This window comes from Odontesthes bonariensis, chromosome 22, assembly GCF_027942865.1.
Source record: "Odontesthes bonariensis isolate fOdoBon6 chromosome 22, fOdoBon6.hap1, whole genome shotgun sequence".
Classification (NCBI taxonomy): domain Eukaryota; kingdom Metazoa; phylum Chordata; class Actinopteri; order Atheriniformes; family Atherinopsidae; genus Odontesthes; species Odontesthes bonariensis.
Window position 1 is genome coordinate 23274136 of NC_134527.1, and position 113193 is coordinate 23387328.

The window sequence follows — 113193 nt, forward strand, 5'->3', positions numbered from 1 at the left end:
ATTCAATCATCTTTCCTAACACTTCACAAGTTTATAGTGTTTAAGTTAGTCTAAATTCCATGGGGGGAAGTTAGATGTTTTAGCATTGTACCGCTGACTCTCGGCAAGGCAGTTCTGCAACACAAACCCAAAAAGAAAAAAGAAAAAAAAAAGCCTTAAGCAACCTCATGAGAGAAAGAATTATGAAGGGGATCACCAGGAAAAATAGATAAACTCTGCTAGGTGGATCACAAAATAAATAGTTAATTGGGGTTATCGTTGGGTTGTTCTTTGCTTTGTGCCGAAACAGCAAATCAGTCTGATTTTAACTAACCTCTAAGATAAGCCATCAAAGTTCTGTCCTCTGGCCATTCCCCTTGCACTAATACTCTGAACGAAGCAATTGATGTGAGCGTCTTAATTACGGTGCACTCTGAGATAACGATAACGCGTGCATTAACCTGATTGAAGATGGCTGCAAAAATGCAAATGTGCAGACGCACACACAGATACACAAATATTAAATGGCTGAATGTCAAAGCAAGGTGAACACATACAAGTCAACATCTTACACTTTCCTCCTCTTGCTCTCTTCGTGGATGAGCGTTGACAAGGCACTCTAATGACAATTTTTGAGTTATATCAAAAATGAACAACTTGATAGCTATTGGTCAGTCTTAACCTTGATTACCTCGAGACCTAAAACCCTTTACAGGTAATCAGATCAAATCTTATGAATCAAACAAATGACAGCTTTCGTTTCCAGCTTTCAAACTATTACTGAGCCTCAGACACACAGAAAACAGTTCTACTTCTGTCTTTTGATGTCATGTTTAGACAATGTAATTTTACACAGCTAAGAAAACAGTTTGCTCTAAAGTTCATTCGGAAAACAACACTGGTTCTAATTGTTAGGTAAGGAATTTTACAGTGAACCACCATTAAATCCAATATGTAAGTATATGTGGTGACCTATGTTTTTTTCTGGTGTTGAGTTTTCAGCGCATCCCACAGTTTACCTGTTTATTTATACATTCCGCCTTAAGGTGGAGTGCTCTCTACAGCTGTGAGTGTGAAAGGCTAGTGAAGAGGGATCCATTTGTGAAATGGCTTTTGCATCATATGTCTCACCGGGTGCACTTCTTTGTTTGATGAAGTACCACAGTTCTGTGCAGAAAGAGTGACATTTTAATTGTATTTGAATATGATTTTGAAGTACGCCAATGGAGCTTGAAAAACTACCATCAGTTAGCTTGTAAACAAAATTTTTTCACTTGATATTGACTGGCTTTATTTTTGAATTAGGCTGTTCTATAGAGATAAATCAGAGCTGGAGTCCAAACACTGTGAGGAGGAGTGTGGGAGCTGCATACAAAGGAGCTCTTTCTTACTGTACTCGGGGACGGATGGTTAGGACACTCTTGAAGCTGACGCCGAGTCCCTGACATACATTCTTTTTGACACCAAAAAGCCTACTTCAGAGTAATATTTTATGATAACTGCATCAAGAGAGGGGGACAAAGAGACCGAGACTGTCAGGCACCCTTTATATTTGGCTTCTACCAGGCCCTGGTAGAGAGGCAAATGTATTTTGGTGTAGAAATATTTTTGCAGCTCTCCTGGAGGGTGCTGAACAGATTAACTACATTTCTAAATAATGATTATGCCAAATGTAGAATGGTCGTTATCTTAAGTTAAAAAAGAAAGATACATTTTAAAAAAAAGAAGAAAGTCATCACCTCCCTTTCTCTTTCAATAATTAGTTATTTTGGCTATTTTTCTTGTCTTCCTTCTTGTTTACATGTTTTTTTCCCCCTGTTTTGTAATGCTACTTTATTGTGTCCATTTCTTATTAAAAGTAATTATGAGCTGATGATTATCTTATATCTCTGGAACATTTACATCATGGCCTCTGCCCAGAGACTGCTAATGAAAATCATGCTTTTGGCTATCTGGTGCGACATTGCTCACGGTGCCTGTCGAATGAAAAACAAATTAAACAATAGATATATATTTTCTTTTTTAGAATGTAATCAGAAAGCAAAATGGGAATTTAAATGACAATTTTCAGCCTAGTCTCACCAGAATGTGTGTAACATTTGCATTCATCCACAAATGAGGCAGTGTCACAATATGTGGTTGTAAATTGTGAGAAGACGACATATCCTCAGGCAGGCTTTTCTGTATGGCAGTGTACAAGTGATATAACATGAATAGCAACCCATAAATAGTAAAATGTGCGAGCCCTAACGATGTGTATTTCTCAGCACATTGTAAAACAAATGGAGACTTTTACAATCTACATGATGAACTATACAGACTTGAGTTGCATCTGTGCAGGGAGCTGAACAAGGTAAACACTGCACAGTTTTTTAGCCTTTATTGTGAAACTGCAACATTTTGAACATACCATATGTAATGTCATCTAATCGGTGTTGTAACTTTAAATATTGTTTGTTCGATTAAACAAAGAAACTACACTCTCAGTGTAGATTGGCTAATGAAACATAATCTACCCAATCTCCATTCAGTATTTGCACAAGTTTACAGTAGTAAAAACAACTTGTGTCCAACCAGTCACTGAGTCCCATAACAATTAAAGTTTCAAATCATAGTCTGAATATATTCTAAAAAAAGTGCATCGCAGTAAATGATTAACTTACTGTAGGCTATGTAAGTTTTAGAATGCATGCTACAGCTTTCCAACAGAGTTTATCCTGAACATGAGGAACGAGAAGAAGTTATTTTTGAAAAGGCCCCAAAGGATTGGTATCTTTTGTCAAACATGTTTGTGAAGAAAAAGTGGAAAGATTGTGATGATGTAAGGCAAAACCTGTAGCTGCTCGATGACAGAAGATATTACATCCTCTGGGTTTATTCTATAAGGCTGACTTAAGGATCAAGGTCAGCTTTTAAAGTTGTGCTCCTTTCCACTCATCAAACCTCTTCTCTCAGATATATATATCAATTTGAAGAAATTAGATTTTTAAGACATTCAAAGTCAAAGCACCGAAGCCTCGATAAAATATATACTTGGTTCATTTCTGTCTACATCTAAAAATAAACATATAAAGCCTTATTTTGTTATATCTATGACTGAATACCTCATAACATGGACAACACACAGACAGCAAAAAAAAATAAATCAGGAAAGTATAGCTAAGGTGAACATGCCAAAACATTTATCATTATGCTTCCTGGCTGTGAATGCTCTGTTTAGTCCTGGAGACCTTTGACTTTGCTGGCAATCAGGTCCTCTCTGTGGTCAGATTTAGCCTTTTGTCTAGGATAAAAAAGATAAACAGTCTTACACAAAGACCATCACTTTTTTAAACAAAGGGGGGGAAAAAACAAACAATAAAAAACAAACACATGACCTGTAAGGTCAGGGAGATGAACTGTGGATAAGACAAAAAAAACCAGGCTCAGCTGGACACCTGACTTGAGGTCGGGCCACTGTGGAGCTTTATTATTATTCTGTTTGAAGTTTTCCCTTACTGTCTGTCAAGAAAAATAATTCCACCTCTAGATTTTTTTTCATGACTACATACTGTACTGTGTGCTTTGCTGAATCTCTAAATAGTACACTCTCAAAGGAAAATATCTAGGAGCCGTGAAATTCAAAGGACAATTCTAGATGGCTGGGTGTAAAAAATGCTCTCCCCTCTCTAACTAGATGTTTGCTTTTGGTGCATTGGCACAGCTGGTGCTAAGTGGACGATCCTTTGGCACAGTCTACTCTTCTTGGGTTGCCTTCACTGGGCATCCCTGTGGGGAACAGGTCTAAAATGAGGGTATATTGCATTTCAAAGGGCTCAGGTGTTTCTCCATTTCCTTAAAAGTCTGAGAAACCCTAAGGTCCAGCCTGATGTTTCAGAGCTTACAACAGCTTAAGAGCCATTTGGCTGTTTTGTCACCTTCATATTTTCCCTAAATTTAAATGCTCAGTGTTTGAGAAGAATTTTGTAGCAAACCCAGAAATGGAGCATCGCGTTAGTTCTGGCAGACCACGTAGTCAACGCGCCCTTTGCCTATTGGCTGACGCCGACCCAACCCTTATGGCCAGCTGCGCTCAATGGGTAATCAGCTGCTGCTCGCAATTGGATGCTGGCATTTGGGGCACTTCATTTAAACTTGGTTTGCTGTCACTGCTTTTTTTTGCTCTCTGCTTGCACCCACCACCTCCCCTGCTCCACCGACTTCTCTGTAGCGTTACCGGGTATTTATATACCTATTAAATATAAGGATTTATGAGATGTTCTTACAGTCTCAAATAAACCTTACCTCGAATTCAGGGCACCACCTACCTAGGTTTTTAACTTAATTTAAGTCACAGTCAGGTAGGAAAACTGTTTGAAATCTTACGATCCTGGTGTTAAATTAATTAATAATTAATATTCAATTAATATTCAGTCTCATATCTCGCTACTTTCGTGAAGTTCTCGTTTGGTTGGACAGACATTACGTAAAGAAAGCATACGACACAATCTGTGATTATAACATATATATAGATATATGAGCTGTTTATTACAATGATATGATCTTAGACATGAACCTTTAAACAAACAGGAGATGCATGGAATATGGGTGATTATATAAAACACTTAGTGAATATAAAATAAAATATGGGGAATGGGGAGATACTGGATGTATTCAAATAGTTTAGGTTGGCTGACTATTTGACGCTAAATACTGACATTTCGGATTAATGTATCATTCTGTGAAAGCCTCGAGACATCCATCAAACCCACTTTAAGGTGAAAACGGGTCGGTCTTACTGTGCTGAAGTTCTGTTCAGTCGGTTCGCGGCAGCGGCCACGCGGGGTCCGAGGGGATTTTTCTTCCGCTCTCTGGGCCTTCCTGGCTGTGGGGGCTGACTTTAGCGGACTTCTCAGTTGCTTCTTTCACCGGGAAACCGAAACGATGGTGCCGAGGACTGTGGTTAGATGGTCGAATCTTCTGATGTCAGTGGGTCCGTTGCTTCTCTGATGAAGTGAACTTAAGTTCACAGAAGATTAATAAAAGGTTGCTTGGAGTTGGCTTTCTTGGTAGGGAAAGGTGATGATGGCGTGAAACAGCGGAGGTTAGGACGTGCGACGTAGAAGGACAGGGATGGCGAGGGACGAACAAAAACACGTAAAACGTGCATCTTCAGAGTATTTCAATCTGTTTCTTTGTTCGGGTCTTTCTTTCTCGTCTCCGGGGTCTCATTGGGTTCTGGAGGGTCTCCTCCGGTCGTCCGCTGCATCGTTATCCACACGTCCTTCCGTTCTCTCCTGAGATTATGGGAAAACTCCCAAACTCTGGTGAGCTCTTCTCTTCTGCTTAAACCATCTCCAAAACTCTCTGAGCAGCTGTTCTCTGCTCAAATCTCCTTCTGAAACTCTGGGTTGGAACCCTTCTGGAACAAGAGGCAAGAAGCCAGAGAGCAGACGCCTGAAGCGAGCCAGCAAACGAGAGAACTAGAGAGAGCACTAGAGAGAGACAGAGAGACAGAGCCAGAGTTTTCCGCGGGTTCTGGGTTTTGACTCTCGGAGGCGGGGCTTACACTACTTTTTCAGCCAATGACATGCTTGAACTGTGTGCATGTCTCTGTAAGGTGATCTGTGCTATAGGGGGATTTCTGGATGAGACAAAGAACTCTGTGTTTCTCCATTACTCCCATCTCATAGAACATTTGTCTCGGTAATTCTGAAAACACCACATCTTGTTAAGATATGCAGATTAAAGATATAACATAGACTTGTAATATAAAGACATCAAAATAACACACATGATAAAGACAATTATGACTTTCAAAATTCAGATGAATATCTATGAAATCGTGACATATGAATAGTGAGTCACACAATGCTAATTTCTGTGTTAACAATGGGGACACTAAACAAATACCAAATAGATACCGAAGGGACATCGTTAGAAGTTACTAGTTGCATATATTGTCCATTTTACTGAGTCCTCTGGAGTTTAAATGTTCAACTAATCAACACTGCAGACCACTAGGGGGCAATGTGGTTCCATCAGGCAGGTTGGGCGTTTTCCACCAAAATCAGTTCTTTGTCAATATTTAAGCCAGAATCGTACAAATTGTCTCTATATGCGTCTTGTGATCAAGCTGGAAACCTGAAAGAAATTGTACACGGTTATCAAACACATTTAATATAGTTTTAAGATTCGACTAAAAGTGAGCCTTAGTGAAGTCTTCTCAGTTCGTATGTAGCCATCTGGTCGGTTTGCTGGTGAAAAGGGGTGTTAAAGTGTCAACTTTCGAGTTATGGTCTAGATAAGATAGTAAGTGTCCCATTTTTCCAAGAGTGAGTTCGACTCCCCAAAAGCTCTTAAGGGTGTTGTAAATTAGGCAGTTTCTGTCTCTTTTTCCTTTGTGGAAAGAAAATGAAGATCTGGTTTATATCCACATACGTAAACATCCCCCACAGGAATGTTGGTTTTGTCAAAGTTTGAAAAACTCTTAATCCACACGGCACTGTGACTGCTACATTCCCCCATTCGAATCGGATCTGAACTCGTGGCTGATCCGAATCGCAGGTGAAGAAGTCCAGTGTGTCCGAGTCTGGTGGTTGCTAGGACTCTCAAGAGGGTTATGGTGGGTGTCTCGAGACAGCCTAATACAATTCTGACACAACAATGGCTATAAACGTACAATGGCTATAAACGTAATTTTGTTAAGCTTACTTAACCTACGTAGTAAATGTCTAATAGCTAAAGATAATGTTCATAAGTAAAGGTTTCTAAGCCTATATAATTTCAAATGGAAAATCCTAGTAAAAGCATGCAGATTTCTTTTGGAAAAAGATCAATGTTAGGGGAGAATTTTACTCATGTTAGAGTCATGATCTAGGAATGGTATTTCTTAATAGTTAGGAAATGAGCACGTTTACTACCTGAGTGTGAGCATATTCGCAGGACTTTATACGATCAGTAATGTGTAACATATTTGTCGCGGCGGCGGTCCTGGACAGGGCTTCACTGTACAGTAGCAACGAGTGATATTCTAACTAAAAGGATCCATGGTGAAAGCTGTTGTCAGTATTTCACTGCTAATTTTGCTTTTAATTCAGTTATAGACCAGTTTCCCCCATTTGTAGATGTCACATGGGTGAAATAAGGTAAGTTGAGTGTGTCACCAGATGATGATAGACTTGAAAATTGAAGTTTTGAACACTGAGGTGTCCTGGATTCAATCTTGAGGCATCATGATACTACGGAGTAGTTTTATCGTGATTAGGTAAGTGATATTTTGAGAGTAAGCTTCTTTGCTTCCTTTAAGAGTTAGCTATGGTTAAAGGTTTGGTATTCGGGGTTACTAGAATGTTTGTTGGAGTGTATGGTCCTACCTCCAGGAACAGGCTAGCATTTCTAAGTCTCTGTTAGCACGGTTGGGTTCTGAACTTTTTCTTTTCTTTTAGTAGCAGACTTTTCAGGCTATCAATATCATCTTGACTGATGGCACTTATTTCACTAGACCATTGCTGAGATTTGATGTGGCCCTTGTCGATGACTCTGCTCATCTCAGTTGTTTTCTGATCTGGTGATGGATGTGACCATGCAGTGTGTGATGGTTTATAGCGAGACCGAAGTCTATAATTGCAGTTGCGGTTTCGAGCGGATTGCTGGTCATGTCGATTTTGAAAAGACATGTCTTTTTGCGGGTTTGAATGAACACTGTGGTTTTCACTGTGGCAGTGAGTTGGTTCATGGCTGGGCCATGAGGATTTGGAATAGTTGTGTTTGGAGCCTTTCTTAGGCCGTTGAGAATGTGGCCAGTGGGGGATCTCTGCTGGAGGTCTGCCACCTTGTCCCACTTCTAACTCTGGGGACCAAGAACCAGGGTTCTGGGTCTGTGTGGTGATGGGTTCTGGCTGTTTAGCTTGTCTATGTTTTTGGAAACCTAGACTGGCCCATTCACGTAGCTGCTGAATGGTAGCAGTGTGAGGGTTAGCTATAACTCCTAAGTGATAGCTGGTAGTTGGATGGAGGTTTTGAAGGAAAAGAGTTTTGAAACTCATGTCTTCTTCCATTCCTACCTTGTTGCTGAAACCAAAATAAGCTTTGAGGAGGCGGTAATAATACTGCTGAGGCAGCTCATTCCGTCCTTGTTTAACCATCATGGCAGCGGTTAAGCCAGATGGGGTCAGCTCGTCTGAAAACTCGCGTTCGAGTGTTTGGCAGAGGAGTGTATAGTCGTTCCGGATGTAATCGGGTTGACGTTCAATGAATCTACTGACTTCGCGGCTAGATGTAACCTTAATCAAGTAGAATTTGTTGTTAACTGATGCGTTTGGAAACCTTCGCAGGAAGAAATCAATGTCGTCCAAATATGCTCGGGTGTCATGTGGCGTCCCAAGAGTCGGTTCGAATCTGGGCACATGGCGAGCAATTTTGTCAAGCTCTTCGTCAGAAGGAGCTTGTGGAACGTGGGGTCCTAGAGTAGGAAATGATTGATCCGGTTTACCTGGATCATAAACGATCTTTTCAGATCTGAAAGAATTTGTTGTCGTTGAAGACGGGGGTGAAACAATTGAGCTCTTGTAGGCTGTTTTCACTTCAGGAAAAGGGTTCCCTCTGTCTTCCTGGGGGAAGCCATGTGTTTCCTGTTCATGTCCAGTCTCCAAAGACTGACGTAGGTCTATCTCAACACCTTCTGGTTTATCTGATAGGTGTTCCTGCTGTGGATGAGCGGCGTTTTGCTCATCCTTAGCTTTGCTTAGCTGTTCTGTCAACAGCTGCATTTGTTCCTTTTCAACATTAAGATGCTTGTCATCAGTTGGCACTTTGGCTGTTAAATCCTGCACTTTCTGCAGAACCACATGTAGAGATTGCTGGGACTGTTTTTGTGCTTGGTCCACCTTCTTCAGTTGGACTTGGGTTGAAATCAACTCTTGTTGGCAGTTTTGAAGTAGCTGTTCAAGCTTTTTGTTGTTTTCATTGAGTTGAATAATTTGTTGGTTTGAGTTCTCAACCTGTGTTGTTAACTCTGTTACTTGGGCATTAGCTTGGCTGGATGCCCTCTCAGTGGCTTCAAGTTGGTGTTGGAGGAATTTGGTTTCCTCCTGAAACTGTGGCTTTTTCTGTGACCGAGTTTTAAGTTTGTCAGCGGCTTGTTCCATCACTTGGTGTGCATGTTTAACGAACACCACAGCTAGACTACTTAACATTTTGGTCAGAGATTCTTCTTTGGGCTTTTTAGCTTTTGTCTCAGCCGATGGCTTTAAACTGATTTGCTCTGTTTCAGGTGTTTTAATGCATCTTTTCTTTAAGGCATAACCCAGTATCAACTGTTTTGTTAAGTCCATCATCTTGTTTTTCACTTGACTCAGAAAGGGTTCTTTCTGAAAATAAGTTTGAGTTTGGAACAAGGGAAAATAGTTGGGTTAATGTGAAGGTAGTTGGGAATAAGGATTGTTCTCCTGAAATTAATTTCTTCCTTTTGAATTTGTTTACTTGAGAAACAAATAAGGAATGATGTTAAAATAAACACGACTGTGTTATTTTACTCAAAACTGGAAGAAATGCATTTAATTTAGAAGCTTATCATTAACCGTTATGGTAAAAAGAGGGAAAACATTAATGCTAACACAAAAGGGAACATACAAGCTCTTGGCTGTTGTTTTCTTTAAGCCTTAGTGTCTTATAATCAGTTCCTGTTAAGGTAATCTGATTTGGTGAAAGACACACATTTGAGATAAATTAGCTTCAATTAATGTTTCCAAATAACAAAGTTGGTATTGTTTATGTCAAACAATTAATTCAAATGCATTAAAGAATATTCAAATAAAGCTGGTATTCGTTAGTACCAAGCAAAATGATCAGCTTTCTTTGTGATCCTATTTAATGTGATCCTGAGCGGCTCACATGTCAAAAAGCTTCAAGTGGGCGGGTTTGAGAGAAGGGAGTGAGGAGTTGACGTCACTGGTTACGATTTCTAGCACCGCCCACCAATAGTCCTTCAAGGATTCAGTGAATTAGCCTCATTTCCCCTGGGGAATGAGAGGGTTAACTTCTCTCACAGACAGTGCACAAGCGATGTTGCAGTTTGCTCACAAACTTTTAAACACTGCTTTGCCAAACTCACAATGCTTGAGACACGGCGGCCTCAGTTCAGAATGCTTCTAAAAGTCACCAACTTTGATAATAACAACGAATAGAGTCACCAACTCAATTTTTCTGCAGCAAAATTGGTCTGTCCACTACTGCCGTTTATTATTTTAGTTAGGGCTTGTAGCATTTAAAAAAATAAACACACCCTCAGTTTTTTCTTTCAACTGGGTTCAACAGACACGGCGTTCCGGTCGTTTATTTAATAATACAAAAACAATTGACTGTTTAAGTCATTCATGCGATCACGTTTTGTGACCGTGTGTATTTTATTTATTTATTTTATTCATTTATTTTATCAGGAGCGACGGCTCTGACTCATTCAGTTAAGCTCAGCAGCTTTAACTTTCAAAAAGTAATCTGTATTACTTTATTTTAGGCGTCACAACGCTCCGTTAAACAACGTTTAAACTCACTCCCCCACTTCATGGGGTTTCAATATAGCACCTTGATGCTTTTTTTATGTCCGGCTGCAAGATTACAGCGGATCAAAACTCCTGTGTTTGAGGAGGCTCTGAGTTGACTAAATTCACCGGGACTCGCGGCTGAATTTGTGATACTCATAAAAATCAAATCAACCGTGTTGGAAACTCGCAACTACGGCCAGGCCTTTAAATTCAGCGTTCTTGCGCTGTGCATGCAATCTTTATTCTGGGAGGAGACAGCGGGACAGCTGGGCTGCTGGCTGCTCTTCTGCGGTGTGCAATTAATATTGCGCACCCACGGATTTGGAGAGTTATCATGCGTCCACGATTACTCTGATAAAGTGCTTTTAGTCATTCTAAGTTTATAAAGACAGACACAGCCACTGCTTGCATTGCTCACACACAGATAATGAACCAGCCAATATCATGTTTATGCTTTCCTTCACGTAAGTCAGTCTACCGTAAAACGCCTCGCACGGCGCACCAAAAATATGTAGCGTTACCGGGTATTTATATACCTATTAAATATAAGGATTTATGAGATGTTCTTACAGTCTCAAATAAACCTTACCTCGAATTCAGGGCACCACCTACCTAGGTTTTTAACTTAATTTAAGTCACAGTCAGGTAGGAAAACTGTTTGAAATCTTACGATCCTGGTGTTAAATTAATTAATAATTAATATTCAATTAATATTCAGTCTCATATCTCGCTACTTTCGTGAAGTTCTCGTTTGGTTGGACAGACATTACGTAAAGAAAGCATACGACACAATCTGTGATTATAACATATATATAGATATATGAGCTGTTTATTACAATGATATGATCTTAGACATGAACCTTTAAACAAACAGGAGATGCATTGAATATGGGTGATTATATAAAACACTTAGTGAATATAAAATAAAATATGGGGAATGGGGAGATACTGGATGTATTCAAATAGTTTAGGTTGGCTGACTATTTGACGCTAAATACTGACATTTCGGATTAATGTATCATTCTGTGAAAGCCTCGAGACATCCATCAAACCCACTTTAAGGTGAAAACGGGTCGGTCTTACTGTGCTGAAGTTCTGTTCAGTCGGTTCGCGGCAGCGGCCACGCGGGGTCCGAGGGGATTTTTCTTCCGCTCTCTGGGCCTTCCTGGCTGTGGGGGCTGACTTTAGCGGACTTCTCAGTTGCTTCTTTCACCGGGAAACCGAAACGATGGTGCCGAGGACTGTGGTTAGATGGTCGAATCTTCTGATGTCAGTGGGTCCGTTGCTTCTCTGATGAAGTGAACTTAAGTTCACAGAAGATTAATAAAAGGTTGCTTGGAGTTGGCTTTCTTGGTAGGGAAAGGTGATGATGGCGTGAAACAGCGGAGGTTAGGACGTGCGACGTAGAAGGACAGGGATGGCGAGGGACGAACAAAAACACGTAAAACGTGCATCTTCAGAGTATTTCAATCTGTTTCTTTGTTCGGGTCTTTCTTTCTCGTCTCCGGGGTCTCATTGGGTTCTGGAGGGTCTCCTCCGGTCGTCCGCTGCATCGTTATCCACACGTCCTTCCGTTCTCTCCTGAGATTATGGGAAAACTCCCAAACTCTGGTGAGCTCTTCTCTTCTGCTTAAACCATCTCCAAAACTCTCTGAGCAGCTGTTCTCTGCTCAAATCTCCTTCTGAAACTCTGGGTTGGAACCCTTCTGGGACAAGAGGCAAGAAGCCAGAGAGCAGACGCCTGAAGCGAGCCAGCAAACGAGAGAACTAGAGAGAGCACTAGAGAGAGACAGAGAGACAGAGCCAGAGTTTTCCGCGGGTTCTGGGTTTTGACTCTCGGAGGCGGGGCTTACACTACTTTTTCAGCCAATGACATGCTTGAACTGTGTGCATGTCTCTGTAAGGTGATCTGTGCTATAGGGGGATTTCTGGATGAGACAAAGAACTCTGTGTTTCTCCATTACTCCCATCTCATAGAACATTTGTCTCGGTAATTCTGAAAACACCACATCTTGTTAAGATATGCAGATTAAAGATATAACATAGACTTGTAATATAAAGACATCAAAATAACACACATGATAAAGACAATTATGACTTTCAAAATTCAGATGAATATCTATGAAATCGTGACATATGAATAGTGAGTCACACAATGCTAATTTCTGTGTTAACAATGGGGACACTAAACAAATACCAAATAGATACCGAAGGGACATCGTTAGAAGTTACTAGTTGCATATATTGTCCATTTTACTGAGTCCTCTGGGGTTTAAATGTTCAACTAATCAACACTGCAGACCACTAGGGGACAATGTGGTTCCATCAGGCAGGTTGGGCGTTTTCCACCAAAATCAGTTCTTTGTCAATATTTAAGCCAGAATCGTACAAATTGTCTCTATATGCGTCTTGTGATCAAGCTGGAAACCTGAAAGAAATTGTACACGGTTATCAAACACATTTAATATAGTTTTAAGATTCGACTAAAAGTGAGCCTTAGTGAAGTCTTCTCAGTTCGTATGTAGCCATCTGGTCGGTTTGCTGGTGAAAAGGGGTGTTAAAGTGTCAACTTTCGAGTTATGGTCTAGATAAGATAGTAAGTGTCCCATTTTTCCAAGAGTGAGTTCGACTCCCCAAAAGCTCTTAAGGGTGTTGTAAATTAGGCAGTTTCTGTCTCTTTTTCCTTTGTGGAAAGAAAATGAAGATCTGGTTTATATCCACATACGTAAACATCCCCCACAGGAATGTTGGTTTTGTCAAAGTTTGAAAAACTCTTAATCCACACGGCACTGTGACTGCTACATCTCATTGCCAAACAATGTCATACTGTTGTTCATTGTTGCTTGCTCTGTTCTAGGGGGTTTGTTGCCTTTACAGCAAATGGAAGGCACTCCACCTGAGGATGCTGCTGTTCCCTGTCTTGGCTTCCATGGAGCTCATGGAAAAGTCGGGAACTTCCTCCGAACAGAGCCATACCGCCAAACATATGCATTCAGAATAAGCATCTGAAATTCATCTCTGTTTCTCGTCTCGTTTTGACGAGAGTGGTTCTGACAGAACTGTGTATAAAGTTTCTCTGGATTTATGTTACTGTTTTTTGTTGTCTTACAATTGAAAAGTCAAAAGGAGGAAATCCAGCGACAGCCACCTAATTGCATGCATATGAAACATTATGCCAAACAGAAATTCATATTTGTTGATATCTGTGATTTAAGAGGAGACGTCATGAATTTTGCCTTTGGTCTTTCTTTTCGCTCATGTTTTCATTTTGTTTGATCACATCCCTTTTGTTTCTACTGGTATAACTTTTTTCCTTTGTCTTTTGTGCTTCCTTGTCTTCAGGGTTTTGCCATTTCTTTCATGCCATCTATTCTCTATCCTCATCCTCCTGCCTGTGTCCTGGGAATTGATCTAAGCAAGGCGTCTTGAAGGATGTCTTCATTTCCAAAATGCACCCAGAGGAAAGAAATATATGGGAGGATTGTTTAACTTCTCAGTGTATTCAAGTTTCAAGGATCCAATGGTCATTTTATTTATTTTTACCCTGGATATTTCAGTTGCCTTCAGTTATCTTGTGTGTGACATCTGGTTAGATGTACTTTTACATTGTTTAAGTACTTGCCAGCCTTTTTTTTTTCTCCCACTTAACAAGACATGTACATAATTGGGATCCCAGAAACTAAAATAGCAATCTTGTTGTTCTCAGACATTAATTTGTTGCATGTAAAGTACTTTGTCTTTTTTTGCACAGCATTGCAAATTCCCAGCTTTTGACCATTCTTATTTTTGTGTAACTGGTTGGTTCTGAGCAATCAGTGAGGAAAAGTTTACATATAAACTACATGGCAAAGACAGAATCTATAAAACAGATAGAGTGTCAGATCCAAAGTAAAAGAGAGGTAGGTAATTACATTTGCTAAATATAACAAAAAAAAAAAGTCCTATGAACCATCAGAAGCCCTGGCCTGTTCACAGGAGGTGTTATATAAGAAAATATGCATCCAGCACCATTTATCTGGGGTATCAGGCAGGGCACATTCACTAATGAGGCAGAGCAGTGCTACTATAATTAAAATTGATGTGGCACATAGTGTGCGCTACAGTTCTGTCGCATCAACACTGATTGAGTTGCAGTAGAGAATGTAAGAACAGGTTAAGCAATATCAGTGTCACAGAGATTGTTACAGTATTAGGATATTATTCTGTCATTTACTACCTTGATTCCAAAAACTGACATATCTTGCTGGAGTCCTCAAATTCTGCCTCTGATCTGGTGATGAAAATAAGGTGGGGATGTGTCTTGGGGTGAAAGTACTACGAGGGTTGACAATACTGAGAAAATCATATTTAAGTAGTAATGTAAGTATTGTATTCCAGTAATTTCAATGTAAAATGCAAGGAATGACTTCAAAGAGAATTTACGACTGCATGTTATTGTATTCGTATTAGTAAGTCACCGTCAAATGTACATTTCTGGCATGTGAATTAACTGTTAATATTGTCAGTTAAGGAATAACAGTAATCTAATCAGCGTTAAACAGTAATTTCCAACAAACAGATCATTCACACACTTATGATATTATTACTGATATGACTGAAGTGGGTTGCTGGATTGATATTAATCTTTGTTGTCATATAGACTTGATGAACAAGAATAACCTGCTTGGTAAACTTGAATCTTGGGTGACTTTGTTCCACCACATTGGCTTCAAGGCATATAGTGATGTTCAGTGGCATGTTATTTTCCTTACATTGTTAATAGTTTTGCTTTGCTTATTTTCGTTTATTGGAAATGATTAAAACATAATAAAGGTGGTTTTGTCATCTTTTGTGCATTAGCGCTTTCATGTTGGCAGATACATAAAGCATTTATCCTACTGGTATAAACAGCAATAGATTCTTGAAATATAGATGCAACAACTGGCAGCCTTGCTGCTGGTTTTTTACAGTTATTTCACAGTGAAATTCTTTACATTGTAGATGTTAACAAAATATAAGTGGATGTAAGAATTAGGACCAAAACTTAGGAAGATGCAGGAAAGCGTCACAAGAAAGATCTCTCTTAGTTGAGCTTGAGCCAATTTGCATCCCTATCATGAAGCACCCGTCATTCAAAGGCTGTTTCCAGAAGACTTAGCTTTTCTTCAAGTTCCGTCAGCATAACAGGGAGTCATTATTATTGATGCCTTGACAGGCACTAAATATCAGCAAAAGGTAAACTGGCATTTATCTGAAGTGCAGTATTTACCGCACAGATGCCATTGCAAGATGAATGTCAATTAGATTCAGCAGGGGAAGGAGAACAGCAAGCAGTGGACAGGAGATTACAAAGTTTAAAAGAGAAAAACACACATAAGGAAGGGGGAACTACCCCTTGACTTGAAAACAATATGGTCCTTAATTAAAAGGATGGTGAGTAATTATCCCGAATCCAAGAATTTTCAGATCACAAAAGATCACTCATTTCTCGATATCTTCATAATGAGGCTACCACCCTTCAATACATGTTGGATCTGAGAAAATAAGCTCCTTTTAATTAGATATCTCTAACCCTGTCCCAATTAAAGCTGCCATCGGCAGGTTTTCAAAATTCCGAGTCTAAAGTCGGAAAATTCGAACTGATACAACTTTCAGGTCCCTCCCCCAACCTCTACCAAGCTCCAAACCGCCCCCCAAAACCCCTCCCCCTCTGTGGACGAGGTTGTGCACGTGAGTTCACACCAGTGTGCGCGCAACACAGACCCACGCTCAGCATGGAAGACGTGGTTGGTGACTGTTCTGCTCAGATAATAGATTAATAATAAACCTAACGTGATTGGTTAAAAACAGCCGGGAGCGCTCGATTTTTGAAAGCACGATTACAGGCTTTAGAGGGAGCTACAGAATTCGGGATTTTTCCTAAACAGCCTATTATATTATACTTATATTCTACTTCCAGAATCCCATGACAGTTCAAGCTAATATGACTAAAAAACAAATCCAGCAGTGACCTTTACACTGCGTTTACGTTGAAAAAGCCCTGGACGAAGTAACCACACATATACCTTGAAGATACATTTGAAATGTTGTTTGTGCAGTTGTATAGTTTGTAGTTTGATGACATTTGTTGATTTACAAGCTTGAATGTCCGTCTCCTCTCAAGCCTCGAAAACCCTGTGTCTTTGTATATATACAGTATACATATAATATTACATTTTGATTCATCAGACCACAGGCAATGGGGCACTGTGGTGTTCATACATGCATTCATGAACATGTGTCTATGTGTCATTTTGATCACGCAGTGTACAGCAGTGTGATTCTTCATTTATGATAGAGCTGCACAGAATATGCACATTTTTTACTGCTATTTTCAGTGCTTATACAGTTTAAAGCAATAGACTGCATTTATACATGTGCATATACAGTAAGGGAGCTAGTGGTTTGATCATACTTTTGGGTTTGTAATACTATTGTAGATATTTTCATTGTGTGGCAGGGCAATAAGCAAGTTAGGCCCTGGACAGGTTGCCAGTCCGACATAAGGTCACACAGAGACACTCACACTCACTCCTTGGGACAGTTTGGAATCACCAATTAACCTGACATGCATGTTTTGGGCAGTTGGAGGAAGCTAGAGTACCAGGGAGAACATACAAACTCCACACAGAAAGGCTCCAGCTGGGATGAAGGGGCAAACCACTGCACCACCGTGCTGGCCAAATTCTAAATTATTATAACAAATATTATAATATGTGAGAAATATTATTTGGTATGAACATAAGCGTTAATTTAACAATCACATATCTTCTTCTTCTGCAGGTCTGCAGTTAAAAGGCAAATCTCAAGTTTAAATGTACCAAAACAGCAACACTGTAAAGCAGGCTTTCATTGTCAGCTGCGTTCCTAAGAGCAGGCACTGTTTGAATTAATCTATTTGATTAAAGGAAAATGCTTATTCATGGGACGAACCCAATTTTACCACAAATGCTTAATGGGAGTTCAACCAGGAGCAGTTGATTGTTTAGGGGAGGAATGCCACAACCGGGATTTTTTTGTGACACATGCTCAGGCAAAAACGATGAATTCTTTTATCAGGTAATTATGATTTTCTTTTCTCTTTGTTCAGTCAAAAACAATTTATTAATCTGAAGCAAGTCGAACTGGCAATAAACTCAGTTTAAACTCCTCGAACAGTGTTTCATAAATAGCACATGTTGTGTTGTTTTCACATACTATTTGTATATAAGTTGCTTTACAAACCATGTTCAGTATCCATGGCCTCAATATCAAATGTTTAAGTACAAAAAGGAAGCAATAGCAGGCATGAATAGATACTCGAGCTCACCGTAACTCATATTCAAGATGTGGAAACATTTGGCTTGTGATTGATTATTGCTGCATCTGTTTATGATGACTTCACATGTAAAAGCCTGATGTCTTTTTGTGTGTATGTGTGTGTGTCTGTGTGAGGCGTTTTGATTGCAATGCTGTTCATTTAATGTGATGTGTACAAGTGATTCTTTTATATATAAGTCTACATTGTTGTAACTATTGCTGGACCAACCTGCTGTCCGTCTTGACCAGAACACTCTTAAAAAAAAATTTTCATCCTGGTTAAGTAAAGGTTTAAAATAGGAATAATAAAATGTTTGACCCTAGTTTGTCAGTTCCAGTAAATAGATGAGAAACAGTTAACACTACAAAGCTCAAGCAGTTTGCAGCACACTTCGCAAGCCTCATGCGACTCTTGCCAAGCTTTAATCAGTAGCTCACAGGGCAGATAATAATTATATGATAATTCAGCCAACACTCATAATCCCTAAAATGCTCAAAACAGCTACAATAGACAAGCTGGCAAAATAGGCTGCAGACACTAGACCCATCCTACTCACCTCGGTGTTTGATGGTTTCTCTGGAGCACCCTACTGTGAGAACTGCTGTTGGATCTGTAAATAAAAAGATGAGAAGTGATGATTCAGGTTGAAAAAATTACATATTCAGTGTACACTATTCTTGAGGATTTTTATCAATCTGCAATCATTGTGCACTGCACTAGCATGAGTGTACTATAGCATCATAGTATTATTTTGCAACCAGCATCTATGCTCCAGTTGGTTTCTCTGTAAAAGAAAAAAAAAACAAGACCTGTACTGTCACAAAGTTCTTCTTCTGTTTTGAAGTCTAATGCAATCTCACACAAAACTGTAATGAGTAACTTTTCAGCTCTTTGCAGTTCTGTTACATCGTCAAATAGTGCTGCCCTTCCCAACAGAGGTGGCCAGTGCAGTGCTGCTGCCGCTAATAACGTGTCCCACCATGAGGAATTTCTACCATATCCATTGCATGTAAATATACCGTGAAGTTGATTGTTACGTCAAGATCTAGTGATGCAATCATGCAAACTGAGGAAAACACCCACTTCAGACGAGCTCTCCTTGAAGTGCTCCACCATCTATTGATGTGTGAAAGCATCTGTAGACAGTGGAAGTTCTGTGATGTACTCTTTGTGATGAAAAAAGTTGACATGTTTGCCAGATTTTACGTTTCTTCCTCCCAGCTCAGTGTTGGCCAGCTTTTACTTTTATTTCTCACTAACAGTTATAGATCAAATGCATTCTGAATCATGGAGGTTCTTAGAAGTGATAAAAACATATTTCACATGAATCACAAGGCATGTGAATTAAAAATGTTTTGGTTTGAATAATAAAAATATGTAACATTGATGGCATGAAATATCAAACTGCTGGTTTCCATGGCTCTATTCACTGCACATGGAATAGTAAGAATGCAGCAATTCATCCATGCAGCAATCCAATTTTCCAAGGTTAAGTGTTGGTGATTAGTTTATCACTTGCTACCATTTTGCCCGTTACTAAAGACATTGAATTAAATGTAGCTCAAAATGTAAGATTTGTACATGGAGTTAAGAAGAGTAATATAAAAATGTATTTCTTTATCTCATAATATGTATCCACTGGTCTGACTGCACAGTATGAACTCTCTGGGATAGGGGAAATACAATTTATTGCATTTAAACCGATGACAACTGCCTTGGGCAAGGTAAAACCCAGAATGCTGAGATGATGTCTCTATAAAGTGGTGAAAATATGTTTAGGTAAATTGGGTAGTCATACAAAACATCCCTGCAAATGTCTTAAACATGTTCTTTGTAGAACTTTACAAGCATTTACAGAAAGTACCAACCAGAATTGCCTCTTTATTAAAGCCTTCAAAAGTTCACTCCCTGCTTCTAACATTCAGTTCCATTTGATTAAGTTTATTTATATGCAGTTTATTTATTTAGTGTCAATTCACAACAAAATTAATCTTGAGGCACTTTGTAGAATACATACAATACAGGGCACTTAAATACAGTTATAATCAAATTTAGTACAGTCCAATCCAGTATAAAAGTATTTGTAAAATGCCAACTTGTAAAAAGTTTACTGGCAAAAAAAAACAACAGATCACACTGAATCTTCAGTTTCTTACAATCCCCTGTTCTGAGCATAAGGTGGTGGGCGACAGTGGAGACAAGAAATCCCTTTTAACGAGAAGAGAGCTCCAGAACCAAAGTCAGGGAAGGTAGCCATCTCCTTAAACTGGTTAATTACCACCTTTCTCCATTTGTAATGCTGGCATCATTTATTTTTTCTTGTTTTCTGAAGTACAACCTAAGATAACTCTGATTCTGATTACACCATCAGGATTTCCAAACTCTAGAAAACTCGCTCTAAACTTACAAAAGAAAAACATCTACAACCATGGACTTTTTCTATATTGCACATATTAAATGTTAACCTGGCAGCATTTTTACAGAATGTACATCTATACCTTTCAACTGCTCAAAGCACACAAACTCATACAGCACATCCAGCAAAAATGATGGAAAAAACACTCTTGATGTTTATTTAGCAAATACAGATATGGCACTAAGACAAAATTTGAATCCTAACCTTTTGCTTTTTGTTTTCAGGTTATGGGGAGCTAAAGTGAAGCGGTCATGGACTTTAGATGATTGGATGAAAGTGATATTTAGTGATGAATTATGCATCTGCATTGGACAAGATGGTGATGCTGGAACTTTTGTTTGGTGCAGGACCAATGAAACAGACAAAGCTGACTGCCTGAAGAAACCAAGCACATTTCCCCAATCATTGATGATATTGGGTCAGGCAAAGGACTGGGGGAAATAGCAGTAATTTCCTCTACAGTAAATATGCAGGTGGACATTGAAAGTTTTGGACACTTTTCTCTTTCCATCAATTGAACGGAGGTTTGGTGATCCTGGGGTAATTTTTCAGGATGATGACGCATCTTGCCACAGAACAAAGAGCAGTCAGACTTCTCTTTAGGGGCGACATATCAACTAAGTGACATGGTAAGCAAACAGTCAGGAATTCTATCTGAATGAAACTTTATGAAATTGAAAAAAATAGATAAATGAATAAAAACTCTCTCTCTCTCTCTCTCTCTCTCTCTCTCTCTCTCTCTCTCTCTCTCTCTCTCTCTCTCTCTCTCTCTCTCACTATATATATATATGTGTGTGTTGTTGTTTTTTTGTCTATGCAGTCATTTCTCTCATTTATACAAGCACTTGCACTCCGATTAAATAACTGGGTGCAATCGGTGGTTCAGTGACTTTCATAAGTCCCAAGTTGCCAGGGATCAAACCTATACCCTTAATGTTTGCCACAGCCATATAAGTGTTGGGTATTATTTGGAAAAAAAGGCGGTGGGGTGGAGTGTGGAAAAATAAAGATATAAATGTATGTCAAAACCAACAAAGACACACTAGCTAATCTGAATTTCTTTCTGCAAATGTGTCACAGTATAACAATATCACAGTAGCCTCTGATTTGAACCACTTGGGAAAAAACACATCATTTTAAAAACAGAGCCCTTTCTTGAAATCATGGTTCTTGATTTCATTTTCATTCATATTGAGTAAGTGCATTCATTTCTACTGGAAGAACAAAACGATTTCCTTCCTGCTGCATGAGGGATATAAAAAAAATGTACCAGCTCAAGGAAAAAAGCTGAACAAAAGATTGTTTAAGCTGAAGCAGTACTTGAAAGGTGCCTTGTTTATTTCTGAATAAGGTGGAAGAAACCGTCAGATTGTCATGAAATCAAAAAGCATTTCACACTTTTGTACTACAATTTCTCCCATTTGGTAAAAATGCATATTTTATCTTTGCAGCTAGAGACACCTTTTCCTCTAACACACAGCAAAACACAGACATGTATTTTAAATCAACACCACTGCTAGACATCCTGCCAACTATGGAATTGAAAAATGTAATGTGTGAAATTTTCAACCTCTTTTTTATTTCATATGTTTCCACCACTTAACAGCTAACTGCATGTGTTGTCTGATGTTTTGCCTAATTAAAAAAAAAACAATCTGTAAAACACCAAAGCACAAAGGCATCTACATACAAAAAGCATTTTCCCAAAATGTTTGTTTGCTTTGGTTTTGAGCAGCCACCTCTTGTGACTTCACAAAGGATTCTCACCTTGTCCTTCAACACTGCTTGGTATTGGTTGGTCTAATTTAAGATTTTTCTTAGCCCCAGCTCAAGATGAGGTCATCTTAACAGATGGTCAGCACCAATTTATCTATGTCTAGTCATTTGCGTCTAATTGATGACTGTATCATTGCCCCAAATTAGACAAGTCCTTAGAGACTATATTGCCAAAATTAGAAATATATTGTTTTCTTTTCAATTGAAAAGCCTCATGTATTCTTATCTATTGGTGAGATTAGTGAGTAGACACTTGCCTTGAAGATTCACTACTGCTCAGTGACATTTGCCACATTACAAATGCCTTCCAAGCTGTTAATATACCCTTTTGGTCTGTATCGGGTCTCAGGTGGTTATCACTGTTTGAAATGAGATTGTGGTTTAAAAGGGCACTAAGGGCAATAAAAGGTCTGTGGTATTTGCTCAAAATAACTCTGCCACTACTCTTACACATACGTGAGTACACACAACTATAGAGCAAAAAGGGGACAAAAGTTATGTAAAGCATTTTTTTGTCTTTTGAAACATTAAACTCATCATTAGCTGTTTATTTCGAACCCAACAGATTATTTGTTAAATTTCTATGCACAAGTTCTTATCAGGAAGCACCAAACCAATGCATTAGCACCTCTGCACTAATTCAGCAATTTTGTCAGGTAGATTGATCATTTTCAAGGGCTAAGTACACACACAGACCAAGCACATACACACTTTTGCCATTATGAATCCTATTCTTGCTGACAACAAATATTTTAGGTTCTGAACCAGCCTATTTTTAGTAGAAATGTGTGGAGAACCACAGCAGTTAATTGTTGGTTAAAGAGCTTAGATACTTACAATCATATGAGTTACTGTAAATTGCCTTTAGATTTGATCAGTAAACTAAAAAAAAAGCAATAAAAACAAGCAGTTAAAAAAATCCATCAAGATTTTCAGTTAAAACCACTGACAGCATGATACGGGTGTCAAAAACATTAATTTGCCTTAGGGTGTGTTGCTTAACTTAAACATGCCGTTGTCAGTGTAAAAATATGTTCAAACTAATGGGTGCAGCTACATACAGTAAATTATGAGTCACAATGGCCAAAATGTTTTTAGTATAGTATTATACATTTCTCACTCTTAATGTGCACTGTCTTGGCTACATAGTGGACAGGGAGCAACCACCAACCAATTTTTCGCTGGTCATCAGGCACCTTAAAACATAATGTTTTATTTTTAGACAGCAACTCCTTGATCAAACCAATTGTACCAATTGCCAATTTGATCAACCAATTATAAGTATTTTTATATACTAACAATCTGGAAGTTGTTTTTTTGTTTCCTTTCTGTTTTTTTGGTTTGAACCTTTATCTAACAGACAGAAGAACATAGAAAATGTGAAAGAAAGTGTCCTCACTGGCTGACTTCATTGTAAACAAATCTTAAATTTGATGTCAGTAACACACGGGCAGCCGTGGCTCAGTGGTTAGAGTCAGTTGTCCAATAACCAGAAGGTTGGCGGTTTGATTTCCACTCTCGCCACTCAAAAAAGATTGGTGGAACTGATAGCTGGAGGGGTGTCAGTCCACCTCCTTGTCACAGCTGAGGTGCCCTTGAGCAAGGCACCGTACCCAGGTGCTTCATGGCTGCTCCAGGTTGGCATCTGTCTCTGAGTGTGTGACCATGTGCATGTGCATGTGTGTGTCAACAGGTGCCAACCTGGATGGGTTTAAAGCAGAGGACAAATTTTGTGTTCATGAGACATGACCAATAAATTGGATCTTAATCTTAATCTTAACATTGTAAAGAGTAATGGAGAAATATACATATTTCTGAAAGACTACAAACAGGAGATTAACTGGTGACATGGTGTCAGAGTTGGGTATAAAAGGAGTGTCCACAAAATTGGGTTTTTCTTTCCAAGAAAAGATGGATTGTGGCCCCCTACTTTTTGCCAAATTCAGTCAGAAAAATCCTGGCAAATTTTTTAAAAAGTATTTTTTGGTCCTTCAACATTTACAGAGCATAACATCATGACGTATTCAAGACGTATGGGGAAATTGCAGTGCCAAGGATGGAAATCGCTGTTGGATTAACCTTATCTTTGATCTCTAAGGTGGCACTACATGAGAAACTGACATGTAATTTTTATTCATAGTCATTTAAGCTTGGGGATACCTTAGAAAACCTTTATTACTCAACACTTTCCGTCACTGCTTTGAAACAAAACAAATATATTACGCAAGACTCATTCCGTATGACTTAAAACATCACTGCATCATCTACACTTTAATTTCCTTTCAACAAGTATCTATTAAGTAAAGGGTAAAATAATTAAATTTTTTAAAGATCTTTGAGAACTTCACAAATTTTTTGGGACGTAAGCTTTGTAATTTAGATAGGCATGGTCTTGTTGGTGTAAAAATGCAGAAAATCTCTTTTCAGGTATAGTTTTCTGTCCTGGGAAAGATCCTTATGCCCCCCACCTGTTGTGTTTTTTTCCAAGCTTGCTACTCCATTTAAAAACATAACCAGGTGCCATGAAAACCCCCAAACAAGCCAAGTTTCTATCACTTGACTGGACCCTTCCAGAGATGTCCAAAGCTCTATTACCATTACTGAAAATGAAAAAGCGTGTTCTGCATCAAAATACCAGTAATGACATTTCTGAAGTCTGGAAAGAATATCAATTCATCAGACCTTACAAAGGCTTAAACTTCAGAGACGGGTGTTTGACATTTGGAGCCCCTCTTTGGCATGACCTTTGCTGCAGTTCACCATGTAAGTGTCAATCTCACCATTTGCCTCTGAATTGTTCATTTATGATATTCTTGCTGACAAGCTAAATGGAAGCAGAGCAGGCAGTGGTGTTTTGATTCTGTATTCTTAAGATGTCAGCGCAGAACAAAGGCAAGGTTTAGCCTCGTTATCTGTTCAAAAGTTCCATTACAATGTGGCAAGATCTGTTGATTTGAGAGTATGTCTGAATATCCTCCTCGTTTCCGGTAAATTGCTTTCAGCCTTCTACTGTAGCTTGGAAAGAGGCATGTGGCAAAAATAAAAATGAAAAAAGTTATCTATGATTAGAAAATAAAATCTGAATCGTCAGCTGCAGGAGCTTCAAAAACCCTCACCATGACTGGAACATCTGTTTGTTGACCACCTCGATCGCTGATAATGTTTATACAGAGTACTGAATTAAATACAAAAATATGTACTCCCGATAGGAGGTTTTCATTTACGTTTGAACATACTGAATAGTATATGACAGTCACTGCTTGTCAATCGAGTGTTTCACTGCAGGAGAACCAACGTGAAACCTTGAGCCACAGCTCCACTGTGTGGTAAAAATAATGAATATACAAAACTTAAACCACAACCTGTCAACACTGCTGTAGAGCACATGAAGCTACACCTATAACCTCTGGTAGATAAAAAGATATTAAGGTACAACTCATTACAAGATTTTGCTTAGTTCCAAAGCTTCAATAAAATCCAACCCCATTTGATCTGATTAAACAAGAGGATTTCTGGTGCTTGTTCACACAAAACTGATGTGGGCATTATGTAAAGTCCATCAAATAAATTGCAATGCAAACATCCATCCATCCAAACTATTTACTTTCAGATGACATGTTGCAGTGTTGGACTACAGTCTCACTTGGTGTTATTCCAACAACTGTCTGCATAGATTGATTCCTGCAGTAAATCAAAATGAAAAAGGCACATTGTCCTCATATCCTCATTCGTTATGACTTGCAAGTGAAAAATGCACCAACACCCACTTCGTCTTACAATATAGCAAGACTATCATGTTGCACAGGGGGTGGCAGTAGACATGTAGGCTTTCCACACTACTGGAGCAAGTTCCTGAAATGGAATTTCACCATTCCTCACACATTACGTGCACCAGGAAATAATGTGTTGCATGCACTGCACAGCAGGTGACAACCTTGATTATCCCCTGCGGTCTGGTTCCTGTTTCAGTGTCACAGTCAGTAAAATGATTCCGTTTTAAGTTTAATCTGTGACTCACCACTCAGCTCAAAGTGGTGGTAGGTCACACTCAGTTGGGCAGAATCTCACCTCTGAAATTGTCTAAACTCCACATAAGCAGAAGCCTGAATTTGTTATTTTCTGAAAGGTTTCCATGGTAATGCTTGTGTGGTTAGCGGTAGCCTTTTTAGAGTCTGTTTTATTACATCTTTTGTTCTTAATTTGTTCTCTTGGAGGTGCAACCACCCACACAGGTGCGCATGAATATGCTATACACATTTCTGCAGTGGCTTCACATTATTTTAGTGATTTACAGGAGCTGCTGATGTGCCACGCCAGCAAGCCCGCAAACATGAATGTAAACAACTCATATTGCCAATTCATATGAAAAACTTGCTTTGTATATGTTGTTGATGGAGATGTTGTGATCTACAGATGAAGTTTCCTCCTTATCCTGGTGTCAACAGACAAATGAGACGTGACAAAGTAACCTTTCAGTTTGTTTTTTATTCACCACTGGACACCAAGGCATGGACCTACAACAAATAATAGAATTCAATTCAATTCAATTCAATTCATTTTTATTTATATAGCGCCAAATACAACAAATGTCATCTCAAGGCACTTAGATAGTAAGTCCAATTCAAGCCAATTGGAATTCAATTAATTAATAATAATCATAATTCATAAAATAATCCAATTCGTTCATATAGAGCCAATTCAAAAACAATTTCCTAGCTAAGAAAACCAACAGATTGCACTGAAAACTTTTTGTTTTTCGGTCCAATCTCCCGGCCTGAGCGTGCCTGAGGCGACTGTGGAGAGAAACGACTCCCTTTTAACAGGAAGAAACCTCTGGCAGAACCAGACTCAGGAAGGGTGGCCATCCGCCTCGACCAGCTGGGGTTTGAGAAGACAGAAAGGGGGGGAGGGCCGCAGCGGCGGCGGCACTGTAACACCATTCAAAGGATATCTGTTGGAACAGGGAAACACGAGTTAATGACCACAATAATATCACATATACATAAAGAGAGTAAAGTGAGGAAAGGTGTGACAGATGAGGCCCCCCAGCAGTCTAGGCCTATAGCAGCTTAACTATGGGATGTTTCAGGATTACCTGAGCCATCCCTATTCAAGGTAAACACAAGAAACTTGTGCTAACGAAAAAATAAATAATAAAATAAAGGAGCAGACTCAGTGAGTAATTCCCTATATAGATCTGCTCCTCACACCACAACAACCATCTTTTTACAGCCACAAGCTACCTCAGCCTCTCACCAACTGCACACCAGTCACAGCAGGGTGGGGATGCAAACCCTGGTTCGGGTAGGGGGAGAAATAAAAGAGGTAAGATAAGCGGGAATGGGATTCAAACCCTGGTTCGGGTAGGGGGAAATGAAAGTATAGAGGGTGCCAGAGGTGGAGGCAGAACAAGACACACTAGCAGATACACTATCAGATTCAACAGACCTAACTATCAGCTTAACTATGGGATGTTTCAGGATCACCTGAGCCATCCCTAACTACAAGCTTTATCAAAAAGGAAAGTTTTAAGCCTGGTCTTAAAAGTGGAAAGGGTGTCTGCTTCCCGGACATTTACTGGCAGCTTATTCCACAATAGAGGGGCCTGATAACTGAAGGCTCTGCCTCCCATTCTACTTTTAGAAACTCTGGGAACCTCAAGTAAACCTGCAGTTTGGGAACGAAGTGCTCTGTTAGGAAAATATCTTACAATGAGATCTTTAAGATATGATGGAGCTCGGTCATTAAGAGCTTTATATGTAAGGAGAAGAATCTTAAATTCTATTCTGAATTTAACAGGGAGCCAATGAAGAGAAGCTAAAACAGGAGAAATATGATCTCTCCTGTTAGTTCTCATCAAAACTCTGGCTGCAGCATTTTGGATCAGCTGAAGGCTTTTCAGAGAATATGTGGGACAGCCCAATAATAAAGAATTACAGTAGTCCAATCTTGAAGTAACAAATGCATGAATTAGTTTTTCTGCATCACTCTGAGACAAGATGTACCTGATTTTAACAATATTACGAAGGTGAAAGAAGGCAGTCCTAGAAACCTGTTTTATATGCGAGTCAAATGATAAGTTCTGGTCAAAAATAACTCCAAGGTTCCTCAATTCCGAATGGCAGAAAAATTGTAATTGACTGGAGGGATAGATACTTTCGCTTCATCTACAACAACTGTAGTTGTTTTAAGATGGTGGCTTAGTGGCACTCCTCTGCACCGTAATGCATCAAACCCACGCAGTATTAGATAAACGGTTTTGTTTGGCACAGCACGGACAAGGGCTGGGTGAAAATATGTTTTAACAGGAAATGAAGGCCAAAGGCATTCTGCCAAAACAACTGAAACATGATCCGTCTGGTATCCAGGCAAGTGGTGTGTATTCCATGAACCAATATACACCAAGAATCAAAAGATAAATAAAAGGTAGAAATATTTAAAATACAACTATTAAGCTGCAAAATCTATGTATGTCACAAAAACCACTTAGCTTGTAGATGTTTTTGTTTTACAATCGAAATGTTTTAATTTGTTCAATTTTTTTTTTTTTGGACTGAAACATACATTCTTAAACATAAAAAATTCACCCACAAATTATTAGAAACATTTATCAATCTTGTTTTTATTGTGGATTATGAGATTTGTCCGTTTTGATAAGAGGTTCCCTCCACCGAAATCCCCCTGTTACAAAAGTACACCTGTACCTACAAACAATGACAACTTTTGTGAGTTTCATCCTCATTCTTTGTCTTCACAAAGCTATCAAAACAGGTTCTGCATAGTTCCGCTGCACGCATATCACATCTTGTAAATCCCCTTGGCAGAAGACCAATTTCTGCATAACATATCAAACAGTTTAAGTGCTATGCCTACATAATTTACGGCAGGCTGATTTCTGTTTCTATTTTATTTGGTCTGGCTATGCTTTTTAGTGTTGTTTATACATCACCCATACACTTATGTTTACATTTAAAAAATCACAACTATGCATTATGACAAATGTCACATGGAAAAAGTGATGTGATGTTAATAAGAAGAAGACAAAGAAGGGCCACACCTTAAATAACTATGACTGATAGATAATTAACAGTTATACCTGCATACACACAGACTGAAAAACAGCCCAGCTTCAAGGGTCACACTGCAGGGTATAACTTAAATAAAGATCCTTGATAGTTCCGCACAGTTGGTATGGAGACTAAATATGTTGATTTAAATTGTATACGAAATAATATTAAGATAACATGTTTTTCTTATAATTACAAAAGTATTCTCCATGACAACAACACAAATCCGTGAGTAAGAGTCGAGATGGCAACCGTTGGAAAGAAGTAAATGGTGCTTTTTTAGATATCTTTGCAAAAGAAATGATTTGACATGTTGCTGAACCCATAGACTCAAGTAAAATATTAATTTGTTTCGCTATGAAACACATATGCAGGTATTCATTTAACTCAGTGTAGCACCCCACTGCTCTCTCCTCTAGTAACTGGGATGAGAACTTAAACTCACTGGTGGGGTGGCTAGTTGGGTTCGTTAAGTTCTGGTAGATACCACGCAGGTTTACCTATGTTGAGTAGTCTTAAGGCTCTAGCATGGTTGCCGCGTCTGCTCGCGCGAGCGGTGTTGATGACATCACGAGTTCGTGCCCGCCATAGGACCCTATATAGTGGCGCAAGTCGTTGCGCGCCAGTAGTTGCAATTTTCTCCGTCACAGAGGTGGCGCTGCTACATGAAGGTTACCTCTACTCTACAACCACGAAAGTGGAGAAGAAAACAATGCCGCTGTCAAGAGCAAGAATACTGTAATTAATGATACTGCTGCAGTTTTCGGATCATTTTAATTTTTTAATTCAGTTAAAAGAGGTGAAGGTTTGAAGCCCCCGGCATCAACAGAGTCTCTGCCCTCTTCTTTGCCTTCACGTATCTGTCCCGTAGTTTCTTCCACACATTCTTACAGAACTCTCCCTCTTTCCCCAAAGTTCTGCCAATCTCTGTGCACCAGTTTGGGGAGTTTACGTGCTCCCTGTGCTGTTTCACTGCAGTTCCGTACAGCTGCCTGTACAAACGCACCTCCTCACTGAGCCTGGTCTCACATCGGTCCATCTGGTTCGTTGTGCTCGGCGCCGCCAAGTTACAAAAATCGACTGGTGCACGACAACGCGCTGCGCCGTCTTTTCAAGGGAAGCGCCAGGCCTGAAACGTCATTTTGACGTCACGGTCCGCCACCGACGTGACAGACGCGGCAACCATGCTACCGCCTTAACTCATCTAATTACCATACACACATTTGAAGTAACATAAATAACTCCAGACAACCAGCTAACTGAATATTTTCTTTTAATAAGAACTTGGAGAAAATAAATCTTTAGTTAACAAGGAGTGTACACCAGCCTCCAAAAAGATCAAAAACTTAAATATAAAGTCAGGTCATTAATTACCATATGAAATGTTTCCCAAAATAAAATAAAGCCGATAAGGCACTTTTTTCTGTTCAGTCCCTTATGTTTTACTCAATTGAACTTTGTGTTTTCTCATGAAAAACCTTTCCTTTTAACCAGGCGCGTAACTATAGCAGGTTCAGCCGGTTCAGCCGCACCGGGGCCCGTGGCCATTGCAGGGCCCGTTTATTCTCCACTGAGCTGTCATTCGGTGGAATTTCAGTGCAACGACATTCGGCACGCCCCTAATTCACGATGCAGGATTTATTCTACGCTCACCCGTCATCCGCTGAGCTCTCAGTCAGTGGCACTTCAGTACCCTGGCCAGCGAAGGTCACCTTGCCGGTCGCAAGCAAATCTAAGCTTCTCCGCACGTCCCGCGGACCCCGTGCAGCACTTGATCTGTCAGCCGCTCGGACAGCTCTGTTCGCGAGAACCGCACGATCACAAGAAGCCGGCTGCCGCCGGGCCGTTCTCTACGAGAACGAAGATGTAAGCATAGGCCTACATGTTTATCCAAATTTCAGATCGTGAACCGGTGAAATAAAATGAAATGGTCACCATTGTTTGTTGTCATTATCTTTCTCAAAAGTGCGCGAAAAAGTGTTGTTTCTATGGAGATTACAAAGAATTCTGGGTATCTATGCTGCTGATCTCGGTAACTGGTCTTTGGTGGATACATCTCCGTTATCGTTGCGAGCGAAACAATGCCCTTCAAACACAAAAGCGGCTCCCAGAAGCGACAGGAGCGCAGGGAGGAACAGGACAGGGTGGCAAAACTGCCAAAACTGGACAAATTCGGGTTTACCACCAAGAGCAGTGAGAAGAACAGAACAACACCTACACCTAGCGGCGACTGTGAAGAACCATGCAACAGGTGTGAGCTCAGGATCAAACATGTTGGATTTTACCTACAACAACATAGAAAGGGTATTCATTGTAGAACGTAGAATCCACCGAGATACATATAATCACACAGATCTGACATATGATCGCTGCTAGTAGATAAGCTAAGTGTTAGCTATTTGAACGTTAGCATGTTACAGTGTACCGATAGAACTACTGTATGAGGCTTCGGGAGGGAGGTTTACTAACGTTCTACGCCGAACTCTAGTTGGCAGTTGTCATCCGTTACACTAGCGCTTGTTAGCCTAGTCCTATAGTAAACTGCATGCTCATTGTAAATTTCGATTCGTATAATCTTTGTTGCAGCTCTCAACAGAAAGAACCAGAAACTAGCGATGAAGTCAGTGGCGCAGGTGACCTGTCTGCAGACGAAACTGTTAGTGGTAAACAGGCGTCAGGCAGTGACAGTGCAGAACAGGAGCTGGACAGGACAGGAGCGGGGGAAGAACGTTATCCTACAGACAGGGGACACTTTCAAGAACATGTCTTGGACGCTTCTGTTAAAAACTACATTTTAACAATGGGTTCATGTAAACCTAGCGGCCCTTTTCCTAAAAATAGACACAATCGCTCTTTTTCTGATGTGTTTTATCATACCCAAACAAAGGCAGGTGTCAAATTGCCACGGATGTGGCTTTGCTATTCACCAAAATTGGATTGTGCTTACTGTCAACCATGCTGGCTATTTGGAGATCGCCGTTCATCGCATTATAATAACGCATGGGTGAATGGAGTTAATGATTGGGGCCATTTGTCGCAAAAAATTGAATGTCACAAGTCCTCTCAGCCACATGTAGCAGCCTGTGTTGTGTTTGAGCAATGGAAGCTCCATGGTACCATTGACAAAGATTTGGAGAGGGATGTGCGTAATGCCGCGCTTTTTTGGCGAGGAGTGCTGGAGCGCATAGTCAATGTTACACTTACTCTGGCGTCTTGTAACCTTGCATTCAGGGCTCATCGGGAGGTACTGGGACAGCCCAATAGTGGGAATTTTCTTTCTATAATTGAGCTGCTCGCGGGTTACGACCCTTTACTGAAAGAGCTCATAAGCCGACCACAGGGTTCCATTAAATACCTAAGTCCAGCAATCCAAAACGAGCTCATTCACATACTGTCCTTGAGAGTTCAGCACGCAATCACAGCTGATATTAATGAAGCTCCGTTTTTTTCCATCATAATGGATAGCACACAGGATATGTCCAAGCACGACCAACTCAGCCAAGTATACAGATATGTAACAATAGTTCGAAATGCGATGGACAAAGCTGTCGATGTAAAAATAATGGAGTCGTTTCTGGGATTTGTGGAGACCGTCGATACATCCGCAAGTGAGTTGGCAGTTAATGTGCTGGACAGCATCACGCGCAACGGTCTTGACTTATCAAAATGCCGTGGGCAGGGTTACGACGGAGCCGCAAATATGAGTGGCATTTACTCAGGGGTGCAGGCCAGAATACGGGAGAGTGAGCCGCTTGCGACATATGTTCACTGTGCAGCGCACAATTTGAATTTGGTTTTGAATGATGCAGTGAAAAACATCCCAGAGATTGACCGGTTTTATGACACCATAGAACACATCTACACATTCTTTGGAACCAGCATTAAAAGATGGAACATGCTCAGTGGCATAATAACAGCAGATGGCTCAGATCACCCAGATGTGACTGAAGCGATTATGCCCCACTCGCTGGTCCTCCAGATTCGATTCCCTCAGTGCTATACGGTACAGGTATGTGGATGTAATGCGGGTGCTGACAAAAATAGCTCTGACAAGCGACAAAAGGGATGAGCGTAACGAAGCCGCTGGGCTTACGAAATTGATGGAAAAATTTAATTTCATTTTTTTGCTCGTCGTGCAGACAAAAGTGTTGGAGACTGTCAATGCTGTGTCAAAAACACTTCAAAAGACAGACACAGATTTGCAGACCGCAATTCAGTTACTAGAAAACTCGATACAAGTCATCTCTGAGTACCGGGGTGCATTTGACCAGGCCAAGACTACAGAGCAGACGCTCGCAAGTAAATGGGGGGTTCAGAGCGCATTTGAAAATGTTAGGGCAAGGAGAGTGAAGCGTCACTTTGACGAACTGTCTGAAGATGAGCGTTTTACCGACGCAGAGAGTTACTTCAGAATGCATATATTTAATGGCACTCTGGACATAATAAACGCCCAACTCTCACAAAGATTCAAAAGTATGCGGGAAACGTGTCGTTTGTTTGAAGCTTTGCGTCCTACCACCCTTCAGCTCGCAGGAGATGATGACCTGTTTGCAAAAGCGAAGCGTTTATCTGATTATTATGCCAGGGACATCGCACCAACGTTTCCAAGTCAACTCCTCTCATTTAGGTCGTGTTTCAAATCAGAGATTGCGCAAAAAACATCCATTTTACAACTGGCCAAAATGCTTGTGGTGGATTATGATACGGTAACATCCACATTCGGTGAAGTGTGCACTGCGCTCATGCTGTTTCTCACACTACCTGTGACTGTGGCAACAGCTGAGCGATCTTTTTCTAAACTAAAACTTATAAAGACATACCTAAGGAGCAGCATGGGACAGGAGAGACTCAGTGGGTTAGCTATACTATCCATTGAAAACAGGAGAGCCAGAGCATTAAATATTGGTGACATCGTTGATGATTTTGCACAACGCAAGGCTCGTAAAATGGCATTCTGATTAATGTACATTGATGGTCGTATGATTTTTTCTTTGTTTCTGCACAGTTGTATGAATATTTTTTTCTTTGTTTCTGCACAGTTGTAAAGCCCAAGTTCAGTTTCTGCGCAGTTCAGCAGAAGGCGAGGTTTCAGCGCTTTGAGCCTATCCATGGCATGCGCTAATGTCAATGTATATATTTGATTACCGTATAGGCCTATTAATAACAATGATTTGTATAGTTTTCCCATATTATTGACTCAATATTGTGGAGTATGTTTTTATGTACAACAATATAAACTACTTCTGTAGGCTATCTTTGATCCTTGAGGATTAGGCACCCTTATGTTAAGTCCTCCCTTAAATGTCACTATGACCACTAGAGGGCCCGTATTCCACATGTCGCACCGGGGCCCGCGGCCAGCTTCTTACGCGACTGCTTTTAACTATGGTTTCAATATAACCAGAATTCAACTTCGGTCACTAACAAAACTCCATACACTGAAATTTACCGTTCTAAATACACAATATCACACATGGGCCCATTCTCTCTCTCTCTCTCTCTCACACACACACACACACACACACACACACACACACACACACACACACACACACACACACACAGTCCGGTACCGGTTAAAGCTTTTTGTTGCAGGCCTGATGAAGCTAGGGTGCGATGTCGCGGCAACAATCCTCTTCTCCCCGTGTTAAACAATAAACCAACTCAGACCTGCTCGCTCAGCCGACGTCCTCTCCGTCAAGGATGCTTCGCGAGTCTAATCTCTTTTTAGAACTCCGCCACACGAGTTGCAGGACTACTCCTCAATCACGCTGGAGCCAGCATCGCCATGTTGACGCTTTACTCTCACCTCCTTGTGTCAGCCGCAGTTTTCCTCGGATCAGCCGCAGTTTTTCCCTCCGTGCTTTTCGCTACAAAACACGTCTGCAGGTATCCTACCCACCAGGTGCAGGTTTACTTGTGCAGAACACGCACGGAAAAGTCCAGTTCCTTCCCGCACCTCAACCTCTGCACGCATTAGCAGCGGGCTCCATTAGCTTTTACCTTCTTCTTCTTCCCATCATCCCATTCTTTGTCCTGTTTCTTTTTCCCTGTTGAGTTCAGTTGTCCCTCGTTAACCTAAACTACTTTCATAGATCGAAATTCAATACAGTATTTAAACTAATGAGATAATTGGTCAAACAAGAATAAACTTATGCAATTACACAAGTCCCTTCCAGAAAAGCTTCGGCTTTCTGCTTTGTCCATATTTCCATTTCTCACGTTACATTTTCTGTGTACATACAACTGGTAGATTCGGTTCTTTTAGTAGGAGGCTCAAGAACGGACCGAAGTAATTCAAGTGAAAATGAAGTGTTTATTGGTAGTCACACATCCAAGCATATCAGCGCTGGGCTCAGTGGAACAGAGCTCCCGCAGGAAGTCTGTCAGACTGGCCATGATTTCCGGTTATCATGTTTATTTATAGTGTCATAGGTTGGACTCACATTCGACCGAGTATGATTGGACATGAGTAGGTTCAACATGCTTCGTCATATTCTCTGGATCAGCCCAAAACAATGTGTGTGTGTGAATCTGCCCTTGCTTTCCCAGGCTTTCCTAATTGTTTTGTCTTTCTACTCCTGGCTCACTTTAGGTCAAATGGAAAAGTACTGAGCCCTATTTAATTCATAATGTCTAAGAACAAAGCCAATTTGAACAAAACCAACCTTGTAAATATTTTGTAAATATTAAAGGACATTAAATGCATGGTTTTTAACCAGGGCTACATCAGCAAGCTTATTTTAAGCATTTATTTGAATATATTTGCTCAGCACATGCATATGATATAGGAGCTACACAATGCAGAGTAACACTGGAGAAATAAAAGCTAAGAAACAACACAAATTAAATCATGTAGTGAGAAATAAAGTCTCACAAACAAAAAATTAAGGAATTAATAAATAGATCAATAAAAAGGAAAAAGTGCGACATCCAAATGATAGTGTGTATTGCCTGTGTGCATTTAAGTTGTGTTGTGTCATACATATACAATAAACAGCCTTATAGCCTGCTGCAATATTTCAAAGAAAATTCTGGTTAGTTATGTAGAGACAGTCAAACAATAACTAGTTTGATAAAGAAAGGTCAGTTAATCTGCAAAGTTGAGTAAAGTTTCTTCAAATGCCATTACAAAAACCAGCAAAGGTTAAAATCAGCCTAACCCTCATTAGGACCAAGAGTTCCCAGAGTTGTCAGGCTCAGTGATCACCATTTATCAGATTTAACCTTATATTAAGACAGAATGCATTATAGTAAAAATATTATAGTAAAATATTACAGTTTTACAATAAAGCCAACTCAAGTACTGAAGTCAGTCCCTTAAGAGTGTTGAATTTCCATTCAAATCAGGTGTTCAGCTGGACAACAGATTGTATCTGCAGGTCTCCACTACCTCAACCTCTTCTCCTGACACTGAAACAGTGTTTGGCTTAGTTGTGGTCTTCCTAAAATTTCCTCACTTTCAAGATGAGATTACCCACACAAGCCTATGGTCCTGTACTTCATCTGGGCGTTTCTGGAAATGACAGAACTCAGTGTTGAGTGAAGTGAAATGGTGAGAGTACCATCCACTGTGGTTTTAAAAGATTAGAAAGAGGAATCAAAAAGCTATGTTTCAAAAGGAAAACTAGCGGGATAGCTTTCTAAGCTAACTAACAAAATTATGTCTTTTATAAGGGTTCACCACTAATAATATATTTAATTCTGATTTCATTTCTAATAATATTAATAGCAGATGGACAGACACAAACTTAAGACTGAGATACTTTTAATTATTCAAATATTATTTTCTTAACACACATTTTTGGGTTGTTAGTTACTGCCATTTTTACAGTATCCATCTATCCATTTTCTATATCCACTTACTCCAACTCAGGGTCAAAGAGGGGCTCAAGCCTATCCCAGGAGTCATTGGGGGAGAAGCAGGGTGCACCCTAAGCGGGTCACCTATACACGACAGTGCCAATTTTTACACTGCAGTCTGCAGTATGGGACATTTTTCTACGTGTCTTATAGACATTTTCAAGATATTTCTTTGTCCTTAAGGCAACGATTTAGGAGGTTTAGAAAATTGATCCTTTTTCTTTCTGCTTTAGCGGCAAATTTCCCAATGATTTCTCACAAAAGCTGTGCTGTAGGTGGGAGGCAAAGGCAGAGCAAGTAGATGAGGGAAGCAGGCCAGGAGGAAGCGTGAAAGGCTAGATGTGATGGAGAGAGAGCCTAAGTGGAATGATGCAGAGCCAGGCAAACTGGTACACACTTTCAGTCGTGCCTGGAGTACAAGTTAAGCAAGAATTTAAAAAAAAAAAGAAAAGAAAAGAACATTTTAAGTAAGACACTGGCTGGCTCGTAGAGTTGTTAGAGTGGATAAGGACCAAGGGCATTACTACTGCAGTGTTGACAGAATGGTGAGAGTCAGGTGTACGGGATGAAATCAGAAGGTTGGGAGGAGGTGAGGACACCCCGCCCACAGACACACATGCACAAACATGACGGCCATAGACAAGGAATGAAGGAAGGAAACACAGGGAAATAGAAAAGCCATAACCTCCCCATCCCTCCCCCACATGACGGTAATCTATCATTATGATATTTTAGTTTGGTATGACTAAGTCTGGTTATCCGGGAACCCAATTGATAGAATATAATAATAGATTATGTTTTACATGTGATCGGATGAACATTTTTGGCAGTTTAGGAAGGGTGTTAAATTGTATAGCACAATGGATTTTCAATTTTCTACACTTCTGGATGCTTGAATCTGAAACACAGGGTACCATGCAAGACAAAAGGAGATCAATTTGGGAAACATCCATCCATTCATCCATTTTCTATACCCGCTTAATCCAACTCAGGGTAAGAGGCAGGGTACACCCTGAACAGGTCGCTAGTCCATCAGAGGGCCACAAAGAGACAAACGAGAAAAACAACCATCCACACTCACACTCATTCCAAGGGTCAATTTTTAGAGTCACCAATTAATCTGACATGCATGTTTTTGGGTGGTTGGAGAAAGCTGGAGTACCCGGAGAGAACCCACGAGAGAATTTAAACTAGGAATCCTCTTGGGGACGGTGCTGTAACACCACACCAGCGTGCAGCCCAGTTAGGAAATAAATTTGTCAAATTTTCATCTGTATGGAAGAATAACAAGAATCTTAATATGAATATGATATTCAATAATATGAAGGAAGACCATTATATTTTAATTACACCAACTACCTAACACAATTTGAATATAATGCTGTCTTTCAACAAAAGTAACTGCATGTCTTGTTTCAAAAGCCCCACTATGTCCATTTCTATTCGCTTCGTTATCTGGTGTACGTGGTAGTATGAGGCATTGTTTATCTTTAAGGATCAGAAAGACATTTTCCTCATGAGCACAGAAAATGACAGAGAAGCTTTGAATCAGAATCACATTCACATACAAGGAATTTGTTTTGGTGATTGGTGCAAAGAGTAGTAAAGAAAAATGAACAAGACACTCGAAAATAAACAGAGGAATGAGATTAAAACTAAAATAAAGTTAAGAATAAGTAAAGTAGAAATAAATTATGACAGATTTACAGCAGGGATGTGGAATTTTTACATAACATGAGTAATGATAACCATGACAAGGAGTATTTACTCTGTGGAAAGTAATGACAATGTGGAATATTTACAATCTTTGTTGCACGCTTTAGGGTCCCGTAGATGTGCAGGTCACGGAGGGAAGGTAGATCGCAGCTGATCACCCTCTCAGCACAGTGGATTATAGATCCTGCTCAGGTCCTTTGCAGTGGCAGCAGCATTCCATATGATGATGGAGGTGATGAGAACGGACTTGTTGATCGAGGTGTAGAAGTTCACCATCATTATCCTTTGTCAATCTCCCACCTGTTGGCAGACTCATGCCCATCAGAGATGAGTCCAATGAGGGTGGTGTCATCTGCAGGAGCTTAACAGGCTGATGGCTGGAGGTGCATGAGTTAGTGTACTGGGAGAAGAGCAGAGGGGAAAGAACATAGCCTTGGGGGGATCCAGTGCTGATGGTCCAGGAGTCAGAGACATGCTTAACCATCTTCACATGCTGCTTCAGTAATCCACCTGCAGGTGGAGCAGGCACACTCAGCTGGGAGAACTTGTCCTGCATAAGAGCTGGAACGATGGTGTTGAAGGCAGAGCTGAGGTCCATGAACAGGATCCTGGCGTAGGTCCCTGAGGAGTAAAAGTGCTGGTGGATGAAGTTGAGAGCCATTTGGACTGCAAAACATAATCAGAGCAATAGACTGCACACATATACGCATCAAAGCACCCGTGCCGTTGTGGTGCACGCTAGTGTGCTGAAGGCCAGGTGGATGTGTCTCGATACAGCGGGGGAGAAACTGCTCTATAGCCCAGAGAAGGCTGCGTTTTGTACATATTAATATTGCCATGAACGAGGGTCTCCCACTACCTGAACCAGCCCAGGCAGACACCATGCCAGAAGCCCCCCCCCCCCTCATGGACCATCCCGTCAAAGTGCCATCATGATGAGGGTAAGCCATTTTCACATCAAACCATTTCTTTTTTATTTCGGTGATATTACGGACTACAGGTGACACGGAATTAACAGCACTCGTAATTGCTTCCCATTTCTTCGCTTTAGCAGGTCCTGTAATAATTGCTAAAAATGACAGATTTTCCTTTTTGGATCTCTGAAAGCAGAACTTCAATCTCAGAGCCAGTACGTTTTTTCTTTTTGCGCCTTGATGCCATTCTCATGACTCAACACTTCCTGGCACAGGAGAAAGGAAGCGTAGCCTAATATGGTATTATTTTGGGCGTGGAGTATGCAAATCTACTATCCTCGCGCACGTGCACTTAAATACGCACGGTTGGCATTGCATTCATCATTTACGCAGGTGGTTTACACACTTTTCCAAAGCTAAGAGCGTTTGTTGAATCTGACGTGGCGTGTTCGGACGAAACCTTCATACGAAAAAAGTGAGAGAAATTTAGAGTAAGAATACGAAAAAGTTCTTGCATGAGGCCCATTGTGAGGTATGAGCAGAGTGGAAAAGAACAAAATAGAAACATGGGAATATTAGAAAAATACAGAATATGAATACATAATGTCTAAGAACAAAGCCACTTATTACAATTGTGTCCTGGAAATCACTGCATTGGCTCAGAAACACTTCCAGAAATGATCGTCTGTGCAGTTCAGTCCAAATGCAGATTATGTGAACGTGATCCTGAGACACTGCCATATTCTCTGGGCCAAAGCTAATTTAAGATGGAATAGAGCAAAAAAAAGAAGCTGTTCTCGGGTTATGAATTGAAATTTGAAATTCTTTTTGGAAATCTTTTGGAAAAAAAGAGGATGGTGAATATCTGAAGGGACCCAAACCTGCAATGTCAATGACTGCCTCGGTGGTCTTTATTTTGGTAAACATTTCCTTTATGAGAAGGAAAGGGGCTTAAACGGACATCCTGTCTTTTCATTTTATTTCTTTGAATTCAAAACATTTTATTTTTGAAGTGACACTTCAAATAAAAATCTCCAACATTGATCTGCTATGAATTGCTATGAATTTTAGAGGTGTGAGTTGTTAGAGATGGGGGGAAAAATGAGCTCACCTGTCAGGATTCCTCCTGATTCTCCAAAGTCAGAGTGCTCGCCTCGGACTTAGCTTTGCCATGTGAATCCTTTTATATTTGAGTGTCAGCGGTAAATAATGCTAAAATTTGGATATTTTTGAAAATTTTACAAACTGAAAATGCGATGATTTTCAATTGATTTAAACCCTACATATAATTGAAAATAGAAAAAAATGTTAAATCTGACCTTTAGTCTTTTTCAAAAGTTATTATATATTTTTAAACATATGCTTGTTTTGAAACTGATGCCAACAGGATTTTTGTTAAAAGTTCAGACACCTGCGGGTTTACTTCTGCTTTGTTTCTGAATCTGAAAATACCAGTTTGTACTAAGTACTAAGAGGAAAGTGTTTCCCAACCTTTCTTAATATAGATAGAATATTTTATGTGCTTTTTCATGACATTTTTAATATCACATATTTCACCAGGCGACAGCGCAGTTTTGCAGCAGGGCTCTCTCACCACAGAGCCTTGCTGAGGAATGTGGTTCAGCATAGCTTTGCTAAAATAACGAAGCCCTTCCCTGAAAACGATGTTGTTTGGATGCCAGCACATTGCCTTTTCTATATCGCCTCTTACTTGAAGATAGTTCTCCTTATCTCAATCTTCCTAATATGTTATTTACTGTAGATCATGAAATCACCAATTTTCTTTAATTGCACAATGAGATAGGTTTGCCTTCAACTGATGAACAATTTAGTTGCGGGTGAATCCCTCCCTGCCTTCTTCTGGAGAACTTTTGACAGACTCTTTAACACTCCTTTTAGAACTAATTATGTCACTGACCTGTTAAAGAAGTAGCCTATTCAGTTGTTTGTAGGTGTTCTTTTTTTCCAAGTGCTATGTATCTTTGCCAATATTTTGTTGCGATATCATTAGTAAAGAATACACAGTATTTGGGTGTCCCAGTTCTAATGAGGCCACCATTTGTCACACTTGTGCTTTTTGTGACATGGCAACATCTTCATGTAGCTTAACCTACTTGTTACCTGTCACTGAAAAATGGGACATGTTTACAATAAAAATACTGCATTTTTGTAAAGTAGCCTTGTAGCCACCCTTTCAATATATACATCAGAGTGGAATGGACTTTTTAACTGTACTGTTCATTTTTATGTATGTAAATACCCATAAGCTGTTTCACTGGTGCGGTGTGGCATCTCTGCAACAGCACCTGCAGAATAAGTAGAATATTCAACAACTGTTTTGGGATTGCGCAAAGAAGCATGTGAATTCAAAATTCCCTTTCTGAAGCTAAGTGTATCATGGGCACGAAAGTAACCAAGTTCTACTGAATTTACATAAAGCAATGTGGAATTCATGCCATGGAGGAAATATAATTCATTACGTAATGCTAACAGCTTGTTTTCACCCGGAAGACTTCCTTAAATAGGCTTCGAATGTGATAAAAACAGCTTGTGTTGTTCAGATAAATTTGTTTACCACAACTGAATGATTTCTCTGTGCTTTCTTTCTAATAAATTAGTTTAATTTATATTTTGAAACATTAGATCAGGAAGTTTATCTTCCATTTCTTTATTTCTTCACAGACCAGGATTAGTTGCTGCATATTTGTGTTGATTCAGATGGATAGCTATATTCTGAATCAGACACAAATGAATGCTGAGCTTTTTTTTTTTTTCACATCACACCCACTTGGATCAACCAGAAACACATATGTGAATGATAGCACCCCATACAGGGCCATCCATCACAAGACAGAATTACCCCTGCTGGATGATTGCATAACATCGAATTCCAAATAAAAGATTAGGAGAATTAGCTTAATTTTCACATCTTTTTCTTTTTCCAAATTTCATGCAAAGTTTCAGTATACCCTTGCAGTGTGCTACAGTGTATCAGCAGTGTTTTGCCAAGACAGAGCCACACCCAATTCAGGATTCCAATGACATGACCTTTCAACCGAAAAGACAAATTACTCTGTTTTACCGCAGACAGATATGATAATCTGATAAAAGCAAAAAACATGAGTCAGCATCCAAGAATGAATTCTGGTAAGGCAAAGCATGAACATCACTCAACAGTAAGTATAATTACGTTTTTTTTAAGTAATCCTACTAATCTTAAAGCGAAATGCGATGCTTCATATTCACATTTGAGAATATGACTGAGATTGACAGTCAGTGTCACTGAGTTTAATAAGTTAAAATTAACAAATATATGAAAATGATATATATACAAAATGATGCTTCAGTTTTTTGCAGCTTCATTTTTTTTCAACTCAGATTATTATTTGGTAATGGCTCAGTGATCAAGTGAAAATAGATTAGAAAATAGTTAGTCATAATTTGAATTTCACACAATTTCACGCATGCTGGAAATACCGATTGCTTGAACTGAGATGCAATTGGTTGGGGCCAGACTGTTTCTACTGTGGTAACAAATAAAACTTAAACTAACTCCGACAACCTACTCCCCCCCAATCCTGTTTCTACACTGATAGGTTTAATACTGGATAGCGTGTGACTAGATAGTGCAGTGGTAAGATTGCTGCCCTTCATTTGGGTGACCAGAGTTCAAATCCTAACTTGCCCCCTACATGAAAGGTACTACCTCCAGTAGGGGTCTTTAAGCATGATCCCCTTATGCTACCTGCCTACCTCTGATATGAGTGTAAGTTGCTTTGGATAAATACAGGTAAAAAACATATTACTCAATTTCTTAATGTGTCTGAGCCATATCTAATTTTAGAATATATTTGATTGGTATAATTGATAATATGTTTATCCATCTTAACAAAAGGCAACTGTTGAGCAGTTAGTAATTGGGCAAATTAAAAACTGTATATTGAACATCAATCAACACTACTGTACCAGTGCCACCACCTTTTTACAATGTGTCCTATCATCTGGATGCAATTAGAAAAGTGTGTTTTTTGGTCAGAATGTTAACATGATATATATATATTGTTTTCAAGATAAATAGAATTTTCTGTTAAAATTAAGCTTTGCAAAAGGAATACCAACTGCCCTCCGCTGCACTGTTTTCATTGCAAATTGAATTTACCAATGAACTTGTTGCACAAGGAGCAATAGACGATGTGCTTTAAGGACTAATTTGTCACAAAAGCAAGGGTTACAAGAATATTACTGGTTTGCTCATCATTCTGCCACTGTGGAAGGTATATTCCTGCACACCATTTTGGGCACGTTCAAGAGCAAGTTGAACTGGTCTGACGATAGAAATCTCAGCAGGAAGTCGTTGAAAGAAACACCCCCTCTGTTTGTTTCCCACATTGTCACACAGCCACAAGGGACAAGTGTAACTGACGTGACAAGACCTTAATAAGCAGTGACAGTGATTTAAGTCTTATTTGAACTCATTGGAGGGATCTGTACATTGGAATAGCTTGTTCTATGATCATTAGGGCTATGAGAACATTTTAATCATCTATATTCTCTCAGTGGGAACACAGGTGAGAAATATTTTTGTTAAAATCCAGAACTGAGTTGCTCAAAACTTGTATTGCACCATGGTAGTGAGTGCACTGCTCATTTTATTGGTGATATGCAAAGCCGTCCTCTTACGCTTCTTCAGAAATTGGGATGTGAAGAAAAATCTGTCAGGTCTTTGCTTTATTAGAAGCATTATACTGAAGTAGATAATGAATAGAATAGATATTCTGTGTGTTGTTGCTCTACGCTGAGTATCATTATTGGAATCCGGGAATGAAGGAGTGCATTAATGCTACTTTTGGGTCTCGTATCAATGGTATGTCAAAAAAAAAACAGATGCTATCAAACTTTAATATATGGTCAGAAACCTGGATGTATTTGATGATTGTTAGTGAACATGATATCACCTTGTAACTAAGTCCATGTGCAGAGGTGTTATTTAACTTTAAGTGCTGATAGAGAAAGCTGAACTGGTATTTTAGAATGCTGGAATACTGAATCCTATTCAGCTAAAAAAAATGTTCTTTGTTGACTTTGTTTTGACATGCACAGGTGAAAATGGCACACAAAGAATTCCAAGAGGAGAGAAACAATGACCCGTTGGGAGAAATGACAGAAGGACAGTTCCTCAAAAATCTGTATCTTTTTATGAAGAAGAGAGATACACCGATAGAGAGGATCCCCAACCTGGGCTTCAAACAAAGTACTTATACATAGTTTTTTACTTAAAACACTTTTATACATAGTGTCTGGGTGTGAGTAAACACTGAAAGCTCTGATTTTGTGCTGAAAAAGATATATCTTAGAACATTAGCAAAGGACAATTATGATATTACTGTTGCAAATATTAAGTTGTAGTGGTCTAAATTGCACATGTTGCAATGTCGGCCTTATCAATAAGTAAATAAATTAAGGAAACATGTACACATTTTTTTGAATTTGCATGGTCACAAGTAAGTTCTGCAAAAACAATAATTTACTTCTTATATGAAAGAAGATTTGCAGCCCACTGAAAATATCATTGATTTGTGTCATTTGGGCACATTTTCTGATGTAAATATTTCCTAATTCCAATTTAACAGATAAAGTCAATACCTCATAGGTTTATGTCATTGTAAACCAAATATTCTTGTTAATGTGAGTACAGCTGGGAATAGAAAAATAGGAGAAATATTTTAAAAAAAATGTATTTACAATGAAATTCAAAAACTGATCTCGATAATGAAGTGCCATTGATTATATATATTTTCAATTTTTTCCCCAGTTGATTTATTTGTGATGTTCAAGACTGTCAATGACTTGGGTGGCTACAATCAGGTAATATCAACATAATATTGTTTTTTATATATATCATTTAAAAGTTATTCTAAATTTGTTATCACAAAATACTTAATTATACATAGAATTCTTCCCAAATCTGAAAAGCCAATAAATACTATTTTACGTATCTTGTAAAAACTTCCATGAAAAAAAATTTATAGTTAAGGTAAACACGCTATCCAATTGCCTTGATACAAACAAAAATTCAGTAAACAATGTTGCATTATTCCAGGTGACTTCTCACCAGCTGTGGAAACAAGTTTACAACACGCTAGGAGGAAACCCCCGTAGTACAAGTGCAGCCACGTGCACCCGCAGACACTATGAGAAGTGAGTACAATTATGCATATGCATTTATCAGGCTGTTGGTGGGTGGTATGTTTTCTTAAACATTTTGTGTTTCATTTGCTATTCTTGTAGGCTGCTTCTGCCATTCGAATGCCAATTGAAGGGTATATTAGAGAGTGCCATACCACAGCATCAGCCAAAGCCCTACCCCGAAGGCAGAGATGATTATGGTGGCCAAAGACCATCCAAACGCAGGCTGTTATCACTGCAGCTGGATCAGGTCGGTGTTATTCAAACTCAAACAAGATGGCAAAGACACAGGAATGTTGTTTCTGTTGTTTTCCCACAACATTGCTCTGAGGAACTCATTTTAGTGAATAATTTGGTGCTTTCTTAGTTATATTGTCTAAGTTAGCTGACCTTTATTCCTTTACTAGTAAGTTTAATAACAAATCAAAGCAAAAGTCTGACATTTTCAAGAACGTGCTTTTTAAAAAAAAAAAAAAATAATTAATATAATTTAGATGAGAGATAAACAATCTTATCATCCAAATTTTATCAAGAAAACAAAATAGTGTATTACATATTACTATTCTTTAAGCTGATGAGCCGCTTATGTCTCCAACAGAGATCTCATGACTTCCGGTCAAACCCACATGGGAGTTTCTACCCTCTGCCTCCACACTACCCTCACTACTATCACCCAAGCCACCCACTTCTGCCACCTCATCCCTATGTCCTGCCAACAGTTTTAATACCACATGGTCCCCATGTATCCAAACCCCAACTGCCTTTCCAGCCATCTCATCCACGCTCAAATGACACTGCTAAGGACTCACTGGAGCAACTGCGCAACCTGGCAGAGCGGTACAAATCCTTTACTGAACCTCTCAATCTGAGCGTGAAAGCATCCACCCGGGAGTCTAACAGTAACCCCATCTCATCATTTTCCCCACCATCCAGCAAGAATCCAAAGTTTTTGAACAAACCCTCCCCACTCTACACCGCCCATCATGGAGGGTTAATGAGAAATAAAGGATGTGAGACACAAGATGGGGAATCCAGTGAACAAGACAAACCCTTTTCATATTATGCAAAAACAAGGGAGGCACATAGTGTCAATGTCGAAGCCTTGACACCTTCACAAAGTCCTATATTTGGTTCTAGTCCGACACTGGAGGTGGACAAAGAGGCCTCTGAAATTACACAAAAACCCAGTTCTCCAAAACCCGACTTCACAATGAGATCAGTGGAAGACAGAGAGGCGAGTCCAGAGGTAAGAGGGAGTAGTCATATACCTCAAAGTCTCCTTCAACCAAAGGAAGGCAGGATGGAAATTGAGGTACCACTGTCTGTGTTCCGTAAGTGGCTCACGTTGTGCGGGTCCTCTGCCATGATGCATGAAGCTAGGGAGCCTCCTCTTGCTGAACATGAGGAGTCCTCAGGGCGAAGTACCTGGTGTGATCTGGAAATTCTTCCCGATGACCCAACATTTCACATGAATCCCCAACACCAAAGCACAGCTGATGACCTAAGGGTGAGGAATGAACTAAGCCGCATGCCAAATACACTGACAGCTAGTCCTCAGTACAGTTCCAGCCAAAACCATTTGACAGCCTACAAGCCTTTGTGTTCAGGTGGCATTCCGAAAAATGCAGCCAGCTGGGACACCTGGCCATTTGGTCAACAGGATGTGGATAAGTCATACAACTTAAAATCCACAGATTTCTGGGACGTCTGTGGAAACAAGAGCCTGGCTCCCTCTAACCCAGACAATAATAATCCACTCAGAGCTCCACAAGACTTTACCACCAAATTCTATGGAGCAGACGCAGTCCAGGCAGGGCAGAGAGCAGAGAAGGAGCCCTCGACTGTGCTCGTGGAGAATTTCAGCTCTGGATCTGCGTTGCACCTAACCACTGATGAGGTTATGAAGCTGAAGAAAATCATATCAAGCTCATCATGAAGAACAGATAATGGCACTATAACACCAACACCACATAAAAGTTGCTACATATCATGCTCTTTAACATCATGTATCATAAAGAAGTTTTACATTTTTCATGATGGAGAATTAAGGCAGCATTTAGAAAAGAAAAAAAACGAGAGGAATAAAGTATATTTTTGAGCATTCGTGTCTGACATAAAGGGGGAAAAACAATAATGCTTGATATTCAACGCAGTGTCCATATAAGCTTAAATCTGAGTAGTATTTCTTTTTGTCAAAATGCAAAATAAATAAACCTGTTTTCTCTCACTTTTTCTTTAACGTGGCCCTAAAACTCCATTGTAAGCTTCATCTTTTTTCATTTTATTTGTTATTTAATTTGTGTGCAGTTAACGAAATGAATGTAATTCAGTGAAAAAGAAATCACTCACACAATGTAGCAGAACCTGATTGAAAGAAAATTTGTATTACTGGCTTTTTTCGCAACAAAAATATCACTTTTATAAATCTAAATAAATTCACTACAATAAGTAGAAGTTTCATGATTCATTTTGTTGATTAAGTAATCATGTTGTGATAATTTTACAAAATCTGTTTTGTTTAAAGTTTGTCAACCTTTCCTTGCTTGTTATTTTATCCCGTTCAAAAACTGCATGATTAGAAACAAATATCATGAAAAATTGCAAGATATGGAAGAAAGGAACTATTGCCGTTAAAGGTAGCCCCCCCAATACAATATACAAGACTGGTCAGAGAAATAGGATTTTTCAAAAAGGAGCACGGTGAGCAGTAGCAAGAGTGATGATCTCCCAGCAGGTTACACACCAGACATCACTTATAGCCACACCTTCTCAGCAGCAGCCACTTATAATAACGAGGCAAAATCAGTATATTTCTATGTGCTTTCATTTCACGTGGAAAAACAAATACTTGCTGTTGTTCTTTAAAAAAAAAGAAAAAAAAAGAAACTAGGAACATTTTTTTTTACTTTTTTATTTCAGATTGTGTATTCACCCCTTGTGGCCCCTGGTTGTTTTTACATAAATAAATGAATAAAAGTGAAGAAAATACTTTGCTTGCTTTAGAAGGTTTTACTTTTATTGCCTGTTTGAACATTTTGCATTTTGTCTGTTTTGTGACTATTAGAAAAGTATTTATTATTTTCAGAAGCAATGCTTTTAAGTGTGAAATATCCTGATGTGACAGCATAAAAATAGAACTGGCACTCCCATCAGCAATTTCACAGACAATAGAAAATATTGTGTGCAGATAGTTTACTAACATCACAAGTCTAATTACAGGTCATTGCACTTCAAATGTATCTCAAATGAATGAAGTTTTAAAACAGTAACAATGAGAACAATGAGGTTGAAGCCATTGGCTTACAGGCTGACTGCACTGTTTCCTGGGTTTGTTTCGCTGACGTCTTTACTTGCTCTTTATTTTCCCTCAATGCATTGTTAAGGTGAAATAAACTGATATTGGCGCTATACTATACAATGTATAGTATAACTATGCACAGGCATTTTACAACCACTAAAAAGCAGGTTATTGCTTAACTTGGGGTATGTGCAGAGGCATTTCTTAAAATTTTTGGTGTTGTTCAGAGACACAAATTATGGGAGCTCCTCAAGAATCAGTCCTAGGAATGCCTCAGGCTTTATATTTTAGGATTACAGAATGTTACACATATTTCGCTTTAAAGAAAGAATCTTGTGAGGTACTGTATTACCCAGACATTCATGCTCTTAAATGTTTGAGCATACAGCATATGTGGTATTTTGACATTGACAGGCACAGTGTGAACTTGCTAAAAGTTCAATGAAAAGGTTAAATGTTAAGAGTTAAGTGTCTTTTAAAGGTTTCCAGACACTTTAGTGTTAAAACCACTACATACAGCAGCATGGTATTCCTAAATGAATTTTCTTTCTTTTGTCATCAATTACCCCATCAAACTACTGACAGGCAGAATATTTCTAATATATATAATTCAATCTGGATTTTACACATTAAGACGTGATTTACAGCACAAAAGCAGTCAGTCTTTGAGTTTTTATAATCTACATCTTGCTCCTCAAGATGGCATAAGAAGGTGTTTGAGAAATGAGGTTCCACACAACATACAGTGCCATACATATGAACATGTGCAGCCATAGGGTGGCTCGTATCCATTAAGCCAGTGGTTGTCACATGGCAATGTGATTTAATGACCATGCAAATAAACAGCACATTGCTTTGAGTATACTTTTGTGTGCCATTTATAAGCATTTTAAGCTTCTTTCCATGCCATTTTATACAATTAAAATGCCGCGCCGAATGATCAAGGTTAGGGTAAGCGTACATCATACACTTTACATAGCATGTAATGAAATTACATGAAAACATCAACTACAGGATACACTGTAATAATAGGCAACGTGACATGGTGTATTTTCTGACACCAGACTGCAGGGTGTCATCTCCTGACAGTAAATGGTATGCAATGACACACAAAAAAGACGCAAAATTATAGTTATCATTATTATTCATACACTATTTTAAGAAATCAGGCTGCACAGGTAGAACTGCTGTCAACAATAGGTAAAAAAATATTTGCCACATGAAACAGCAGCAGATCAGTTAGACTAAATCTGTGGTTTCAATATAAGGGTTTGAAAGCATGTAACTTTAAGTCAATTACTGAAAATGTGTGCATCGCACCCTTCAGTTAACACCATCAGGATATTCTGAACAGTTGAATTTAGGTTTCACTTAATTTCAGTTTCTGTGTTACAGTAAGCAATGTTTCTTTACATAAAATACAAGATACTGCTAAACAATGATACAACGACATTTTTCTGCATTTAAGATGATAATTAAGTTGGGCTTATTTCATTGCATGCGTACAATTTTATTTCAAATAACCCTGGTTTATCATAACGTTAGGATACACCAAAGAGAATCAGCAAAACAGTAAGAAAAGTACAGCAACTGGTGTTGTTGAAGATTTTAAAAGAACAGCATTCATCATGGACTGGTCTGTCTCTGCCAGGTATAGTTACCATGAATGGGCAGAACTAGAACAGTGTCTCCTTTCTTCAGCAGTACTGTGGCAGGGTCATTCATAACTGGAAAAAAAAAAAAAAAAACAGGAAAATGTAGTGCAAGGTTTAAAAGGAAATAGCAGTGTACTGAAACAGCATAAACTAAGCCTTATTCTCTCAGTTACCATTTATTTTATTTTTATAAATCTAATGTTCTGTGTAAAATTAAGAGCAAATCAGGTGAATTGACATGAAAATCATTTTTTGACATCTACACGCTTTTATGAACAATCCAGTCGACAAGGAGAGACATCACATCCACCGACAGCTGAAACTATTCAAACAGGTATCTCTACAAAACAAAGTTTCTATCCTGACATCAGTTGGTATGAGGATACAGTTGCTTTGATTACAAGAACACAATCAAAACATTACTACAAATCCTCATTACAAGGATGTGAGCACATGCCAGTGTATTCATAAGTCACATTCACCTCCGGGAAATGTACTTTTTCTTCCCCCCCATCTTGTTTACTACAAAGCAGTTTACATACTATCAGTATTCAAACTTTATTATTCATTGATGAAACAGTATTGTGGCATGATTAGGGATTAAATGGGTTGAGACTTTTAAACTTCTTCCCACCAAGTCAATTTCAATGCGCACTCACATCTTATTTTATCACGAAAAAGACATCTCAAGCCCCATAAATAAGCTTATCACATGTTGCCAATCAATTCAAAGTGTTGACAACTGAGATCATATCACACCTTTTATGCAAATCACTGATAGACGATCGGCAGTGACTTATCTGACTTTCCATATAAACATGGAAAATCACAGCCAGGTGTAAATGGATCCACTGTCTAACTTGCTGGCACGTGCTGTATGGTTATAAACACAACCTAGCATACTGTCTTGTTACAAGAATTGCACACTGGTGGAAATGCAACTAACTAGTCAAACAAACAGTGTTGTAACAGTTGGCCTTTGTCATTGTTTCAAATTGTTACTTCACATATATCAACTATCAAACTCTGCCATACAACCTGTTCTCGGTGACATTTTTGACCAGTATCTGGCCTTTCTCTGTACACAAGCCGTCACACTCCTGAACATGATCTGTGGCTTTGACAAACAGGTGCATTATGTGCAGACTTAAACTTGTAACTTTTGTTTGCCTGCCAGTGTACGAAGTTCAATTATAAGTTGGTGTTTGACGACTTAGCCCACTTTGTATAAGAGGGCCATTTATGTTTCAGTCCAAAAGGTATTTGTCTTGCTTAGCTGTGATGTCGTCTGTTAAGTCATGTCACTGCTGACCTCAACATGTCCATGAAAGACAAGATTGTGACCTAGGTCACTGTCTATTCTTGCTCACTGTGGTAGTGAATAAATAGAGCAAACAAGTAATGTGACTTAAATAAGCAACCTATTACTAAGCCGTGAATCATTTCAAAGCTCTACAATAAATACCTCACTGTGATCAGTGCACTTTTTGCAATACTGACATGACTTCACTGAGCGGTTGACAAATCGAGCACAAAAGTTATTAAAATTTATTGTATTGCAGTAGCTACAGTACATCGTCTCTTAGTTGAAAATTACCATTTGCCCATGTTTTAAACTTAAAACTAACAGTTAAGACTTACTATTGTAAAAATGCAGCCCCCAAAATTGAAGCTCTCTGATAGAGGGTTTGTGTTACTTTATTTCTCACTTTAAAATACCCCAAAGATATTCTATTGGACTCAAGTCTTGCAACGTACTTGACAATGATTGTTATCCCATTCTGCAGCTAAGCCTCTGAAGACTGGGAGGCATACTTTCAGCCAGTACTTTTGTATATCTACAAGAATTTATGGCGCCATCTATCATAATCACTCTCACACCTCCATGCTTCATTGCAAAGACTGGGTGTACCGGCGGTTACCATGGCCATGTTCACACCAAACTTGTTGGACCCATATTTATCTTGGTGCCATCTGAAAATAAATGTGCTAAGTCTGACAGACATGTGACTGCTTTTCAGAACCAAATCTTCAGCATCATTTTAGTTGGTAGGCCACTTCTGGCTCATTCTATACCAGCTGCAGCTGTGTGATGATTTTTTTAGGTGGTCAAGAAGACTCTCTGTCTCAAGTCATGATCAGGGCACACAGATAAATAGTGCCCACTGGTTAAAATAAGAACCCTCTGGTGTTCAAAAGTCATTTCATAATCATGTTCCGTGCAGCTGGGTTAACAGAGTCAGTGGTTTTCTCGGTTTTCTTTGAATCGTCATGGGATTTCTAATGTGTGTGTTAATGATTACAAGATTTTTCAGTTTTAAGCATCAAGTTTCTACTTTTGGACCACTAAAGAAAATATTTCTAAAGAGAATTCGTTGCTTGACAACTGGAGAAATAACGTGGAGACAGTTTTGAGACACTTGACATTACGATTGAGATATTGCACAGCGGTGTTGACATATCACTTGACATTTACAAGATCTTAAAAATGTAAGATAAGAGTTAGTCTCTGTTTTTTGTTGACATTTTTTTTTTTTTCCGATGTATAAAAAACAACAAAATCAGAAATATACGGGGGTGATGTAAAGTATGTGGGCAGGAATGTGCTCTTTCAGTCAACACTGTTTGACAGTGCAGGTGGATTTAAATTTCGAAAGTTACTGCTGTTCTACTGACTGTAAGTCAGCAGCAAGTATTTTGTGAAGTATTTTTTGGCTTTCAGTGCGAGCCGTGTAGAACTGTCACAAGAAGGATTATGAATATCACGTTGAGCATGGGTAGATGAGTCGGTTCTTAATGTGAGAGTGAATTGTACTGGTAGATCTATTTTGTGTTTAGAAAGGCAAATAATGAGAAGAATCCTCTGTGTGCCAGAAAGCCTACCTTTCCTTGTGGTAAGAGGAGAGCAAAGTGCGTATCTCGTGTGATAAATCTGGAACCACAGGACCCCTTCTTGGACAGGAGGGTGTTACTGGAGACAAAGAGGATGGAAAAAATATTTACTGTTTATCTACATTATCAAACTCTAGATCAAATATTTCATACAACTATCTGTGTGTCTGGAAACATCTTAGTAGATAAATGATTATGAGGAAGTAAGAGAGGTATTCTTTTCCCTTTACAAGATTATTTTGCTCATTTCCTTGCCAGTCTCTTTTAATGATTGGAATGTTTGTTCAAAGAAACATTTGGTTATACAAACCACGCACCCACATTTTATGTGTGAACTGTTTTCCATGCCGGGAATTATAGCCGTATATGTTTTGATCAGCATGACTGCTATTTTGTCTGCAGGTGTCGACGATAATGCACCTTTTCACGTCAACAGTATTAGGCCTGTTGTCCCAGGTAATTGTTGGGTAATGCTCTCTATCTTTTAGATCCTGCTATTTACTGAAACTCGTTTGTCTGCTTTCAGGCTTCTCGTCACAGCAATGTACTGCAGACAAATACATGAACTTTGCGAATCATATTTTCAGAATTTCTGGCATGGATAGAGGGACGTGTTTTAAGGAGTACATGACATTCTGTTGCATAGATTAATATGAATGTTTGGTGCTTTAAAATTGTTCACAACAACGTTCCATTTGAACATGATTCACAGCTTCACATTTTTCGCAATTTTTTCTTCTGTGTGGAGCTTTCAGTATAAGTCTTTTTTAGTAAAAGTCTTTTATTTACACACAATATTAAAATCAATAAGCAGATTCATTACCCTCACTTGATTTGTGTAGTCAGTGATGATTAGGCTTGCACTGAAGCAGCTATATCAATGATATGTTTATCAAACATGGATCACCCGGCTTGCTCATAGTGACAAAACCCACACCCACATCCCCATCTCTGCAGTCTCTCTCATCAGTACTGATGTTTTTTGCTACATTTCACATTATAATTTTGCAACTTTGATGTTTTGATCTATACTCTCATCTTGCATCAGTGTACTTTTCATCCTCCAAATAGCTTCTCTACTCTAAAAAGCTGTCGCAAAGCTGGATAATATAGTATAGCAACTAAGGAGTATTATCTATCTGGAGTTAGTGGCAAAAAGAAATAAGTTGATATTAGAATTATACTCATCAGTAGTACACAAAATGTGCTGCATATGTCACAAACTGTCAGCTGACAGAGTGATTGTATCCCATTAAAAAGTGTCAAGTTGACTCCAGCTGCTAAAGAAAACGTATGTAAATGGACCTTTGGTTTTTTTAATTTCATCTTTTCAAAGAGGTCAAGTTGTGGGGTTTTATTCCTTTCTTTCATCATGTCAAAGGTCTGCACCGTTATGAAGCCCAAAGATCACGCCAATGATCACACCAGAAGGAGCAACACTTTCACAGAAGACGCTGCTCCTGAACCACCTGAAAGGCCGTGTTTGTAGTCTGTGCTTTTCCTCTTTACTTATCATCATCACCAGAAAACTAATTTGTGCAATTTCCCCAAACAATAGGCATAATCAATTGTTCTATTTTGTACCCCCTCGTCTTCTCTTTCCTCCATCCTCCTGCAAGTGACCTGGAAATCTTCATTTAAACGTAGAGAAAAGAGGAGCAAGGAGGGAGGATGCTTGCTGGAAAAGCTGTGAGAAACACAGGTGCATTCTTAATGGTCTTTTCGGCATCTGGGATATCTGAAAGGGGCATGGGACTGAGGTGCCACCTTGTAAATTAAATTGAATCTACATATTTGTACTGTTACAAGCGCCTTTAATGGCCACCTGAAAGAATAAATAAATATAGTGGTTGGCTGCAACAAAACAATGGTTAGATGATGCAGCTGTGCCACAGGTCATTTTTAATTTACATGGATTTAAAATGTTGGTTCTGAAGCAAGTGTGTCTCATTTTGTCCAATGCCTTTCACCTCCCACCTCCCTTTCCCTCGCTATATTACGTGTCCTCACCTCCTCATATTGCATCTGTAGCGGAAGGAAGGGACGAAGATGTGCGAGCAGAGTTGAGGAGAGGAGTCAAGCACACGCAAATTGGGAATTGGGATAATGAGCAGAATGAGGAGCTGACAGTGAATCCACCATTTTTAATTTTTGACTGGTCCACTAAACAATGAGAGCCGATTGGGCCTTTTGGGAGGGGAGCCTTAAAGAGACAGTAATTAAATGAAGCATTTCAGACAGAAGGCGACGAGAGGTGAAGCAACAATATGCAATATTAGAAAAACAATGTTTTTCTTTCTTTGCTCCTTAACATATAAGTGTCAAAAATAAAATGATGAACCTCTTATTAAGCACAATATAGGCACTTTAAAGGCAGACTGATTTGAAAAGTCTTGACAACCTTTATAAATCAAACATACCAGAAATACAAGAAGTTATGATTTTTGTCTAGGAAGAAGAACAGAACCAAAACCAGGGAAATTGAATCTTTGAAAATAAATATATAAAGCCATTGTTACTTAACTACATTCAGTGATTTGAAGTAAAGCTTAAAGGTACTTTAAGGTTTTAGTTGACTGACTGCATCATTGTTATGTACTTATCACGCAATGCTCGTGTCAGTTTGCTTGAGCAATGCTACCTATTTCATGGTACAGAGACCCCTGCCTCAGCGGGTTGGCTTTCCTGGAGCTTGGTGCTTCAATCTTCATGATGTCGTCACAGCTCTGTTTCCACTGGCCTGAAACAAATAGATTTAGTAGTTAATTTGAACATGGGTGACAAAGATGCAGTCGAGTATTAATAACAGCAATTATGCTGTAAAATTGCATGTGCAATAGTGTGTAAGCTATTGCAAGCATCTAAATATTTTAGTCAGAGAGTCTTACTGTAAAACTAATATAAGACGTTATACCAGTTTTACCGCATATGAGCGTCTTGTACTCTCCCTAAGGTGAGCGTCTGTGCAAGGGCACAGATTTTTTTTTCTATGCCTTTGGATTCTTCCAGCTTCCCTCTGATTCACAATGTAATTGTAATGTGGAAGGTACTCACTCTATGAGATAGTTTGCAGACATTCTATCTTAACTATAATCAAAGGTGTAGAGACATTTAGACATAATACAAAAAAACACACCTTCTTCACACCAAGGAGTGGCAGATTATCACATTCACTTATTCACAGTAATGAAACAACCTGTTTGAACACTTGTTCCTCAAGAATTCATTATCTCCTAATAATTGGGAATTTCTAGAAATTTGACCTGATTTTAGACTGCCTGACATTAGATTCAGCTATAATCTATATGCATTGTCTCACACTCAAACTATTATGCTACTATATGGTCACAGGTAAACTCATCTGTGCTTTGGTGCCTGAAAAGGTTTTATAATCATGTAATAAACATACTAAATAAGAATCTGATAAGATAACACCACTGCAATATTCTAAAAGGCTTAAAATGCAAAGTTTTGGTGATAACATAACATTTGCAAACAAAACTTCTTTCCAATGTCTCGATTGGTAGCTTGAAACTTGCCCTCCCCCTGCTGATATGTATTTGAAGCTGAATAGAAACCAGACCAGAGGAATTTTTACAAACAACAAGAGTGTTGATCCAAGCCTTACTCAGGTTATAGACATGTTGCTGGAGGGCCTTGTTCCAGCGTTGTGTCTCTTCAGGACTGTGCGTGGAGACAATATAGGTTACATCCTCTCCTCGAAGCTGTATGCCAATGCATATATTATGGCCATGGACAGGATCTTTCTCAGACACACGGATGTGGGAATCCTGGCAAAAAATGTAGAATATTTATTCTGCTAATAAGGTGGGATTTCTTGCTAGTGTTTCCGTGGGAACATCTAAGACATTACACAGGGCCTTGATATTACAGTTGACTTAGTAAGGTATTAATAGTTTACATGTATTGACAAAATTCAGTAGTTCTATAGCTGTAAATGCCATTTAACAAAATACAGTTATAATAAATCCGATCCCAATACATCAGCTAATTAACTTTATTAGTACTTTGTGTATTTCAACTAGACATGTTACATTTCATCAGGCAATTTCATTGAGTGGACTCTAAACTAAGGGGAGGTCAGATCAACAAAGTCAAAATTGAATATGTTCTTAGAAGACTTGACAAGGACACCAGTGGTCTAAATTGGACTTTGGCAGATAAAGAACTTATGCTTTTAAATGATTGATGAGAAGATCGTTGCACCGTACAGTTTTGCTTACTTAACTGTCACTAAAGTTTGCTGTGCTGTGTGCATCACAAGATACTTTATCATGGGCAGTACATTCCTCCATCATGCATTGTTTACTGTGACTGTATATTGTTCTCCTGAACCAGTGGAGAAAAATATCTGTCAGTTAAAGTGGGTCAGATGAGCCACATATTCATTCTGAACCTGGAAGAACTGGTTTGGAGTACATAACCCCTTCCAAATGGAACAAACTGATTTCAAAAGATATCGCTGCTTTGAAACAAAGAAAACAACCAACATGGAAACAAAATACTTGAATATGTGTTTGTTGAATAATATTTACCAGATTTTGCGTCACAAATCTGTGTTTTTTATAGTCCATAGTTTTTTTGTTTGTTTTTGAAAAACTAGATACACTTACTGAGAAGTTTTAAGGGAAACCAGTTCTAACGCAAAGACAACAGAAACATTAGACAAGGCCTTTCTGTGATTGATGGCAGATGAACAGATTTCCATTATTGGATGAGTATTCACTTACCCAACAGTATAAGAGTTATTTTAGACTATTAGATCTTTATTTTTTTATTGTATATATTTTTTATGAAAAAAAGGGGGTTCTTGACCAACAATTCTGTAATTCTATAATCATACAATCACATTTGAGTAACTTTTAAGTGAGTGTTGAGCAATAAATATGATGATATCATTAGTATCAACCAAAAAAAGCTTTAAAAGACAAACTTGGCATGCCGAAAATCTGTAAAAGTCCAATGACTTTACCAAAAAAAACCTCCAACATCTTCTCTAATTCATAGTTCAGTTTGACATATCGCATAAAAAAACAATATAACATGATTTGCTACTAATGTTTTGGTAGTTTTATTGTGATGGCCAGTAAATGCACATGTATTTTTGCCTGCATTCTACTAGTGGGAAATCATGATGACAGTCGGCATAATACTGTAATATCTTAATAACTCAACAGCAGAGCCTTGATGTTCTCTGCAATTAAGAAGAAACATATGTGTATGTATTCGTATGAATTGGAGAATATTGGCAGTTACAGTCAGAAGCCCAAAATTCTGAATCCCTATTTTCAGATTCAGTGTGTGAACTATAAGGAGATCTACTAGTGGAAATGTAACGTAATATTCATAAGCATGTCTTCATTGTTGTAAAATCATTTTGTTTTTGTTACCTTAAAATGACCTCTTAAATCTACAGTTGTCATTGATCATATCATGCGGTCATGCACAGACATGTTTCTAAAATAGCCAAGAACTGACTAACGAATCCCTTTCTTTTCACAGTTGCAGAGGCATAGGAGGTCCTGCACTTTCAAATACATGCCTGTTTTTTAATGGCCTATTTCAAGGTGATTTTTAGTTTTTAGCTGTATAAAACTTTTATCATGTAAGGTATTCATTTGTGTAATATGATGGTTGAGGAAATTACAATTCAACCTGTATACTTGATTATTTATTTATTCTATTTAAGTTACAAACGAGATCTTGGTTAAAACTGCATAAAATATTCCAATTGTAAGAGGCTCACATTGAAGTCAGGTTTTTTTCTCCATTTGTTAATACACCAGTGCACTCTGGTGGCTTTAGCATGCAATTCTAATTAACATGGACAAAACATGAATCCATCTCTTTATTCATTGCATTAATGAATCTGCTTGTTTTGAACTCACCTTTCTGATGGGGATCACAAGCAGTGGCTTGTCCTTAGACTCCAGGTCTTCTTGACTGTGATAACAAAGAAGAGTTTGCCTCCTGAGGACACCATAGAAATTATTTTTCCAATAATCTAAGTCCTCTTCAAGCTGAATAAGGGCAGAGAGTAAAGGGATATTGTGAAATGTAATAATATACCATTTAAAAGATATCACAAAGTAGTAAATTATATAAAAATCTTGTCACCTTGACCTTGAGTTGGCCACAAATCAAGGGCTGAATCATGCATAGAGGCTGAGCAACCAAGCGACAGCACATGTTTCCATACAGAGGCAGCCAGAATGGGCTGTCCTCTGGAAAACAAACAAAAAAAAAGATTTGTTGATCATTTTCAGAGGAAGAAGAGGGTAGGAGAGACAAGAAAAAAAGCGATTAGACAAAAATAAATGAAAGCATGCAAGACAAGAATACAGAACAAGGAAGAAAAGAGAGCATGATAATCACCTGTTGCTGAAAGTTTCAAATCATGAGTCTTGAAACCTTCCTGGACATGTTCAATTCTCAGCGTCATGTGAGCCAACAGGTTATACTTCGGCCCCCTTTGACAGAGAGTATCATGGACAATCAGTGATTTAAAAGCAGATCACAAAATATGTGCATCAGAAGGAATTTTCATGCTTACAGTGCAGACTGGTCAAGTGTTAAAGGCAGTGACACACGTCCATTTCTTATAGCAGCTCCACCAGAGACAGATCCCCAAACAACTGCAGACTCAAATGCTGCACGGATCTTTTTGCCCGAGGAGCATCCCAGAGAGCCCCCAAAAAAGCTCATCCTTTTGGGTGCCAGCAAACCTGGGAAGAAATCCTGGGCGGCGCAACTGCTGTACAGCTCGACCCGAAGCTGGAACCCTGGATCTACTTTATTGCTGCACACAGAAGTGTTTCCACAAAGATGTCAAAAAAAATGTAGGAATAAATAGAATTTAAACTCCCGGGATACATTAACTTACAATATGATTGTTTCTTCAAAACAGATGTCAGTTAAAGTCCTGTCCACCATGACTAGATCCGTGTCATGGATCTCTGTGCCGCACTGAAGCAGGCAGAACACAGCACAGCGATGTAGCTCTGAAAGTAGACATAGTAAGGATAACTTCCTGCTCAATCTCGAGTGCTTTTTGAGTCCGTGTTTTTCTTCTTTGTGATTATATTCATAAAACATAGTCAGGTCTTTAGTGTATATGCTGTTTAGAAAATGTAACTAATGTTTTTCTTTTGTTCACATAAGTTTAACTGGTATTTACATCAGCAGAGTCAGTTTCTTTGGTGCATTCTGGCTTACCTCCTTTGTTTTCGAAGTAATCTGAGTCTTTCCACATGAGGGGGATTCGGAGGTCTACAAAGTACAAACAACAAAGCTAGGTAGGTCAGGGCTAGTTTCTCTCCCAATTCTATAAGTTTGGGGGGGGGAATATTTTGATGCACTCACCTGATAGTGCTACTTTTCCAGTACATGGCACTTGATTTTCAGATGGTCTGCATTGAAATGTATTATTCATCAACCATCCAAGTGCAGTACATAAGAGGGATGGACACAATAACAGCAACAACAGCGCAAACTAGAGTAATACTACAAATTACGGCCTCAAACACAATAATACATTTGACCTACAAGCAGCAGAAGTGTTTGTTAATCAATGCAAACCTCATGTTTATCTGAATATAAACATAGCTTATAAAATCAACATGCTGTTACATAGATGAGCGCAATATAAATTAAGCCAACACATCTGTATGGACAATGCTTGGATTAAAAAATAAAGGCATATCTGACATCTAGTGGTTAGTAGGAGTCATGATAGTGCCTGCAAACGCATAATTTGCCTTTGCTATAGGTGAAAACCGCAAAACAGACCGTTAAATTCATGCTCCAAATCTCCTCACTGATCACAACACTGATCTACCTGTCCATTATCTCATATACGTTGCACATCTGACCTGCGTCCCACTCTCTCTAAGATTTGGGCTTTCCTCATCCTCTGCAGCTGGCTGAGCAGAGCCAGAATACGGGCATTGCAGGTTAGCAGACTCTTGGAGGCTTCCAGGGCCTGATCTCTCTGGGAACAAGCAGCCAGAAGCTTACTGGCCCCCTCCCGCATCCGCACCTCCCTCTCAATCTGCTGCAGCACCTTGTCATCCTGTCATAGATCAGTGGGGAAAAAAAGTCATTTGAACCAAAACTAAAAATATTTGCACACATACATTAAGACTAAACTTTCATTCAACCGTAAATGAAACAACGATAAAAGCATGAATACATTCTTACCTACGATACCACCAACAACTAGCAATGACAAACTAAGGTTTATTTATGTTTTTTTTTTTAGAGATTTTGTTCTGTTATTTGACTTTCTGCTAAGAAGTAGCTGCAAAACTTACAAACATGTTACATCACAGCCCAGCACCCATGGGGCAACAGTGCTACTTTAATCCCTAGAAAATGTCCCGGTGTCAGATCCCCAGGAGGAAACTGATTCCAGGTCAGTTAGATCACAAAGAAATGTCAGTGTCGGAAATCACATGTACACAAAAGACAATGTTACCTTCGTCTCTGTGACAACAGATTTCTATCACATCATCCTCATGTAGTGCTGGAATTACCTGATGAAACTCGTTTTTAACCCACTTAGAATTTTTCCCTATTGGAGTTTGTGCTGTTCTGTTTACCATTCAGTTATATGGACACTTATCAAGTATCCTTTAATAGCCTGCTGTCAATCATTTGTTTAAAGCCTGTTAAATGATCGAAGCACATATAGATTTTCAAGAGTTTTAAATTAGATATACTAGTATTTAAATTGAGTTTTTAACTAAGTCAAATCTTTCAGCCATGACAGAAAGTGTTTGGTGAAATCTTTCAGCGTGAATGATCTCAAGACTGTTATTATAATCAATTTTAGATACCTCTTTCAACGTGTACTCAGTCTCAGACCCTCTTAGGTTTACTGTGCATAAACAAGTCATGCATTTTAGGTGAGGTACAGCTTTAGGGATCAGAACAATGTTGCATAATTAAGTCACGTTTCTCAGACTAAGCCTTGCTGGCATGTTTGAATTTATTATGAACAGATCTCAATTGATAAATTAACCTATATTTCCCTCAAGTGCTTTAGAAAAGCTTTTTATGTTGTCTTTTGTTATAACCTCAAGGAAACACCAATAAACTGACAGTGATGACAATGACAGATCATTTGTGATCAGTTACAACAGTTTTACTTCAGACAAACAGAAGACAAAATAATGCATCCAGCAGTAAATTAATTAATCTTGTAGAAAATGACAATGATCTTTTACAAAACTTCAGACTTCACCTTACCTAAATTAGTTTAAATTAAATGAGAAATAATAGCACACCTTCGTCTCAAAAAAAAGAAGAAATGTTCTAAACTAAACTGAAATGCAGTGAATAATAAGTCTCTGACTAACCTGAGTGTTATCATTCATGGTCCTTCTCGGCAGTATCTCAGAGGTCTGTTCCGGTTCCAGCACAGTCAGGCAGTACACTGAGTGAGCAAGCTAATCTCACAGCTGACTGAAACAGCATTTAGAGCGGACCTGCAGACGGAGCAGTTAGTTACTCAACAGAGATCAAAACAGTCTTAAGCCTCCATACAAGAGGCTGCAGCACAAGGGATTAGAGTTTCAAACATAAGACTTTCATTCAAGCCGCTCCATCACTTTATCACATGCACTGTTTAATGATCAATGTTCTTTTACAGCAAGAAATCAATCATGCCACATACAGTCAGTAAAGTTAGGGTAATTCTTAAGGTATTCTTAAATGTATGAATTCTATTCATTTTATCTACCCTCCCCCTTTTGAGAAAATTGCACCAAAAAGTAACATGCACATAGTACTAAAATGTGTGTGTGGGGGGGGTGTCTTAGTAATTAACAGATGTTGGCTTGTGATCATAAATATTTACCTGAAACTAAATCAGCTAATTCTTGTATGAATAATAACAATAATTGTATTGTCACTTTTTTGTGACTAATTGGTAAGATAAAGGTTTGTGTTATTCTAAGAAACTACCATTGCTGAGGTGTGTAGTCTCTTAGTCACATACTGTAAGTTTTCATCACAATGTAAGCACTCATTAACCCTCTCACGCCCTGCACATTCACTCTGCTTATTTCCTGCTTCTGGACAAGGAAAAAGGGCTGACGTATCATGCATGCTGTGGAATCATTCTACCATGAGTATATTTTCCCGTACCATCTTGTGATGATGATTTTATTACAATCACGCTATTTTATATTGGTGTTGCTTTGACAAAGTCTGATTTCTGATAATCTGTTGTCAGGGGTGACAGTCTCAAAATGCAAAGACAGCATCTTGACAAATGTCACATGGGTCAGGCTGAAGATGTCAGATGACAGACAGGCATGAGCTTTGAGCCACTGCTGGCTAAAGCAAAGAAGTATGACTTGATCAGGCTTTCATATTTGTCTGAAATAACTCCTCAAGATCAACTCAAGATTACTTACACAAAAAAAAAAAAAAGATGGGATGCTTCCACATTCCATTCTATGGACCTTAAAGATAACATGTGATGTCATTTAAAACACAGTATAGTCTGAATAGTGCACAGCTGTACATGGTACTCTCTTTAATACTCAACAGATCTACAATATACAGAAGAACAACTTTTTTTTTAACCTTGAGTAGGATCAATTTTACTAAATACAACTAAGGAACACAGCAGAGACATAGAAAACTGTACATGATGCCGAGTAACTGAGTTATGCATTTCTTTCTGAGACATATGTTATGGTCTGAAGACTGGATGCGTGTAGCAATTACATGGAAGAAAAATTTAAATATAAATCTAAACCATTATTATTTTACAATATGTACATATTCACAGCCAGTTAATAAAATTATGCTTGTTAAACATTCAGCTTCAGTCTAAATGGTTTGTTCGGTTGTTCGTGTTTCTGCAACTTTAATACTTAATACTTGAACTAATTGAAGTTCTAAAAAGTCATTTCAGTAAATTCAAACTACTGTCCATGTTCAAAGTGCTTGTGGAAGTGAAAATGCACCAAACAGTAAAAAAAACATTGCAACTGACAGAAAAAAAAAATTTCAGTCATGAATTAACTTTCACAGAGCCAAGGTCAAAGAAAACATTTAAAAATCCAAGAGCCTCGCAGATTTTATTCCTCGTCCACGTCTGTGAAAATGTCACTTAAGAAGTACTGGGACACGTTGGTAGGCTCCTCCTCAAAAAAGCTCTCAGCACAGTCATCCTCCTGGGAAGCTGAAGCCTACAAAGAACAAGAGATCAGCTTTAATCAAGTCCACGTGGGTGTATAAAATTCCACTGAATAAAGGCCTACATCCACCTGCATCCTTCTTACCTCAGCTGTGCACTGGGAGGTGCTGGGAGTTGGATCCAAGCACTCAGAAGTCGGGCTGATGTCGACCTCTAATGGTACCGGTGATGTAAGAGACTTCGATTGGGCTTCCTTTGTAGGTTGTGTAACACTTTGTGTGGAAGTAATATCATGTGACGCAGAGGCCGCAGGTTCCGGAGAAGATCGTTTTCCTGCTTTAAATGGAGTTTTCTTCTTCGATTTCTTAGATGGCGCTTTGCTGGGTGGAGGATCACTTGCAGGAGAGGTGTTTTTTGTCTCAGAAAGGTAGGAAGGGATATCTTTAGCATTTCTGTCATCACAAAGATATCACAAAAGGGTCAATTATTCAGAGTTCAACAGAAGGTTTCACATTTAAACCTTTCTTTTTCTTTTTTTCCCCTCACCTACTCCGAAGACTCCTCCCACCGTTTTGTGAAGTTTTTAATCCCAACCTGCTGTGAGGTTTCTTCCCACCAGTCAGAGTATCCTTAGGCCTGGTTCTTCCATCAAGGTCTTTTGGCTGCACGGCGGGCTCGTGTTGGTCTGAGTCCTGGGTGGTGCTTGCTCGGCTGGGAACCGCCCCCGTTTCAATGTCAGCAGGAGCGGTTTGTTTTTTCCTTTTAGTTTTGGACTTAACTTGAAGCTTGTCTGGTTAAAGATGAGAGATTCAGGATGGAAAAGATGTGGCAAGTTTGCTGGCAGTGAATGTGCTGCGTACGCATTTATGTGCTGCTTACCTTTTCTGCCAGTGTCATTACTGTCCAAAGTCTCTGAAAGTGTTGCTGGCTGGACTGTAGTATTTCCTGTTTCATTAACACACAAAACGACAATCAACTCAATAACTCATCTATTAGCCTTGAAATGAAAATGTAACATGGATCCACTGGATCCTCGTGCAGCCACTATTGCTCTTTGCACCTTCACTTGCAGCTGGTTCTGGAGCAACGTCTTTTACAGTCATCAGGCCCATCACACTGCTCTCGTTTGTGCTCGCGGGCACAGCGACATAAGACATAGACCCGCCTCCTGCAGCCAAACTCTCTCCGGAAACACTGCAATGGGCGAGGAAGGTTGCAGAATTAGACATGTAAAATAGCCCCGTATCTTCCTGGATGGTTAGCTGATAAAACACGGACACAAACCCCGGCCTCTGCATAGATGCATCTGTTACAGGAAGATAAGACAGGTGCTCAGCTCCACTAGTCACCACCTCTCCAGCTGAAGAGACTGGGATCTCAGTTAGAGAGAGAATGAAAAATGGTTCATCAGGATCTAAAGGCACCTGCTCTGGCAGAACTGAGAGGGAGACAGAGGACGGATTACACCAAGAACCAATTGGTTTAGACATTAAACTTCAAACAAAATGGTGTCTGTGGAAGAAAACCTACGACTGACTTACTCTCTGATAAAAGTGGATAGCTTTGGATCCCCTCTGTACTCGATACAGGTGCATTCTAGGATTTAAAGAATCAAAGGGAGACATTTTAGGAAAAGTAGCAGCAGGAGCTTCTACACCAGTATTAAAGCCTTTCTGGGCTCAAAGTTGGGCCGTGGTACAGTGTTTCGTTGGTAGTAGACAGCAGTTGTTCCCAACTTTTATTAGCTATGTGCCATCTGCAGGACCTGTCACATACCAAATATGCTTATTTGAATTAATCTATAAACTTCTCACACTACATCATGAAAGTGCATTTTATTTTGTAGGTGATAATGTTTTAAGCAGGCTTTTTAAAAAAAATTTTATTCAATATATTAAACCATTTCAGTTACTACATAAAAGCCTTCAACTACCAGTATTGACCACCTATTCTATATTTTTTTTTGTAACAAAACCATTTTAATTTTCAGTAAGAAAAAAAAAAGTGACAACTGTGCATTTGTAAATCATCCCTTTGTTTTTCTGGACACTGAACACAAGTTTTAACTTCAGCACGTTTAAAACTAACACTCCTGCGGCTTACAAAGAATGACAAATATTATCGTATTCAACTATGAAGGCCAAACTTATATACTTTCTAACTGAAGGTCATTTGGAAAATGTCAGTTTCAGGGTTAGGACAGTTGGTATGGAATAGTGCACTTATACATTTATCTTACCTGGGAAGGAGACAATTGGGTCACACAACCAAGAGAGGTCTGAGCATTAGTTGAACTGGAGTAAGTGTCACTTGGTTTATCAATTAATCTTTTTATTGGCTCCTGATGATCAGGTCTGGGTTCAGACACAGATCTGTCACCAACAGAAGCTTCTCCGACCTGGGAGCAACCGCCAGAATCTGTGGAAAAGAATTGATTATCAACCACAAGATATAGGAGACTAATCTAATTAGGGTTGCTTCAGGCAGGGAAATTATCTTTAAAGTGTCAAACCTGCTCCTGTTGGGGTCGTGTTCTGTACTTGCAAAAGTTGTTGAAGACGATTGCTGCATCGCAGGTTGGGTTTGGGTTTAACAAGCCTTCCTCTTCGGACTTGAGGAGCTTTTTCTGAGGTCTTCTGTGAGTCAGGCGTATGATCCGTGCTTTACGAGGGAATGAAAACGGTTACCAGAGAATTTTTTGTTCAAAACTTTTAAAACATTACGCGGTCTGTAAGAAATGGAATCCAAATTGTAAGCCATGGACACACGTCTTACCTTTGGACAGGAGAGTACATGGGGCATATGGGGCTGGCATCAGAAGTTTCACAGTGTGTTTCTGTTTGGGTTGGACCATCTTGTGTTGAAGCCAGAACATCTGAAGCGGCAGTTAGATCGGTTATTTGTTGGTTATTTGACACGGTAGCAGTGGTAGTAGCACTAAGGTCCACCTTGCAATCCCATTGTGAAGCATAATCCGTCTCTGCTGGAAGGTTTTCTGACATCATCTCTCCATCTGACCGTGTTTCCACACTTACATTAGTACCACTTTTATCGTCCCCACATTGCTGTTCTGATGTTACAGATGATGAGGTTTCCATATGCTGGTCTTCTGAAGGTTTACTACCATCATCCGACTTGGGTTTTCTGAGGGCAATTCTACTGGATCTTCCTAAATTCGGTTTGGGTTTAACTTTAGGGAACCGCTGCCTTCTTAGAGGTACATTTTGTTCTACACAATCAGAACTCAAGACTAGTTCACATCCAACGTTTGTCTTCGGTTGTTCCTCAGTTAAAGAAAATTCCTCTAAACATGTATGAGTAGAGGCTAATTCCAGCAATGGTCCTGGATCTGAAGCACCATCAGAATCTTTAGCTTGGCTTGATTTTTCTGGAGGGGTAGTACTGCAAGTTGGCTGGGTTTCTACCTCTTCTACTGTGTTGTCAGGGGATTCAGTGCTTGAGGCAGAGCTTTGAGGCGTGTCCTCAAGCTGCATGAGTGCGACAGGGTCTTTTGTCAATTCAGGTTTAGAACTTACTGATAACTGGTCCATATCATTGACAAATGTAGCAGGATGGTCATTTCCCTCTTTGACTGGAGCTAAATCTACATTTGACACATGTCCAACTTGAGATTCCGAGACCGTTGAGTTTGCTGTCCCCGCGTTATTAAAACTACTCTCTGCTCCAACATGAGATGTGAGGTTTTCATCTGGGAACTCTGAAGTTATCTCTGTGTTGGACCGCTCCCCAGTGAATTCAGGCTGGACCTCAGAGAAGTTCTGGCTTTCCGAGGCATCCTGATCTGATGTCAGTGCAACCAAGTCTACCTTTCCAACAAGTCCAACATCAGTTTTTTGACTCTGTATTTCAGGCAAGGGGTTGTGCTGCGGCTCCAGCCCTGCTACTGTTTTTTTGTCAAATTCAGGATCTGGATTAAGACTTGAGTCTTTCTCTAATGGCTCTTTTGGGGTTTGACATTTGGGCCGTGCAGCTCTTGATGTCTGTGGTAGGTTTGGTTTGGGTTTCCTTTTTTGTAATTGACTCCTCCTCAACTGACAAGCTGATGCGCCTCTAAAATCTTCTCGACTGACTTGTAATTGCTGCACAGGTTTAACAATCGAAGCAGGATTGCCACTGCCTTCTTGGGCTGTGGCTGACTCTACATTTAACCCTAGTCCGACTTGTTCTTCTGCGACTGCTCGATCTCCACTACTCTTGGTTATTCCATCGTGTGGTGTCAGGTTTTCGTCTGTGATGTCAGAAGGTGACACTTTGTTTGTGGAGACATTCCCAAGCTGGACTTCAGAGAAGTTCAGGTTCTCTGACACACTTTGACCTGATGTGGCTGCATCCATGTCTATCTGACAGACCACTCCAGCATATGTCTTTTCCTCCTCTGTGGGTGTTACAGTGTAGCCTGCAGTCAGAGTAGGTTTAAAAACCAAAGCAGGATCAAAGTTTTCACTATGTTTGTCAGGAGAAGAGCCGCATTTTGGTTGTGGTTCCACATCTACTGTCGTCTCTTTATGGAGTTCAGGACTCGGACTTGGACCTGGTTCCTTCTCCACTGGCTCCTCTGGGGTTTGAGGTTTAGACCTTGCAGCTCTTGATATTTGCGGTAGGTTTGGTTTGGGTTTGATTTTCTGTAATCGACTTCTCCTAAATTGACAAGTAGATGCAACTGCACCATCTCCTTCTCGTACTGGCAGCTCCACTGGTTTGACAATCTTAGCAGGCTGATCGCTTTCTCCTCTGCCTGGGGCTGAATCTAAATTCGATGTCTGACCCACCTGTGATTCTAGGACCACATTATTACAACTACTCTCACTTGTTCCAACATGACGTATCACGCTTTCATCTGTTGACCCAGTCTCTCTGGCGGCGTGCTCTTTACTGGGCTCCAGCTGGACTTCAGTGAGGTTCTGGTGTTCTGTGGCACTCAGATCTGATGTTGCTGCCTCCATGTCCATCTGACCAAAAAGTCCAGTATATGTCTTACTCTCCTCCTTTAAAGGAAGCTCCTCTGTGGCTGTAAAAGTGGAGTCTGCAGTCAAAGATGGCTTAAAACCTAAAGCAGGATCAGTCTGTTCACTCTGTTTTTCAGGACAGGGGGTGCATGTTAGTTGTGGTTCCAACTCTGCGATAGTCTTTTCAAGGAATTCTGGATTTGGACTTGAGTCTTCCTCTATTTCTTCGTTTGTGGTTTGAGGCCGAGACTTTACAGCTTTGGATGTCTGTGGTAGGTTTGGTTTGGGTTTGATTTTTTGTAATCGACTCCTCCTCAACTGACAAGCTGATGCAACTTTGGTCTTTTCTTCAGTGACTGTTAACTTTTCTACAGGTGTAATAATCACAGCAGGACTGACACTTCCTTCTTGGGCTGCGGCCGATTCTACACTTGACCCTTGTCTAACTTCTGGTTGTGTGACTGCACTGTCAGTTAACACATTTTTACAACTACTTTCAGCTGTTCCAACATGAGATGTCAGGTTTTCGTCTTTGAAAGCAGAGGTTGACCCTGTGTCCATGCTGGGCTGAAGCTGGGATTCAGAAATGTTCTGTCTTTCTGTGACAGTCCGATTGGATGATGCCGCATCTAATGCTGGATCAACAGGTCCAACATAAGCATTTCTTTCTTTCTTTGCAGGCTGTTCCTCTGTGGGGTTAAGAATAGGACATAGGGTGGATGTTGACTGGAGGTCCGCCTCTGCTATTATTGTTTTGTGGAATTCAGTTGGGTGTGAGTCTTCTACTGCAGTCTCTTCTGTGGTTTGAGGCTTAGACCTTGCAATTTTTAATGCTTGTGATAGGTTCGGTTTGGGTTTGACTTTTGGCAATCTACTCCTAGGTTGGAATGGAGTTGCAACTTCACTCTCTTCCTTTTGACTGACAGGTAAATCTTCTGCAAGTGATGGGAGATGTTTGTCTTGAACAGGAGCTGAACCCGAGTAGGAATCTGTTACAACTTCTGTCACTGTAGAGCCTGAGGTTGAAAAGGTCTCGGGAGTTCTAACATCAGGACTAAGTGTTTCATCTGGAGAGTCAGAACTTGATTTTGAATCTCTGGTGCCCTGGTCCCTGCTGGGTTCAGAATGGGATTCAGAAAAGCAGCCACTCTGTATTACCAAAGACCCATGATCTGATGCTGCTGCTTCTGATTTTTCCTGATCAACAAATTTCTTGCTGTCCGATGGCTCTTCCGATTGTTTGACTTCAGTGGTGGCAACGTCATCTTTGAACAATACTGGAGCAGAGTCTGACATCTTTGTGTTTTTTTCTTTAGAAGCTGCTGCTGTCTCATTGACTTGAGAAACGTTAGGGACAACTGTGTGGCTCTCTTCAGCTTTGCTTTCTTTTGATATCTCTGTTTGGGATATTGACTGTACAGTCCTAGATGTGCGGCCAAGGTTTGGTTTAGGTTTCGCCTTAGTAAAGCGCCCCGTCTTGGTTAGTGGGGATTTTTTATTGGTGTTCTCTGGGTTTGACTGTAACTGAGCGGTTGGTTCCAAATTACAAACAGTCTTCAGTTCATCACAGTCCGAGTCACTGGTTTTAGCATGAGGCATGCCACCACTGTCTGTTATGTTGGCTTGTAGCTCCACGCTGCCAACAACCTTTGATGTTTCCATGGCTGGCTGACAAAATGCTGCAGACACAGAGGGAATGGCACTCTGCTCTGGTGCAGCAGACACAATCTCTTGCTCGAGGCGGCTGGGTTCATTCACACCAGCTGATGTTGTCCCTGCAATTTCATACAACATACAGTAATTCAGCCTCAAACAAATTAAATCATATACCAACATTAGGAATTTTGTGGTTTTGGTGTCACCCACCTGTGGAGCTATCCTGTGTGGTTGTTTCATTCTGTGCCGACTGTGAGATGTGAGTCAGGTTGCCGATGGTCAAGAGGGTCTCAGCGGCCTCATTATAGCTCTGGTCCTGAGATACTGAAATAAAAAGACACACGCACAAGAAGTACATTTTAAAACCGTCTGAAATATATTTCATTCATCAGATGCTGCTAAGAATAACCTGCAAAATACCTTCTGTATGTTCCGAGGAAAGAAAATCTATAACATCCTGCAAAAGAAAGAAATAAAAAAAAGATTTATAAGTGACATCAAAATCTTCACTTACGGTGTACACACAAAACATGGACGATTGCCCCAGTTACAGTTCTTTGTTATCTTCTTTCTATGTTTTGTTTCTGTCACAAAAAGGTGAGAAACAGTCCCGTAGATAGTTTGAGTATGATTATGAAGTGATAGCCTTCTTTAGTATCAGCTCTGGTCTTCTCACTCAGTTCAGATATTTTGTGTTTAGTAGTAGAAACACACAACAAAACAGTAACACAACATTCAGGTGTCTGGCACGCTTTCACATCCTATTGCCTGTATACACAAATACATACATTAAAGGTGGAAATGCAGAGACAATGCAAAAATCATAAGAATACACAGGATCTTTCAAATTTTACAATAGAAAGGTCTAAAAAAAATATGTGTAAATGGGGATCATGACCATTTGACTGCATTTTAGGTATTGTTCACTTACAACCAACAGGTCCAACTGATGTTCACATGGCTCAGTAGTGCCTGTCTCATGCTGTGCCTGCTGACAAGATGAATCAAGGCACATTGCATCTTGGGAGATGCCCAGCACATCATGCATACTGTCCAAGATATCAAGCTATGTGTGGGATGGGAGGAGTCAAGGGTGAAGGGTTTGAAATATGTGATGTAAAGCCATGCATAAAGAAACAATGATGCAGAACACAAAAATGTTTGTCATAAGAATTGTGTTGAAATAAAATGAATGAATGGTGTGCATAAATGCGACAAAATAATGGAGAAACTGCTCCTCTTACCTCCACCATGGACTCATCCACTTCTGAGATCTCATGATTTGAGGAGTGCAGGCTGGCAGGCACAAACAACGAGGAGTCACAGTCTTTATAGGAGCTGTATGTGAGCGGGTCCTCTGCTTGCTTGTCTTCATCCTCCTCATCACTAAAGTCTGACTTGGAAGACCTGAGGGTGACCAATTTGGGCTTTTTGGACTTCTGAGCCGACTGTGGTTCTGATGATTTTCCCCTCTTGCCCGTGCTTTTGGTTTTGGATTTCGAGGCAGAAGGTGAGGAAGGCGTGGTTTCAGATGCAGTGGAGTGCGTATCCTCTTTGGAGGGATAATTCAAGGGCTGGGTGGGTTTAGGCACTCTGCCATATCTACAACACACAAACAAGAATGGGCCTCATGCAAGAACATTTTCGGATTTTTATTCTAAATTTCTCTCACTTTTTTCATACGAACACGCCACGTCAGATTCAACAAATGCTCTTATCTTCGGAAAAAGTGTGTAAACCACCTGCGTAAATGATGAATCCCACCTGTGCTTATATAATTGCACGTGCACAAGGATAGTAAATTTGCGTACTCCACGCCCAAAATTATACCATATTAGGAGCTGTGCTTCCTCGCTCCTGTGCTAGAAGTGTTGAGTGTTGAGTCATGAGAATGGCATCAAGAAGCTAAAAGAACAACTTTACGGGCTCTGAGATTGAAGTTCTGCTTTCAGAGATCCAAAAAGGAAAATCTGTCATTTTAGCAGTGTCAGCAGTGGAATTACGGGACCTGCTAAAGCGAAGAAATGGGAAGCAATTAGGAGTGCTGTTTATTGTCACCTGTTTTTCGTAATGTCACCGAAATAAAAAAAGAAATGGTTTGATATGAAAATGGCTTTTAAAAAAAAAAAGACGTCTCGCCATGGCCAGGAACTCGATGACTGCAACTAAAGCCGTGCAATCAGTTGTTGCCTCATCATGATGGCACTTTGATGGGGTGGTCCATGAGGGGGGTCTTCTAGCACCACACCTTCTGGTCTGCCTGGGCTGATTGAGGGTGGAGGGTGGAGGGTGGAGACCCTCGTTCATGGCAATATTGTGCAAATCTGGCATGCCTTCTCTGGGCTATTTGCCCCCCGCTGTGTCGAGACACACCCACCTGGCCTTCAGCTCAGTGCGCTCCACCACAGCACGGGTGTTTTGATGTGTATATGTGTGCATTGCTCCGATATGATTGGCTGTCCAGCCACGGCATGAAAGTCCCTCTTAATTTGTACTTGTTGGACAGCGGTGTATGGGAATTTGATGTACCGTGAGTGATAAACTGATGAGAGCTTTGATGACCAAGGGGAGCGCACGACTCACAGAGGACTGGGACACCCCCGATCTGTCTCCAATCTCCCTCTGAAAGGTTCCAGTGGCCAAAAATCCAAGGGTGGTGAGGACCTGGACGTGTGGTGGAATTGGGTTTGATCGGCGTGTTTCTCTCTGGAGTTGTGGCTCTAGCAAGCTGAATATTTGCAGCAGCACAGTCCTTGGGAATCTTAATCGCGATGTCAGCCATTCGTTTGTCTCTACACGGTCTCTTCCAAGAGCCTGACGCACTAAGGCATCCAAAAGTAGAAAATCAGCCGCTGGTTACACTTCCCATTAACCTTGTTGTATACAGAGTCAAATTAACCTTCGATTAGTGCACAATTTAAGTCAAACAGAATAATTTCAGCATCATTATGGGGTAAATGTATATATTTATTTATGTTTGCTTCAAAGTAATTAAATATACAGTCCATTAGTCAAGCAAACTTGAATGGAATAACAGCGGACTAGTTTTACGAAACTCCTACGACAGGTCTGCATCACTCGTAAATTCTGTTCGTACCTGAAAGAAAACGTAAAATACGAAAAGATTGGTGAATGCGCAAATTCTCTTAAATCACTCGTACGGACTATTTAAGAACAATTCTGTGCGTACGAACGGTTCTTGCATGAGGCCAAATGAGTGGCATTAAAAAATAGCATCTTTTGAGTGTGAGGAATGCAACATTTCTAGCATTCTGTGTTCAAATGGTAGTTTTTCAAGGAGGACGTGGAAGCTTACCTGGTTGGTTTCTGGGGTTTAACTGGGACATCCTCTTCTCCAGAAGAAATGTCATCACAAGCAGGCTTCGCTTGGCTCAAAGGGGGTTCATCTTTCTGTTTCTAAAATATAAGCAGAGCTCACCGTGAGGCAACGTTACATTATGTAGAAAGATTTAATGGTTCTAAAATGAAAGAGAAATAACCTGTTCTTTAGCGACTCCATCATTCACGCTCTCATCCTCTTTATCGGACACCGTTTCTTTGGCCTTTGTGGAAGGCAGAGACTTTTTTCCCCGTTTCAAACCCAGAGGCAGCGGTGGTTTTGGTGCTCTGCCTCGTGAGAGCTTGGCTGGCTTGACAGCTGAGCCTTTGGCTGCATTCACGTTTTGAGCCTCTTCAGACCTGAAAGTTAGGACAAAAAAAGGACTTGGAATGTCACCGACGTGCACAAAAGAAAATACTTCATTCAAAACATCATTTGTAATGTTTCATTACTTGTCTGAATTTGGGTGGCCTTCAGGAAGTGCTGCCTCGGAGTCTTCGGGTAGGTCAGCTTCAGCTAAGAAGATAAAGACAAAGTGAAATTCAGCAACAAGCTGCAATCAACAAGCGTCAAGTACACAAAGAGAGACTGGAATATCTCTGAAGAGAAAAAGGGCCGTGAGGTAACATAAACAACAGATTTATAATATTAAATGTTGCTTGCCAGCTGAACAAAACGACTTAAAATACTTTTCAACATTTTCATAAGAAAAAAAAAATGTCCTTGTACTTTGCTCGTTGTTCTTTGAATCCGTTTTGTTTTTCTTGTCACTCGGTTCCTCAGTCAAGGCATCTGGTTTATTCTTTCTTTTGCGCTTCCTCTTCGGCTCAGGAGCAGGACCTTCTCCCTCGTTACACTGGTCCTCGTTCTCTTTCTCTCCTTCCTTTAAGTCGGGAACATGATTCTCATCTTTCTCCTCTACGTCGCTCAAATTTTTTGAAGACCTTTTGCCTGTGGAGGGAAGGAGAAGCCGAAGATTTACGAAAACTGAAATCATATAAGACAGGACTGTAACCTGAAGAAAATTCAAGTTATGAGGAAATAACATACCACAGCAACATAAAAAAAAAGAAATAAAAAAAAAGAATTCAGAGATTCTTACCCTTTGCCTTAGTCTTGGTTGTATTTTTCTTATCAAGTGACTTGAGTTTTTTCTTGGTTTTTTGAACTTCCAAAACTCTCTCTAGTAGTTTAGAAAAGTACTCTATGTCCAGTTTACGCCTTTCTCCTATGAAATAATAGTAAATAAATGTAGCAACAAAATGCACACATTGAATACAAATTCTTTCACGCAATATCTAACCAAGACTCCAAATGAGCACTCACTGAAAGCCTTGTCAATCCGCCAGGAATTCTCTCGCTCTTCTTTTTTGAATTTGTTCTGAAAATGAGAAATATTTCTGTGTATTTAGAGACAATAAAAGCTGACTTTTCATCATTATGATCGGCAAATGCATGCAAGTCCATACTTATCTCTGACCTTAATCTCAGACCGAGCTCTTTGTGGAAACAGTTGACAAATCATGGAAAAGTCGGTCCCCACCATGCTAACCGCCAGGAAGAACATGTCTGTCTCTGATAAAAAGCAAACGTAAAAACATACATAAAGAAGGGCATCAAAGGAAAATACAGCATATGCTGGGAAAAATTCTCTTTATCAACCTTCAATGGACCACGGCTTTGTGTAGGACCCTTTCCTGAAACTTGAGTAAGTTGTAGTTGAGCCACGTTCAAAGATGGGGTCTCGGCCCTGAGCCGGGTTTGGTCCTTTGGCTCGCAGGACTTCCACTGTTAAACTGAGGTACAACATGAAAGAAGCAAAATTAAGCCAACAAATGGCTCAATCATTTTTCAAGTTCACAATAACACAGAAAAAGCACCCAGTCTGCACTGACCTTTCTTCGTCAATGATCAACGAGCCATCTTCTGCTACTCTGACCTGAGGAACCATGAGTGCATCCTCATCCTCTTCTTCCTCGGCGGCCGCCTCCTCCTCCTCTTGCGCCTCCTCTTCCCTTGAACTCACTTTCGTAGGGCAGACTTCAGGTTCCTGTGCCTGCTCTGGGGATCTTTAGGAATCATATCGAGGAGAGGGTCCTGTCTTGTTATAGCAGCAATATTTACATCTCATTATATTAACTAGTTCTATGTCGAGACAAAAGTCATAGCTATGGCAACGGATGCAGATTATCATCACGATTTCCAGACCACATGAGCATTCAGTCTCAGTCTCTTTTAGAAGGCTCTAAATAATAGATTTAAAGACTTTGGCTGTACTTTTAAGCCCAAGTCTTTGAATAAGATGAGCAGATGAAATCGACTTACACCTCTGCATCTCATTAAACACATTCATTTACAGGGTTTTCGTATCATTCATTAGTTGCAAAGGATAATATTCAGGATAGATTTTGTGGAATAGGTTTAATATTCTGATGTCGAAGTCCGGGTCTCTGTCCCAATCATTTTCATTAGACGTGTTTAACTTTGATCAACTTTGACATACCAAAAGTCACTTGTTTTCCTGTTTTTCCAACATTGCTTGTTCACTTTCCTATATATTCAGGACTGTCTTTGTTTCATTAGGAAGTATTTCCAAACAAAATTCATTGTTCTGCATCCACAGATCTTCAAGCGCCCATAATCAGACTGTCAAAGAGTCTGAGCAAGTGCTTTTTGTCGCTAGATATCAAAACCAGGATCAGTTTCTCTTCCGTCAGTGGTGACAAATTTTATACATTTAGTCCCGCCTCTTCCAGCCTCAATCTTTTTCTTGATCCAGCATTATTGCAAGAATTAAATTACTGTCAACCAAGAGTGCCACAAATGCTGAACTTTACGGAATTTTTAAGGGAAACAAACACTGCCAGCCAAAAAACAGAAACCTGTGGATGCAGACCCCAACCGCCCATTAAAACTCAGAGTGACCAGAATATCTCTGTGAACTTCAGGGACAGCATGTGTGACTTAAAATGTTACATATATGTTCAAAATTACCACTAAAGTGCTAAGGACTGACTGAATTATATGAAAACTGGAAAAGAAAACTAGAACAATTTTTTTTTTTTAAACTGAAGTACATCAGACAAATTGTTTTTTGCCATGAATGTTCAACACCATTAAAACTCCAGAGGGGGGATTTTTTTAAATTACGGTTAAATCAACATACTCTTCTCTTGCTGGTGAGGGTGGAACCACAGTCTCGTTCTCCTGAGCCAAGTCTTCTAAACAGGATCTGCACAGAATATCATTATCAAGCAACATCCTTGACGTTCCAACAGAAAACATCATCTCTGGAGCAGAAACTAAAATGTTACGTGGGCTTGACAAAAAACTGCGAGATACTTACGTCATCGGGTTAGATGTTGGAAGATAATGGATTAGGTCCCTCATCATCATTTTTGTGGGATCCAAAGTGAATTCCTTTGAGCGGGACTTGGTTTTCTTGAGTTTCTGCAACATAAAATTACACCTCTTGCTTAATTTATTCATAACTAAATTATAGTAACCATAATAACTATCATGTTCATATATAGGCCTATAGAAATCTTGAAGATAAGTGGAAATAATGAAGCTCTACTGAATAAGCAGAACCCACCTTTTCCTTGCATCGCTCCTGTCTGAGCAACTCTCTGAGCTTCTGGGCCTTCACCAGCCTCTGTAAATCTGACGGGCTGTTCAGAAGTCTACTCAGGGAAAGTGCCGATGGTGTCAGGGAAACCACGTTTTTGGATGATACAAGAGTCTTGGCTTTCTCTGAAATTTCTGTAGCTTCCTTATCTGGCAGAGAGGGCGGTACTTTATCTGGTGGTCTTGGAGGACCTTCTTTGACCTGACTGCTTGAAATGTTTTCTGCTTGTTTGCTACTGTCTGCTGGCAGAGGGGTTTGTTCTGGTGACTTTTCAGCTGTTTCCACAATAGATGATCCTGAATTCTCAGAGGACTCGTGGGGGAGTTTAGGTTGTGTTTTGTGCTGCTTACTGTCCTCTGAGTGTCTACGCCGCCTTGGGGACTGAAGTCCATGAGGGACTGCTGTGGTCCCAGCTTGGCTGGATGTTGATGGCTTGTCAGAGTCTGCGCCAGAGACTTCAGCAGTTGTTGTAATGACTGCTTTGATGGGGGATTTTGGGGTCCGGGAGAGGGTGGGTGGGCGACCAGGGGCCACTTTGGGCTTGATAGAAAACCGCTTCCTTCTCTGGAGTGCTGCTGATGAGCTGGTGCCTTCCCCATTTTGGTCATTCCCTTCTCTAAACAGTGGCGAAAAGACGTATTTTCATTGCACACAGGTAGTAATTACGGATTATTAAACAAACGGAAGCCACTTGGTCACTCACCCTGAAGCTGGGGCCCTTTCTGATGGGGTCACATCTGTTTTGCTTGTGACAGTGGCAGCGTTGACGCTCTCGTCGGCTTCTTTTGGAGTCTCACTGGCCTCCTGTTTTGCTGGAGGGGTTTCCTGAGGTGTTGCTGCTGTTGTTCTCCCTGCGGTACTGACATTGGGGCGAACGCTAAATCGTGACCGGCGAAACATTTTGACCTGAAAACAGGAACACGTGGGTGAGTTTAGGTTGCAATAGTCAGCACGCATGATCTGTGTTGCTAAAGGACAAATGACAAACATGGAACTTTAATTTATTTACTGAATCAATGACTTAAAACATGTTTTGTATTAAAAAAAAAAAATCCCCTTACCCGAACCCTAACAACATGTTTACAACTTAAAACAATATTCTCAGCTAAAGCTTTGGGAATTCTTTGACATTAAATGATTTAAAAATGTTTTCCACTGTCACAGCTGAAACAAAATCCACCTTTAAGCATTTTTCTTTCAGTTGATCAAAACTTTTTCCTGTTTCTAGAACGTTCAAAGCCTTGAATAGAACAAGCTTTGTAGCACATCACAGAACATACAAAAGAAAACAGATTACCTGAAGTATCCACTTTACCTTGTATTAATTTATTCTGCCTTGCAGTCCGCCTCTTGACTACATCATCCAGGTTTTCAGAAATACAGCATATTCTATTAAGAAAGTCAATATATTTCAGTCATTCTTAGTGTCTTTACAATAAAAGAACGGTGCAACATCTTTCATAGCAAAGAAGGTGTTGGTCATATTCTGATAATTCTCTAACACTTAAAATTTCATTATCAATAAATAGATTGATGTAGACAGTTTGAGTGTGCACACATTGTGAAAGTTTGTCAGTTTCCCAAATTGGGAAATATTAATTATTATGCAAAAGTAATTATAAGACATTGACTGTAAAGAAGTGGGTTGACAATATCAAATGATATCCTATCATACACCGTTTTCTGTGCTGCAGTGTAGAAATAATGCAACGAGCCATCAGTTGGTATGTACATCCTACTTTAAATGAATCAACATGTCTATGTTATTCTCTGCAAAGCTCAGCTATTTGGCTGACTGACAGGGCCAGTGACGTTGACAATGGAGAGGCCTCCAAATATAAATAATAAGATCTCAAGGAAAAAACCATGAAAGTCAAATAAGCTTGCACACCTTATGAGAGCAACTGCAGAATACGCGCCAATAACGGAAAGAAACTATTCGAAAAGTACACAACGCTAAGCTCAACAATACTTCGAGTCAGACACTCTACCTGAGCTGGACCGTCCTATTACTTAAATGAAGAAGCCAGGACGACTACATTTAGATTTCTAATTAGGCCAACATGTGTTACTTTGTTTTGAATAACGCACCTGAGGTTCAAAACGTCTTTTTCTTGGAGGAATTAGCTGTTAAATAACGACGAAGAGCGGCAGGTAGCGAACCCCATGCACACACTAATCCGCCATGTTTTTTCATGACGCGATATTATCGGCAGTAAAGGGGATTGTGGGAAATGTAGGCAGATGGGTCGAAAGGGCAAAATGAGGCAAGATCGTACAGTTTGTGTGCAAGAATTGCTTTCTCGAGCAATTTTAGGATTTCATTGATACTCTTTGAGGAGTCCAAAACATTGGAACACAATACAATGACATATCAAGATTTACATACGTTGACAAAATAATTTATGAAAAAAGGCCATTAGGAATTAGGAATACATAGATGCCTGTTGTGAAATGGGATTTGTTACAATAAGATGTATTCGTATCTATATTTGACTTTTTTTCTAATTCAAACGATGAAGGATCATTATCAAAGGAAAAACTGCTCATTTTTGTATAAGCCCATACCTTAATGTGGGGAAAGTGAAAACATCAATTTATTAAGGGTAATTTTATGCAGACTGAAATCAACTGGGTCATTAAAAACTATAAAATAAAAATTAGTAACAAGCTACTGTGACCTATATGGACGTTCTCATTGATAAATAACCTGTGTATAACATTGTTTTACTTTGTATACTTATTCTTACATGAAAAAGAAGACCCAACACTTACATGTACATACTGCAATGCCACTAGATGGCAGTAGCCAGGCAAATATGGGCCTAATGATATATGGGCTGGTTGATGCTACTTTAACACATATCTGATGTATCATAGCGCGGTCAAAGTACATTTTATCACAGTAACAACCTTCTCTGACAGCAGCAACTTCCCACCACACTATAAAAACCTATCAAGAATGGCTCGAGAACGATGACAAAGAGCCCACAGCTTTGATACAGTCTCCACATTTAAAATCCTAATCCAATCGACCTATGGAGCAAACCCTGTCCACAGACACTCTACCAAGCCACCCACCGGATCCAAAGGATCTGTTCTGAACTGTTGTTGGAAAGGTTTAATATTCACCCCACGCATAACCGTCTTAGAAAACAGAAAATGTTCTGTGTAAATGACATTACAGAAATACTATATCAGGTTACTTCTTATGTTAGATAGTAAGTACCAGATTAACTGCATTTTAATACTCTAAAAGAGTTGAAATCCATTAGTACAACGTGGTGTGAAAAGTCTGTGTTGACAACTGGTATTTAAATTGTACTAATGGTGCTCCTCATTGGATGTGAAACAGTTGGATGGTGAAACATCACTTTCTGAATTGTAAAGTTAGTTCTTACTTAGGTTTCATGTTGGTTCTGGTGCTGTGGTGCCTGATATTTTTTCAGATTTTATTTGTTACCGTTTTCTACTCTTTTTTTTTTTAGAAAAAAATGCTCTGATTGCCTTTTGTATCTTTATTTTCTTTATTTTTCTCTTGAATTGAAATCATCCACTCCATTATTGACACATGTGCAGTAACATATTCCTCTTTAGGACCCTGGGCAGTGACAGTCGTCCCTTTGGTGCGTTCATTTACTACGTGGTGGACTACGGTAATTCCCTCAGGGGTAACTTAATACAAATTTTCCTACTGATCATATAGTGGTTGGAGGTGATTTTAATCTAACCCCTGATGAATGGATGGATAGATGGCCTTCAAGACTTTTAAGAGAGTGTAAAAACCCTATCATAGAAAACTTTACTAACAGCAACAATTTGATAGATATCTGGAGAACCTTGAATAAAGATATCAAACAACTTACTTGGTACAAACCCAATGGTCAAATTAGATCACGCATCGATTATTGGTTGATATCTTATTCAATTTCACAGCATGTTACAGAGACGATGCTCTCTAATTGTCCTTTGAGTGACCATTGTACTATTAATCTGAGACTAAAAAACAAAGATCCAAGTAATAAATTTAAAGATTATTGGAAATTTAATTCCCAATTGCTAAGGAATTTGGAATACTGTAACTCTATTAAAAAACTAATTTTGGATATTAAAAATGATGACAACATTAGCACATCAATATCTAAATGGGAATTTCTCAAATTTAGTATTAGAAAATTCTCAATCTCATTTAGTAAAAAACTAAACCAACAAAAGAGAGAAGAAGAAACAAATGTGGTTAAAGAACTTATGACTCTTTATAGCAAGTTAGATTGGACTGAGGAAGAAAAAGAAAGAATTAATAACCTGCAATGCCAATTAGATGTGATGTACTTGAATAAAGCCAAGGGTGCCTATGTGAGGTCCAGAGCCAGATGGATAGAAGAAGGAGAAAAAAACACAGCCTATTTTTGCAACCTTGAAAAACGCAGACAAGAACATAATTCAATCTGTAGTTTATTGATCAATGGAGAAGAATGCACAGATCCTAAACGCATTTCAAATGAAGTTTTTAAGTTTTATAGTAACCTTTACAAATCCTCGTACTCAGAGCAAAATGTCACATCCTTTTTTGACAAAATCAAGAATTTAATTCCGGTAATTGATGATAACTTTAAAGATATTTGTGACGAAAATTTGACTATCAATGAATTTGATCTTGCTATTAAAAACATGGCTTCTGATCGATCACCAGGGCCGGATGGAATAACAACAAACTTCTATAAACACTTTTGGGAAGATATCAAATTCTTACTGTCTCAAGCTTTAGTTGAATGCATTAATCAAAAAGAGCTCATGGAAACAATGAAACAAGGGGTAATAAAATTGATTCCAAAACCTGGAAAAGATAAAAAAAATTTAAACAACCTTAGACCTATAACACTATTAAATACGGACTACAAGATATTTACAAAAGTTTTGGCTACAAGATTAAAAACCGGTATCTCTAAAATAATTAGCCCAACACAATCAGGATTCCTCAAAGGAAGGTCGATCCATAATAATATCCGTCTGGTTCTGGATCTTATTGATTACAATCATCTAATTAAGGATGATGGTTTTATGATGTTCCTGGACTTCCGCAAAGCATTTGACTCAATTGAACATGCTTTCATTATTAACACACTTAAACATTTTGGGTTTGGTAAAGTATTTCTTGATATGATTACAATGTTACACACTGATGTTAACAGCTGTGTTTCTCTCTCAGAAGGTACATGTTCCAGATTCAGGGTAGAAAGAGGCATCAGGCAGGGTTGCAGCATTTCACCTCTTTTATTCATTATAGCCACTGAACTACTAGCTATTACTGTTTTAAATTCAAATATTGAAGGGTTAGACATAAACAACCACAAATTGATTATAAGTCAGCTTGCTGATGATACAACTATATTTTTAAGAAATAAGGATCAAATCCCATTAGCCTTAGAAACAATAAAGTTTTTTTCTCAGGCCTCAGGTTTGCACCTGAATCTGGACAAATGTGAACTCATGAGTATCCATGACTGTTCTGATTCTTCGTTGTATGATATGCCTGTCAAAAAGGAGACCAGATATCTAGGGATTTGGATAACTAAATGTGAAGAAGTTAGTGAAAAAAAGAATATTCAAAATACTATTGACAAGTGCAAAAAAACTTTAAATAATTGGCTACAAAGAGACTTAACGCTATTCGGTAGAACCATGTTAACCAAGGTTGAATCATTATCCAGATTGATTTATCCAGCATACTCCCTCGCCATCCCACCTAGAATTATAAAAGAAATCAATAGAATGAACTTTAATTTCATATGGAAAAATAAGCATCACTACATCAAAAATGGAGATTTGATAAAGGATTATGAGGATGGTGGCTTAAAAGCAATTGATTTTGAAATTATGAATGGTATATTGAAGATCAAATGGCTTCGTTCTTTTTTAAGAAATCATGATGAGATATGGTTCTCGCTACCTTCTCTTGTTTTTGAGAAAGTTGGAGGCATTGATTTTCTCTTAGTCTGTGATTTTGAAATTTCAAAACTGCCCATAAAATTATCCAAATTTCATCAACAGCTTTTGTTAAATTGGAAACTGATGTTCAAGCATAATTTCAGCCCTCATAATGTACCATTGTGGAATAATCGGGTAATATTGAGTGGAAGGAAGTCTGTGTTTATGGAAGACTGGATGACTAAACAAATTTGGTCTGTTAGACACATAATGGATGATAATGGAAACATTCTTGAATTGAATTATTTTAATGCTAAATATAGCTTGTGTTGTTCCAGTGCGACTTATAGGAAAGTTATACATAATATCCCACAAGCCCTTATCCAATCCGTAAAGAACAATATCTTGATCATTCCAACTCCAAATTTACATAAAATAAAATTAGATGATTTGGACCTAGTAAGTGATAAATGTAATAATACATTTTTAAGACAGTATTCAGTAAACACCTTATACCCAGGTATAGCAAGAAGCTCATTCATTCTTAGAAATTATAACAAATGTGAAAAATCAAATATTCGGACAAAATACTTAAAATTCCCAGTTCCCCCAAAATGTAAAGAAGTTCATTTCAAAAGTATAAACAACATCTATCCCTCAAATGAATTTTTAAAAAGAAGATTTAAATTTGTTGTAGAAAACTGTTATAACTGCAAAATAAATTTGGAAACAACAGAACACCTATTTTATGAATGTGAGACTGTCCAAAATTTGTGGAAATCTCTACATGACTTATTATCATCCAGTTCCATGAGCACAGATTTTTGGTCTTTTCAAGATATCCAAGTAGGCGTAATCCTCAAAGATAAGAAAACAGAGTTCTTGATAAATAACCTCATCATCATCACAAAATTTTATATTCACAAGTGTTGATATGCCAAATCCCCACCTTCATGGCTTGCATTAAAAAATAATATATCCTCATTACAAAAATGTTTGAAACATATAAATAATCCCCATGCAAATAAATTATACACACTCATAGAAGATCTTAACCTGTCCTGACCTCTTGTAACTGTTTAGAAGTTATTTATTTTATTCATTTATTTTTTATTATCCCCCTTTTTATTTTATTTTATTTTTATCTTGGGCATTTAAGATCCTTCAAGTTGTTTTTCTATATGTGGAGGTGTAAATATGTAAAGTTAAAAATAATAATTGTTTACTTCTGAGTATGTCATTGTTTTGTCTATGTGACATTTGAAAAAAATAAATAAATAAAAAAAAAATAAAAAAAATTCCCTCAGGGGTGCAGCAGAGAGAAAGCTGGCGGCTTTTTCCGGGTGGTACTGCACTCTAGGGCGGCGCCAACGAAGCAGTGCAGAGCAGTCAGAATGAATGTGGTACTATGAGATCCACCTAGATGCAGCCATTGCTTTGAATAGAATTTTTTATATTTTTTCATTTTAATTTTCCTAAAGGCAGGATAAATTATCCTTTCAAACGGCACTTGGTTTGATTTTTTAGACTCACTAGATTTTTTTAAAATACACATTTATTGTCAGTATTGCATCACAAGTGACGTCACGCATGTGTCATCACTTTACGGCATGGTCAGTCCTAGCGCTAAAAATAGAAATAAAGAACAGCAGTTGGCAGTTGTAGATTGGTCGGTTGCACGGGAAGCTAATGTTCATTCAGGATCCTCCTTAAGAGGCCCTTTTGGCTTAGAACTAGCCTCTGGTTTAGCTTTGGTTGTTGTTAGCAGCACCAGGTTAGCACTCTGGCACAGTGGACGAGTGCCGTAAAGCAGCCGGTCGTAATCAGCCGTGCGTTCTTCAGATTCCGTTAGCTAGATGCTAGCGGAGACCGACTCGCAAATGCCAGACCTGTAAGAAAACAGAAAGATATAAAGGTTATTGTACTTTTGATATAAACCCACATCCCTCTGTCAGAAATCACAGTAATATTTTCAGGTTTCAGCCGCTAGCGGGGACATTTTTTTGAATTATTAGCGCCAGCCCCATGGCCAATCTCATTCTGCACTCGCTCGCCAGCGCCCCCAGACAAAATCAACTGAACTGCAGCCAAATTTTGTATAATGGGGCGAATAGGAAGCGAAACGGCTGTCTGTAAAAGGGCTGTGGGTGCAGCCAGTGAGGTGTTGTGTACGTGTCTGTATGTGTGAAACATGTTTAATTGTGCGTTGTGTTTAATAGTTCGACGGTGATGACAGTGACGGTGGAAGAAATACAGATCAACATCAATAGGGTTACAACATTTCACAAAGAGTGAGGATTGATTTAAGTCTTCTTGTTAAAAATCTGTGAAAGAGAGTCATCAGCAACAGGTGCTGCCTCATGAACAAACTTTGAGGGTGAGGTGTGAAACGTCTAGAAGTTCCTCCTCACTGTGTCTGGTTTACTGTATGTGTGCAAGGTCTGCGGTGAGTTTGGTAATGACACTGCATTAGTTAGTGGATAAAAATGGACACATCCCCAAGCCTATTGAATTCGTCTAAACGTCATTTCAAGGCACCTTAACTACATACTAATAAGTGCTTATTAGTCTGAATAAACATAGTTCACTATGACAAAAATGTCATTGATTTTCAGTTGTTCAGGTTTTCAGAGAGTTGGAGATGACTTGAGAAGAGAATAAGAGCTCACCAGAGTTTTGGGAGTTTCCCAAAGTCTCAGGAGAGAGCGGAAAGACGAGAGGATGAGCGGTGCCGAAGACGACAGAAAGAAGGACCCAAAGAAAGACGAGAAAGAAAGACCCTAACAAAGAAACAGAATGAAATAGTCTGAAGATACACGTTTTCCGTGTTTTTGTTCGTCCATCGTCATCCATGTCCTTTTTAATAGGGTTCAATAGGGTTACAACATTTCACAAAGAGTGAGGATTGATTTAAGTCTTCTTGTTAAAAATCTATGAAAGAGAGTCATCAGCAACATGTGCGGCCTCATGAACAAACTTTGAGGGTGAGGTGTGAAACGTCTAGAAGTTCCTCCTCACTGTGACTGGTTTACTGTATGTGTGCAAGGTCTGCGGTGAGTTTGGTAATGACACTGCATTAGTTAAGAAAGGCAAAAAGATTCTCACTGTTGAAAGTGGATAAAAATGGACACATCCCCAAGCCTATTGAATTCGTCTAAACGTCATTTCAAGGCACCTTAACTACATACTAATAAGTGCTTATTAGTCTGAATAAACATAGTTCACTATGACAAAAATGTTTATTTCTAGTTTGACGTTAACAGTTCTATGTATGAAAATTGTTGGTGACAATCTGGAAACTAAACAGTTACCTAATAAGAGTCTTATTAGGGTGTCTTATTATAAGACACCAGTGTGCTACTGAACGGGAATCATGTCACCTTCAATGTACATGGCATCAACAAGATACTAAAGCAGGAAATTGTGCCCCTCATTGTGAATCAGGACTTTAACGCATATTTAGTTTTAAACCAAAATGTATTTTAAACTTGTCCAGTATGTTAAGCTGCAAATAGATAGACGCATATGCATGGCTTTGCTTCTGCAGCTTTTGTTCGTTGTACTTTAGAAGTTTGTCATTCCAGGAAATGAAAAAACATGTGAAGTATATCACTTACACCCCCAGCAAGTAGTTATATTTTCGTCTCGTTCAACAAGAATCGCTCAGAGGATCTTTTGTGGTTCAGTCATGTGTCAAACTCAGAGAAGCTTCCTCTATTTTTTGGCCATTGGTAAGATGCATTTTCAGTATTTTTCTCTTTTTAATATACTAACAGAACGAGTAGGAGAAAAGGGAAAATGTTTTAAAGATCATCGATGCTCTTTAAGTGATAGAAGACTAACATCTGAGCATGTTTTTTAACATTAGACATTTTTCTCCTTTACAGCTACTCATACCTCTGTCTCACTTTCAGATGCTGCAGGTCAGTCAGTTCACAAAATTACTATTACATGATAAACGTTTGTGTAAATAATATTACAGAAATATTGCATGATTTTCCTCCTTTTCTTAGAGGATGATATCAGATTGGCTACGCCATGCTATGGAAAAGTTGAAATCAAATACAACAACACCTGGGGAACAGTCTGTGATGATAACTGGTCTCTGAAGGATACTAAGGTGGTGTGCAAACAGTTGGACTGTGGTACAGCACTGGAGGCCCCTCAATTAACTCGCCATGGTCAAAGAATTGGAACAATCTGGCATGGTGATTTTAACTGTTCTGGAAGTGAAAGCTCTCTAAGAGAATGTTGGAACAGTGGATTTGGGACACAGAGCTGTGGACGTGATAGGGACGTAGGTGTCGTCTGCTTAGGTGAGGAACATGTTAAGTCATAACTTTGCAATAATTGTATCCTCTCTACTTCTACACTGTATATTTGTTAGTCAATGAATATTTGGTAGTGAAACTCAGATTTAGAATTTGGACGAGATTGATTTTGCAGTCATACTTTGAAGGATATCTTTGATTCAATGCGGATCAGTTCACACTTGTACTGTAAAGAGAGATATGCTGCAGATAAAGCAGGATGACTTGAAGAATCCAACAAAAAATCATCCAAAACAATCCAGGAAATGATGACTTAGGAAAAAACTCGAACTGATCATATAGACATGCTGAGATGGGTAAACAGATAGAAAGAGAAAAGCAGCACACTTAAGAACTGACAAGACACAAGTGGTGACAGAGGACAAAATTACATGCATGCAAAAGAAGGTAAAACCAGCATTACATATGATGTTGGTGTAGATTCTCAATCATCCAGGACATGGTAAAGCTGGAAGCTTGAAAAGAGGGAGACTGGCCTTTTTTCTTCTTGAAGATATCTTACAGAACCAGAAAAAAAAAAGTCTAGCTGCCTTTATTCAGACACTTATGGTTACATCTGAGAGAAGAGATCCTTCAAAGAAACAGCTTTATCTTTTCTTAAACAAATAAGACTAGTTGTAAGTCTTGCCTTGAGCTAGGTTTGTTTGTTAAAGCAACTCTAGACAAGTTTGTGGACCTTAAAACTATGTACTTCTGACTTGTTTGTGAGTATTAAAGAGTTTAAATCTATTACAACAGCAACTGCAGAGGAGAGCAACACTCACTATCAGAAACAAAATGATGTGATCTGGCTAAAATAATTGAATTTATCATTAGTGCCTGTCATATGTAACTAGAAAGTCAAATGAGCAAGCAGTTACTTTATTTCTGAGTATTGAAGGAGTAGCTCTGCTCCCCGATCCCTGACAAGTATATTTTATTTTGTCTGTTTTGAGCTGCCACACTTTAGGCAGTCTGAAATGATGGCTGGGTATGTCTCAGCCAAACACTGTTCTCATCAATGCATTACTTCTTTAATTTAACTTCCCTTTTTTTTATGCAGGGTCAGTGCAGCAGCAGCAGCCAAACATCACCCTGACATCTCCTAATGGAGGACTGGTCTGGAATAATGAAGTTGCAGAGGTCATATGGGGTTACAGCTTTGTTATCACTTGCTTCACCAACTTTAACTACACTCAAGGTCATTTCATCCTCATCTTCTCTGACTCCAACAAAACCGAGTCAGCAGTCAACAAGTCAGCCTCGTTTCACTTCCCTTTTGCTAAATCTGAAGATCAAGGCCACTACAGATGTGCGTATGAAATAACGCTGCCAACCAGGAAGTTCAAGTCTAAGGAGTCAAAGCCAGTCCATGTCGTCATTGCATGTAAGAAGACCGTGCAACTCAATTTTTGCAAAATGTCATCAGCAATTACATGAGGACTCATGATTCACTGGTTTGAGTGGAACAAGTTGAAAGTGAGACCAGTTTATTAACAGTATCTTTGGTAATACTGTTGAGGATAAAGGAGGTGTTCATTGTTTTTGTTTTATTTTCACCATTTAGATCAGTTCACTCTTAAACCAATACAGTATAAAGCGCCAGTACAGTAATACAAGGAAAAATACTTGAAATGAATGAAAACAACTGAGTTATTATGCTATCTCTGCACAATCAAGCAAGATGATAAGAGGGTTCTGGACTTGAGCAGAGGCATTTCAGTGTCTATTCTTGTCTATATGTGGGTTATCAACGGGTGCTCCAGCCTCCCCTCACAGTCCAAAGACATTCGATAAACTTTTATTGGTGGCCGCCCATTGACTTTTATAACCTTAATTTAAACTCGGAGATATATTGAGGAAACAACCTCATTTACAATAGAGCTGAGACAAAAAAAACACAAAAAACATCTGAAGACACGATTACAACACAACATTGAGAACATAAAATAAGCTTAACAGAAGTGATAAGATAGACTGCGAAAACATAGAAGTCTAATTAAAAACAGGAGCAATAGGAAGTAAAATAAGGTGTGATTATGGATTTAAAATTTCCTTATGATATGAGTGTGGCAAGTTTCAGATGGTTTTGTAAGCTATTCAAGGTTTGAAGTGCGCAGTAAGAAAAACTGGACTTTCCAAATTCTGGGCAAGCAGAGGGAACTTTCAGTGTGAGCCAGTCCTTTGAGCTTGTTTGATAAAGACTTGTATTAAAAGATACCAAAGAGTTAATATAAGATGGTACGAGACCAGAGAGAGCTTTAGAAAGAAAGAAATATCAGTGCCTATCACGCCTATTAGACAGAGATGTCCATTCAACTTTAGAGTACAGGTCACAGTGATAGGTGTTGTAGCTGATGCCTGTAATAAATCTCAGGGCTGAATGATTGACGGTATTCAGTGGATGTAAAGTTCTTGCTGATGCATGTCTATATAAAATGTCTCCATAATCTAAAACTGACATAAAAGTTCCCTCGATAAGTTTCTTCCTACAATGCAGAGGAAAGGATGATGTGTTCCTGTAAAAAAAGTCTATTTTTTTGTCTTAGTTTACTTACTAGATTAGATATATGATATTTGAAAGTGATTTTTGTCATCAATCCAAAACCCAAGATATTTATATTGACTGTCTTACGGTGACTCTTCCAATGGTTGTACCATTACTTGTGGAGATAGTTTGGTTATTGTTGGGGATATTTTTTGATTTAGTGAAAAGCATGAATTTAGTTTTACCTTCATTAAGAACCAGTTTGTGATTATTAAGAGCAACTTGTAAGTCAGTGAAACAGTGCTGAAGGAGTTCAATAGCAGAGAGTACAGAGTCGGATCAAATCAAATCAAATCAAATTTATTTATATAGCACATTTCATGTACAAACAGATGTACAATACAAAATAGTGTCATCCGCATAAAGATGGATGCTACAGTCAGTGACAGTGGTTACAATGTCATTGATATATAATGAGAAAAGGACAGGTCCAAGGAGAGATTCTTGGGGGGGACCTTTTGCAACATGAGCAAAGTCTGACTCAACATTACCGAGAGTCACACATTGCTGTCTGTTTGCAAGGTAACTTTTAAACCATTTAAAAGCGATATTATCAAATCCAATATTGAGAAGTGTAGTTAAGAGCAGTTCATGGTCAACTGTATCGAAGGCCTTTGAGAGAGGCCCCATATTATGGGGGAAATTTTGGGTCAAATTGATCGAGATATATGTGAGTAAAAATGAATATAAATATGAACGAATTTATAAATGTATATATAATTAATATAAATATAAAAATGTGACACACAAATAAATGTATATATGTATATAAATATACATACATTTGTAAATATATTTTCGAGATTTTAAAATAATTCACAGCTGCGTGCTTTAAAGCAGACTGCAAGAAAGCTGGAGAGACAGTGGCGTTCCTCTAATTTAGAAGAGTCTCAGTTAGTCTGGAAAGATAGTTTAATAACGTATAAGAAAGCCCTTCGTAAAGCTAGAACTGCTTATTATTCATCATTGATAGAAGAGAATAAGAACAATCCCAGGTTTCTTTTCAGCACTGTAGCCAGTCTGACTAAGAGTCCGAGCTCTGCTGAGCCAGTTATTCCTTTAACTCTCAGCAGTGATGATTTCATGAGCTTCTTTATTAATAAAATTGTTTCTATCAGAGAGAAGATTGATGGAGTCCTTCCCACTATTATTAGTGATGTATCATCAAGTACAGCAGCTTTAGAAGTATCTTTAGAACCTGATTTGTATTTAGACGGCTTCTGCCCAGTTGATCTCTCTGAACTAACAACAGCAATAGTCTCTTCTAAACCATCAACTTGTGTTTTAGACCCAATCCCAACCAGACTGTTCAAGGAGGTTTTCCCATTAATTGACACTTCCATATTGGATTTGATCAGTCTGTCTTTGTTGACAGGATATGTACCTCAGACTTTTAAGGTTGCTGTAATTAAACCTTTACTTAAAAAACCTACTCTTGATTCAGAAGTGTTGGCTCATTATAGACCTATATCCAATCTCCCTTTTATGTCTAAAGTTCTTGAAAAAATAGTGGCAGCTCAGCTTTGTGATCATTTACACAGAAATAATTTGTTTGAAGAGTTTCAGTCAGGATTCAGAGTGCATCATAGCACAGAAACAGCACTGCTGAAAGTTACCAATGATCTCCTCTTAGCCTCTGATAGCGGACTTGTGTCTGTGCTTGTCCTGTTGGATCTCAGTGCTGCATTTGATACGGTCGATCACAGTATCTTATTACACAGACTTGAACATGTTATTGGGATTAAAGGAACTGCATTAGGCTGGTTTAAATCATATTTATCTGATAGATTTCAATTTGTTCTTGTAAATGAAGAATCTTCCTCACACACCAGAGTAAGTCATGGAGTTCCCCAGGGTTCTGTGCTTGGACCGATTCTTTTTACTTTATACATGCTTCCATTAGGTAACATTATTAGACAGCATGGCATAAATTTCCATTGCTATGCTGATGATACTCAGCTGTACTTATCTATAAAACCAGATGAACCCAATAGGTTGGTCAGACTACAAGCATGTCTTAAAGACATAAAGACCTGGATGACTCAGAACTGTCTGCTGCTAAATTCAGACAAAACTGAAGTCGTTATCTTTGGACCTGAGCGTTTCAGGGAGAAATTGTCTAGCTATATAGTTACTCTAGATGGTATTTCCTTGGCTTCTAGTTCTACAGTGAGGAACCTTGGAGTTATTTTTGACCAGAACTTATCATTTGACTCGCATATAAAACAGGTTTCTAGGACTGCCTTCTTTCACCTTCGTAATATTGTTAAAATCAGGAACATCTTGTCTCAGAGTGATGCAGAAAAACTAATTCATGCATTTGTTACTTCAAGATTGGACTACTGTAATTCTTTATTATTGGGCTGTCCCACATATTCTCTGAAAAGCCTTCAGTTGATCCAAAATGCTGCAGCCAGAGTTCTGATGAGAACTAACAGGAGAGATCATATTTCTCCAGTTTTAGCTTCTCTTCATTGGCTCCCTGTTAAATTCAGAATAGAATTTAAGATTCTTCTCCTTACATATAAAACTCTTAATGACCGAGCTTCATCATATCTTAAAGATCTCATTGTAAGATATTTTCCTAACAGAGCACTTCGTTCCCAAACTGCAGGTTTACTTGAGGTTCCCAGAGTTTCTAAAAGTAGAATGGGAGGCAGAGCCTTCAGTTATCAGGCCCCTCAATTGTGGAATAAGCTGCCAGTAAATGTCCGGGAAGCAGACACCCTTTCCACTTTTAAGACCAGGCTTAAAACTTTCCTTTTTTATAAAGCTTATAGTTAGGTCTGTTGAATCTGATAGTGTGTCTGCTAGTGTGTCTTGTTCTGCCTCCACCTCTGGCACCCTCTATACTTTCATTACCCCCTACCCGAACCAGGGTTTGAATCCCATGCCCGCTTCTCTTACCTCTTTTATTTCTCCCCCTACCCGAACCAGGGTTTGCATCCCCACCCCGCTGTGACTGGTGTGCAGTTGGTGAGAGGCTGAGGTAGCTTGTGGCTGTAAAAAGATGGTTGTTGTGGTGTGAGGAGCAGATCTATATAGGGAGTATAGGGAATTACTCACTGTCTGGTCCTTTACTTTATTTTATTATTTATTTTTTCGTTAGCACAAGTTTCTTGTGTTTACCTTGAATAGGGATGGCTCATGTGATCCTGAAACATCCCATAGTTAAGCTGCTATAGGCCTAGACTGCTGGGGGGCCTCATCTGACACACCTTTCCTCACTTTACTCTCTTTATGTATATGTGATATTATTGTGGTCATTAACTCGTGTTTCCCTGTTCCAACAGATATCCTTTGAATGGTGTTACAGTGCCGCCGTCGCGGTGGCCCCCTGCCCCCCTCCCCATCCCCCCCCCCTCCCCCCCCCTTTCCCCCCCCCCCCTTTTTCTGTCTTCTCAAACCCCAGCTGGTCGAGGCGGATGGCCACCCTTCCTGAGTCTGGTTCTGCCAGAGGTTTCTTCCTGTTAAAAGGGAGTCGTTTCTCTCCACAGTCGCCTCAGGCACGTCGCTCAGGCCGGGAGATTGGACCGAAAAACAAAAAGTTTTCAGTGCAATCTGTTGGTTTTCTTAGCTAGGAAATTGTTTTTGAATTGGCTCTATATGAACGAATTGGATTATTTTATGAATTATGATTATTATTAATTAATTGAATTCCAATTGGCTTGAATTGGACTTACTATCTAAGTGCCTTGAGATGACATTTGTTGTATTTGGCGCTATATAAATAAAAATGAATTGAATTGAAATTGAATATGCTTGACTTTGTGTGTGCAGTCTGGCAGTCTGCATTCATGGATCCATTTTTTGCATTTGTGGATCCATTTTTTGCTCTCGTGTCCATGGCGTAATTTTGACACACTCCTACTGTGCTGCAAGATGCACAAACAAATGCATGCCGATTTGAATGTGAACAGCGGCACAGCCCTCTATTCACGGAGCATCCACCAGATGGCAGTGCACAGGGCAATGGCAGTGCCTAGCAGTACAAGACAGAGGCTTTGGACGATCAATATGGAGTCGACAAGTGGAACAACTGGATGGGTATGACTAGCAGTTTAATCATTTATTTATTACTTTTCCTAAATCCCTTTGGCTAGGCAGAATGAAAGATAAAATGTATTAAACTTATTAGTCCAGGGTATTCTTCATTAAGAATGTGTGCCTTGCACACTGCCATCTGGTGGATGCTCCGTGAATAGAGGGCTGTGCCGCTGTTCACATTCAAATCAACATGCATTTGTTTGTGCATCTTGCTGCACAGTAGGAGTGTGTCAAAATTACGCCATGGACACGAGAGCAAAAAATGGATCCACAAATGCAGACTGCCAAACTGCACACACAAAGTCAAGCATATTTATTTTAAAATCAGGAAAATATATTTACAAATGTATGTATATTTATATACATATATACATTTATTTGTGTGTCACATTTTTATATTTATATTAATTATATATACATTTATAAATTCGTTCTTATTTATATTCATTTTTACTCACATATATCTCGATCAGTTTGACCCAAAATTTCCCCCATACTTTATGGACTATTTTTGATTCTCAGGATAATACGGGACAAAGTGCGTCCCTTTTCAGCTCAATACGGGACGCGTACATTTGTTTCTAAATACGGGATTATTCCGTTTTTCAAGGGACGGTTGGCAACCCTAGACAGAATCTGGATGAGCAGCTTTATTCCCGATTAGCATGCTAAATGACCTGCTTGTAGATGTGCTAAAGCTAGCTTGCACAGTTCATGCTAAAAATGCAGCAGCACTTCTTAATTCCACGTCTTAATTCATTTTAACAATATGAACATCAGCATTGGTTAACATCAACAATATTGCCCATAGTATCGCAACATTTTGGCACAGCTTGTGGTTCTAAATGTTTATGAAACAAAAAATGAAACTATTATAATTGTTACGCAACTTGATGTTGTTTATTACAGAAGCCCTAAACGGCCATAGAAACATACATTTTATTCTATCCGTTTTCCCGTGATAACGAGATAATTTGCCTTCGTTTTCTCGTGATAACTACATAATTATCCTCCGTTTTCCCGTGATAACGAGATAATTAATTCGAGATCTCGAGAAAACGACCATTGAGTTAATTTACCGGTGGTTTTCGAGGTCACTTTTTCTCCCCAGTCCGCCGATCATTGTTTTCTTGAGATAACGATATAATTATCTCGTTATCTCGAGAAAACCATCAGAAAAAAGTTTATATGTACCACGTCCGCTCTGGGCTTCCGTAGTTTATAGTGTTTGTTGATGCAGTTGATACAAAAGTTAATCACATTAACAATACATGAGCTCTGGTCTTCTACATTAGGGAAAAGTTTAGCTGGTGGCATTAATAATTGTCAAGATAAAAGTGTTTGGGTTTTTTTTCCATAAAAATGATGGAAAGACTAGGGTTGGTTTTAATATGTTTTAATTGGATGATAAATTAATTTGTTGTCTAATGATTTCAGCTTGTATATCCACTGTAACAATGCAAACAGGAGGTGACTCCAAGCATGATGCAAATTTACCAAAATATGGTTGTAACCCTTTTGTCTTCTAGTGCCTTTGATGGTGCTGATCACTTCTGTAAGCAGTGGAATCCTATCGCTACTGTTGGCCGTCTTCTTGGTGGTTTGTCTGGTCCTCAGGAGAAGACGACAATATAAACTGCCTGAGACCGTGGTCCAAACTCAAAGTCTGTGCTCACCAGTACACACATTTACAGATAAATGTTTCAGGCTTTTTATAATATGGAAGGAATTGTGTACGTTTTAACTTTATGGCAAATATTTTGGTCAATTGTTGTTTCAGTGGCTGTCACAAACTCTTATGAAGGGGATGAGGAGGACGAGGAAGAGAGGGACTATGTGAACATTGAGCAAATGGACAACACAAGACAGATGAACCCAGCAGGAGGAGTGGAGGAGGATTCTTGTTCTGATGATTGTGATTATGAGAATGTGGAGTGTGATAATGATGGTTATAGTAAGGCCATGGAGGTCTCTGTTTGTGTAGATGACAACACTGAGGAAAATGAAGATGAAGAGGACACCAGTGAAGATGAAAATGATTATGTAAACTTAGCAGAGTCAGTTGCTGAAGACAGTTTGGACATTTATGGAGAAGAGCAGGATTTTTATTCAAATATTTAGTTTTTAATTAATCTTAATATAGACAGAAATTTGGAGACAGAATTCAGACCCATATACCTTTATTCAGCCATACTATATTTATTTGTGCTCAAATATTCTTTAAAACATGAAAGTAGGTGATATCTCTCAGAAACCATAACCACAGCTCCAATTCCTCTTCTCCTTAAAGGGATAGTTCGCCTCTTTTGACATGAAGCTGTATGACATCCCATATTAGCAATATCATTTATGAACATTTACTTACCCCCTGCTGCGTCCTGTGAGCCGAGTTCCAGCCTCGTTTTGGCGTTGACGAAGGTAGTCCGACTAGTTGGCTGGGATCGCGAAAATAAAGCGTTTTGCTTCTCAAAACAATATGCGTTCAAAAGAGTAATACATTTGCATCACAAAATCGTTAGCCAGAAAAAGTCAGACCTCACAATCGTTTGTGACAATAATAATATAATCAGTCTGACAAGAGAGAAAACACACCACCTGTTGTTGATCTCAGCATTTTCCCCTTCTTTTCAGAACATAACTATAATGTTGTGACAGGCCCCACGGCTGAGTTCTCTGACGTATTGCTATTATCATAATGACAGTACAAAACTCACATAAGTGACAGTATTAGTGTCATTATAAATAGTGTTACACTTGTTATTCTCATTCTGTGCAATGTGACCAAATGTCTTCACCTTTGTCTCTTTTTTTGCCATTGTTCGAGAAGTCTTGTAGTTTTCTCAGATGCAATGTTGCAGCAAACCTAAGGTGTGCTGCTCTGTTCTTCCTCCTGACAAATCTTCTAAACAAGTCATACTTGTTCCAGTCATCCTCCAATTATACTGTCAGGAATTTTAACAATTAACCGAGGCCCGTTGAGTCTCTGATTGAGCTCTATGTTGTTTTCAGTTCTTACTTTCTGTTTTACATGACTTTTTATATATATATATATAGATATATATATATATATATCTATATATATATATATAGATATATATATTCCATTATCGGTGTCATTAACTTTGTGTCTGTCTTTTTACATTCCGAGAGCAGATATCACTGTCTCACTGAACTGTTCTTTCACAGCTCCAATTGGTGGAGGAAGAGGAAAAGATGAAATGTCTGGTTACGCTGAAAGTCCCTTCCAGTTGAAAGGGAGTTCTTCTTTTAGTCTAACCGTATCAATGATTAGATGCAATCTGTTAGTTTCCTTTTCGAGGTTACTTATTTTTTTTTCATGAATCAGCCTTTTATGAAGACAGTTGGGTTCTGTTAAATGAACTTCTTTACTTAATGTATAAAGTGACTTGAGATTACTTTTTTTACGAGTTGGTAATATATGAATAAACTGTAGTCACTTAAACAGAGGATGAAATTTTATGGAACTACCTATACATTTCAGGAAGCACATTGAGTTGCCTGTGGTATGAAATGCGTTATATAAATAAAGATGCCTTGCCTTTTATCTGATGCACAAGGAAATTGTAGTTTATTTTAAAAACGGGTGTATTTCTTATAATTTGGAGTGGTAAATACTAAATTGAGAGTACAAGGAGAGATTTAAAGGGGTGGAAAACACATTTATGTGATCAGATTTTAAATATGCAATTGTGAAATTGGTGAAAATGATATTTTACAATATTTGATAGCGCCCCCACTTGGTGGCCATACCCATATGGGTATAGTCACATAGCTGAAGTCAAGAGCTCTCTATAACAGTTGGTCCCATATCTGTAGCCTTTTCTGTTAATGATTAAAAAGCCTTCTAAATTGCACAACGTTCAGGTCAACGTTCAGAGGTCAATATTTCAAGGCAGGACCAGCCTTGAAAGTAAGCCGGTGCAAGGCGGTGCTGTGTTCCTGTAAAGGATTTCGGGGTGGTGCGGCGCACCGGTAAGATTTGATAAGGGTTTATTATGCTGAATTAAAAAAAAAACACAAAAAAAAACACAAAAAAAATACAAAAAATGCAGTAACGCTCGCCTTTTAAGAAGAAAACATATCTAGGCTACCCACAGTATGTCATTTTTGACCAGCTCCGATGAAGATAACAGCTTGGCTTGCTTAAAATAGTCAAAGGATCTCCGGTGTGCGCCAGCTTCCAATTGCATCGACTGACGCTTTCAAATCCATCCCTATTCAGACCCCAACAAAAAATATTTGGAAATAATGGTACTACATTTTACTAATGGGAAAGCCATCCAGTAGCCTATGGTAATCAGTTTTCAAAACGTCTGCAAATATCCCATATATTTTGGTCTTTCTGTTGGTGCATTTATGGAGCTTGCGTTCCGTTTGTTTCCATCTCCTGCCCGCGCTTGCTCCGCAGTTAGTTCTAGTGAATGAAGTCGTCTCAACTCTCGTCTTTAAAACTGTGTCAGCGAAATGTTAAATCGGCTTTTCAAAAACTGCATGTTTTTGTGATTGGGTGGCATACTGAGACATGTCTTCTACTCGGACAAATAATAAATTACTCTTCTTCAAATAGGCTGTTCGCGCTGTTTGTAACGGGGGCACAGCTGAGAACAGAGCGTAGGCCTATGTCCGCTTTAGTGGGCTACAGGACCGTAAGCTTGTGATTTAAATGTGAGCATGCTTTGTAAAGTAAGCACGCGTTTTCCTGACACCCTAAAAAGTATTCATATGAGCCCTCTCACTCCCTGTAATATTTACATTATCACGTGTTTTCATGTGGCATGGCTCACCAGCACCCTAAAGAAGACAATTAGGCCTACTTAGATTTTTTAAAATATTTTTTTTGTTTTTTCCATCATTTTGCATTTTTCAGTCCAGTTCCAAATGTACTGAAAATAAAGTACTCACAGTAAAATATTTACAAACTGAAATATTTTGTAATGTCATTTTTTCACATAAAACACTTAGGTAGGCCCACAAGAATGTGAAGTAGTTAAGAATATTAAAAAGTCATGAAATTGGTGTGAATCGCCTCTGAACAACCCCCCCCCAGGTAAAACGGAGTTAAAAAATAATACAGCGAGTGACTCACCGGACATTGTAGCACCGGTAAGAAATGCAAACTACTTTCACCCCTGGGCAGGACTGATTTATAATCTTCACACTGACATATGTTACTCACCAGGTCAAGGTCTTTTCAAAAATGTCTTTAATTTTGTCCTACAACAAAGTTTAATTTTCACCTGTTTGGTGTCAGCCTCTTTCAGGTGTAATTTCTAAGACCATTTGATTGTCCAGCCTGGATGAAATCAAGTCTTTGGATTTTTTTTTCATTTTTGGTCAGAAAGAACCTTCAAGGTATTGATGATTTTCCTAATCATGTTCATAATTTTGGATTTGGGCTAGTGTAGACTTTATTTTACTCATAGGTGGGTGACAATGGGCCCCTGGACATGGTTATGTCAACATCATAGACATAATATACGTAGATGCCTCATTGACTGACGCTGCCTATTGGAGCTGACGTATCAGCGCGGCCGCCATCTTGGCTGGGTCTCCAATGTCCGCCCATTGCATTTATTTCGACTGAGGAAGGCATATATCCCCAACTAAAATAATCATAACTCCCCGAATATTTACCGGATTTTCACACGGTTTGCTTTGTTACAAATGAGAGAGATTTAGTTATGATACAGGACGCTGTCACACATTAAAAATACGTGCTTTCATGCTGAAAGACTTTGTATTATGCTCTTTAACAAAGACATATGGTAGGCTATGGCATATTGAGAAATGTATTAATTAATTTAAATATAAATTTTATATTTTAATAAAGAGACAAGTTTGATTGTTCATTTGAATTTATTTCTCTCTCACACACACACACACACAGGACCCTTCTGTAATACATATACATACAAGCTCCCATATAGGATTCAAGGATTTTTTCATTTGTATTCCTACAACAAAATTTTGTTGGCACTCAAGAACAGACAAAACAACAACAATGAGGAAAATAAAGTGTTGTGAATAAAAAAAAAGGGTCGAGTTTGTAAATATATTAGAAAAAGATATATACAGTTCTAAAAATGATGGATATATAAATATGATGGAAGTAAGCATTGAATAAAATAGAATAGAATAGAAAAATATTTTATTCATCTACATGGCTTATTACTCATTTATTGAAGCAGTACATATAACTCTCTCAGTGATGGCGCTTCTGAATTTCACTGGTCACTTTATATTTTTAAACAGTTTTTTAAATTCTTAGATTGTTTTTAAAGTGTTTATAATTGTATAAACATTTTTATTGCTTTATTATGTCTGCTACTGGATGCTTGAATTTACTTTGGGATCAATAAAGTATCTATCTATCTATCTATCTATCTATCTATCTATCTATCTATCTATCTATCTAATATAATATTGCACATATATACTGTAGCGTTATTGGGCATTTATATATGCATCAAATATAAGGATTTATAAGACGTTCTCACTGTCTCAAATAAACCTTAAACCTCGAATTTAGGGCACCACCTTCCTTTATTTTAACTTGTTTTAAGTTACAGTCAGGGAGGAAAACTGTTAAAATCTTACGATCCTGGTATGTTAAATTAATAATCAATTAATAATCAGTCTCATATCTTGCTACTTTCGTGAAAGTTCTCGTTTGGTTGGACAGACATTACGTAAAGAAAGCATACGACACAATCTGTGATTATAACATATATATATAGATATATGAACTGTTTATTACAATGATATGATCTTAGACATGAACCTTTAAACAAACAGGAGATGCATTGAATATGGGTGATTATATAAAACACTTAGTGAATGGAAAATAAAATATGGGGAATGGAGAGATACAGGATGTATTCAAATAGTTTGGGTTGGCTGACTATTTGACACTAAATACTGACATTTCGGATTAATTTATCATTCTGTGAAAGCCTCGAGACATCCATCAAACCCACTTTAAGGTGAAAACGGGTCGGTCTTACTGTGCTGAAGTTCTGCTTAGTCAGCTCGGAACACGGCAGCGGCCACGCGGGGTCCGAGGGGATTTCTCTTCCGCTCTCTGGGCCTTCCTGGTTGTGGTGGCTGACTTTAGCGGACTTCTCAGTTGCTTCTTTCACTGGGAAACGGGAACGATGGTGCCGAGGGCTGTGGTTAGATGATCAAATCCTCCGAGTGTCAGAGTTGGTCCGTTGCTTCTCTGATGAAGTGAACTTAAGTTCACAGAAGATTAATAAAAGGTTGCTTGAGTTGGCTTTCTTGGTAGGAAAACTTAATTCTGTTCTTATCTTTGTTCGGGTCTTTCTTTCTCGTCTCCGGGGCCTCCCTTGGTTATGGAGGGCTTCATCGTCTCGTCTTTCCGCTCTCTCCTGAGATTGTGGGAAAACTCCCAAAACTCTGGTGAGCTCTTCTTTTCTTCTCAAGTCATCTCCAACTCTCTCTGAGTAACTGTGATCTGCGTCCTGTTCTCTGCTCTGTGTCTGCTCAAATCTCCTTCTTCTCTGTCCTCTTTCTTCTTTCTTCTGATCTCTGTTCTTCTTGATCTTCTGAGTTTGGATTTGCGGGCTCCGGGGTTTGACATAAGCTTACACTACTCTTTCAGCCAATGATATGCCTGAACTGTGGTGACGTCTGCCTGTATGTCTCTGTAAGGCGATCAGCATTTATATGGGGATTTCTGGATGAGACAAAGAAACTCTTATTTCTCCATTACTCCGTCTCATAGAACATTTGCCTCGGTGATTCTGAAAACACTACATCTTGTTAAGATATGCAGATTAAAGATATAACATGGACTTGCAATATAAAGACATCAAAATAACACACAACGTAATTGATGATTATGACTTTCAAAATTCAGATGAATATCTATAAAGTCGTGACATATGAATAGCGAACCACACAATGTTAATTTTCTGTGTTAACAATGGGGATACCAAACAAATACCAAATAGATACCGAAGGGACATCGTTAAAAGTTAAATTGTTGCATATATCTTGTCCATTTTACTGAGTCCTCGGGGATTTAAATGTTCAACTAATCAACACTGCAGACCACTAGGGGGCAATGTGGTTCCATCAGGCAGGTTGGGCATTTTCCACCAAGATCAGTTCTTTGTCAATATTTAAGCCAGAATCGTACAAATGGTCTCTATATGCGTCTTGTGATCAAGCTGGAAACCTGAAAGAAATTGTATACGGTTATCAAACACATTTAATATAGTTTTAAGGTTCGACTAAAAGTGAGTCTTAGTGAAGTCTTCTCAGTTCGTGTGTAGCCATCTGGTCGGTTCTCTGGTGGGAAAGGGTGTTAAAGTGTCAACTTCGATTTATGGTGAAGATAAGATATTGAGGTCTCCCACTTTTCCAACAGAAAGATCCTTTGTACATTTTAGTTTATCCCAATTTTATGGCAAGCGTCTGTTGAAAAACTTTCAAAGGGCCGAAGGTTGTTGTAAATTAGGCAGTTTCTGTCTCTTTTTCCTTTGTGGAAAGAAAATGCAGATCTGTTTTTTATCCACATACGTAAACAGGAATGTTGGTTTTGTCAAAGTTTGAAAAACTCTTAATCCACACGGCACTGTGACTGCTACAATACTGTACCAGCTCAGTACATTTTTTTTAAAGGCCTAGAAAAATAAGCGTTATAATTACAGCCAGGTCATTCCAGCGTTACACTACCCTGTTAGGCTTGCAACTGGGGCTGGGGGGCTAAAACCCTTGAAAAATAACTGTTTTGCACAGCTTCTCGCGTATGCTGGCTCTCTGTAACTTCAGGGTAGTTAATTTTGCGATGTGGTGCAGCCTTACTTTGTGAAATACATACACCACAAATGACACAAGTATCATCTTTAAGCCTGACAATCTCACCCGTCCTGTCAAAATCACCAGGCTTGAAGTGCTCACTACAAAGCTTTGATGGCTCAGTCTCAACAAAACCCTCCCGTCTTATAGCAACTTCCCATTGCCTCCTGAAGCCTGTATCACTGAGAAACCTTCAAAAAATGAAGAAGAAACAAAAAACAGCAAGAGACAATGGGCCTCATGCAAGAACCGTTCGTACGCACAGATTTGTTCTTAAATCGTCCGTACGAGTGATTTAAGAGAATTTGCGCATTCACCAATCTTTTCGTATTTTACGTTTTCTTTCAGGTACGAACAGAATTTACGAGTGATCCAGACCTGTCGGAGGAGTTTCGTAAAATAGTCCGCTGTTATTCCAATCAAGTTTGCTTGACTAATGGTTTGTATATTTAATTACTTTGAAGAAAACATAAATGAATATACATTATACCCCATAATTATGCTGACATTATTCTGTTTGACTTAAATTGTGCACTAATTGAAGGTTCATTTGAATCGGTAACGGGAAGCGCAGCGGCTGTCTTGCTACTTTTGGATGCCTTAGTGCGTCAGGCTCTTGAAGAGACCGTGTGGAGACAGACGAATGGCTTACATCACGATTAAGATTCCCCAAGGACTGTGCTGCTACAAATATGCAGCTTGCTAGAGCCATGACTCCAGAGAAAAACACGCCGATCAAACCCAATTCCACCACACGTCAAGGTCCTCACCACCCTTGGATTTTTGGCCACTGGAACCTTTCAGAGGGAGACTGGAGGCAGATCGGGGGTGTCCCAGTCCTCTGTGAGTCGTGCGCTCCACTTGGTCATCAAAGCTCTCATCAGTTTATCCCCCATGGTACATCAGATTCCCAAACACCGCTGTCCAACTAGTACAAATTAAGAGGGACTTTCATGCCATGGCTGGACTGCCAATCATAATTGGAGCACGAGACACATATATGCATCAAAACACCCGTGCACCTGTCGTGGAGCGCACTGAGCTGAAGGCCAGCTGGGTGTGTCTCGATACCTCGTTCATGGCGCAATATTGCCATGAACGAGGGTCTCCACCTGAACCAGCCCAGGCAGACCAGAAGGTGTGGTGCCAGAAGACCCCCCTCATGGACCAACCCATCAAAGTGCCATCATGATGAGGCAACAACTGACTGCACAGCTTTAGTTGCAGTCATCGATCGCCTGCCCATGGCGAGACGTTTTTTTTAAGCCATTTTCATATCAAACCATTTATTTTTTTATTTCGGTGACATGGTATTAACAGCACTCCTAATTGCTTCCCATTTCTTCGCTTTAGCAGGTCCCGTAATTCCACTGCTGACACTGCTAAAAATGACAGATTTTCCTTTTTGGATCTCTGGAAGCAGAACTTCAGTCTCAGAGCCCGTAAAGTTGTTATTTTTGCGCCTTGATGCCATTCTCATGACTCAACACTCAACACTTCCTAGCACAGGAGCGAGGAAGCACAGCCTTATATGGTATCATTTTGGGCGTGGAGTATGCAAATCTACTATCCTCGTGCACGTGAACTTAGATACGCACAAGTGTGATTCATCATTTACGCAGGTCGTTTACACACTTTTTCCGAAGTTAAGAGCGCTTGTTGAATCTGACGTGGCGTGTTCGTACGAGACCTTCTTACGAAAAAATACGAAAATGATCTTGCATGAGGCCCGATGAGAGAGAGTACCAGTCCCCGCTGTAATAACGTTGCACGTAACGTTAGTTAGGATGACATAATATTATATATAGTAAAATAACCAAAGTTATTGTTCAATCTTACTTGTGCAAGGTAATCCCATGCGATCTGGTATCAATATTGGGCCGGTTATTGCAACCATAAACTGCACTAAATACGAACATAGTAGCTCAGTCTCCATCGACTCCAGAGTAAGGAGACCCAGCCAATATGGCGGCGACGCTGTTACGTTCCAGCACGCCATGAGGCGTCTACGTATATTTGTCTATGGTCAACATCCCATACCCATAGTCCATACTTATTACTGGTTAATAGATGACAACAGCTGGGTTTCACTTGACGTCACTTCCGTATTTTCTAAGCATTCAAACCTAAGTGGTGGGCAACTGGAGCTGGAGCCCATTGAAAACACTGTGTTTTGTCTGCCACTTTTTTGCCCAAAATGCCTCAGTTTTGTGCCGTTTTTGGATGTTGCAATCGGTCTAACCGAGAGAAGGGAAAGGGTTACTATCGAGTACCTAAGGTAATCGCCCATAGAGGTGAGAAATGGAAAAAACTCACAGAACAACGCCGCAAAAAGTGGATAGCTAACCTACGTTTGCAGACTGGAGGAGCTGAATCTGCAAATGCTCGTGTCTGCGGTGACCACTTCGTCAAAGGTATGTGCGAAATCTAACTGTTTTGTAGTAGTGCAGTAAACTATTATGTTGTTAAATGCCAATCAACAGTAATGTCAGCTAAGTGTAATGTAATGTAATGTAATACGGGCCCTGCACTACACACTGCATTTTCCATTGGGATAATGCACCATAAACAACACAGAAAACAAACTTACCCAGGCGAACACCAAAACACAATCATTCTGTAGACGTTTTACTCCGAGTTTGCTGATCCATCCGCTGTGGTAATAGTTGAATGCCTCCAAACTTTTGTGGGCCTTCATCTGTTGCTTAGTGTAGTAAGAGTCTGGAGAACCAGGTAGCTCGTTATGTCCACAACCTCTATATTTGGCAAATCGTTCCGGTCTTGCGAAAATTCAGACATTTTTATTAAGTATGGGTCACGCCCAATGGATTTCCCTACGAACGCCAAATACCTTTCCCTATATACCGGCTCCAAACCACTATAATATTCACTCATCTCCATATTCTCCATGTTGTTGCTATGCTGTAGTCAAGCGTCCAGCCCACCAACTTAAATTTGCGCGCTCCCGTGATGACGTAACTGAAACCCAACTATTGCTTTTTTAAGGACACTTGCTTTGAATACTGGTGTAATTACTAACTGACACAAACTCTAAAGAGGCACCACTCAAGTCTACAGATAGATTTACAGTGAAGTATTTATTTAACAGGTTTAAAAGGTATGCACCGCCAAAGCTCAAAAATATTCCTGGGTGTGATCATGACCGTGGCTCAATGGTTAGAGTCGGTCGTCCAATAATTGGCGGTTTGATTCCCAATCTCGCCATTCAAAAAAGATTGGTGGAACTGATAGCTGGAGGGGTGTCAGTCCACCTCCTTATCACGGCTGAGGTGCCCTTGAGCAAGGCACCGTACCCCCCCATGCTCCCTGGGTGGCATCTGCCTCTGAGTGTGTGACCCTTTGCATGTGCGTGTCAACAGGTGCCAACCTGGATGGGATGATCTTAATCTTAATATGTTAAATATTAACCAACTTGCTCTGCTGCCATTAGCTGCTCTTGGACCTCAACGGTAAGAAGTACAGAGGCATCTTATTGTTCCTGGGGACATTTGAAGGTATGGTTATATGTTGTTTAATGTTGTTTAGCACTGTGTAACTGAGCAGCTTCTTATTCAGCAAACTGAAATAACTAATATATAAGGTGGCTCCTTCAACCAGCTAAAATTCAGGGCAAGATTTGTTTGTGTCTCACAGAGTATGTCACGCAAGAAGGTGACAAATGAGTCACAAATATATACAAATAATGCAATTTTAAAAGAATTATAGGGCTGGAACTGAAACAGAAAAGAAAGGAGACATGGGCCAGTGATCACTCGGAGTTTGATAAAAAAATGTTTTAATAAAATGTCAGGAGGCTAAATTTTTCTGTATTGTGTCAACATTCCAAAGTCCCTCCTCAACAGTCATAAACCATTTTCTCTCCCTTCATATCAATGCGTACAGCTACCTGCCGACAGCCGCACCTGTTACAGTGTTTACTGCTCGGAAGCAGGGGACTGCTCAGTCTGCACTTCGGTCTGCACGGTTTACACAGCCCGTAGTGATATGAAGGTAGAGAGAAAATAGCGCCAAGCGATTGTGAAGTCTGATTTTTTTGGTGAACAATTTTGTGATGCAAATGTATTACTCTTTTGAACGCATATTGTTTTGAGAAGCAAAACGCTTTATTTTTGTGGCCCCAGCCAACTACCTTCGTCAACGCCAAAACGAGGCTGGAACTCGGCTCACAGGACGCAGCAGGGGGTAAGTCAAATTAATAAATGATATTGCAAATATGGGATGTCATACAGCTTCATGTCAAAAGAGGCAAACTATCCCTTTAATAAACATTGAGTTTAATCCTAATCCGGCATATTGGACAGATAAACTGTTTTTTTCTTCACGGTCTCTGCTTCATCACATCTAATTAGAAATAAAATAACAGATAAAGTAGGATTACCACTTTTATGTGATGAAAACTGATTTGTGGTTTATGTTTACTGATTGTGGGTTAATGTGCTTTTGTTTACCTCGGGTTGTACTGGGAGCAACCTTTGGTTAGAGGCAATCTGGGAGAGACACGGAAAACGTCTGTCTCCACTTTCTCTCTTTCACCTGCTTGAACAGGGAACATTCCTGTTACACTGATCTTAGACACTGGGAGCCATAACACCATATCTCAGCTTAAACTTTAGGAGGTTTGCATCAATATCTAAACAACTGTAAAAAAAACTGTATTAACTGCATTCATTCTGTTGCAACGGAAATCAATGGCAAGTAAGTGTGTGACAGTTGAATTAGAATCTGAGAGCATCTGGTGGATGAATTGAGAATGGCAGGATGGAGGGAGGACTGCAAGTTGGTGCCATTTTCACGTCTGCCTCACAGCAAGGTTACTGGTTCAAAGTTCAGCTGGGGCCTTTCTGTGTGGAGTTTGCATGTTCTCCCCGTGTATGCGTGGGTTCTCTCCAGGTACTCCGGCTTCCTCCCACTGTCCAAAAAATCATGCATGTTAGGTTGATTGGCATCTCTAAATTGTCCTTAGGAGTGAGTGTGAGCGTGCAAGGTTGTTTGCCTCGTATGTCTCTATGTGGCCCTGCGATGGACTGGCGGCCTGTCCAGGGTGTACCCCGCCTCTCGCCCATTGACTGCTGGGATAGGCTCCAGCCCACCCGCGACCCGATCAACGGATTCAGCAGTATAGATAATGGATGGATGGATGGAGGATGGAGGGAGGACTGCAAGTTGGTGCCATTTTCACGTCAGCCTCACAGCAAGGTTACTGGTTCAAAGTTCAGCTGGGGCCTTTCTGTGTGGAGTTTGCATGTAATTCAAGGTAAACACAAGAAACTTGTGCTAAAGAAAAAAAAATGGACCAGACTCCATTGAATAAGTGAATAATTCCCTATAATCCCTATATAGATCAGTGAGCAGTGCTGACCAACATGTCATTGGGGTCATCAGGTGGTATGGTTTGCATACTTTGGTTCTCTCCGGGTACTTCAGCTTCCTCGCACAGTCCAAAGACATAAATTAAGTTAATTTCTGATTTTAATTTGACTGTTGCATTGATTTTGAGCATCTCACTGTTGGTCCTGTGATGGACTGGTGACCTGTGACATTGGGGCTGGAATTCAAAACTACTTGGATAGGGTTACAATATAATCATACTTAGAGCTGAATAACATCGTTTTTACAATGCAGTCATGCTGCCATGAATGTCACCCTTCCCATGCAGTTTCTTGCATGACCACTAGAGGTCACATATTCCATAAACATTCATATTCCATTTCCATCCATCCATCCATCCATTATCTTCCGCTGGTCCGGGGATCGGGTCGCGGGGGCAGCAGCTTGAGCAAAGAGACCCAGACGTCCCTGTCCCCAGCCACTTCCTCTAGCTCTTCTGGGGGGACCCCGAGGCGTTCCCAGGCCAGCCGAGAAACATAGTCTCGCCAACGTGTCCTGGGTCTTCCCCGGGGCCTCTTCCCAGTGGGACGGGCCCGGAACACCTCACCAGGGAGGCGTCCAGGAGGCATCCTAACCAGATGCCCAAGCCACCTTATCTGACTCCTCTCGATGCGGAGGAGTAACGGTTCTACTCTGAGCCCCTCCCGGATGACCGAGCTTCTCACCCTATCTCTAAGGGAGAGCCCAGACACCCTGTGGAGGAAACTCATTTCGGCCGCTTGTATTCGCGATCACGTTCTTTCGGTCACTACCCACAGCTCGTGACCATAGGTGAGGGTAGGAACATAGATTGACCGGTAAATCGAGAGCTTCGCCTTCTGGCTCAGCTCCTTCTTCACCACGACGGGCCGGTGCAGAGCCCGCATCACTGCGGACGCCGCACCGATCCGTCTCTCAATCTCCTGTTCCATTCGTCCCTCACTCGTGAACAAGACCCCGAGATACTCGAACTCTTCCACTTGGGGAAGGATCTCATTCCCGACCCGAAGAGAGCATTCCACCCTTTTCCGGCCGAAGACCATGGTCTCGGATTTGGAGGTGCTGATTCTCATCCCAGCCGCTTCACACTTGGCTGCGAACCGCTCCAGTGAGAGCTGAAGGTCACAGCCCGACGACGCCAACAGAACCACATCGTCCGCAAAAAGCAGAGACCCGATTCTGAGGTCGCCAAAGCGGACCCCCTCAACGCCCTGGCTGCGCCTAGAAATTCTGTCCATAAAAATTATGAACAGAATCGGTGACAAAGGGCAGCCCTGACGGAGTCCAACCCTCACAGGAAACATGTCCGACTTACTGCCGGCAATGCGGACCAAACTCTGACACCGGTCATACAGAGACCGAACAGCCCATATCAAGGAGTCCGGCACTCCATACTCCCGGAGCACCCCCCACAAGAGTCCACGAGGGACACGGTCGAACGCCTTCTCCAAGTCCACAAAACACATGTAGACCAGTTGGGCGAACTCCCATGCACCCTCCAGGATCCTACAGAGGGTATAGAGCTGGTCCACTGTTCCATGGCCAGGACGAAAACCACACTGCACCTCCTGAATCCGAGATTCGACTATCCGGCGGATCCTCCTCTCCAGTACCCCCGAAAAGACCTTACCAGGGAGGCTGAGGAGTGTGATCCCCCTATAGTTGGAACACACCCTCCGGTCCCCCTTTTTAAAGAGGGGGACCACCACCCCGATCTGCCAGTCCAGAGGCACTCCCACCGATGTCCACGCGATGCTGCAGAGGCGTGTCAACCAAGACAGCCCTACAACATCCAAAGCCTTGAGGAACTCAGGACGGACCTCATCCAACCCCGGGGCCTTGGCACCGAGGAGTTTTTTTAACCACCTCGGCAACCTCAGCCCCAGAAATGGGAGGGCCCACGTCCGAGCTCCCCAACTCTGCTTCCTCATCGAAAGGCGTGTCGGTAGGATTGAGGAGGCCCTCGAAGTATTCCCCGCACCGACTCACGACGTCCCTGGTTGAAGTCAGCAGAGCCCCGCCCTCACCATACACGGTGTTGACGGTGCACCGCTTCCCCCACCAGGTGGTGATCAGTTGACAGCTCCGCCCCTCTCTTCACCCGAGTGTCCAGGACATACGGCCGCAAGTCCGACGATACGACCACAAAGTCGATCATCGAGCTGCGGCCTAGGGTGTCCTGGTGCCAAGTGCACATATGGACACCCTTATGCCTGAACGTTATGGACAGTCCGTGACGAGCACAGAAGTCCAATAACAGAACACCACTCTGATTCAGATCGGGGGGGCCGTTCCTCCCAATCACGCCCCTCCAGGTCTCACTGTCATTGCCCACGTGAGCATTGAAGTCCCCCAGCAGGACGAGGGAGTCTCCCGGAGGAGCACTCTCCAGTGCCTCCTCCAGGGACTCCAAAAAGGGTGGGTACTCTGAACTGCTGTTCGGTGCATAAGCACAAACAACAGTCAGGACCCGTCCCCCCACCCTAAGGCGGAGGGAGGCTACCCTCTCGTCTACTGGGGTAAACCCCAATGTACAGGCGCACAGCCGGGGGGCAATAAGTATGCCCACACCTGCTCTACGCCCCTCACCGCGGGCAACTCCAGAGTGGAAGAGAGTCCAACCCCTCTCGAGAAGGCTGGTTCCGGAGTCCAAGCCATGCGTCGAGGTGAGTCCGACTATATCTAGCCGGAACCGCTCAGCCTCGCGCACCAGCTCAGGCTCCTTCCCCAGCAGAGAGGTGACGTTCCACGTCCCAAGAGCCAGCTTCAGTAGCCGAGGATCAGACCGCCAAGGTCCCTGCCTTCGGCTGCCGCCCAGCTCACACTGCACCCAACCCCCATGGCCCCTCCCACAGGTGGTGAGCCCGTCAGAAGGGGGACCCGTGTCGTTTCTTCGGGCTGTGCCCGACCGAGCCCCACGGGCACAGACCCGGCCACCAGGCGCTCGCCGGCGGGCCCCACCCCTGGGCCTGGCTCCAGGGGGAGGCCCCGGTTTCCCATGTCCGGGCAAGGGAACACGGTGTCCAAAAACATTCATCATCATAGGGGTTTTATGAGCTGTTCTTTGTTTGGTCCCTCATCTAGGATCTGTTTGCCATGGGTGATCCTACCAGGGGCTTAAAGCCCCAGACAACATAGCTCCCAGACTCATTGGGGCACGCAAACCCCCCCACCACGATGAGGTGACAGCTCATGGGGGGGATATTCAATTTCGAACATTAAATTTTTTTTGGCATCCATTTTACCAATTTCTTTTCTCTGCTCTTTTTTCTTTTATTTTCTAGAATGATTTCGACACAAGCTGATAGTGGATGACAACTTTAAACTCTCAATCAGGTTTGAGCCAATTTGTGAAAAAGTGTAAAGGCTGTGTACATGTATCAAATATGATACATGTCTATATGTTATGAGTGTCCTTAAGTGTTTTACATTAAAATGGCTTGTTTATTTTATTATTTTATTGGTAACTTCAACTTTAAAAAAATGGTTTTGTCATGCAGAAGAAAAGATGGCAGAATGTTTGGACTTGTTGGGAATATTGGAAGATTTAGCAGAGGAAGAGTTTCGGAAGTTCCAGTGGATTCTGCAGCAGAAAGAGATCTTGAAAGAGTTCCCAGCGATCCCAAGATGCAAACTGGAGAACGCAGACAGGATGAACACAGTGTCAGAACTCATAGAAACGTACAGCAAAAATGCAGTGGAAGTTACCATTAACGTTTTGAAGTTGATGAAAAAGAATGATTTGGTGCAGCGTTTGTTGA

The 113193-nt window shown here is 39.8% G+C and overlaps 4 protein-coding genes across 6 annotated transcripts; 2 read left to right on the plus strand and 2 right to left on the minus strand.

The window, feature by feature from the left end:
• Positions 1-43971: 43971 nt before the first annotated feature.
• arid6 (AT-rich interaction domain 6) lies at positions 43972-48206 on the plus strand. Its single transcript, XM_075455727.1, has 6 exons — positions 43972-44140; positions 44673-44823; positions 45385-45437; positions 45673-45770; positions 45861-46008; positions 46357-48206. The coding sequence occupies exons 2-6, from the start codon at positions 44679-44681 to the stop codon at positions 47692-47694; spliced, it is 1782 nt and encodes a 593-aa protein (XP_075311842.1). The 5' UTR covers positions 43972-44140; positions 44673-44678; the 3' UTR covers positions 47695-48206.
• Positions 48207-49913: 1707 nt separating this feature from the next.
• On the minus strand, positions 49914-63001 carry LOC142372765 (rhotekin-like). The gene is made up of 13 exons (XM_075455728.1): positions 62984-63001; positions 61496-61695; positions 60987-61033; positions 60840-60893; positions 60508-60625; positions 60178-60423; positions 60000-60094; positions 59742-59848; positions 59513-59644; positions 57232-57394; positions 56245-56343; positions 53595-53682; positions 49914-50783 (listed from the first exon to the last, which is right to left on the minus strand). The coding sequence occupies exons 1-13, from the start codon at positions 62999-63001 to the stop codon at positions 50774-50776; spliced, it is 1377 nt and encodes a 458-aa protein (XP_075311843.1). The 3' UTR covers positions 49914-50773.
• A 1111-nt stretch (positions 63002-64112) lies between these two features.
• On the minus strand, positions 64113-80561 carry LOC142373415 (uncharacterized). Of its 3 annotated transcripts, none has more exons than XM_075456675.1 (29): positions 80459-80561; positions 79683-79756; positions 79071-79273; positions 78335-78983; positions 78086-78189; positions 77906-77971; positions 76635-76808; positions 76402-76535; positions 76220-76314; positions 76066-76120; positions 75842-75967; positions 75469-75690; positions 75192-75255; positions 74900-75098; positions 74716-74816; positions 72644-73001; positions 72331-72465; positions 71820-71856; positions 71610-71723; positions 67552-71518; positions 67289-67437; positions 67016-67194; positions 66318-66372; positions 66061-66214; positions 65837-65970; positions 65656-65721; positions 65323-65566; positions 64922-65228; positions 64113-64828 (listed from the first exon to the last, which is right to left on the minus strand). In XM_075456675.1, exons 3-29 carry the CDS (start codon positions 79265-79267, stop codon positions 64718-64720), a joined length of 8196 nt encoding a protein of 2731 aa, XP_075312790.1. In that variant the 5' UTR covers positions 79268-79273; positions 79683-79756; positions 80459-80561; the 3' UTR covers positions 64113-64717. The 3 variants fall into 3 exon arrangements, with proteins under 3 accessions (XP_075312790.1, XP_075312791.1, XP_075312792.1); XM_075456676.1 differs by having other exon boundaries at positions 64114-64828; positions 72331-72390; XM_075456677.1 differs by lacking the exon at positions 72331-72465 and having other exon boundaries at positions 64114-64828.
• A 7393-nt stretch (positions 80562-87954) lies between these two features.
• On the plus strand, positions 87955-98226 carry LOC142372624 (uncharacterized). The gene is made up of 6 exons (XM_075455579.1): positions 87955-88026; positions 88183-88218; positions 88309-88611; positions 89669-89992; positions 96730-96864; positions 96981-98226. The coding sequence occupies exons 1-6, from the start codon at positions 87984-87986 to the stop codon at positions 97319-97321; spliced, it is 1182 nt and encodes a 393-aa protein (XP_075311694.1). The 5' UTR covers positions 87955-87983; the 3' UTR covers positions 97322-98226.
• The last annotated feature ends 14967 nt before the right edge of the window (positions 98227-113193 follow it).

Bases quoted from the DNA above. Each gene is read 5' to 3' on its own strand.
- arid6 (XM_075455727.1), top strand. From the start codon at position 44,679: ATGGCACACAAAGAATTCCAAGAGGAGAGAAACAATGACCCGTTGGGA. The intron at 44,824-45,384 runs GTACTTATACAT...TTTTTTCCCCAG, and splicing joins CAACCTGGGCTTCAAACAAA to TTGATTTATTTGTGATGTTC. The intron at 45,438-45,672 runs GTAATATCAACA...GCATTATTCCAG, and splicing joins ACTTGGGTGGCTACAATCAG to GTGACTTCTCACCAGCTGTG.
- LOC142372765 (XM_075455728.1), bottom strand. The intron at 59,849-59,999 runs GTGATTATCATG...TTTGTTTTCCAG, and splicing joins TTTGAAACTTTCAGCAACAG to AGGACAGCCCATTCTGGCTG. The intron at 57,395-59,512 runs GTGAGTTCAAAA...ATTTTTTGCCAG, and splicing joins TTGTGATCCCCATCAGAAAG to GATTCCCACATCCGTGTGTC.
- LOC142373415 (XM_075456675.1), bottom strand. From the start codon at position 79,267: ATGTTTCGCCGGTCACGATTTAGCGTTCGCCCCAATGTCAGTACCGCA. The intron at 75,256-75,468 runs GTACAAGGACAT...TTATCTTCTTAG, and splicing joins TTCAAAGAACAACGAGCAAA to CTGAAGCTGACCTACCCGAA. The intron at 66,215-66,317 runs GTAAGTCAGTCG...TCTCCCTCTCAG, and splicing joins CTATCCACTTTTATCAGAGA to TTCTGCCAGAGCAGGTGCCT.
- LOC142372624 (XM_075455579.1), top strand. From the start codon at position 87,984: ATGTGTCAAACTCAGAGAAGCTTCCTCTATTTTTTGGCCATTG. The intron at 88,027-88,182 runs GTAAGATGCATT...TCTCCTTTACAG, and splicing joins CCTCTATTTTTTGGCCATTG to CTACTCATACCTCTGTCTCA. The intron at 89,993-96,729 runs GTAAGAAGACCG...TTTGTCTTCTAG, and splicing joins AGTCCATGTCGTCATTGCAT to TGCCTTTGATGGTGCTGATC.